Source organism: Erpetoichthys calabaricus, chromosome 3, assembly GCF_900747795.2.
Source record: "Erpetoichthys calabaricus chromosome 3, fErpCal1.3, whole genome shotgun sequence".
Classification (NCBI taxonomy): Eukaryota; Metazoa; Chordata; class Cladistia; order Polypteriformes; family Polypteridae; genus Erpetoichthys; species Erpetoichthys calabaricus.
This window is the reverse complement of record NC_041396.2, coordinates 88,306,629-88,426,509: the sequence shown is the minus strand read 5'-3', so window position 1 is coordinate 88,426,509 and position 119,881 is coordinate 88,306,629. Positions and strand designations below refer to the sequence as shown.

General features: G+C 38.3%; 2 protein-coding genes across 2 annotated transcripts; one reads left to right on the top strand and one right to left on the bottom strand.

Annotated features, from left to right (window-relative positions):
- The first annotated feature begins 24,841 nt into the window (after positions 1–24,841).
- Positions 24,842–96,059, top strand: LOC114648190 (uncharacterized protein C6orf132). Its single transcript, XM_028797075.2, has 5 exons — positions 24,842–25,179; positions 41,159–41,253; positions 52,274–52,355; positions 61,742–63,902; positions 94,858–96,059. The coding sequence occupies exons 1-5, from the start codon at positions 25,053–25,055 to the stop codon at positions 94,958–94,960; spliced, it is 2,568 nt and encodes an 855-aa protein (XP_028652908.2). The 5' UTR covers positions 24,842–25,052; the 3' UTR covers positions 94,961–96,059.
- A 1,090-nt stretch (positions 96,060–97,149) lies between these two features.
- On the bottom strand, positions 97,150–116,211 carry wdr77 (WD repeat domain 77). The gene is made up of 10 exons (XM_028797074.2): positions 115,862–116,211; positions 112,277–112,462; positions 104,422–104,563; positions 100,797–100,846; positions 100,634–100,704; positions 100,459–100,513; positions 100,012–100,083; positions 98,503–98,611; positions 98,248–98,316; positions 97,150–97,600 (listed from the first exon to the last, which is right to left on the bottom strand). The coding sequence occupies exons 1-10, from the start codon at positions 115,944–115,946 to the stop codon at positions 97,423–97,425; spliced, it is 1,017 nt and encodes a 338-aa protein (XP_028652907.1). The 5' UTR covers positions 115,947–116,211; the 3' UTR covers positions 97,150–97,422.
- Between the last annotated feature and the right edge of the window lie 3,670 nt (positions 116,212–119,881).

The following is a 119,881-nucleotide window of genomic DNA, read 5'->3' as shown; positions in this document are numbered from 1 at the left end:
GCCTTAATTTTTGTAGGATTTCCCAGGGAATTTACAATAAGCTTTACACCACAAACAGCTGACCTCCCTTCACCTTGAAATATACAGAAATGTCTTTTTTAGGAGAGAAGACCATGACATCATATTTGGAAGTGCTGGCTCTCACTCCAGCAAAGTCACTTTCACAACATCGGTTAAAGGTGCAGAGGAGGTCATATTCACAAATTAGTGGAGATACCACTTTCATTTCTCAGAACTGGGATCCCCTTCAAACTTTTGATGTGTGTCTATATCCTTTCCATAAAAGTCAGTAATTGTATTGGAGATATGATACCTTGCAACATCAAATGAAAACCAAAAATGTACTCTGCTTATGTCACACATGTATGTATATAATGGTACTGACTGTAAGCCTTAGCAGTATATATTTTATAAGCCATTTCTGAGTGTACGGTCAAATCAACAAACCAGATTTGTGTTATGCAGGTCATTGTGACTTTCTCTGTGTGAGATTGGTTAAATTCTGTTGTTAATCTTTATCTAACTATGTACTGGTTTAAGTAAGATGTTATTGACATTAACATGAGATTCCTACTTGAATGTCTAACACAAAGTATTAACTGTACTATAAAGGATATAGTTAGGAGCAAAAGAGCTCAACAGTTCCTAAGATCAATTTTAAAAGTCCATTAGTTTACATCGTCAAGATGACTAAATATCATGATCATTCAATACACTGCATAATTCTATGACAATATGTTATAAGATTTTTTCAGTAAAGAAAGACATAAGTTTCGAGGTAAGGTATTTATACTCATTAATCATGCCAGTGGAGGGTGGAAATGTGTAGAAATGTGATCACTACAAGTAAGTAGGCATTTTGGTGTACTTTGTACTCTGACAATAATGACAGTATACACTTACAAACCTATTCAAACAATAAAATAAATCCACGAGAAGGTGCTGCAGTAGTTTATAGGGTCATTGTTCCACCTCATGTGGCTCATATAGCACTTTGAGTTAAATTGCTTGTATAAAAATGTCCTATATATATAAATAAATGCTGTTGTTGTTGTTATATCTGCTTCATTTTCTGCCAGGAGTGCTTTCCATATCCATTTCATTAAATTTATCATGACCACTAAGGACACGATAGAGGTAACCCTGAACTCCGAATACATGTCCAAAGTACTACAGAATACTGCTTTTATTATTCATGGGATGAACAAGCTCAAGGAGAAGCTATATGAGAAAGGAAGTCCACAAAAGAAATGCTCTACGGCTCCCTTGGACCTATCTAAAGGGCATTTATACAGGTAAGGCTCCCAAAATACTTTCTCACTTGAAGTATTATTAATGCACGCTCCTTTCTCACCTCTCACACCTCTGTCCTCTCTCTGTCACTCGTTGAGCTCTCAGCTCCTGACTCTTAGAATCCCTGAGAATGCCTGAAAAGGCAATAAACCATTTCTGATTGTCATCTGGGAGGAACTTACAGGATCAGCTACAGAACTTGGGATCCATGAGGCTATCCTACTGGTACTTACCCTTGTGATGCCAGATATTCTTGTAGCTCCAACCTGCCTTTCTATTTAAAACACCTCAGTCAATTGCTCATTACAATGGATAGCAGGTAACCATATATATATATATATATATATATATATATATATATATTTATATACATATATATATATATATTATATCTTATTTCTGTCATCATTTTTATTGAAGAACTGTTCTTTCATTAAAAAATAAGTTTAGTAAATAACTAAGTCATAGTTATTTAAGATGTGATATACATAAATTTCCCCACAAAAGTGTGTTTGAAAAGTTATGTCTTTTCAATTAATTTACAAAATACATAGCCAGTCCTAGAATTTTATAAAGGAACTAATGGGGTACAAGAAATGATCACAAAATAAAAGCTTAAAAACTTAGTGAAAAAGTTTAAATGAATGAAAATGTGCATTTTGTGTTTAAGAAGCATGATTATGGCAGCAAAAGGGATCTGGAAATAGTAATTTTATTGCATATTCTTAGTAATATTTTTCATGAGGTAAGGATGCATTTTCTATTCACTTATGAGATAGAAATGACCTTCCTGGAAGGGTTCTAGAATAAATACGGAAATAATTCAACATAATATCAAGCATGTGGCATGAACAGTTTATTGTGAATTTGTCTTTCGAGTGGACCACTCATTTGGTATGAAAAAACAATTGGTACCTTTGACAGAACCCTACATTTGATGATTTCTTATTAATTTTTGCAGTCAGAAATCACGTTGTTTTAGCTGTATCTATTAATTCATATATTTGTTTATGATTTTGCTGTACATTTTTAACATTTTATAAGCATTCACTTTGCAATAAATATTAGATAGACATAAACACAAAGTTTACACTAAGTTTTCACTGAGGACCCTATAGTCAGGTAAGTGGCAATGTTTCCATGACAAAATCTGATTGTATTCATAAATCTAAAGGGAGCTCAAAAATAAAAGTCAGACCTGCACTCCTACACAGGTCTCATCTACAGGAGAAATCTAAAGCAGCCTACCCCCAAATTCAATTTGAAGGTTTACTCACTACACGGGCCCAAAAGGGGTTGTAAAAGCTCTAAAGTAAAAAAATATAACTAAAAAGGGAAATAGGGACAAGTAAAAAATCCTTATATGGGAAAAAGAAAATCCTTTTATACGTAAATAATTATTCAGAATTAAAAAATGATACACCGGAGAACACAGACAGAAGTAAAGAAGCAGGAACCAAAAAGATTTGCTTACCTGGTATTGAACAAATCCAAATCATAATCCAAAACCAGTAAAATCAGAAGAACTAGGGAATTGATATGTTTTAGTCAGCGTTCCCTAAAGGATGGGGTTCAAATTTTTTTTTTTTTTATGTCTTTTTTGTTCATTTTTGATTCTTTTCTTTATGTTATTATTGTTGTTCATGTTTATTATTTGAATAGTTATGTATTCCTCATCAGTATTGTTGGTAGTTTCTACATGTCTATGTATTTTCTACCATGTTTTCTTGTGTTACCGAAGAGGTGGGACCATCTATCCTTCTCTGTCAAGAGACGGCCCTCAGCCCTATAAAGGCAGAGTAAACAAGCCACCCTTCCGGTTCATTGTAATGCGCTTGGTAGTTTTGAAACGTTCTTGTAGTTAATTTTACTGTTTTGATTGCCTGGATTTTATGACCTTCATGCTTTGTTTTGACAATTCCTTCTGGATTTGTGTTTTTAGGACTTGTACGTCTTTAAATGTCTTTACTTATTTCAGGAAACTCCTGCTGTGCTTTTTGTACTATTCAGAGCATCATTGTTATAGGGCATGGTATTTTTTTTTATTTATGAAGATTCTATGCTTTCCCTTGTTTTTACAAAGGATGAAAGTTGATGGTACTGTACCTTCCTCTTGTATGGGTTTTGTTAGAGACTTTATGCTAAAGAACAGAAGATAAATGCAATAGAGGAGCAGACGTTATCAACGGGGTGTTGGCTTTTAAAGTATTTCTTGTTCAGCATCTAGTGCCCTCCTCCAGTTGACTCATCATAAAGAACACAGGATGCATAATTCAAAGGCTCCTAATAGTGTAACAAAATAATACTAAATATAAAAATAATATAATATTCATAATAGTATAATTAGTAACAAAATATATCAAAAAGAAAAAACATCCAAGCCCTGGTTTAGCTATAGTAGGTTTAATCACAGGTTTTAAGACAAAACATTCCAGGCAATTGTTGAACTTTTTTGAAGACGTGCCATTTACATGCATAATTTAATCCTTAGGGCCCAGATGATGAAAACTCTACTTTTTAAAGGTCATTTTGGTGATATCAGGCAGAGAAGGGGCAAGGCTTCAAACTGACATTCATTCCTACTTCATAGCACATTTGTCAAATGCATTTCAGTGAATTTGGGATCTTGAATGAGCAATTAGGTGTGGGTTTAGTGAATCAGCCTTAGTACAGCCTGAAGGGCTGTGCTTATTGTATTTAGCTGTAATTCACCTTAGATTTGAGTATTTTAACACAAAATTGTATCCAGTGGTGATGACTGTCAAATGTTCTACTTAAAATATTAAGATAAAGTGGGAAGGATTAAGATAATTTTCAGATTTTAAGGTTACATGTTTATTGTAGTATATTCAATATTGTTCTGTCATTGCTGCCTGGTTTTGGGCTATGGACAGAAATGTGAGTGAGACAGAGCTCTCTACAGGTTGTTTTGATGTGATGAGTTTGGGTGAATACTCAAGGCAAATTTTAAGAGAAGCCATGATAGGATCAGAAGTTAAGATGTGACTCAAAAGATATGTAATATGTAATTGGGTAGATTAATACTGCAATGTTGTGATCAATTGTGCTTACTCTTGCAATGATTGTCTCTTGATCTTTTGAAGCGTGTGAACATTTAGAGATATCACAAAATGCATTTTAAGATACCTGTAAATGCATGTAAGATATCTTAAAATGAATCACAGATATGTGAAAAAACATCTGTTTCAAGATATGTTAAATTCATTTTAAAATGTCTTGAAATAATCTCCTCTTGATATAATTTATGAGTCTTTTTAATTTAAGCTTTGCTTGATGCTTACTTTATTGGCGCTTACATGTCACGTAACTGCGACCAGTGGTCACATTATCCATCTTTGACTCACATTTACAGTGGCACCTCAGTGCTTCATGCTCCCTGATTGGTGAACTCTTCTATGTGACTAACGTTCAACCTGGGGGTCAAGCCAGTTGTCTCTGTGCTAAATTTGGCTATACTGGCAATGTGCAATATTCCTTGGTGGATAAAAACAACTTTATTCTTTGTCTAGTGGAGATTGTGGTTCAAAAATCAAGCAGTTAGGCGAAGATCAGTTCTTTGGTTTTGTATTCCAATGTACTGCTCTCTGTTTCCCCTTTTTATACATCATGAAGACCTTTGAGAGGGCAGTCCTGAAACAGCTCTAAATCCTGATTTCTGCAGTTTCCCTGTAAGGCACATATAGGTGTGGAGGATGTTCTGAACTATGTGCTCCACAAAGCCTACTCCCACTTGAGAAAAGCCAGCACTACAGTAAAGATGATGTTCTTTGATTTTTTCAGTGTGTTTAACACCATTCTGTCTCAGATAGTGGATCCCAATGCCCCTACAAATTCCTGGATCATAGACCACGTGAGTAACAGACAGCAGCTTGTGAATCTCAGAGACTATGTGTAAAAAACGCTGGTGTAAAATACTGGGACACTTCAGGGAGCTGCCTTGTCTACCTTCATGTTCACTCTCTACACAATGGATTTCCAGTGTATCAGCACTTACCATTTACAGAAATTCTTTGGTAACTCCTTCATCATAGACTACGTTTGTAATGGAGACAAGGCAGAGTACAGGAGGCTTGTGAAGGACTCCATCTAATTGTGCATGCAGAACCACCTTCAACTCGACATCAGCAAGTCAAAAGAGTTGGTGATGGACTTTCAAAGAGCTTCTGAGACAAGTTATCATTCAGGAGTAAGTGGTGTAGAACTACAAGTGCCTGGGATTCAGATGAACAGTAAACTGAAGTGGTCTTACAACACTGTGGTGCTATACAAGAAAGACCAGAACAGACTGTACTCCTGAGGAGACTCGGGTATTTTGAAGCAGCGGGAGATGTTTTACCAGTCTATAATAGCCAGTGTAGTGTTTTACACTGTGGTGTCCTGGGGAAGCAACTTGAGTTGAAGTGACACAAAAGGCCTGAACAAACTTTTCATTAAAGCCTACTCCATCGCAGGCACTCCATTGGAGCATGCTTAACACTGGCTCATTCTTCCATGATGTGCTTAGAAGTGCTTCTGGTGATCTTTTCTGCTCACTGCTATTAGACAATTCAATTCCTTCTCCCAGCGTTCCAGATTAAACACATATTCTTTAATCTAACTTGTATTCATTTTGCTATTTCTGCAGAAAAAATGCATTATAGTTAATATTTATTTAAATCTTGATTATATTATTCATGCTGTGAGTCTGGAGTGTTACTTTTTATGTCTTTGTTGCAATATGCATCTTAGCTTGTCATTTACAATAATATAGCTTGTGCGATCTAATTTAATTTAAATAGGAATTTCATTGTACTGTGAACATGTAACAATAATGACCCTTTAAACATATACTGACCCGATACTATATTTTTTTCTAAGGGAAACATTGCAATTAGTTCTAAAATGACAGTCAAGGAGAGCTTTAGAAAAAAAAATTAAAGCCCTAAGAAACAGCAATTTTAGACTTTTTTGCCAGTAGTGCTAGAATAATTCTATTGGATGAGTAAAGAGAAATATTCAGGAGTTAAGGCAAAACATAGCAAAGAGGAGCCACCTCCACCAATTATCATTCCGCAAAGTCACATCTGGAGCATGGTGACTATTATATGGAGTGACATGTAGATAACTGGAACAGATAAACACTCATAAATAACACAGACGGAAATAAAAAAATAAAATAAAAAACAGCCGAGAAGGTTTCCTTGCACCTCCTCCTTCCACTCTCCTTTAACGCAATACACAACAGTTTAATTGGGATCTTGCTGTTAAACTGGAAAAGGAAAATCCTCTTCTGGGGAAGCCTTCAGCTTGAATTAACCTTAAAGTACTGCAAAGCTAAGTAGTGGAGAGAGGTCAGATGTGGGTGTAGACATCATCTGATGTAATTCATCAGCCTTCTGTTAATGCACAAAAAGGCAATCCCAGCTGCAAGTCTCACTGCTGCTAATTTCCAAACAGCACAGGTAAATCACAATACTGAATGCCATTGAGATCAAGACTATATGCGTTCTAAACATCACTTATTAATCATGTCTATGATTTACATATAAAAAGTAATTAAGAAAAGCTTCAACAAGAAAAAAAGATTGAAGAATTTCTGTTTTGTACAATGCCCTCTGCAAAGAAACATTATTATGTAGCAAATTAATTGTGAAAAAAGTCTGAATTAACAGAAGTCACCCTAATTCAGGGTGTTCATAAAAAATGTAATGATTTACTTCATGTGGTAGAAGTACATTTTGTCTAATTTTGTCTAATTTATTTAAATTAATTATTCTTTCTCATTTTTCTTTGTGTTTACAGTATTTGTAATTGAAAGTGGCACAGATTGTGTACCATGTGTTTTGTGGGTAGTTCCCCAAGGGGCGTAAGCTGTCCTAATTCAGGGTGTTCATAAGAAAGGTAATGATCTACTTCATGAGGTAGAAGTACATAATAAACAAGCATTGTTGTGTCAAATATTTGAAATATTAAATGTGTGCTTAAATTTAAATGTTTAAGGTTTTTCAATAGAAACTTGTCATTTTCCAGAAATCAAAAATAATATCATTATTAATAATCACTAACCTTGAACTAGTCTAAAATAATACCCCACATGCTTAAGTTTGAAATTTCTCATTTTTAACCTTCTGCAAGTGGCTCTTACAATTCTTGGACCACCGATAAAGAATAAAATACCTAAAATGTTATATTTGTGATCAGCAACTTAAAAGTAGTATAAAATGACATTTCACTTTCCTATAGTACTGATCCACATTTTATCAAAGTTTTGTGAAAAAACTTTGACCTCTCATACCCCATTAGAGAGTGAAAAACCAACCAAAAATGTTACATTTTTTCAGCAAGAAAAAATGTTATTACATGTAAAAGAAACATGTAAATACCAAAACATCAACATAAACACAATAGCAAAGGTATGTCTAGTGTTCACTGCTATACTGATGCAGATTTAGTACAAGTCCTTCATGTGATATGTTTTGAAACAGTCACCAACAGACAGCCTGACAGCATGTTTCTTTGTACACTTTTCTTATAATATTTTTCTGTTGCTTGCATATGAGAAAGTAGAATTTCAGTGCTTGATATGTATGCTCGATGTGCCTGTTGTGTTATTGTAGGCTAACAAAGTGCAAGGCTTAGTGAATTTCACATTTCTGCTGACACAAACATTGATAGTTGCTGAACTGTGAACTGTGCTTAGGGAGCTAACACTGTTCTTGTCCTTCCCCTTGACTGCATTCATTTGACCTTTTTGTCACGTTGATACTGCACCCTGCTGCAGCATTATGTGACTAAAATCACCAAACATATCATGGTTTGGTCATCCAGAGCCATATGCGTCAATTTTACTGTCTGTGTCAATGTCAGATTATCATTTCACATTGTCATTACTATTTAATGATTGAAATACTTGTTAAATTTCAGTTTGTTATAAAAATTACTTTATAGCTTCTTGTTTACATGCTACTGTGTTTTTTGGTTGAATGCCCCATCCCAAACATGAATTTTAATGAGTTATAATAAAGTGGCAAATTAAAAAAAAATATTCACAATTTTTTTCAGCATGATGTTAATTTATCCATTAGATGGCAACAGAATGCTGTCCTGAGAGTTATTTGGGCATCTATATATATAATTCACAAAGTCGCCGCCAAAGGGGAAGACACCCATGAAAGCACGCACACCAAAACAAGACACCCATGAAAGCACGCAGGAAGAGGTGTGGATTCACTAAGCCGCCGACAAGTAGGAAAGAGCCTCGCCCACCAACTCTATGACCATTGGATATGAAGACCACTCGCAGAGCCACGCCCACTAACTGGGACGCGACACCTCGGAAAAAACGGCGTCATTTATGTTCATCTGTTGTACGCTACACATGGACCTCTGAGCCACCTTGAGTTGGGGGCAGCAAGTCTTTGATAGGCTGCAACAAAATGATGAAAGTACGGGCGCATTTTTTCACACAAGCTGTGTGTGTGTGTGTGTGTGTGTGTGTGTGTTAGTTATTTTGTTACTCAAAGGATTTCAAGATTTAATATTCACAGGCGGTAACACTGCAAATGCAGCCCAAACGAACCAAAAATCTTCCACAGTCTCCTTACTGTAAAGCAGCAACACTACCACTGCGCTACAAGACAGAGAATGCAGTTAAAGAATGCGCCAGGATCAATTTTACTTTCACTTCTGTTTGGACAACTGTGTCGTTCAGAAAGTCTTCACCCATCAATACATAATTATGAGGCAAATGATACGCCGTGAGTTGGCAAGAGCCACGACCACCAACTCGGACGCAAAAACTCACCAATCACCATGTTAGTCGAGTTCCTCCCTACTACGATCCACATGCACCTCAGAGCCACAGATTCCTTTCGGTTACGACGTACAACTGCGTTCTCCATCGCAAACTGTTTTACACGCTGCATAAACCGATTCGCATCCGCGCCACCAACACTCCTTTTTTCACGGACCGCGTCTACCCTCGCTCTCTACAAACTGCAACAACTCACCACACAAGGACGCGCTATCTTTCGAGGCATTCACACTGCCGGAAGATAACCATGGGATACGCAGAAAATAGCCATGTCAGTCAACGCAGATCAGACACCCAGACAAACATCACTGAATAATCAATACCTGCAACTACTTTGCCCACCCCAACTCCTCACCTGAGTCGGTTTCGTCTGTGTTCAGCAGTGTTTCCCAAACTCGGTTCTGGTGAACCCCTGTGGCTGCAGTGTTTTCTTCCAACCAGATTCCTAATCATTAATGCCGGTGAAACTCATCAGGGATAAGTCGGTTTTTCAAACGCAGTTGTGTAGCAGATTAGCTGGATGTAATAATCCGAGATGAATGCGCACCTCCGCGCTGAGTGAAAACACAATGTATATTGCTGCAACAAAATGATGAAAGAACGGGCGCATTTTTTTCACACAAGCTGAGTGGGTGGGTGTTAGTTAGTTAATTAGTTACTCAAAGGAATTCAAGATTTAATATGCACAAGCGGTAACACTGCAAAAACAGCCCAAACCAGGAAAGACAGCTGGCAAAAAGTCACCAACAAACTAAACGCGTGTGCATTGTACTTACTGAAAGCAGCGTTACGGATTTTGCAAATGTTCATTTTTTTCCCTCTGCTTAAAAAACATTCAAAAAGCGGCGTATACTACGCCGCGGGTTGGTTTGCAGCATGTAAAACAGTTTGTTTGTCACGGATAATTTGCTATCCACACAAGGAGGAACCAGGAAGCAAACCCACAATCTTCCACTGTCTCCTTACTGCAAAGCAGCCGTACTACTACAGCGCCACAAGGCAGTTAAAGAAGTTATATTTATATTTTTTACACATCACACACTAGAAGCTGCTGACGAACCCTTCTCTTCGTTGTCAGTCTGTAGCTCCGAAAAAATAAAAGCAATACGAGTTTTAACAGACGTCATTGAAGTGTATCATAAGTTTCTGTAACATTAATAAAAATGGCCAGGAGTTGTCACGAGAGAGGTGAGTGTTAAATGCTTCGAAGCTTCGATATGATTTCCAACACAATTGCTTTCAAACGTGTTGATGCTTTGTGAGGCTTCACTCCGCCCATCACTACTCACAGGTTACTGAACGAGAAATCAGCAGACTAGCATGACGGATGGGGCGTAATGGGCGTCCTTCCCCTCTCCTCCGGATTTTTCAAATGTTAATTTTTTCCCTGTGCTTAAAAAGCATTAAAAACCCAGCCTGATTATGCGGCGTATGGTACGCCGCAGGTTGGCTAGTAACATAATAATGTACATCTGAACAATACCACCTAACCCGAGAGATACTCGGGCTTAACCATCTTTACACAGAATTCCAAGCTCAAGAGACACTGAAATTATAATTATAAGGAAAGAAACACCAGTACCTGCAGAAATTAACCATCTACACATAAATATCTCTATAATAAGGATTTTATTTTGTTACAGTGATAAACTTCAATACAATTATACCACTTTCACCATGAATTAAACTGTCAGATAAGTTTAAAATTCTGTAACATGAATGTAAATGTAAACTGTGACCTTTCTTTCACAAAGGAACATAAAGTTGATCACACTGTGTGTACAACAGTGTATATAGCCTGCATGAACTGCACAAGTCAATAACATGGGACAGCTCTCAGCTTTCTGCTGCACTTTCTCTAAGCACATTTTATTTTTTTATTGAATTGACAAATATTTCAAAATATCTCACTTCGTGGCTCAAGTGTGGTTCCTTTTTATTTAATCTTTATATTGTTTTCTACTTATTGTTAGGTAAATATTATTGAATATGTTTTGTTTTCCTTGTTATATGGTTTATTATTTCTTAATTACTTTTTTATTGATTATTTGTATTTATTAGTTCTTTTATGTATGTGGCTTGCACATTTCAAATTCAGCCTAAGGGGGAGGACCCACTGACTGCACTACTGTGGGACTTCCCCAGACTTATATAAGGCTAAGGTAGTCTCAGCACTAGCAATGGGACACTTCTGTTATTGGCTCCCTGTTGTTTTGTAGATATTGTAAATATAATACAATTCACTTTGAGTATCTCATTTTTGAACTTTGATTTGTTATAAGGATTAAGATTTCTGGAATACTGATTGGCTTTGCTGTTTTGCTTTTGTTCTTAATTTTGGGTTTTGATTTTTCTCAGTAAAATCTTTAAATATAAAGAAACATTGTCTTGTTGCATGTGGAGTTTTATGTGTACTAACTCAAAAACTGGAGATATTATTTTGAATAAAAGAAGACCAAAAAAATGAACATGAGACAAGATTTGTGCCAATTTAAATAATGGGAAATGAAAACGATATTTTAGCCAGAATCAAAACTAAACCCTGGAACCAAAGTCATAGAGAACAAAGCAAATGTTAGAAATCAAAGAGATTGTTTGTCAGAACCACAACATGGCCAAGAATTCAGAGCCAAGAAACAAGAGCAAGGATTTGTTAGCAAGAAAATAATCATAAAGAAAGTCTTTGGAAAAGGGATTCAAGAGTTTATATGTCAGACTCAGATAGAACATGGATGCTCAAGCTGATCTTCAAACCCTTGATATAACAAGGTCAGGTTCATGACTTCTGTGAACACAGCCCCAGCAACTGAAGTCCACACCATAGCAACAGAATCCACAAAATGGCAGCAAGAGAAAGTCAAAATGGCATTATGGAAAATCTAAATAAATTTTAAGCTTTGTTATGGTGTATGAAACAAGAAAACAAACCTCATGTTTGGAATCTCTGCCTGCCAAATCATAACATTACTATTCACCTCTTCCTTTCTGAGATTTTTGAACAATGAAGCAGTTGTCCTCTTTTTTGTTGGGTCTGTATAGGCCTGGAAGTTAGATTTTTTTTATTTTGGAGTCAAGCTAATTTTCTGTCTAGGTCTCATTGAATCTTTTGAGGTTTAGTTTTAGAGGTTAGCCTCAGTCTAGAGTTTGTGAGAATAAGGTAGACCATTGCAGTTGCTTTCAGTTGAGATATTAAATCTATAAAAACAGGTTACTAAAACAAAGATGTCTTTCATTTCAGTTTAAACTCACAAATAAGTACAACTGAGGGAAGCCAATGGAGCAACACTATGTCTTAAGGTGTCTGAAGGGTCTCCAGTAATCATCTGTGTTCTCATCACAGTAGTGAGAGGTATTTGTTCTGAGCACCAGCAGCAGGGAATGTCTTTGTTTATCCTAAACTGAACGTAAAATTACACATAGCAAAATCATCCATCCATCCATCCATTTTCCAACTCGCTGAATCCGAACACAGGGTCACGGGGGTCTGCTGGAGCCAATCCCAGCCAACACAGGGCACAAGGCAGGAAACAATCCTGCCAACCCACCGCAGCATAGCAAAATCAGCTTTTCTTAATCTAAAGATTGGCCTTTGTTCTGAGAAATGCACTAATCACATAAAAACATATAAAGAGCAGGCAGATGCCATTCAACTCTGTAGCTTTCTCACAAAATCCCAGCCTGTATGTAGCCTTGGACATCTACGTGTGTCACGGACCTCTTACTGTTCATTCTTACATGGTTGCTATGAAAACTGAAGCAAAATGACACCTTTTATTGGCTAACTGAACAGATTACAAATATGTAAGCTTTTGAGGCAGCTCGAGCCCCTTCTTCAGGCAGGTTATAATTTTAGTCTTTCTAACATGGTTGAAGGCCACTTGTCCCTCTAAGGAGTTAGAGTTCAAGGCTGCAGTCATTTTCATTATTGGACATAATTATCACAATTTGCTGGGAACTGCATCCCTGGCTTTAAGTTTGCTACCTTGTTGTCATTTGTTCTTTCTTTTGTGGTAACTATTTTAGCTATTATCTTTTTTTGGTTTCTTTTATTTTATTAATTGTTCATTATTGCTTTTCTTTTATGTTTTAATTGTTTGAATTATGTCAATTTTTTGTTTGCATTTATTACTGTAATTCAGTCAATAGGGGCAGGTCCACAGTTCCGAGTGATTCTTCCTACCAACTCATTAGTTAAGGCTGATCAAAGAGATAATGTCTGTTAGCATATTAATGCCATTGCGTTTGGCAAAAAGAGAAAGACACAAGGTAACCTAAACCTCATGTTTTTGTAGGAGGACAGTCATACTGATGAGCCTTCTTGAAGTGGATTTTGTCCTTATCATTTCTGCATCTTTCTCACTTTGAAAATTCAGAAATCACTTTATCCTTTCAAACATAACCATTTCTCAGGTGCTGCTACCCTAAGGCAAACAGCATAAATACACAAAACTAATAAGACATAAATTTGAACTGAAAGTATTGCAGTTACACAAATATTGCATCATTAACACACAATACATTGCATAATACTCAACAATGTCACAATGATAATTGCAACAAAGAACAGTATAATACACTATACCAACAGACAACAAAGCACCTCTCAAATTAAGGATGGGGGTCTCAGCACAAGTGACCTCTCCTGTTACTCTAAACCATCCAGAGGTGTAGACATAACAACTGTTTCACATCTTGATTTCAAAGACCAGCACAGATGAGGACAAACACTGGAGCCAGAGATAAAAAAATCTTCAGTCTCTCATAGAGGCACTCATGATATGACACAAAGAAAACTGGAAACACAAGCCTTACTTGCTTTTCCAAGGAGGCAGCGATGGCTGTCTGTTTCAGAGTAATTTTACTTCCCCTTGCATGATAGGGAGTGTTCAGCAATGAGTCTCTGGTGTCTGATGACAAACAATCACCTCTGGAACTCATTTGGCCACAGACAGGCTCTCCATGAATTGACTTCATTGTGTGCAGGAATTAACTGGGATCTATGTGAATTTCCCATTGGGATTAATAAAGTGTCTATCTATCTATCTATCTATCTATCTATCTATCTATCTATCTATCTATCTATCTATCTATCTATCTATCTATCTATCTATCTATCTATCTATCTATCTATCTATCTATCTGTCTGTCTGTCTGTCTGTCTGTCTGTCTGTCTGTCTGTCTGTCTGTCTGTCTGTCTGTCTGTCTGTCTGTCTGTCTGTCTGTCTATCTATCTATCTATCTATCTATCTATCTATCTATCTATCTATCTATCTATCTATCTAAAAGCAACAATTTACTTATATCAGAAAGCATAGACTACAAAAAGCAAAAACTGGGTGGCAGTCTGATGGTGACGGGGTGGAACAAGATATTACTGCAGATTTACCTATTATGACACAGTTCCACAAATGAATTCAAAGCCCATTTGTGGATTATCAGAAGTGAAACTGTTTTTCTCATAATAATTGGTCTTACCACCTAAAGAGGCAACACCATCAAGAAACAGCTGTCATTACACATCCAATTAGGGAAGCAGTTTACATGGCTGCATAACAGACAATACCCTGCAAAGGCTAACCAGAAAATACTTGCTTGGATGTTTCTATAGGAACCCTAAATGAAAATAACATGGAGGTAATTTCCAAGTAAAGTAAGCACCTCCTGCAGCACACTGCCCTCATGTGGAGCAGCAACAAATTGGCATTTATTCTGTGGACATCACAAAAGCTTTTTTGTCTAGGTGGTAACGGACCAGTAAATCATTGCACCTTGCAGCCATTAGGCTTTGTGCATACTGAAAGGCTATGCAGTGCCCCCTAGTGCCTGACTTTTCTCATCCTGTTGGAATTACAAGAACTTTCTTCTACAGGCATTCCTCTTTAGAAATCTGAAAAAGAGGAATCAAATATCAGTGAGGCTGGTGTGTCTGTGGCATGTGTGGTATTTGTTTCTCTGTAGACTGAGATGCTAAATTTGCAATTTCCTTTAAAAGCCCCAATTAAAGGAATTGTAGCAGTAAAACAACTTTACAGAAGCTTCTGGGCTGAATGTTTGTTGTGAGACTCATTCCAAAGGAATGTCAATTTGGTGTGGCCAACTGAGAAAGATCTGTACATCCAGTATCAGGAAGATGTGATAAGTGACTGGTCAGTTCCATCATCATCCTTACAATTAATGTTTAATATATTGTTATAGTACATAATACCATTAATGAAAAATAATGTGCCATAGCTTGTAATTTATCATTGCTTTACACATATAAACAGTTTTAAGTCTGTAAGTACTGAAATCTCAGAGGTAAATATTCTAAAAAAGACACCACTTCTGAAGCCCTTTACATTATCATTGCAAACATGTAAAGAAGAAATAACTGATTTAATGGTGAAAGTGCAGGCATATCTCAATTACATGGAAGCACAAAGCTTATAACCTTCATTTGACTTTTACAGCTACTTTGAAACATATTTGTCATGCTTCATTATAAGCATTTATTTTTAATAGATCTATTCAGAAAAAAAGACATCCACAATGCTTTTCTTTTTATAATTACAGAGCATTCATCCATTCTGTGTGCCTGCTTAATCACCTTCAAAGAGTCCATAACTGGCTGCATCAGCGCAAGGCATGCGCTACCCTGAGCTAGGATGTTAATCCAGTGCACTACATACCCTGATATACAGGAACATTTTTGAGTCACAGATTGTTCTAAAACATCTTCTAGATATAAGAGAAAACTTGGAGAAATACCTTTGCAAACTAAGTAGTCATGGAGAAATATATACAAACTGCGCATAGGCCATGATTTGAACCCCAGACTGTGAAGCTGTGAAATCAGAGCTGAATGTTATGCTATAATGCTACTCATTACCAAATACGTACATTTAAATATTCATTTTCTTAATAGGGCGGCACGGTGGAGCAGTGGTAGTGCTGCTGCCTCGTAGTTAGGAGACCTGGGTTCGCTTCCCGGGTCCTCCCTGCGTGGAGTTTGCATGTTCTCCCCGTGTCTGCGTGGGTGTCCTCCGGACGCTCCGGTTTTCTCCCACAGTCCAAAGGAATGCAGGTTAGGTGGATTGGCGATTCTAAATTGGCCCTAGTGTGTGCACGGTGTGTGGGTGTGTTTGTGTGTGTCCTGCGGTGTGTTGGCACCCTGCCCGGGATTGGTTCCTGCCCTGTGTTGGCTGGGATTGGCTCTGGCAGACCCCCGTGACCCTGTGTTCGGATTCAGCGGGTTGGAACATGGATGGATGGGTGTGCTTGGTGTGTGGGTGTGTTTGTGTGTGTCCTGTGGTGGGTTGGCACCCTGCCTGGGATTGGTTCCTGCCTTGTGCCCTGTGTTGGCTGGGATTGGCTCCAGCAGACCTCCATGACCCTGTGTTCAGATTCAGCGGGTTGGAAGATGGATGGATTTTCCTAATAAGAGAGCAGACATAACAAGCTGACTGATTAGAGAAGGCAAATTATCCTTATCACTGTTAATTTTATATAGCATGTTTCAAGGAAAGCATCTTAGAATAGGTGATAAACTGAACTTTATAAAAATTGTGCTCATAAGAATTACTTAAGAATGCTTTGAAATCACTACAGTTTCTCTTGTCTGGCACCTTCTGACTCACCGGTATGATAAAACCCCCGTATATGATATATTTCGACTCATTTTGATATCTAATAATGCAAAATGTCAAACTTTTTGAGCATTCCCCCCTGTTTGTGGCTTTCTAGACCAGAAAAACCCTTATTTATAGGCCATTTTTGGACAATATGTTGTGAAAGAAATGACATGCTTATAATAAAAAGTAAACCAACGTGTATTTTCAGCTGAAATGATCAAAAGGACTTGAGGTTGTGCATACTGCTTCAACCAGCTCAAGGGGTTCACCACCTAATGGAAATACGAGGGGTCAAAGTTACTCCTATTCATAAAGTCTTGACAAAATGGGGATCAGTAATGTAGACATGTGGAGTTTTGCTTTATTATTTCTTTATCTGTTTTGTTCTATTTTATTGTTTCATTTAGTTCAAGGATGCTAATTACAAATATTATAATATTTTTCATATTTGATTCTTTCCTGGTGGTCCTAGCACTCTAAGAGCTACTCCTAAAAAGTTAAAATGGACAAATTTCAAACATGAGCATGTGGGGTGTCATTTTAAACAATTTCAAGGTCAGTGATTATGAACATGATGTTATTGTTGATTTTTGATCGTTTATTAGGGATCTAGCCATCTATAATCCTCTATCTGAGGGCAAAAATTACATATTTTTGTTAAAATCAGGAACTATTGGACTTTAAACATTTAATTTTCAGCCCACATTTTAATATTTCAAATACATAATAAAACTGCTCTAGTTTATTATGCACTTCTACCTCATGAAGTAAATTATTATATTTCTAATTATCACTCCGAATTAGGGCTTACGCTTTTTTCACAATTAATTTTCTACATAATTGCTACTTAATTTTCAGAAGGCATTGTACAAAATAGACATTCTTCATTCTTTTTTCCTGTTGGAGATTTTCTTAATTACTTTTTATATGTAAATCATAGACATGATTAATAAGTGAAGTTTAAAAACCATATAGTCTTGATCACAATGGCATTCAATATTATGATTTACCTGTGCTGTTTGGAAATAAGCAACAATGAAACCTGCATTTGTGATTACCTCTTCAAGCATTAACAGAAGGCTGGTAAATTACTATAGAATAGATTTTACAGATGTAAATACAACATATTCAGGGGCAACCAGCATTATAACTTATTTTTTTTTATTTTACTTACCTCTTGTGCATGGCATGATGGGTAGCACTGTTGCCTCATAGCTCTTAAGATCTAGGTTCAAATCCCCATTTGGTTACTGTGTGTGTCACATCTACACATTTTTCCCAAACCTATCTAAGCTTTCTTCTACATTTCACACATATTTTATTTAGTGATGTCATAACCCTCAAAGTGATTCACTGTTATTTTTTTGGTGTTTTTGATTAGTTACTATTTTGAATAGTTTATTAACCACTGCAACTCCAAATTGTTCAAAGCTGACATGGTGGTTGCCAATTATGTGTCTCACAGTGAGTGATATATAATGTCTCTAGTATAAAACATTACAACATGTTGCAATTACCATCCAAATTTTTGGATTTCTAAACCAGCGTTTTTCAACCTTGATGTATTTGCAACTCAAATTTTCATAACAGTTTTAATCGCGCCCCCCTAACATTTTTTTGAACCCCTAATAAAATTTATTCCTATACTTTTTGCTGCCGATACACTGCTACAAGTTTAAAATTTCCCTACGAAAAGCAAAATTACGCCACATATGGCAACATTCGTGCCCCCTTTTTTGTTACTTCACGGCGCCCCCCACAGTTTGAGAAAAGCTGTTCTAAACAATCCTAGGTCAACTTGGGCTTCCAGGAAAACATGTTGACTCTAATAAGTCAACATAAGTCAATAAGTCAGGGAAATAAGACTATTGACTTACTGTATGCAAACGTTAAAGACGCATACAGCGCCACCCCACTGCCTGCGCTTGGGAAAGCAGATCATAACCTGGTTCTGCTTCAGCCTCACTACAAACCAAGAGTGAGGGTCCTACCTACAACCACATGCTCATTCAGGAAGTGGTCCCCTGAGGCAGAGTAGGCTCTGAGAGAATGCTTTGGATCTACAGACTGGGATATCCTGCAGGGATCACATAGTGAGAACATTGAGGAGGTTGTTGACTGCACTACTGACTACATCAACTTCTGTATCGACATTGTAATTCCAGCAAGAACTGTACGCTGCTATGCTAACAACAAGCCATGGATTACAAGTGACATCAAGGGTCTTTTGAACCAGAAGAAAAGGGCTTTTAAAGGCGGTGATCAGCATGAGCTCAAGCGCGTGCAGAAGGAACTTAGAGTCCAGCTCAGGGTGGTGAAGGAGCAGTACAGGAGAAAGCTGGAGCAGAAGTTGCAGAATAACAGCATGAAGGAAGTGTGGGATGGGATGAAGATCATCACTGGCTGCAGCTCAAAGCGGGGTGCCACCATCGAGAGAGACGTGAAGAGAGCAAACCAAATGAACAACTTCTTTAACAGGTTTGACCTCCCTAACCCACTCTCATTCCCACCTTGGAGTACTGCACCCTCCACCCATCCTTCTGCTGATACCAGCATAGGAGAGACATCCCCACCCACAATTACAACAGCGCAGGTGAGCAGAGAGCTGAGGAGACTTCGTGCCAGCAAAGCAGTGGGTCCAGATGGAGTATCACCACGACTGCTGAAGGTCTGTGCATTGGAGCTGGGGGGTCCTCTACAGCGCATCTTCAACCTGAGTCTGGAACAGGGGAGAGTCCCGAGGCTTTGGAAAACATCTTGCATCATCCCAGTCCCAAAGGTATCACATCCTAGTGAGTTGAATGACTTCCGGCCTGTTGCTCTGGTGTCACATGTGATGAAGACCATGGAGAGGCTGCTGCTTCACCACCTGAGGCCACAGGTTCAACACGCCCTCGACCCTCTGCAGTTTGCATATCAGGAAAAGGTGGGAGCGGAGGATGCCATCATCTATATGCTACACCGATCCCTCTCCCACTTGGACAGAGGCAGTGGTGCTGTAAGAATTATGTTTCTAGACTCCTCTAGCGCCTTCAACACAATCCAACCTCTGCTCCTTAGGGACAAGCTGACAGAGATGGGAGTAGATTCATACCTGGTGGCATGGATCGTGGACTATCTTAAAGACAGACCTCAGTATGTGCGTCTCGGGAACTGCACGTCTGACATTGTGGTCAGCAACACAGGAGTGCCACAGGGGACTGTACTTTCTCTGGTTCTGTTCAGCCTATGTACATCGGACTTCCAATACAACTCGGAGTCCTGCCACGTGCAAAAGTTCGCTGACGACACTGCTATCGTGGGCTGCATCAGGAGTGGGCAGGAGGAGTATAGGGACCTAATCAAGGACTTTGTTAAATGGTGCGACTCAAACCACCTACACCTGAACACCAGCAAAACCAAGGAGCTGGTGGTGGATTTTAGGAGGCCCAGACCCCTCATGGACCAAGTGATCATCAGAGGTGACTGTGTGCAGAGGGTGCAGACCTATAAATACCTGGGAGTGCAGCTAGATGATATATTAGACTGGACTGCCAATACTGACGCTCTGTGTAAGAAAGAACAGTGCCTGATACTTCCTTAGAAGGCTGGCATCCTTCAACATCTGCAATAAGATGCTGCAGATGTTCTATCAGACGGTTGTGGTGAGCGCCCTCTTCTACGCGGTGGTGTGCTGGGGAGGCAGCATTAAGAAGAAGGACGCCTCACGCCTGGACAAACTGTTGAGGAAGGCAGGCTCTATTGTTGGCATGGAGCTAGACAGCTTGACATCTGTGGCAGAGTGACGGGCGCTCAGCAGGCTCCTATCAATTATGGAAAATCCACTGCATCCACTAAACAGTGTCATCTCCAGACAGAGGAGCAGCTTCAGCGACAGACTGCTGTCACTGTCCTGCTCCACTGACAGACTGAGAAGATCATTCCTCCCCCAAACTATGCGACTCTTCAATTCCACCCGGGGGGGTAAACGTTAACATTATTCAAAGTTATTGTCTGTTTTTACCTGCATTTTTATTACTCTTTAATTTAATATTGTTTTTTTGTATCAGTATGCTGCTGCTGGAGTATGTGAATTTCCCCTTGGGATTAATAAAGTATGTATCTATAATAATAATTCATTACATTTATATAGCGCTTTTCTTAGTACTCAAAGCACTATCCACACAGGGAGGAACCGAACCCACAATCTCTTACTGCAAAGCAGCAGCGCTACCACTGCACCACCTGTGAGGACAATCTATCTATCTATCTATCTATCTATCTATCTATCTATCTATCTATCTATCTATCTATCTATCTATCTATCTATCTATCTATCTATCTATCTATCTATCTATCTATCTATCTATCTATCTATCTATCTATCTATCTATCTATCTATCTATCTATCTAATTATTGTCTTGGTTGTGGTGTATGATATTTTTGCCTACCATTAAAGACCTCATCCAGACTTTTGATAATTCTTTTTGCTCAATCCTTTTGTGCCCTGGCTATCCAACTGACACTTTACCATTACAGAATATCGATCTAGCTTTTCATTAAAGAACCTGTTTAATTCAAATCATAACTGCTCATATCAATTAAAGATACAATCATTCAAAATCCATTCATGTTTATTTACACAGGGTAGGTGGGATACTGTCCTGTAAACTGAACTGAAATATTAATTTATAATAGTGGTCACTCTGAAAGGTAAGGGAGTTTTCTGAGAGTCATACATTAAAGCAGCTGGTAGAATTGAAAGCCTCAACTCTGATTTGCCATTTGACATTTGTTGACAAGAGACTGCAAACCTCCAATTTATATAGTATGTTATTTAAAAGCTTCAAAGTCTGACACACCTTCAAACACCCATGCCCAGAATGTGGCACTTAACACTCTATGAGCAGTAGGAACTAAAACACAAGCTGTTTGAACTCTGCCAATTCTGCCTCTAGAGGTAGTATAAAGTGGCTCTGACGTTCCATTCTCTAGCATAGATAATGTCTTGTTTCCCAAGATGAGGTTCATGGACTCTCCTTAATATTTAAGGTAGCCATTAAAGCACCTTTCTGAAGTGGTTTTTTCGCACCAAAAAATCTGTCCCAATTTCAGTGTCCTCTTTTTCTACAAGTTTCCCAAAATGTTATACTGTATGTGCTTTTGCTATATTGTAATTATACTAATATAATGTATTATTGCAAATTATTCCATATGTAATCCTGTTTCCTTATCCATTTTCTGTTTATGGTATCCAGGTCAGGATCACAGAACGATGGTGCTTGTCCCAGTAACCTCATAACACATGACCCTGAATTGGATTGGGTAACTTTCAAAATTGATGAAGGAATGTAAAGATGGATTAATATAATTGTATATATTCACCCTCAATTGTTGGGCTGCACAGTGCTGCTGCTGCCATACAGTAAGGATACCAGGGTTCGCATCCTGGATCCTCCATGTGTGGAGTTTGTATTTTCTCCCCATGTCTGTGCTGGTTTCCTCTTGGTGCTCCTGTTTTCTCTCACTGTCCAAAGACATGCAGGTTAGGTAAATTGGTGATGCTAAATTGGCCTTGTGAGCTGGGATATGCTCCAGCAACTCCTGAAATCCTGGTCTGGATTAAGTGGGTTAGAAATTACATGTGTGGCAGGAGGCTGGGGGCCAGACCCAGCCGGGATGCCTGGAAGGACTGGAAGGCAATCTATATGTCCCCTGGGCCAGGAGGGGCCAACCGCCCTGGATAGTAAGGGGACCACGGGGAAGGAGCAGGGAGGCTCCAAGCCTCATAAAGCCCGGGAGATCTGCACTTCCACCACACCTGGGAGGGTGGAGGAAGAACCTTCCAGGGATGCCCAGAATGCTTACGGGTGCTCATGCAGCACTTCCACCACACCAGGAAGTGCCGCCGGAAGAACATCAGCAAGCACCTGGAGCACATCCGGGTGATTATAAAAGGGGCCGCCTTTCTACAGTCAGGGAGAGAGAGTCGGGTGCTAGAGTAGGAAGAAGCTCCAGCGACGGAGAGAAGAAAGGAGGCCCATGGACTTTTAAAGGCCCATAATTTGGGGGTGATTGGTGCAGGAGCACTGTGTGCTGTGCGGGACATTGTCTTTATTAAAGGTGTGTTTTGTAATCTGTACTGGTGTCTGTTTAATGGTGTTTGGGCTTCCTCTCACACATGACATGACCCTCAGCTGTGCAACTTCATATTATTAGAATTCATCCATCCATCCATCCATTTTCCAACCCGCTGAATCCGAACACAGGGTCACGGGGGTCCGCTGGAGCCAATCCCAGCCAACACAGGGCACAAGGCAGGGAACCAATCCTGGGCAGGTTGCCAACCCACCGCAGGACTATTAGAATTCATGCTTATTAGAATATATAAAGCATATCATCAAGACAGTGCACAAAAGTGATCATGAAGGCTAATAGGATATTAGGTTCCATATCACCATGTGTGGAGAACAAGTCAAGAGAGGTTACGCTCAAGTTATATTATACACTAATAATGTCTCATTTGGAATACTATATACAGTTTTATTTTCCATGTTACAAAATAGACAAAGCAGTTCTACAGGAGGTCCAGTGTAGAGTGACTAGATGGACAAACATTTTGAGCCATGATTCACCCAGCTTTTGCCAGAGTGCTGGGTGAATCAAAGCTCTCTAATGAAAACGCCAATAACAGACATTTGGATATGAACTCAGCATATGCAGGCTTTAAAAATAAAACATCAAAATAATAAAAAAGACTTTATGACTACCACCCTCCAAACTCCACATTATTGATTCCCCCCTTGCACCCCCACCACATAATTTGCTATATATTCCATTTGATTCCTGTATGTCTAATAATTTTCCTCTAATGATAACACACGTGGTTTGTCCAAAGCTTAGGAATAAAAATCGATTTTAAAATACATGATTAATTTTCTCTCTTTGTGGATTACTAGCTACAAATATGCAAACCATATCACAGACCTTTACGTCCATATATATATGGGTGTGTTTGTGTGTGTGTTTTGGAATATGTATTGATCAATTTAGAATATATTAAGTTAATGGCATAATCTAAATTTAATGTATTCTGAATTTATCAATATATATATATATATATATATATATATATATATATATCATTTGCTTTCACTTACAGTACTCAGAAGTGACTGCACAAACAATATATTTACAATATATATCCCACTTAACTTAATATTTAGAATGAACTCCACATATATTAGGCTACTTTTGACTTATGCTCAGCGCTGACTTGATATATATCGCATTTAGGTTTATGCATTCAGAATTGACTCTAGAAATATTACAGTGGCTATGTATATTTAAAACGAAATCCATATGTTTTAAATTCGATTTAATATTTTCATATAATTACTCCATATATTGTATACAGTTTTGACTCCATACGTTACATTATAGGTGAAACAAAAAATACATGTTTTATAGTAATAAATATCCCAGGCATATTTCAGTTACACCATTGATAAACAGCAAAAGACTTTTGGCTCATCAGCTATGGTGTATGAACAGAACGTGCATTAAACCAGATTCGTGCTTGTTCTAGCAGGGGAGTAATCCCCTTCACGGAGCAATTGGATTTTTTAAAGCTGTTGCTGTAATTACTTGTTTTGTCTATGAAAAAAACAAACTTCTATCACAAAATTAAAATGTAAGAGCTTTAGGAAAAGGCTCCGTAGTAGACCTTGATGCAGTAATGTAAAGGCAAACCAGTTGGCAACCTAAACTGTTCTTTCTCATCAAGTATTTAAGAAAGTAAACTTTCTAGTTCACTCCTAGTGACTCCTTACTAATAATGCGTATAATACCCTTCGTCGCGTCATTCTCTTCTTTTCATTTTAAAGCGCCTTGACCAGAAATGTCGGCAGGTGCTGATGTCAGTGAAACAGATTCCTTCGAGATACGTAACGCAAATTGCTCTTCCAGTCCTTGTGCTGTGTGGTTTAAGCGCCTGCAGTCTCGTTGCTAGGAGACAGGGCCAGGCGCGGGTGCGGTCTCGCGACCAGGTGAGCTGGCCGGGCGTACCCGAGTGCAGGTGGGTGGGACTGTTTACCTCACCTGTGCTGGGCGCGGAAGGAGGAGGAAACCGCAATGCTCGCCTGGCACTTTTCCTTCAGTAGTGCACCTGCTTCGACTTTGACACCTGCTCTTTATTGTACCTAGCAATGTGCCATGGGATCTGCAGGAATCTTTTATTAGCGTGACAGATCCGTGTGTGTGTTTTGTATTATTGTTGTTATCTTGGCGATATGATTGAGTAAATACAGCGTATTTTGACGGGATTGCTTTGCTTGTCAGAAGGAAGCAGTGAAAAATGAAAAAAGGAACATTGAGTCGGATTCTGGGTCGAAAAGAAAACAATTCACCCTTATATAAAACGAAGCCTGTTGGATCCAAACTCGAGATCAGCGGTCCGACTAGAATCGATGTCCCAGATCTGGGTGAGTGAATTCTCTCGGTCGCGGCCCCGCCAAAGGAAATGCATGGGTACGGGAAAGGTGACTTGAGATCTATTTAAATGAGGTTTGGGCTGTGTCTACATTTAAGTAAAGAATACTACAAGCGAAATATAATAATAATAATAATAAACACTGAAGACATTCAGTACCTAATAGGGGAAGAAATCTGCCTCCTGTCACTTCGTTGCCCGTGCTATTAAAACAGTTCCAAGTGAGAGATCAGACAGCTTTCAAGTAAAATGGAAACTTCAGACATATCACTGCATAACAAAATTGATAAAGTTACGTAATGCCTCTTCTCCCTGTGAACAAGACTGCACAGATTAAGTGTAAATAAATGTCTGATCCTCTAACCTATTACTATCAGAATTGGATTGGTTTATCAACAAATCTAACTTAAATATTTAAAAATCACGTCTGTAAACGCAGTGCTAACTCTGCCTCACAGCAGCAGAAATCCTAAGGATCTTGCGCGGCTTCCAAATGTATGAGGGGAGTTTCCTTCCACATCCTTAAGACCTTTTTTTTTAGTGGTGAATTTAAATTGGCCCAGTATCTGTTTGACAGTCCCAAAACTGGTTCCTGCGTTGCTCCAGTTTGTGTCTAGATACGCTTGGGCCCACCAAGTGGGTATGAAATTGCAAAGATCATGTCATACATTAGAACATAAAATAGAGCATAACACTCAAATTATCATGGTCTTATTGTAAAATAAATATGTGAGAGAATTTTTAAAAATCGAATAGAATTGTTTAGCATATGATATTTAGAATTATTTTTGTCTGTTTTGTCAGTATAGTATCATAAAATTCAATATAGTTACGTCTGGATATTAAAACCTGACATATATCGCTAATAAACGATACCTACATTAACCGAGTATCTGTTTTTTATAAAAAGTAAATTCGACATCCTAAATAAGGAAAACCAGCAATCCGTCACTCGTTCTATAAGAATTAAAATCTGCTTTCATAAACTCTCGTGTCATCAGTCATCTCTGTATTTATTAAATTAAGACTTAACAATGTGATATCTCTTAACCTAATGGTACAGTTTTGCCAGATATTGGAGACTAAAAAGGAAAGCTGACACACCAACAGACTGAACCCACTAGCTTTCCATCATTAAAGACTTAAATTCCTCGCAATCACAGCCGCAAAACAGTGATAAATAAATGTGGGTGCGACTCTCTCATCAAACTAGATTTAAATAAATACAAAAAACAGGAGCGAGCTCTTTCTTTTACACAAAGACCCGATATATTTTAGCTCTTCCGCCTATTTTAACTTCAACGGCCACCTTTAACCATCATCCTTTTACCTTTGAGACCGAGAGTGCCGACATTCCTCAGTTTAGTGCGTGGTTTGTCTGATGTGTCTGTAAATTGAACGCTGATCAGTATCAACTTACCGGACATTAAAACCCGCAGAGACTGGCTGTAATGCAGGCCAGCAGCAGTATTGTAAAGTACCGATATAACAAAGCATGTTAAAGTCTTACCATTAAATCTTGCCTTACGTATGTGCCGTGTTATTTTCAATCTCCGAGATTATGCGTTATCAACGGCAAAAAAATGCCCACGTTGATTATATTGCGAAAGTGAAAAATGATCTACCTAGCCAACGTTTCAGATCAAAATACAATACTTAAGACCTGGCTTGTTTCAAATGCTATGCACCCTTCATGTCTATTCTATGTGTCACGTGGAAAAGATGAGTCGTAGAATCATTTCATGAGAGACAACTGCATGTGTCATATGGGGAGTTACCAGTTTGCATCGCTCAGAAATATGCTCGTCCTTGGCAGCTGAAGCATGTAAGAATGAAGAGAAGGGCTGCTGAATAACACTACCGATCTCATTGGATTTGAAAAAAGCCACCCCATCATAAAACATCATTATTCGCTTTGATATTTAATAGGCCTACTGTATTTAAGGTGTGATATAATATTATGGTAATAGTCTCATGTGCCCATTATCAATGGCAAAGGTAATTGGCAAATATATGCCAGCTACTGGAGATAAAAATGAAAGGAAATTTACAGTAATTTGTTTGAGTTGTTACAATAATAGGCAAAAAGATGTCCAGGTTTAAGAATATAAAATAAAAGAGGGTATGGACTTCAGGCAGAAAGTAGCTCTGGGGTGCTAACTCAGCCACACTCATGCAGAGCCTGACCAGCCTAACCATCTTTGGGGATGTGCAAGAAGACCTAGGATGATGGATCCTTGAAGCAGCAGGACTGATCACTGCACCACTGTGCTTTCAGTTATCAGTATAACTTACAATACTACTACTACTAATAATAATATATTATTAATATTATTGTTTGACGAGTTTTCACATTCACCCTCTATTCATTTAGCTTTTCTAAGGGGACCCCAGTTTTCTTTTAATATCCTAAGCAATGGCATTTCTGGCAAGAAATTTTTGAGCGGTCATAACAGAATTTCCTTTTATATATGCTCACATGTCAAACTTTAACATTATCTCACTTAACTAATAATATATGTCCATTTTTTGCTTTAGCAAAAGTTATCAGTATAATTTACAATACTACTACTACTACTAATAATAATGTATTATTAATAATATTATTGTTTGAAGAGTTTTCACATTCTCACTCTATTCTTAGATTTACTAAAGGGACCCCAGTTTTCTTTAAATATCCTAGGCAGTGGCATTTCTGGCAAAAAAATTTTTGAGCGGCCATAACAGAATTTCCTTTTATATATGCTCACATGTCAAACATTAACATTATCTCACTTAACTAATAATATTTGTCCATTTTTTGCTTTAGCAAGATGTGCAAGTTCACACATCATTCATGTTTCAGAAAATCAATCAAAAAATTGGATGCTTAGGAGCCCAGTCTGTCTCAGTTTGATTGAGATTATTGTGATACTTTCTGTTATTGCAATCATCTAAAAATATAGCAGGATAGATTTAAATGTTAAGTAAACTGAGAGCCTCACAACTAAATAATAGTTCTTTAATGGCACTTTATTGGGTTGTGGAGTTCCTCATAGAACTATTGATTCGCAAAGAAACATTTAATTCTGGTAAATATTCTTTACATACGAAATTTGATCTTTGAGCTCTGAAAAGGTTCTGAATATGTCCAGATAACAGAAAACTTTAATGTATGGTAGACAACTTAGCATGATACAACAGATCAAGAAAACCTCAACTTGCCCTGTGTTATTGAATATACAGCAAAAGTCCTTTTACAATGATTTCACAAATCTGTTATTATCTATTCATGGTTATTTATGGAAACCGTTACAGATCTAAATAAATAAAGGCTCTTTCTGAAATCCATGTGTATGGTTCTTATGGGACCCAAAAATGATTCCGCTCCGGCATTGCTCTGTAAAGCCACTCTGGTGCCTTTATTTTTAAGAGTGCCACCACTGCTTATTAAAATATATTGGCTATGAACTGCCTAAGTTGAAACAGCAACAAATCAGATTAGAATAGAATGGCTTTAAGGTGAAAAAGGATAAGCTACAATAACTGGGGCAGTATAGGCATACTACAAATACTGCACAACTCAAACTCAAGACTCTGAGGATGTCTGATAGCACTGCTAACCACCAACCTGGGAGGTGTTTGCTGGACAATGTGTGACCAGCAAGCAGATGAAGAAATAATTTTCTATATTCCTGTTTTTGTAAAGCTTCCCTAAATGGCTGTTTCAAAATTAACTGCCTTTAGGCTGCTCTCCTCAGTGGTGGATGAAGAACAAAATTCAACTCAGCCCCATTCTGTTCAGTATAATATCATGTACTTGTTGCATTGGTCATGTTGATCTGATTTCTTTCCTTTTCTTTTTTACACAAATTGTCGTGGCTACCTTTAAGCAAATAAGCAAATGGTACTGGACTTTTCATTACTCTTTGCTGACTTGTGCTGCAAGGCCTTGACTGAGATATTTGCAACCGGAAGTGCAATTGAAAAACACAACAACTGGAGGCAATCATTTTAATGCTCCAAGCTTGATTGTTAAACTGAAAAGTTCAAGTTGGAAATGTGCACATACACACCCAAGAGTATACAGAACACTGCAGGGCCAATTCCTCCACCTCCCCACCCAGAAACAGGCATGCAGCCTGCAGCATGAATGCAATTTCACATAGTACAATATTAGCAATATTTTTCTAGATAATGAGCATATAAAATCAAAAACAAATCACAGTATGGAGAATAAGAGGTTGTAGCCCAATAAGCCCCTTTGCTTTCCTGTGAAATTCAGTTGCCCAACTGCAGACACACCCGGGAGTGATCCTAATGCAGAAATGCCACTGATCCTATTGCTTTGGGCGCTGATGTCATGTGTAAATTTGTCTTAGAGTTAACGTGTGTATATATGTATGCAACTGTGCCACAAACTGCACTGGTGTGCCATTCAACGCAGGGTTCTACAAAATGCTTCCTATTGCAGTGATTGATTTTGGCTCCGCCATACTTTGTTCTAAAATAAGCACTTTTAAATATTCTTATTTTCACTATTATTACTTGTTTCATACATGTGTCAACAAACATGGACTAGAACCAGGGCACACTCACACAAACAGTGCATTTGTTTGCACAGTGACAAGATAGGGGACAACAGCAGTCTCCAGGCTGTGGGGCACCTGGTAGGAATTGAATCGCAGTTGAAGTCCTAAGAGGTGGAAATAACGCTTACTGTATTCCTTTACCTCATCATCATCACCAGTTTTATTTTTTTAAATTATTATGAATATTACATGTATATTAGCTAAAGTGCTAATATTTCTATCTGCCTTTGAGCACTCACGTTTGTCAGACCGCTCTCTTTGTTCTACGTCTTGCTCATGCCTTTTATTTAATCTGTATTTCTCCTGTAGTGTTCGCCCCAGCCAAAGACTCTTCGTTCTTTCCCGACTAACACATTTTGATAGTCACCTGTAGCTGCAGAATGTTTCCACCTGAATGCATCACCACAGCAGCAGACCTGATTGTTATTATGAACAGTTAAAAGAAACTTGACAATCCAGTAGCTCAATCGCGGCCTTGTTTACTCCGTGATCTCGTGGAGAATGGAGGACTGTTCTTTCAGGTTTGTCACGGCTTGCCATTTACATTGTGTGACAAATGCCTTTGTTTGCACACTCTGCGCTCAATTGTTCAGAGATCTTATCGGCTTAGGTATTTGCATTCTTAAAAGTGTGCTCAAATATTGTTTCGCAATAACTCTTCTTGTAGGTCGACCCCTTCTCTCTATTCCTTGTTTCGCAGCACGACCCACCCCAACTATTTTTTATTAAGATTGATTTTTTTTAAATCAACCTGTCAGTTGCTGGTGAGCTTCCTCTACCTTTCTGGTTTAGTGGGCAGATTGATGATTGGTTTGTTTGACATAAAGAACAACAGAGCAGTCCCTCGTTCGAACGGGTCAAGCGGATTTGTGCAACTGAGTGCTATTTCCTTCCATGGCACCGATCTGACACCCATATTCTCTCCCTTCATTTTGATCACTTTGACAGCTTATCTGCACAGATATGAGGCTTAGTATTATCTCGCCTTAATTAGATCAAGCGGCCATGTTTATCTTCAAAGCTCAAAGGAAGGTTTATTATACAGTCATTCACCTCCACGTGTGCTATATAAATATTTAAACAGGATCTACAACGTGTCTGGCTGCAATAGCAAAGACAGAAGTCCACTACGATAAACATGACTTCAAACCTGGAGAGTACGCGTTGTTAATGCAATATGCCTGCACAGTTCATATGCACAAGTGCACTCAAACCTACTTATTAATCATGCTTGCTATGAAAGGCGCTATATAAAGATGATTTGTGTTCTAAATATGTAAAAGGAGTGTAATGCCGATCATCCTGTAAATAATATGCATCCTTTGAAAGACACCATATAAAAATGGTAGCCCTGGTAGTACCTTATAATAATAAAATGAAAACTGAATTGCCTTATAAACTGTTTTGTAATAATGCATGTGATGAAAAGGCATTCTTATGCATGAATAGATTGCTGTATTAAACCTTTATAATAGTATTTACAATAAAAGGCACTATATAAAATACATTACAATATGAAATACGTTACAGTAGTGCTAGACATGAAATTAGACATTAGAATTTAGCAAATGGATGTCAACCCATTTCTAGGTAAGGCACTCTATAAAGATGGACTGTCTCATAAAATGGTTTAGCATATTTCTAGTTGTGATAGGTGTGGACGTCCAGCGACTGGAGGGTTCCAAATAAAGAGTTGAGGTGCCAACCGGATAACCCCATTTAATGTAGGTACAGTAATCCAAAAAAACAAAAAATACTTTGAAAGGAAATAAGCATGCAATGGTGCAGCTTAAAACTGCTAGGAACAATCAGACTTTCTGTGGTAGTTCTGAAGAGTAGGTCTGGTTTGAGGATCGATCCTGCGTTAGGCTTGGGTCGAAAACTGACAACATCCTTCTGGAGATGTCTGATTTTATACATCTCCAGCTAGAAGGGGCAGGTCTTCTCTGGGCAGAGTCAGTTGCCCTCATTAGGCTTCTTCTTACAGCTTTGGAGAGAGGAGACAATACTGTTAGTGATAGTGCCCCCTCTCATTCTGGGATGGTGCTGTCTACCAGAGTAGAGACTGTAAGGTGATCCTCAGACTCCCATGCATGACAAAGGCAACATATAAAGACAGACTGCCTTGAAAAATGATTTATGATAGTGTTTCCTATTAAAGGTATTATATAAAAAGGATTTACTATATGGTTGGGCTCAGTGTGTGGTGGTTGCAGCAAAGCGTTATCAGCGCATGTTTCCAACCTCTCTCCTCTCTTTCTCTCTTGGTCTCAAAGGTGCTATATTATATGAACTGCCTTATGAAATTAATATGACTGTCTTATGAAATGATTTGAGGGATTTCTTGCTATGAAATCACTATATTAGTAGGGATTGCTTATAAAATAATTAATGATATTGTTTGCTATGGAATGGACTAAAAAGGATGGATTACCCTATAAAATTATTTCCAGTATTGCTTGTCGTGAAAGTCTGATTATTAAGAGAGATGAATTGTGATGGTGCATTGTAATAAAGACACTATAAGAAGATGGGCTGACTTATAAAATGATTTTTGAAAGTTCTCAAAGGCACTATATTAGGTGCACCGCCATATGAAATGGTTTGACAGATTTCTTGCTATAAAAGGCACTACATAAAGAGGGACAGCTTTATAAAATAACTTATATAGTATTGTTTGCTATGAAAGAGACTAAGAAAGATGGAATACCCCATAAAATGATCTTAGATATTGCTTGGTATGAAAGGCTCTGTTAATGATAACTGTCTACTGAAACATGACGTTTCAGGTGATACTTACTAGGGATGGCAACACATAAAGTCATTAACTAATCTGTAAAATGATTTGATATCACATGATACAATAGACTATTCAATTCGATTTGATCTTACATAATATTTATCTTAGAACACAGGCTCGGAAGGTACATACAGGTTTATAATGAACAACAAAAACAGAAAAAATATAGTAATATAGTTTCTATATAAAATTAAAATGAACACCTCTCTGTGCAGTGGAGCTTTGGTGCAGTGGAGAGAGGATAATGTTGCCATCTCAGAAATAATTGTCATTGCTTTAATTTTGAGGTGAAGTCTGCAAGTTTTCCCTTTTCTCATAAGGAGTTTTTTTCCCCACGGATGTTCTCTTAGGTTAAAAGGGCAAATCAGAACTGCCACAATGTGTGTCTTCAATAGACTGGCATCATATGGGACTTCTAAGCCATGTTCTAAAAGTTGCCAGATTAAGAAACAATAGCCTGTTGATCCAAACAGAAAAAAATTGAATGTGAAAGTTTAAGCATGAATGTTTGAGATATTATGAGATTTATGTTCTCTATGAAGGAAGCTATATAAAATAAAACTGACCAATCGAAGGAAGCTATATAAAATAAAACTGACCTATCAATAGAAATCATTATTTAGAGCTTGCAGAAGGATACCCAGATTTGAATAATGGCATCTGTTGCTGCACCAGCTCTAAAGACACAAACAAAAGGCCTACCACCTGAATTTTTCATGCACATGGGATGAGACATTTGATGAGTGTAGGCTGTTAGCTTCTTAACTGCACAAGGTATTCACGTTAGAAACGGTCTGCCACAGTATTACTTTTGTGTCTGTGAAATACTTCCTGAAAGTCTAATTTTTTCTCAATTTCAGACAGTGAATTACTTTCCCAGGCCTTCATGACCTAGACATTGATTTTTTTATGAAAGTGTATTAACAGGGAATAGCTAGAAAGGAATACTAATGCTATCATTTCCAACATCATCACTGTGCTAGATTCACTGCACTGGTGACCAGTTGATTTCAGAATCTTTTCCTCAACAAGCTCTTGGAGTTGACATTTTATATGCTCATAGTCCTACGTTAGACTGCCAAAGACAGATGGCAGAATAACTGTGTCGTAATTCACTAGCGGATGAGTAGGTGCTAGGGTATAAACTCCAAGGATTACCCTGACCATATCTAATAATAATAATAATACATGTCATTTTTAGAGAATGTTTCTCATTCTCAAAGCTTTTCACAGAAATTCATGATAAACAAAAGGGTAAAAACAGAAAAAGTTCAAATACACACAATTAGATACAAAATAATATCAGAATAAAACAATGAATAAAAATAAATACAGGAAACAAAAATAAGATACAATAAACCGGAATATTATACAAAAATTCGAATACTGCAATTAAAACTTGAACAAAAAACTGAATTTGTGATACAAATGCAAATCATACTGAGCAACTGGACAGAGAGATAAACTAAAAGAAGGGACAGAATGTCAGGGTAAGTTAAATGCCTCCCTGAACAAGAGAGTTTTAAGTTGTTTTTTAAAAAGAATTAAACAGTTTTGGGAGGCAGTTTTCCACGACAAGCTGAAGGTTCATTCACCCATAGAGCACAGGATAGTTTGGGGCACAATGAGATTGCCAGAATCGGTGGGCCTTAGTGGGCACTCAGGACCACTGTGATGGAGGAGGTTACTAGTGTAGTCCAGTTCTAGGCCATTTTAATCTTTATTGGTTAGTAATTGAATGTTATACTCAATTCTGTAAGACACAGGGAGCCAGTGAAAGAAGAACAGGATGGGTGTTATTTGCTTGTTGCTGTGGGTCTGTGTGTGGACTCTTAGACCAGAGTTCTGAACCAATAAGAGTTGTGATAACAGATTAGAAGGGGCACCTGCCATTAGAAAGTTACAGTAATTGACGTGGGATGCAAAAAAGCATTGAAAAGTTTCTTAGTATCAGAAAAGGAATGGAATGAATGACAGCAGGATATGTTATGGAGTTTGAAATAAGAAAGCTTCTTAATGTGGTTTATATATGTAGAATAAGAATGGGGAGAATTGAAAATGGCACCAAGATTCCTTTCAGAAGAACAAGAGAAAGAGAGATTGGGAACATGCACTGATAGAGCGCATTGCCACACTCACCATGCAACAAACCACTTCAGGATCCCAAATTAGGACCCCAGCACAGCTGTGTAACAGGTGACACTTGAGCACCATACAACTTGAATGGAATGGAACAGTGTGAGGTTTTTTTGTTTCAGTGGCTAGAGTGCCAGTCCTGCCACCAACACCTGAGTTTTTCATGCAAGTTGTCGGATCTGCTTGCAGGTAAACGTCAAATCTAGGACAGAACAATTGCAGGTTAAGGGCCTTGCTTAAGGGCTCAACAGAGTGGAATCACTACTGGTGGTCTGATGATATCATCTATCAGCAATAAGAGTTACTGAAAAAGAGCTCATTTTCTTAAGATAAGCTTTAGTGCCAATTAGCAGGAATTTGGTTTTGTTACAGTTTAACTGTAAGAGTTCCATATTTCATCCTGGTTTTAATTTCATTGAGGCAAATTGTGTGCTGAGCAAACACAAATGAACTTTTGCTTTTAACACTGAAATAGATCTTGGTATCATCCACATATAAATGATAGTCCAGTCTAAAGCTCCAAAGCTATGAATAATATGGCCAAGGATAATCATATAGATACAGAACAGCCGAGGGCAGAGAACAGACCCTTGAGGAACTTACTGTGTGTCCGTCACTGAGCTGGACCTGCTGTTACAAGACTGACAAACTCTTGCCTAAAATTCTGGAATGACTTAAACCACTGGCAGGCAGTGACAGAAATACCCAAAATGATCTCCATTATAGACAGTAGGATATCGTGGCTGACAGTATCAAATTCTGCACTAATGTCTAACAGAATTAATATGCTGATCTGCAAAGAGTTTGCTGCGATAAGTAAATCATCAACTGTGCTATGCTGTGTTCTGAAACTAGACCGAGACCTGTCAGTGAATTGCAGACAGTAATCATTCTATCTTTAAGTGTAAAATGCATTGGGAATGTCTGTAGATCTATCTTTTTGAACAATACAAAAAGAGTGAATATATATATATATATATATATATATATATATATATATATATATTGTGAGAGGTTCAGCCCGGACACAACCACACGGACACCAACTCTTCATAAAATCACACGCTTTTATTTCTCCACAAATAAAGTCCCACACAGCACAGTGCTTCCCGCACCAAATACCCTTACTCGGGCCTTCACTTGTCCGTGGGCCACCTTTCCTCTCCTCACGGGAGCTTCATCCTGCTCCCACTCCCGACTCTAGATCCCCGATTGTAGGGAGGTGGCCCCTTTTATCTCCATCCGGTTGTGTTCCAGGTGCTTGATGACGTCCTTCTGGCAGCACTTCCTGGTGTGGTGGAAGTGCTGCTCTTCCACCCGGAAGCACTCCGGGCATGGCTGGAAGGATCTTCATCCACCTTCCCAGGTGTGGCGGAAGTGCGTGTTTCCCAGGCTCCACGATACTTGGGGCGCCCCCTGGCGGTGGCCATAGGCCCCAATGGGCTTGAGCCTCCTTGCTCCTTTCCCGTGGTCCCCTCAACATCCAGGGCGGTTGCCCCCTCCTGACCCAGGGGACGTATAAGCCACCTTCCAGTCCTTCCAGGCATCCTGGCTGAGTCTGACCCCCAGCCTCCTGTGATAATATACAGTATTATATATATTTTGTATATATTATAAATAACAGGGATCACAACGTGATAAATTTGAGATCTTATTTGAGAACACACAAATGTTTCCCAAAACAAACTCTTACAATTTGATGAAAGCTTGCATGGTGCTGAGGAAGTACCTAGAAAATATAGAATGGGGAAGTAAAACTCAGTAACTATAATTAAAAGATGGTGTCACTTCAGAGTCCATCTGATCTAGGCTCAAATTAGGCATATTTAAGGAACCTCGGGAACACAACAGGAGAAATTATTGAAAGTGAGAAGTAAATAGCAAATGAACTAAGCAACTACTTGTAAAGGAAGAAACAAATTCGAATTCACCATGCAGCAATAAAAACAAACTCCGAGTTCATGCATTTTAAAATGGAAGAGTTGGATGCGCTTCAAGCTCTCATTACAATGAAGACTAATAAAACCCCTGGACCAGATGGGATTTTACCAATTGTACTGAAAGAAATGAAAGACGTCCTCTATGAATCCTTATTAGGCATATTTAAGCAGTCACTTGAGAGGACTGGAAAGTTGCAAAAATGACTCCATATAATGAAAATAATCTACTGAATTGCAGCCAGTAAGGGTTTATGAGAGGAAGATCTTGCCAAACCAATCTTTTAGAATTTTTGAACAGGCAACTGCAACAATTGACAAAAGAAAAGAATATAACATAATTTACTCAGATTTTCAAAAAGCCTTTGATACAGCTTAAGGGTGAGTCACATATTCCTGGATACCAGTGAAAATTAAAGGGAAGCGCTTCTTTACACAAAGAGTTGAGGGACTCTGTTGCAAACTGCCAAGACATGTAGTTGAAACAGAAAGCTTCACAACCTTTAAGAAGAATCTGGATGAGATATTGGGACCGCTTAGCTATTAGCTAAACAAACAGGCTTAATGGACTGAATGGTCTCCTCTTGTTTGACAAATTTCTTATGTTGTCAATGCTTGTTTTTTGGAATCTCAAAATCCAACACTGTCAGATTACAATGTTATTTGTACATAAGCTATGGCGCACTTAGCTTGCAGAGACTGTTTATTATCTCTGAACCTCAGCGTCTGTCCGTTCAAGTTCCCACCTCTCCTCTGGGGCATTCCAAAAAGCAGTTCAAATGAATCATTTTTTGTTTGGCCTACCAGCCTTCCCTTCATTCTTAAATAAAAAAGTCAAATTGTTTGGACCACTTAGATTTACTTACGTTGTTATATTATGGATAGTGTTTCACTGAGTATATTTCATTTAAGGTAGACAGAAAAAAGAATACATTTAGAGGTGTTGAATTCAACCAGTCTTTAATTATATAGCACCTTTCTATAGCAAAGACCTTTACAAGGTGCTTTACATGTATATAGTTATGAAACAACAGGAGCACAAGCAGGTTAAATGGCTTTCTCAGGCTCACACAGAGAGTACAGGGCCAGTCTGCCTGGGGTTTAAAGTCAAGTGCTTTGTCCACTAGGCCAGACTCCATGCATAAGTCAGCAGTTGCTACAGCAAGATCTGGTCAAAAGGACCCGTTAGTTATCTGGAAGTATACATTGCAATCATCATTTTTATAATTTCTGGGTCAGGGATGTAAAACTGATGCCATCCTACAGTTAAGTGACATTGTCTTTAGAGATGCCCATTGGATTGGTTTCTAGACATGCAACATCTTCATGGACATAGTGAAGAGTAGACACCATTCCAAGCAACTTAGTCCGTGTGTCAGTTTGAGGCTGAAGAATGGGTCACCAGAAGGCTGGGCATCTTCTTTTATTCTCTGTGAAGGGTACATTTTTTATGATCTGTATTTGAAAATTTCTGAAGAAAAAGAAAAAACTTAACTGAACACTGTCTGCCCCTCAATGTCCTCATTTTTTGCAGTGACACACCCAGTGATAAATGAATGCTGCTGGTTTGTTTAACATAATATTCTGAATGTCATTGCAAACTTTTTGGGAATCTAATAATGACAATAATTATCTGTTTATCTATATTCAGACCAAGTTAATTCAGTTGAGGGTGATGGATACTCTAGCCTATCCCAGCATGCACCCAGCCCTGGACAGGTTACTAGTCCACTACAAGGCACATCCATGCACACACAGCATAACACAACATGACATGTGTTAGACCCTTTAAGTCCATTTTACAGACACGGAAAGATGGAGTCTATGGGGGCAGCATTGGGCGCAACACAAAAACCAGTCCTTCACAGATCCTACTTATGCACACACCCACACTTGACATTAGTGAAATTGGCACTTAACCTACAATGCTTGTTTTTGGGAATGTGGGAGTAAACAGAAGTGCCCAATGAAAAACATTGCAAACACTGGTAGAACGTGCAAAACTCCCCACAGATAATGACGTGATGTTTCATTTAGGAAACCTTGCACGGATTCAAGAGTGAAAGTATGCATTTGTCAAAAAAAAAAAGCAAAAACAGACTTATAAAATCTGGCGTATGAACATTCTATACAATTTACCCTTTATAGATCACAATCATCTTGAAAATGTGTGCGTGTGTGAACACGCCTCGAATCACACCCACTTACTTCCCTGAAATATCATATATTAATATGGACTATGCTAATCAACCTCATACATATGCAGTCACCTACATTTGAGGAGTCCTATGGTGTGCTCCATAAATGAGCAAAGCAAGAACATATGTGACCTTGTAACGCCTCACCTCTGCACTCTGGGGTCCGAGAAGGGCATAAGACACCAGTGTCTGAGCAGATAACCACTATTGCCTGGCACTTATAATGACATGATTGCTGTTACAATGAATAGTACATTACATAAAAACCTGAGGGTTCAGCCAGTTACCTTACCAACAAGCTAGTGTTCACATACAGCACCATCAGCAAGTGCATGGCAACACAAAATAAGTGAATCATGGGTCGTCCCAAGTCACAAAGCCATGACTTTTGTCAGTCTCATCTTGGTGTCACAGATGACTTGTGCATTTATGTAATGTTGTTACAGCTAACAAAATAAGCTTCATTCCTGCTATGTGCCTTTATTGCAATATGAGTGCAGTAAATTGCCTTGATTATTTTATGAAAACTGGACACTGCTTCAAATTACCTTGTTATGTCGGCCTATACACCCACACCATACACAACTGAATGTAGTGCCTCATTAGTTGGTTAATGGCCTCCAGCATGGCGGTCATGATTGACTGAAGCTTGGCTGAGATATTGCTGATCTGTCAGCCAGTTCCCTGAGAAGTGACAACAGGTTGCTGATGTAAACTAATAAAAAAACAAAAATGTTCTTCAGTGCAAATACACACCAACTAAAATAGAGTCTGTACATCATGCTCATCACTTTTGAGGTTTCAGATGTTTGTCATGTCAATGCACATTATAATAACTGCTTGGTGATATGAATTATTATGCATACAAGTTGCTGTCATTCAGTTGGTTTGCTTGCATTTCCCTACTTGATCAAGGGTGGCGTCATTTCCTGTTTTCTCCAAAATGTTACATACATATGGGTCCGAGTGGGTGTAAATATACATAAGTTCTCCTATTGAGCTTTCCATTACTGACAGTGTGTGACTATGAGCAAGTGACTTCACCTGCCTGTACTCCAATTAGATAAACAACAGAACTGTAACCAATTATATCTCAAATGTTCTAAGTTGCCTTGGATAAAAGTGTCAGCCAAATAAGTAAATAAATAACTAAATAAGCTTTCTCTTCTAAATCATGGCTTCTGAGTGGAAAGTTGTATACACATGTTTTGGGTCTCTCTTTTTGCATATGCAAATTTTATAAATCTGACTCCAGGCCTGGGATTTAAACCACACTAGTACTGGCACACAGTGCCATCCAAAGGCAACAGCAGCAGCAATTTAATAAGAGAAGGTGGAATACAGTATGTGATATTTTGTTACAATTATGTGTGTGGTCTACAGCGTCAAGTACCTGGGATGCATTTACCATGTTAGCTTTTTTAACATGACTCTTATACTATGAACAAGTATTGGCTCATTCTGAGATTGGATAAGCACAGCACTAGGCATCCTTTAAGTAATTGCATTAATAATATAGTAGCAGCGTTAAGGAGCATTCCTGTTGGATTTGGAAACTATGGTGGAATCATTTCCTGCACTGAAGAAGGGCAACTGTAGTTTACTGGACTACAGTAACATTATCTTAACTCAGTAGGCAGTGTCCATTGTTTAATGAGCTTATCAGCACATTAACTGTAGGCAAGGTCCCAATGGGGACTCTCCTGTGGTGGAAACCTCAGGTTCGGTGGCCCTTGACTGTTGTCCCTAAGCAAAGTATCAACAGCAACCTGGGTAGTGGTCTGCAATGATGGTAGCTTTTCAGCTTTATTGACTTTCAGTTATACTACTGCTTCTTCTCCATCTAATCAGTGGATTTATTCTTCAGGGATCAGATGCTTGGACAGTTTCCAAACTTCCACAGTCTGTTAGGATCAGGAGGCCAGTACAGTCTGGATCCCGAGTAGCACATTGCCAGTCAACACACAGAGCCGTGTGCTCCAATAGTTTAAGTGAACTCACCAGTGATTCATGGAATTATGGGTAAAAAAACTGCAAACCTCTGCCATACTTACTGATTCAACCACAAGATTGGAGAACAGTCCATAACTGTCCCATATAGGAATGGTTGTCCAGCATTGGGGCTACATTCAGAGGTGCTGGCCAACATCAACCAGAACCATCAACAGGCAATCCAGATTTTATGAAATTGGCATTGTGTCATGTTATAAGTAATGAACAGAAAATGTAGTTTAAGAATTCTGCTGACCACCAGCCTTTCCCACAATTCCTTCTGGCACTTAACTTTGTCTTAATTTTAATACTAAAGACTTTTCTTTTTCACTTTCAGATAAAGTGTTGGGCTATGGGTCAGTCCCAGAAACTGGAACTGCCAAGGTGCGAGCCAGGCCGACTGTCAAACTGTCACCTAATTTTCCTTCAACGGTGAGTGACACTATTTTTCTCAACCTTATTGCTGAAAATTGGTAACAAAAATGTACACTGATACTTTACACTAAAGAGAACAACAATAACAACACCAAGGGGGGTGATGCTCTGATACTGGACACTCAGTGTGTCTTTTTTTTCTTCCTGAGGACTATGTGGTCATTTGTTATTACACATATTACGAAACTTTCACATATGAATGGTACCCAGTAAAGAAAATTATGGTAGGGTGGCCAAACTGCTAAGAGGCTGGCTGGGAGGGCAGGAAGCAGAATGAGCATCTTAAAATGTGAAAGAGAAAAAGGAGACAGACACACAGTAGGGGTAACCACTGTTTGAACTGGGAATACTTTAGGGTGGTAGAATTGAGAACATCTTGGAATTGGGAAAGATGGCTAATCACATGACGTCAACCTTTTCCAATTAGTGGGGTCTCAACGTAATTCTGCTGTCTTGACTCATATTACTGACCCAACTAAATCACAACACCCTTCTTTATGACACTGTGTATACAAGTTGATGTTTTGTCTGGCTATGGGGTCCTTTCAACCAACCCACTTATTGCAGTTTCAGAGTTGGGTGAACCTGGAGCCTAACCAAAAACTACTGGGCACAAGGGATCATATGGTACTTTTTCTCTTACTTGGCCAGTTTAAAATTACAAGTCAAGTAAAAATGTATATCTTTGGGATACAAGAAAAAAAATCTGGGAAAATTATCCCAGATGGATATAGGCACAATCATCAAACTCCACACAGAAAGTTATGAGGCACAAAATTCAAACTATGTGTTTCCTATTTCTACCAATATACTTGATGTCACAGGCAGTTGAAGAGACATAAAAGATCTAGTAAAAGATGAGCACACATTGGAGACTATAGAACTCCTTTAAGTGTCTGCGTAGGTAGAAGGAGACTAATGGAGAGAAGCAGGCCTTACTTGCACAGTGACAGCTAAAGATGTCAGGAGGGGATTCTTAGGGAAAGCTTTCTGAGGAAGGCCTTAGGTCTTTCTAAGGTTGCTTGTGATGCCAGAAATACTTTCAGGTTATGTTTAAAGCCCACCCCTTGCTTGTGATTCTTTTAGAATGTCATTTGAGGAAAGAAGTCAGCTGGCATAAAGGTAGCAGGAGAAGAAAATAAGATGAAAAGTGTCAGACTGAACAAGCTGGAGAGGGGTGGCACTCAGATGAAGCACATACAGTTGGGGGCAAATGGACAAAGAAGACCAGAGAGGACATGACCATTAACTTTTTGGGGATTTTGACTTGGGTCAGGTCTAGAACATTTACTATTAGGTGTTTCTATTGTGCAGATCTTTCTAGAAGATGTTTGAGAATAAGCAAGAGCCCACCAGAAGTATCCAAAAGTCTAAATGACTTTCTTTTTGGCTTTTCTGCAAGTTCCCGGATGTCTGGAAAGATAAAGACACATGACATCAGAAAGCACATTCATTGATACAGTCATACTCCCTCACACAGAGGCAATTTAGCATTGGCATCAATCAATCAATCAGTCAGTCTTTTATATAGGGGCCTTGATAGAGCATATCTTCAGAAGGCATTATACCATTTAAGCAGAAGTGCAACTCAGAGGAACTATAAAAGTGATAATATTAATGAGAAAATAATTAAATTACATGTAAACAAACTTAGATGGGTCCATATAAGTAAATGTAAACTATGTGGGCGTTGGCAAGACAGAATCAAATATATACAGATTTCAATTACAGAATAAAGTTACAGGTAAAGCTTCTTTAAATACAGTATAAGAAAGAAAAGGTGAGAAAATGCAATTTGATCATAACCACTAAAGGATCTTTAACTTGAACTTGAGCAGACTTGTGTCTAAAAAAGTACGGTGCCAAGAGCTGCATAAGAAGTCTTTAAACTAGTGAGAAGGCTGGCAGCAGAGGTACTGAGGTGTCTGGCAGGGTAGAATGAAACACAACAATGATAATTGTCCATCACAAGGCCACACTGAAGTTCTGTAAGGCAATCAATATGACAAGGGAAGAAGGGCCAACATTTGGATTAAGGTAGCAGTGCTCTTATTTTGTCTTTATATTAAATTAGCAGGGGTACCTTGTGCTTCCCGAAGTGGGATAAAGTGCAGGTGTGGTCACTAAACAAGTCTCCCAGGGAGAAAAATTTTGGCCCTAAACCAAAATATTATTAAGTAAACCCACCATGGAAATCAATTTTACATACTCGTGCCATGTCCCAAAAATATCTTCAAGGGGCACTTCAACATGACTGTGCGTTCAAACCTGGTTTAAAACTCAGAAACCTCGATCTGAGCAGCTCCATCTGTGGCTGGGTGTATTATTTGCTGAGAAACAGGCCCAAGTCAGTGAGGACTGGCAACAGGAGCTCCTCCACACTGTTCACTAACACTGGTGTTCTGCATGGCTGCTGCCTCAGCCCACTACTATACTGTCTATTCACCCATAACTGTGTAGGTAAACATGAGGGCAACAGCATCATCAAGTTTACAGATGACACCACTGTGATTGGCCTTATCAGCAATGATAACGGAGCTGCCTACAGGAGTGAGGTAAAAGACCTGAAAGTATGGTGCCATGACAACAGCCTCTTTCTGAATGTCAACAAAACAAAGGAGTTCATTGTTGACTTCAGGAAGAACAAACACAGTCATGCTCCACTCCATAGCAGCAGTTCCCCTCTCCAGACAGTTAGCACCTTCTGGTTCCTGGGTGTGTAGATCACCAGTTACCTTTCATGGTCTGTCAATACCTCCTGCATCTTCAAAAAGGCTTAGCAAAAGCTTTTTGTCCTGAGGAGGCTAAAGAACTTTGGGTTGGGGACCAAAATACTGGTGAACTTCTATCGCTGCTCTATTGAAAGTATCCTGACATGATGCATCATGGAGTGGTTAGGTAACCTGACTTGCCATGATTCAACCTCCTCCAAAGGACTGTACAGTATGTACTGCTGGTGCAATCTATATGCCTGTATAGGTATGTTCTGCACTATGTACTTTACATTAGGCCATTCTTCTGCTACTCTTATTTATTGAATTTATTAATTTATACCATTTATATTCATCATATTGTCTTTATATGCTTCCCTGTTAGCAAATGTGGCACAAGATTTTCACTATACTCTGACAGTGTATTAGGCAATAAAGATCTAATCCAATCTAATCTAATAAAGTGCAAGTGTGGTCAGATTTTGGAACAAAGCATAATAGTATTCCATAGGGAATCTGCGCAAAATTTGGAGGAGGTGCAGTAGGTTTAAGGTATGGATTTGTACACCAGACAAGTACACACACATTCTGCTTTATTTATAAATATGGCATCACGGGACAGTGGTGAGCACTGCTGTTTCATGCATCCTGGGTTAAAATCCCATTAAATATTTTCAAAATTCTCCCTGTGTCTGTGTGTGGGTGTTTCCTCCGACAAACCCAAAGACATGCAAGCAGTTCTAATTTAGCCATGTAAATATGTGTGTGTGTGTGTGTGTGCATGTGTGTGCGTGTGTGTGTGTGTGGACTGGCACCCTCTACAGTTTTGTTTCCTGCCTTGCGCTCAGTGCCACTGTTAAAGGTTTTGTCCCACTTTTTGACCCTCAATTGAATTACTGTACCCAGGTGTGAGAATATTATATATGCATATTTACATTTTTATTTATATACTGTATATATTTCTGTAATGTAGTCCTCTGATAATAAAGTTTTCTTTGTGTCCCTGTTTTGAGCAGCTAGCTATCTAATCAGTCACTGTGCAGCCCTGATTGCCATGAAAATCTTCTGGCTGCCAATCTACACTTCATTGTTATGTGGCATTAGAAAAGGATGTTTTGTTTATCATGGCACCAGAGAATGATGACATGTTGAGTTCTGGCCAAACATGCAAATAAAACCTTCACTGTAATCTCCACATGTAACAATACTTATTACTAATAACGTCTCTTTTTTTCCTACCAAACACTGCTTCTGACAACCAACCCAGTATGAAGTGGAGTTAAAGGCTGTACATCCATTAAACTTGTTGACTCTAAAACAGGTTTTCAAATGGATGGTGGCACAATGCTTAATGTTGCTGCCTCACAGATGCAGGAATTCAAAGCCTCATTTGCATACAATCAGCAAATTTCTCTAGATATATCATTTTCCTTCACACATCCCAAGGATGTGCAGCGTAGTTTACCTCACTAAATGATGTTTAATTGTAGGTGTGTTCAGCTTAATAAGTGATGTTGCTGGATCATCAAGCCTTGATGATGTCAGAATGCACAATTAATATCACAAATGACTCTCTGATGACTTTTCAGCACATTTCCAGAGTATCGTGAGCATGCTGCATTCTGACAATCCATTAACATGCTGTCTAACGGCACTGGTGCCTGTACAAAGGCTTTCCAGGTAAAGCAAGTTCATCTTGGCCCTTTTATTTTTGTTGTTCACTTCTGCTGTGGTATGACAAAAATGAGACATCAGACAGACAAGCTTTCCTTCTGTTTGCATGATCCATTCCTCCTGGCTGCAATATGTGCTTTGTACTTCCGAGTGACTACTCTTTGGTTGTCAACTTCTAGCAGCACTACTCAGATTAACTACAAATCCCAGCAGCCCCAGTAGTACTTTACATTGGTCAACTTTGGGTGTTGCTGCTTGGGTTGCTGGGGACAATAAGGTGTGGCACAATTGTCCGCCTGTGTTCCTATCCTTCACTCCACCTCTGGATTACTAATCACCCAGTGGATTACAGTTTCTTTCTGAATTTATGTGCTTGTTCATTTGATTTCGTCTGGGTGGATAAACCTCAGGTACAATGCTGGTGCTAGGTTATTTTGCACCCTAGGCCAGGCTTATTAGTGTGCCAACTGACTGTTCGGTAGCTAATTCACGGGACTGCGTTTTTCCCTCCTTTATGATTTGCACCCTAGGCAAATGCCTAATTCGCCTTAATGGTGGTGCCAGCCCTGTCTGGGGAGCACTCACAACTTTTACAGATCTTAACGCAACAACTGGAACATGGCAGGACAAAACTTTCATAACAATCAGGATACTGTTCACTTGGCACCTCTATAAATTTTCATCATCATCACATCTATGGTGTTTATCATTAACTGTTTTGTGCTCAGTGCTTCGTTGGATGTTATTTATCTAGTGTATGTTAAATAATCATCAGTGTCGGAGGAATTTGGGTGAGCTTTTTTCTTTTTTTTTTTTTACTTTTTTCTGCCTAATTTGATTAATATGCTCTTTATTATCAATTCATTTGGGCAGTTGTTTTACGCGTCTCTGTGTATGAGACAAGTCAAGGCTGGATGTGTTCCCAAGGTCCCTGTAATAAAATAAACAAATCACTGTTTTCAGATGGTGCGAGTCTTAGCGTCTTTGCAACCACTAAAAGCTATTGTATACACATGAGCCCATCCTTATAACTTGACTTTGTCAGAGTAAGTCGGAGGCTGAATCTAACTAAGATTGTGTACTGTGAAAGGGGCTTAAGCTGATGATGTATGGGTGTATGCTGCAAAGAATTGGCATCCCAAACTGGTGTGACTTGTTTGGGGAAAACACCCAGATGCAACCAATCCACACAGTCACAGGTTCAAAGTTTTTACTCAAGTAAAAAACCTTCTACAGGTTTTTATCACCTGATAGATCAGTCATAATTCCATGTAGTTTCTTTCCTTTCCGTTTCCAATTCCACTCTTCTCCGAGCAAGCCTTGTCCACCTCCTCCCCACTCTGACTACTGCATGAGACAGAGTGGTTGCTTTTCAACCCAAACCCTGGAGTGCTTCCAGTGCAGCAGCATTGCCACCTGGAAGCACTTCCGGGTCTGGTGAAACCTCTCCATAAGTGGGGAGCCTGCTCCCAGCAGCATCCCCTAGTGGCACCTGAGAACCCCAGCAGTGCTGCCATTCAATACTACAACTCCCATGCAGCCCTGTGGGCATCCAAACACTAGCCATACCAGGGGGACACTGCCACCCAGTGTAATGGGGGAAGAGAAAGCCTTGGGAGGCAGTCGCCCTCTGTCATTTGCTCATAATGGCCTACTGACTGGGAAAGATATCACTAATCAACTCGGTCAGGATGCCCATCCATCCATATCCTTCCTTTATCATGGCTTCCTTGCCAGGTAATGAAACAGCCACCATGGCCGTGGGTACCAATCAATCTGTGTCTTCTATGACACTGGCTGGTTCCTTCCTTGAGCTCAATGCTACCAAGACAGGCCAAAGCATCTGCCACCCTTAAATTGGATTAATTGAGTTTAGAAAATGGAAGGAAGGATTTTGTACACAATCATCTAAGCTATAGGTATGGGGTTCACAACACCCAAAGCTTGCGATCAGTAATATTCTATAGACAATTAAAAAAGAGTTAATAATGACATTAAACTACTGACAAATGGCAAAACTGTGAATAACCAAAGCTTTTGTTAAATTTTTGTCATAAAGCAGCAAGTAACTAATAGAAAATGAAAGATTTCATAACCTGATTTTTTTTAAACTGTATATTTATTGTGGAGGTATTGAGCTTTTTAGTGAATGCTCTCTATCTAGTTTATAAATAAATTTAAATGCACATTATTTCATGTAGACAATCACCCGGGGAATTTCTACAACACATATTCACTATTTATAAGACATAATGACAACACAATTCTGCTTTACGACAGCGGCCTACCTTAAAATGTATTTCTGCCATTCTGATCAAGTCAGAATACATACAGCGTCTTTCCATAGTGAACTTCATTCCAAGATTTTTTATCCATATTGAAAAGTCTCATGTTGGTGCTGCACAGACAGATGAAGTGAATTGTTTAAAGTCAGATTGTGAATCAACAGGGGGGATCAAACCCCCTTTATAGTCCTGTATGTTCGTCATTGGCTCACACTGCCTGCTCAATGTCAGACAGCAGACATAACCACTCAATATTTTTTAATAGTGATGGGCTTAAAGCACTAGCATGCAAGGGGGTCTCCACACTTACCAACTATCCCTACATTGCATCTGAACACAATGACAGTCTCTAAAGCAGCACAGTCCCTTGTCAAGAGGTTCAGCTCATTTCTCTTATTGCTGCTTACGTAACCTCTTACCACAGACAAGAGACACAAGTAGTAATATTTGCCTTGCATAGCAGCTTGTCAGCAGTTTCAAAGGACCTCCAATCAAAAGATGATAAGTGTTTAGAGTCAAATTAGAACAGAAACAAAGGCCAGCACTGAATAAAATTACATCATCTACATAGATAACCAAGATGGAGAATGGAGTGAAGCCATGTTCTGCTGACCTGCATCATTTTTTAAATACCTTCATATTATTTTATACTGTCAATATAGTAGTGAACAAAATAGCAGAAGCATCTAGTCATATATTAATATCGAGGGCCTAATAAGGAGCAGAGCCAGCCCTTTACCTTCAGAATAGCTTTAGCCATTGAAGTCCTGGACTGCATGTAGTGAGACAATGCACCATTCTTTAAGAAGAAAACTCCTCAGTTCTTTTGAGAGATGAAGGAATCGACTTCACACTCTTTACTACAGAACCTCCCCTATATGCTTCAGTAATATGTAGTACTGGTGGATGGGGAAGCCACAGAATGCATTTGAGTTCATCCAGGTATTCCCGAAACAAGCCATTCCTGAATTAGTTTTGCAGTATGTGTAGGGAAATTATCACCAAGGGATTGTGGAACATCGTGGGGAACCACAGAGCAGGGGTTCCCAAGTTCAGTCCTGAGGTACCACTGTGGCCCCTGGTTTTCATTCCTACCAGTTCCACAAATAAATGTTTCAGATCTAATTGTTCAATTAGTCTTTTTCTTCTCTTATTTTGCATTTAGAAATATTTGCTAGTATATTTACATGTTAAAACAATTCAAAAATGTGCATCTTTGCCTTATCTTTAAATGATTACTTTCTGTTACCATATTCATTTTAAATCAATGTTGGGTTTTGGGTTGTTTTGTCCACCTATAATGATTTGTCACAACTGTGGTTTTTCATTTTCTTTTCTCCTTTGCATTGTTGATGCTAGCAATTCATAACATTTGCATTGATACAATGGCTTTCCGATACAAGCAGATCTTCCAGCAGGGATATACATCTCAGTGCTGTGGAGATACTTTAGTTATGTAATGAACTTTATGACAGCTTGGCGTCTTCTGAAGCATAAAGGGAGCCCTACTGGATCTGCCTTTAGATGCTTACTTTAGTGTCCAACACATGAATATATAGAAACTTGAATTTTAAAATATATAAAGACAACTCTCACATATACAGAGTGAAACTTGACTGATATGAAGTGAATTTGAAAAAGAAAAAAAGTATCCACCCATCCAGTTTTTAAATATATATGTTTTAAAATAAAATAAATAGAAAATGCGAGAAAGATTGGGATACAACGGACTACTCCATTAATCGGCTACTGTCTCCTGAAAAATATTTGGAGATGATTCCTTTTGGTAGTCCAGAACGATGGTGAGTGACATCCGGCTGAGTTTATACAGCTGATAGACTGCAAGAGGCAGGAAAAGTGGTGGGGGTCTGATGAGATGTCACATGTCTTCCAGCTTCTGTTTGGCTCACAGCAGAAAAGAAGTGTACAGAAGCTGCTGTGCAGCCTTAAAATCCTTCCACTGTGTACCTTCCTCTATGTAACCCCCAAATTGATCCCTGTGACAATATATATAGTATATTCAAATATAGGCCAATGCAATATATGTCATTTGAAATAAATTATAACTGCTCATGGGTTAAGGACCTTCTACGGCTCTGTCCAGTTCTCCTAGAGTAATTGCCTGTCTCCTGGAATCTCCTCCATGCCCTTGAGACTGTGCTGGGACACACAGCAAACCTTCTGGCAATGGTACGTATTGATGTGCCATCCTGAAGAAGTTGGACTACCTGTGCAACCTCTGTATGGTCCAGGTGTCACCTTATGCTACTAGTAGTGACACTAACCCTAGCGAAATACAAAACTAGTGAAAAAACAGTCAGAAAAGATAAGGAGGGAAAAATGTCAGTGGCCTCCACCTGTTAAATCATTCCTGTTTTGGGGGTCGTCTCAGTGTTGCCCCTCTAGTGCACCTATTGTTAATTTCATTAACACCAAAGCAGCTGAAACTGATTAACAACCCCCTCTACTACTTAACTGACCAGATCAACATTCCAGAAGGTTCACCGACTTAATGCTATACTCCGATTAAAAAGTGTTCCTTTAATTTTTTCGAGCAATAGTCATATATGATATGTATGGAGTCCAACGCAATATATGTCAAGTTTGAAATAAATTGGTTACAAATTGACTATACGGTTAATTGATGAACCCAACAATGCACTGACATCCCACTTACGGTTGATTCCTGCCTTGCTCCCAGTGATGACAGGATGAGATGTGGCCCCCACAACCCTGTATGGGTAAAAGTGAGATGTCCAACACTGAAACCTCTTGAAGTTTCTCCAGGGAGATGTGACTTCAAAAGGGTAAACCAGGAATTTCTTGTTACCACACGTACAATGGGGTGAGGTGCTACAATTATATCTGAAACATCCCACCTCCATGCTGCATAAAGTCCTGATGAGAATAAAAAATAATGCATCTCTAGATTTTTAGATGTTTGTTACATGAAATAATTGAACTAATTTTCCTCTGCCCTTCTCTTCCCATTCAGTTCCTCAAATGTAAAAACTGAGAAGTGGTTTGGTCATAAAATCAATTCAAGCAGATCAGAAAAATATTTGCCCTAAAATGAGCTTTTAAACTGTGTCATCTGTTATGAAACATAAAGAAAATGTTGAAGACAGGAACAGGTCATTTAGCTCAACATAACTTGCTAATCACTATTTATCTAGCATTTAAGTGAGTGCCAAGTCAAGGTCCAAAGGGTGACACCTCATTCTGCACTACTAGGAGAAAATCCAAGCAAAATGACACCTTTTATTGGCTAACTAAAAAGATTACATTATGCAAGCTTTCGAGGCAACTCAGGCCCCTTCTTCAGGCAAGATAGCTTGCATATTGTAATCTTTTTAGTTAGCCAATAAAATGTGTCATTTTGCTTGCATTTTCTCTACATTAATGATGGCTAACACGGTACAACACCCTAGTACTGCACTACTAGGAAAAATGTTTGTTAAATTTATCTCTATTCACATCTGTGTCACAGCTACACTTCTGAGTCATTTACGGACAACACATTTAAGAGTCACAGATTTATCCATCCATCCAATTTCTGTACTCATATAATCCAATGAAAGTGCTGGGGGTGGGATGTGGTTTAGGATCAAGCCAAGTGCGCTGTATCATGGGACCAGAACAAGCATATAAAGGTTGACACATGCACCTCCTATGTATCCAAAATTTGGACAGAAGCAGTTAACATGTAAATCTATTTATGGCTAAAAGACTTCCCTGCGTATGGATTTGCATTTTGATTTTTCCCTGCATTTGGAACTTGATGATACATAAGTTTGAATTCTTTGGCCACAGCACAAACACCTGACTCCCTTTTGATCTCCTGATCACTTTCCTAAAGCATTTCATTGTCTCATTCAGAGTCAATACAGACACATATTGAAATTGTGGTCTTTGTTTTGCCTTTGTTATCAATAATTAATAATGTAAGTGTGAAACCTCTTTTCTTTACTGTGAAAGTGAAGAGAGGAAGCATTCATTTTTATTAGAGTTTGCACAGTCTGTTCCTATTACATGAAGTCAAGTCTGAATTGGCTCCACAATAGTGAGAGTGCTTCATGGTGCCCTGTGACTGACTGGAACCATGTCCAGTGTCCTTTTGTGCCTTCCGCCCATGGCTTCTAGGATAGTCTATGATCCCCCCCTCCCGCCCATGACCCTGCAACTATAATAAAGAGTTTGGAATATGGATGGGTGGGTCTGAACCTTTTTTGTGACTCTTGACTTCACACAGTTTCTGTTGAATTTCTGTTTGCATGTGGCACCCCAACTGTCTGAATAGATATTACCATTCACTTTGCTATCAGATAATATTCTGTTTTCTCTTAGGATTCAGATGTACCTCTTGGTCATGCAGTCCCTTTGCCAACTGTTCCTGGGTTTCAGATGGGACCTGGCACCGGAGTAGCAGGTAAGACCACCTATGAATAAATTACCTGCCAGAAACATTTGTAGATCCCAGTCCTGTCATTGTTTTATGTTTGTAAACCCCAAATCAGCACTTCGGGAACAGCATAGGGATCATCATTATGTTTCTTAGTGATGAGTGTCCTCTGTGTCTTTGCTTCAGCAGTCCAGCAGGCCCAACGCCATGCCAGCCATATGAACAATCAGGCTCTGCATAAACTTGTAAACCGATCAGGCCTATTGTTTAAGTAACAAGGGAATAAGTTGGCCGCCTGCTCTCAAACGTTCACAGAGAGGTGCCGAAAACATTTCCTTTGTAGACAGTCACTTAACTTGTCTGGCAACATCAAGGAACAAAACATAAGGAAGTTTTTAGGCTATTGCTAACAACATTTTCAGGGCAGCTCTAAAATATGCATTGCATACATTAAGCATAGATGAACAACTGTTTCTTTTATCCAGTACACTTTATTATAATTCTTTATTTTAAATCAAAAGTGGCTGTTTGTAGCTTAGACATAAAAAAACAAAGCTCATCTTGCTGAAAGTGTTTAAAAAATTATAATTGCAATGTGTCCTAGTTCACCTTCTGAATTTGGACACACTACCTTCCTGGCAAAGGCATCATGAAAATAATTATGTAGTAAGTGGTAGCACCTTCTCTTAAAAAGCAGCCAGAAGCCATTTCCATAGGCTGATTTCTTTGAATGGAACTCTAAATTGTTCAATACAGTGAGATAAAAAGTGCAACTTGCTGACCCTTCAATAGCCAAGTAGTAAGTGTTATGAATTTCTCCTCTGCATTTCTGTCCTCTTGTCCTATTTCAGTTCAGCACATGTGATTAATTGTAGACTAAGAAGGAATGATCAAACGTAGGAGACAGTGACAGCAGCAATAAACCAGGTCAAGTAACAATTCAGGAAACATGGAACAAGCCTGACTGGTTTAGTGCGTGCTTAACATACCATAGTTGGTTGTCATGGTGAACTTTCAGGATTCATGCACAATTTTTTTTTCAATCATTACATACAGTTTTGATTGTAAAGGTGTGAACAGATGGCTAGCAGCATTTAGAAATACATCCTGACAGCAGAGGTGACTTAGAAACGGAAATGAAAAAAGTCCAGTAATTATACGCCTAAAGTCTAAAATGCAAACTGCACTGATGGGTACAAAATCTGAAGTGTAACAAACAGCAGTTTTAATGGTCTGACTGCACCAATATACATAAGCATAAACGGCAAGCATTGCTTATGGCAAAAAGACTGAAGGTCAAACAAAGAAACAGCTTTTATTTTATGTGTCACCTTTCGGTAGGGAAGAAAATCCCACGGCAGTATACCTTACAGTTCCACAGTACATTTACTTTTTTTACAATTTGCACACATGCTGGTTTAAGTTACTTGCTCAGGCTCACATAGTGGATTGGAGTAACTGACCTAGCACACAATGTGGGGCAAAAGACTTAAAGGCAGACAGAATGGGTGAGAGTAAGTTCGAAAGAAAGTGATTAAGTCAGAGTGGTCTAAAAAGATTTTACATCCCAAAAGTCTGTTGTCAGAAATAATCACACCAGACATCATAAAGGTTTGGGGCAGCCACCCGTATAATGTATCCTGGCTGCAAATATAGTACATTTTCAAAGAGTTGTTCACAAGACTGGGTCCAAAACAGAGCTAATTACAGAAGACAAAGATGGAGGCTTTAAAGGCCCGTATAGGAAGTGACGTCATCAAAGGTGTCAGAATCGGAAGTGATGTCCTCTGGATTGGAAGTGACATCATCTAAGGGCCTGGAACCAGAAGTGATGTCTTCTGGACCAGAAGTGATGTCATCAAAGGGACTGGAACCTTGCAGGATTTCCCGGGAATGTCTGTAGGGAACCGAGAAAGACAGTCAGCACACTCCGTCGCCCCCTGGTTGAATATTTTATTACAAAACTTTCTTCTTCTTCTTCCTTTTCATCTTTTCCCACTTCTGTGTGGGGTTGATGTGCCTGATCAGCCTTCTGCATAAAGTCCTATACCTCTTCGCCAGTCAAGCCCTTTTCCTTCAGATTTTCTTTTACTTTTTCCATCCACCTCTGCTTCCTTTCTCTTCCCCGGTACTTCCACTTTCATCACTCTTTTGCCCACGTATTTATTGCCTCTCTTCATCACAAGTCTGAGCCACTTGAACCTACTTTACTGTACTTTCTTAAGTATCTCTCCTAATTTGTTGTACCTCTGATGGTCTCATTTCATATTCTGCCTTTTTTTGTAACTTTACACATCCATCTCCACATTCTAATTTCTGCCACATCTATTTCTTCTCCTGCACTCACCTTACTGCCCATGTTTCAGTTCCATACATCATTGCTGGTCTTACAACTGTCTTAAAAGCCTTACTTTTAACCTTTGTCTTAATTCTTCAATCTCAAAATACTCCTAATATTCTTTTCCAATTGTTCCATCCACATTGCTCTCTATGGGTAATCTCTGCATCTAGTTTTCCATCCTGGGCTACCTTTGATCCTACATATTTAAATTTATCCACTCTTTTCAACAGCTCTCTTTGCCTGCTAGCTTCTAAATCCTGATCATCACTAAACCTCATACATATTCTGACTTCTTCCTGTTTATCTTCAACTCTCTATTTTCTAAAGCCCTTCTCCATTCTTCCAACATCCTGTCCATGTCCTCTTTTCTGGTGCTACGCAACACAATTTCATCTGCAAAAAGCAGTCTTTTATCCCACAGCTCAACTCATCCATAACCAGAGCAAAGAGTTAAGGACTTAAAGAATATCCCTGGTGCAGACCTGCTCCAACTGAAACTGCAACACCACTTTTAATCCAAGTCCTCACTCCCTCATACATATCCTGGATAATATCCTGACAAACTTCTCTGGTACTCCTTTCTCTCTCATATTCCTCCTAACCTCTTGATGTGGTGTCATAAGCCTTCTCCAAATCAATACATACCATATGCAAATCTTTCTGTTTTATCTGATGCTTCTCTATGAGCTGTCTCAATGCAAAGACTTCATGAGTTGTTCCTCTTCTTGGCATAAAATAAAACTGCTCCTTTCCTATGGTGGTCTCTTCCCTAAGCCTTCTCTCTATAACTCTCTCAAATTTTGATTGTGTGTGACATCAGTTTTATCCCTCTGTAGTTTCCACAATACTGAATATCTCCCTGCTCCTTTACAATCACACTGTTTCTCCACTCCTCTGGTATTCATAGATCTTCTGCATTAGTCCCTTAACACGTCTACTCCCCCTTCTCCTAAACTCTTTTACACTTCTGCTGGTATTTCATCTGGTCCTGTTGCCTTTCCATTTTTCAATCTTTTCGGTGCCTCCTTTTACTTCCTCCCTCCTTATTCTTGTTACTAGATAATCAAAATTCAAAACACCAAAAACTGTACATCAAAAATCGAGAGCAAGAGTTCTTGCCCGTAACAACAGTGCCTTTAAAAAATATTCACAATTTTTATATAAGTAATGCTAACTTGAATGGGGTGAATACTTATTATTTATTTGGTGCCTTCAGCTGTATAGACTTCATCCATGTGTGAAAATGAAAAGGAAGGAGCAGGTTGCATATATGAGAAGGGAAGGAGAGAACAAAGTCAGGACAGAAGAAATGAGAAATTATGAGAGTAGGTAAGAAGAAGCTACCATTCGAGAAGATGAAGGCAGAGATTAAAAAGTTAGTCAGTCATTAAGATCTGGAGAAATACTTGATCCCAGGATGGGAACAAGCTTAGCTTCTTCTGATTTTCTTTAAAAAGTGTCTTTGTAACCCTGTGAGAGAACATAAACAGGAAGGTCACTGTGGCTATGATCAAGGGATGTGAACTATTTATTCCACAGTCAGCTTTTTAAGGTCTTTGATTTCAATGGACTGAATGTGTTCTCTGAAATGGTCTGCTAAACCTGCTCTGCCCACAAGATTTCTTACCAGAAATGCAGCAAATAAGACTTTCAGATTGGCAAGAGACCTATTGTTTAATATTCAATTTACCAGAGGGAGCAGATACAAGGGTATTGTTAGTGATGCATTTGCAAGTGACATAATGGCTCCTGTTACAGCTAAAAGTGCCTGGTAGGAAATGGGGCTGTACTCTGTGAAGTTTGCATAGGTTTGGTAACTGAAGAAAGGAGATCAAAGGAGGGCTAATAAAGAAAGGCTCCCATGGAACGATCAGTCTGAACAATTAGGAAATTTTGTTTATTGAACTGTGGGAGAGATAGAGTGTCAGACTGGAAAGGAGGACCAACAGGATGCAGGTTTGATTATTGGGGTTCCTCTTAGAGTCGATGTTATGAGGTCTACTCGAGGCTAGATTGTGGGCTCTGTCCACAATATGAGAAGGTTATCCTTTATCATTGAAGAAGCTCCTTAATTGTATTTATGCATTCACATCTGAGGAGCAAACAAAGTTCATGGCCCAAAAGTCCAATGTGCAGACAGTACTCATGGGCAAAGTGTAGATACTACTGATGAAAATAAAGACTAAAGAATGACCTGACAGTATCAATCTGAAAAAAGGGTGCATGGGCAGACAATACTAATGGGTAAAGGGTATAGACCTGTATTCCCATGGTAGTCCTAAGGGTATCCGTTTAATTCTTCATGGCACAGAATGGCAGCAGGGAACAGGTGGCTAAGAATAAAACACAGGATTAAAATAATTTGACCCTTTAAAAAATATATATTTACTAGTCATTTAGCCCGTTACAATAACGGGTGCTAGAACAGTAGTGCATTAACATTAGTAGGAACAGTCTATATTAAATTGCAAAGGACTTTGACCTCATTCTTTTTGTTGGTCATATTTTTCTTTCTTTCAGTCTTTCTTTTGTTGATGTTTATTTGCTGGGCTGACCATTCTTCCTGGGCTGCCGCCGTGTATTGTGTGTCTTTAATTTTCTGTGACAGTAATACTGTCTTGTACGTCCGCTGGCTTGAACGTTCGTAATATACCTTTAATTTTCTCTGCTGGAAATACAGGCGTGCATGTCGATAATATGCCTTTAATTTTCTCTGACATTAATACTGGCTTGTATGTGGCTGTAATATGCGTCACTGTATTGTGTACCTTTAATTTCCTCTCGCAGTAATACTGGTTTGTATTTCCGTAAAACTCCTGTAACTTTCTCTGACAGTAATATTGTGCATCGCACCGTGCCCCGCGCATGCGCACTTCACCAGAAGACACCCACACACGGACACCTGGACGCACATAGGGATTTTATTAAAGAGGATATTTTCATTTATTGTATAAGTGGAGAATATTGTTTTAAGTTAAGTTACCCCTTAGTGTTGTAAGTGCTGTGTCCCAAAAACAGCTAATGAGGATGCAAACAGTGAAACAGGATTGTATCCCGCTTATGGTTTTCCCAGGATTCTGCTCCCGTTCTCTGCTTTATATTATTATGCTGACATGCTTCATTATTCATTGTTAATTATTTTTGGTTATTTTGCAATAGTAATGGTTTTTTTCTGTTACTGATTAATTTCTTAAGGGTTTTCAGATATGTGATTGAAGTATATGTCAGTTCTGTAAATGTTATTAGTTCTGTGTCCAGCCATAGCATTGCAAGTAATGGCTGCCTTGACATCATGATTAAACCTTCTTTTTTGGCTCATTTTTGGATTCTGATGTTTACTTACTGTATATGGTTTTTCTAAATATTCTTAGAATAATGGATTTTAAATTCAATTCAGTTATGAAGTGGATTTATTTGATTTTGGGTTTGCCATTTGGATATACTGTACCTTATTTTTGATTTTATTTATTTTTTTGCGACTGCTTTTATTCTTGTGTTTGAAATTTTGTTAATAAATGTATAAATATCAATGTACACTGGTTAGTTATTTTGAAACAGGAGTTGTTTTGGCCTCTCTCTCGCTCTAAATTCTGAGGTTTTTGAACTTTAAATGCTTTAACCCAATTGTTTGGACTGTGCTGGCTGAACATCTGCTCTTTGAGTTTAGGGGTAAGGCTCTGGTTTTGGTTAGACCTCACTGAAATGTCGTGGCCTGTATTTTCCATGGTTTTGTAACAGACAAACGCCCAAAACTGAAATATAGGATTTACTCCTCAGTGCTCCTGAGAGGCCTGCAAACAAAAAAATCAGCCTGAACACGAGAAGCAGGCTTTCCAACCTACACATCATCACATTGATTATGTCTTGCCTGAAGAAGGGGCCTGAGTTGCCACGAAAGCTTGCATATTGTAACCTTTTTAGTTAGCCAATAAAACGTGTCATTTTGGTTGACTTTTCTCTACATTCATAATGGCTAACACGGTACAACACCCTAGTACTACAACCTACACATCAAAAATTAGTCAAGTTGGAAAATCTCATGAGGCAGAGGAAGACCATATAAAAGCCTTGGCCCTTGGTTTCTCATAATAATAATAATAATAATAATAATAAATCCAAAACTAAAACAAAATATAATTCAAAAAGATCAAAACTATTTAAAAAATATTCCTTAAGACAGCAGTCCAAAAAAAACAATCCAAATCAAAATCCTAAATAAGAGCAAAAATTCCAAAAACCAGATGAATCGAAAAGAAGAACTTACAATGTCCAAAGGGAATCCAAGAACATGAGCCGAGCAAACACAAGGAGGAAAGCCAAATGCCTCAGCACTGAACTAAGGACCCCACCCCCTTGGGCTCAAACTATAAAAGACAAGAAGCATGCAATGTTGCACAGAAAAGGCGGAGGCTGAGAGAGAGAGAGAGAGAGAGAGAGAGAGAGAGAGAGAGATCAGCTGATGTCATAATGGGAATTTCATTATGAGAGTGTTCAGAGTGTTCACTGTTCAAAGTGTTCAGAGACAGATGACCTGATAGAGCTCTCCATTTAGCTCACTCTGCAGAGCTCACTTCTGAGGCCAATGTTGCAAGTCCGAGACTCAACACAGCACGGATCTTCAAACTGATACAATCACAGACACAATAACTAAAAGAATTAACATAAATTATAAAGAAAATATTCAAGACAATATTAAATAAATAATTATACAAAACCAAAAGTAAGAAAACAAAAATATATTCAATTACACAAAACAAAAATAATTTAATAAAAAATAATAACATCTAAAAAGAAAAGACAAGAAAAAAAAAACTAAAGCCAAGAATAGAGTCATAGCTAATAGTAGTTCTAGTTTTTGTTCTAGGTCTCAGTAGGAAAAAATACTATGAATGGGAATGACTAGCAACTCAAAGCTAATATTGTCCTCTTCTTATTGTACAAACACCAGAACAGAGATAAATGTAAAACTTGAGTAGAAATCTTATTTAACAAAACCTAACAATGATGTGCATCCCATTAAAATGAAGGCAAACAATTAATGCCAAGAATGCTAATCCATACTTCTTATGTACAAGCGTGCTAATCTCATGGGTTCCAGACTTGATTTTTGAACAAAGAACTCATGAATGCTGACAACTCTTTGAAAAGTTTGTAGTGAATAGCAGTGAAATCCACTGCTGTAAAGGCTCTTCACAGGGTTTCTCCCTAAACACCTGCCTCCAGTTTCCTCCAGTCCATGCAGTTAAAATAGCTGGGGTGCAATTGAAAATGGATGTGAAGCAAAATGAAAAAGAAGCTGAACAAAACACATAACACTGAAAGAAAATGAAAAGGTATAATTGCTGCAATCAGTTTAAGGAGCTCAGTGAACGGAAGTTAAGTGAAGCTTAAAGATTAACTTGTACTGTATATCTTTCTGTCACTTTGACTATTGCTCCATTTAATTGTATAACAACAGTCTTTAGAGAGGTCCTGAGGTCTAAATATACTTCTATACTACATGATAAAGCACTGGACTATATTCTGTTACGCCATATTTGGCATTTACAATTAGACAGCAATGTTAACTTACCTTAGTTATTTGTGTAGACTATGTAACCTCGTCTGTTGTCTGCGGCAATGCTAGAGTGTCGTTCAGCACATTAACTGTTTCCATTGCACGGCCTACCAAAATCTTCTTCTCCTGTGTCTCTTCATTATTAATAGCAAACAGACTTTGCTTAAAGGAAATTATTTTAACCTTCATTTTACTTAGGGTGACAGCACATTGTTTAGTAGTAGTTATTTTTCCATTAAAGTAGCGGCCATTTCCTTGTTCATCACATTGACACCAAATGTAATTTTTTAAATGAGAACGACACTGACCACATAGAGCTGGAGGCAGTGAATACTTCACTTCTTGAATACTAAAGTGTATAATCTGGCTTCTCAGAAAGAGTTTTCTCTTGTAACATGTTACCTTTGCTTTTAACACATGTAATGTGTCCTCCAGACACATGAGACAAGTTTATTTGTTTCACAGGGGTCTTTCTGGTTGGACAACATTGAGCAGAGCACCAGCGTGCTTTGTTGTTTAAATCACTGTCCCTACTTTGAGCTCCACCTACATGAGATGTTGTGTTAGTTTAGAAATGTGAAACTTGGTGAACTGTCTAATTCCTCCCACTCATGATTAGGCAGAATTCAGTCTCCAAATGTTTATATATGGCTCTGTGAGACTACAAGCATTCAGTATGGCATATGAAAACACATTCTCATATATAAAAAATACAAATTGAAAATGTATATAATCTGCTTTAATTCCCCTTCTCATGATTTTTATAAATATTTCTAACCATTTTTATCCTTCAGTAATTTATTTCTTTAGTATTTATTTTGCTTTTAATGGTGTGACAGTTAAGTTATTTTGCCACCATTTTGTATGTTGTTCCTGTAGCCATTTTGTGTTTGTCTTGTCTGGCTGCAGCCATGTAGTTTGCTCTGGGATCGTATGGCATGTTGCATCGTCGGTCCTGGTCTATTTGTTGTGCAGTAGGATAATTCAAAAACATTTTCTTTTATGTGCTGTTAAGATCTTATTTTGGTTAGGGAATTCCTTTTTAGACCAAAGAATTTTGCCCTTTTGTACTGATGTATTAGTTTGTCCTTTTGGGAATGACATTTGCCTGTCATATTGACACTTTTTCCACCTGTTCTAGAGCACTGAAACAATCTAGATGAGAACAGGCCATTCAGCCCAACAAAGCTCACCAGTCCTATCAGCTTAATTGTTCTAAAATTACATTGTCTAGTTTTGAAAGTCTGTAAAGTCCTACTGTCTACCACACTATTTGGTAGTCTATCCCATATGTCTATGGTTCTTTGTGTAAAGAAAAACTTCCTAATGTTTGTGTGAAATTTACTCTTAACAAGATTGCAACAGGGTCCCTTAGTTCATGGTTGACTCTGACTTTCTGCCCAATGCTCTCTGAATGGGTTCTGGCATGCCTAAACCCTTAATTGGATTAATAGTGTTTTGCTATACCTCATAAATTGTCCCACCATCAATGTTTGTTCTTTCAATATTTTTCAGGAAATGGAGTGAATCTCAACAACAACACAAATGGGAATCTCATAATAAATGGTTTTCCAGATGATACAGAAGAAGAAATTTTCATCCCACCCCCTCCGGACATGGCTCCACCTCCTCCACCTTCATTCCCTCCACCTCCACCACCACCACCCTCATCCAGTTTCCCGAATTCACCTTTAATATCCACTCCCAGCTCTCAGGTTGATATCCCTCACCCAGGAATGCCTCCACCTCCTCCTCCTCCACCACCAACATCCCTTTCAGAAATGTACAGTTTCAAAGATCCAGAGATACCTTCATACCTATCAGAAGAATCTTCATCTCTTGTTCCAGTGCAACGTCCAAAATATGCCCCACCACCTCCACCTCCATCTTCACTCCCAAAACAGAATTCCAGTCCCTTCCCAAGTGCCATTAATACACCACAGCCACCATCTTCTTCCAAAGTCCCCAAGGTCCCACCACCTAAACCTCTCAGATACTCTTCTATTTCCCAATTGGATGTTGTCTCCCTACAACCAGACCCACCGCAAGATTTTCAAAGCCCAATGCCTTCAAGCTTCAAACCCCAAAATACTGCCAAACTCTACAGGGCTGAATCAGACACTACACCATCAAAAGGAACTGTTGGAGACAACAAGGTCAAACAATTGATTTTAATGCATGGATCGGCTTCTGAAGACCAGTCAAGACAAGTTAATGGGTATCTTCCTCCATCGTCTGTAAGGAGAAACAGTTCTGGCATTCAAATGGGAAATGATCTTAATCCAAATGGGATGCCAACCACAACAATAAAGCTCTTTGAAACTAAACACCATACTAATGAAGACTCTTTTTCTTCTGTTATTGCACTTGCTGCCAAAAAGCATCAGGAGAATACCCAAGTAGCTCAGCTGCCAGATAACAACCAAGACAGATCTCTAACAAAACCAGTGGAAAAACCCCAAGTCCCGATATTTAACTTCCCTGCCAAACCAGAGCCCTTGGCTCCAAGTTTCCAACCACTAAAAGAAACTTCCTATGCTACAGAAGAACTTGTCCCATCACCGTCAGTCCCAAAAGATAACACCGTCTCTCCACTTGCAATGCTATTTGCTGCTAAAAAGAGATCCAGTAAGGGCTCTCTCTCCAGACAGAACAGCAACAGTAGTAACAACAGTGCCAACTCTCTGTCATTCTCAACAACTATGACAAGCTCAAGTATGACCATTCAGCAAAGTGAGCTGAACCCCAACTCCTTCATCATTAGTCCTAAGGCATACAAAGACAATAAAGACACAGTTGCACCAGCATTCAGTCCTGGACCAGTGGCAGATCCGAAACCCACACTGCCAGCGCCCAGTACTGCTTATGTACCATCTCCTGTTACATCATTAAGCCAAACTAAAGAAAGATCCAACCCAGATATAAAAAGTACAGATAAATCATCCATGAGCCTGATCGACCAGATTCTTCTGCAAAGATCTGCTTTCATAAATTTGCCAGACCCTGAAGCAGCTCAAATTCCAGAGCCTCCCATGGATCTTGATAGAATGTGCAGAGACAATGAAAGTGGGGAACTAAATTGCATGTTTATTCCGCCCCCACCTGAATTTGCCAATAGTCCCACAGAAGAGAACAGCACCACTGAGGAGATGGCATCACCTAGACTGGACTTTAATCCCCCTTTGATTGAAACACAGAATAAATATACAGTCCCTATGCAGACTGACATCACGTCCAATGCCTTTGCCAAAACCACAGGTCCTCCAACACCAAGCACTGCACCTCCAGCAATAAAGATGGCACCTAAAATACCAAGGACTCCAACTAACTTGAAGCCAAAGATTAAGGCAAAACCACAAATCACAACTCAGTTGTCTTCTGAAAACAAGTTTGGTCCTAAGGGAGGTCCAGTTACCCTCCAAAGTATATTGCAGAAGAAAATGATGGAAGTGGATTTAAAGACAAACTTTAAACCTGTGGAGGACTCTAGCAGTGATGCTTGGGCAAACCCTGAGCCCAAGATATATAAAAACATCCCCTCAAAACTTGTCATTCCATCACAAATACCAAGTAAGCCAGCTGAGGCAAATGTTCAGCCAGCAGTAGCCAAGGACTTAGTCCTGAATGAGCTGAAAACGAAAGTAAAGTCGAACAACATCGGCGAGGTTCCTAAAAGGTAAGATTATGAATCAGTGTGATTTTACAGAAGACAACATAGTTTCCTTATGCTAGAAGTTCAAGTAAATGGCATTGAGAGGGATGGTTGCATTTCTGCTTTTCAAATTCTTAACTTATGCACATAATTAGGGCCTTGTATTACCTCAAGCTGTGCAACTGCGTTGGGCATCACAAGACTTTAAAATGTATACAATTATAGAGATGGCTGGGCGTGCTCAAACTCACACATAGCTTTAGATTAACACTATTCTATGCTCTTACAGAGCATCTAGTTAGAGAGATGGAATTGAAATTAGCATCTGCTTTAAAACTCCAGGAGACTTCTGGCACAAGCACTTTCTGGTTGGATTTTGTTTCTCCCTCTGTAGCAATGTGCTGGTTAACACTGCTGCCTCCCAGCTATGTGGGCTTATGTTCATCCTCTGGTTCAGGCACTGATTGTCTGGTGTTTGCAGATTTTCTTTGTGTTCATATGGGGTTTTCCTATGTAATGTAGTTTCCTGCAGAATCACATGTGCATGGATGCTAGGCAAAGAGAGTCTTAAAATAGATCAGGTGGAAGTGACTGTGCATAAAAGTGCCTGTAATGGACTGGCATCTGGTCTAGATCAGGTTCCTCATTTATGTCTCATACTGAGAAGGCATTTCTCAGCTAAGTTTGATCTTGTAAAGAAATTTTTGTGTACGGGGCTCAGAAAATGGATGGATGAACAGAAAAATATAGGTAGGTTTTAATAATGCCAACACTCTTTAAATTGGAAATATTTCTACAATAAATTATCTGAAAATTTGATATCTTCTCTAAACTGAACAAAAGAGGTAGTTTGTCTAAGAAGAATTGACAAAAACGTGCTTTATTTTTTTTTTCTGAAGTTTGGCAAAAAAAAAACAAAATCTAGGAATAATAGGAAAAATGATACATGAATATTACAATAGGTAAGTTCATTCTGCTGCCAAATTTGGATGTCAAGGTTGGCCAGTTTGACTGTCTCAGAGGTTAAAATTTATCAGTAGTAAACTTAACTCTCATAGAAAGAGATAATATCTGTGAAAACTAATGAATCAACCAAGTTGCATTGGTAACTTTTAAAGACTGAAGGCAAAGTTTCATTTTGCACGACTCTTGCCAGGACATCAGCTCTCCTGATATTGTATCTGTTTTTGATGAAATCCTGTGTCACGTCCTGGCTAATTGCTATTGCATTCTAAGGCTGCTCCTCCCTTTCTCGATTTTCTGGTTCTACCATATCCTTGTCTATATCTATTCTTGTCCATTTGATGGACTAATCTCTTATCTTTATCTTTATTGCATAATAATTCATGTTTCTCAAAATACTATACAATGTCAGTTGTGAACACAAAATAATAATTACAACCAGCCAGAAGCTTAATAATTTAACAAACATGCACATCCATCCAACCTTGCATTTCTCAAACCCATTTAATTCAGTCCAGGTTGCAGATTGGATTAAATGGGTTTATGCCCATTCTGGCCATTCTGACAGTCTCCAACAAAGAACCACTTAGTGTTTTTGATAATCAACAAGTCCAGGCTGGCAGATTGAAGAGTTCTGTAATAACTAAATGATCAAATAAAACTTTATGTAGTGCGTTGTGAGGATGCGGGTTCGGCTCCGTGCTCCCATCTGCTATTCGGGAGCCCTTGAACCCATCACCGTCGGTAATGTTACCGATGAGCTAGACAGTGAGGCAATAACAATGGAGCAAGGGGATGGTACAAAAGTGCAAAAGTGCTTTTATTAAAAACAATCAACAAAACAAAAAGAAACAAGTGTTTAAAATAAAGTGCAGTGGTTCCCAAAAGACTTCATGAAATAAATAATCCATTAAAAGACGATGGGTTAAAAAACATTGCTGGAATCAGTCCTTTAAAACAATTACCCAAGCCCAGTGCTTCTTTTACACTAGCGTCTCACCTGCTTCTCCTGTTTGGGCTCTGCAGCAGGCGAGATGCTCTCTCTGCAGCTGACCTTCTTTCAATCACACAGGTCTGGAGGCCTCCCGATCCTAGCTTCGGTCGCGCTCTCATCCCAGACCAGGACGTAGCTTCTCTCCAATGGCCAGGACTCCCATGCTGGAGATTACATACCTAAGTCTCCCGACTCCCGCTGTCTTCCACGGTGAGTCACCTTCCTCACTAGTCACTCTCGCTCTTCTCCAAATGCTCATTTACATTTTACATTTACATCATTTAGCAGACGCTCTTATCCAGAGCGACTTACAACAGTGCTTAGTAGTCTACGACTGTTCTTCAGTCTTTAAGGCTAGGATTAAATCTACTGTCATTAAACAAGTTACCGCTGACCAAGTTGTACACAAAACCATTCTAGAAGAAAATAGTAAGTTGTTAGTACTAGGAGTTAGTACAATTTTTTTTTTTTTTTTTTTTTTGAGAAAAGGGTAGAAAAAAGTATGGGGACTTTAGTCCCCCAAGTGCTGTTTAAAGAAGTGTGTCTTCAGACGACGTTTGAAGACAGTGAGGGTCTCCGCTGTTCGTACAGCAAGAGGAAGTTCGTTCCACCACTGAGGAGCCAACACTGCAAAGAGTCTTGATGCATGTCGTCCTCTTCTTTTAAGTAAGGGTGGTTCGAGATGAGCAGTGCTTGATGTTCTGAGAGCGAGAAGTGACACGCTGCTTAACCAGTGCTGATATGTAAGGTGGTGCAGTTCCAGTTTTGGCCTTAAAGGCAAGTGTTAGGGTTTTGAACCTGATGCGGGCAGCCACAGGGAGCCAGTGCAGGTTCCACAGCAGAGGTGTAGTGTGTGAGAATTTGGGAACATTAAAAATGAGTCTTGCAGCTGCACTCAGTAGGAGCGACTACAATCAACTGCCCTACGTGTTAGCTAAACACATTGCTAGGGCCCACAGTCCAGCTGCACTTGAGCATGCTCTCGCTCGTTCGCCTTCGCGCTCTCTCTCTCTCTCTCTCACCGGCTTTCTCCTTACTTCCTTCCAGCAACCTCCGTCTCTTTCTCTTTCCGTTCATCTTATTTTCCTCTCCCTTCCCCGACTCGTGCTTCTATATATGTCGAGAGGGCATAGCAGCTGCAGCAAATTAGCATCCCCAGGAACAATCACGGATGTGGGCAGTCTCTCACCTGTGCACTTAGGTGAGAAACGCTCATACCACAGATCGCCCTGAGACCCGCTTCAGCAACAACTACCATTCCCCCTTGCTAAGCTGAGAGCGCGGTGATTATTTATTTTAAAAACTGGCCTTTGCTGAGAGCTGTGGACCCGCTATACCACATGTGTGACTGAGTTATACAAAAAAATAGAGGCCAGCAATGGTTAATATAAATTTTGTAATTCACTGGAAGCCAGTAGAGTGATGCCAAGATGAGGGTTTATGTGGTGTTTTAGTTAATAGCCTTGCACCAAATCTAACTTTTTAATTATTCTATCAGAAATCACAGTAAGAATTGTATGGCACAGGTCCAATCATGATAAGATAAAAAAGAGAACTGAATTTTCAATATCAGATAAAGACCTGTAATGATATAAAACACAAAGAAAATATTTTACTGATATTTTAACATGTAGAAGAGAGAAAAGTAACGAGCCAAAACCCAGTTCCTTAACTAATTTCTTAAGCTGATTCAGGCTTCACTGATAGAAAAAAATGACATTTCCACCATTTTGCAGCTGCAGGGGTGCTCCAAACAGAGATTGCTTCAGATATTTCATAACTGATCTGCACAGTGCTTGGATGGAAAATAGATAGATAGATACTTTATTAATCCCAATGGGAAATTCACATTCTTCAGCAGCAGCATACTGATACAATAAATAATCAGAAGGGCCAAGAGATAACCTGAGGGAAAAATCAAAAAGAGTAGTCAACAACTTGTAGTTGGCTAAAAAGCCAAAAAATAAGGCAAAGCCAAATCCAAAATAGGCCAAAAAAAATCAGATAAGGGGTAAATTCCAGAGAGTCAAAGCAAGAAAAGAAACACGTGTAGTAATTTGAATATCCATATTACTAACCGAGAATGGTAAACCGGAAGGCATGGACGCAGGTACACGACGATGGGACCATGAGCCGTACTGTGCAGGCGCATACAGCGCACGTCTCATACACCGCAAGCGAAGTCGCATCCACCGCGCACGAAGGAGTCACTGCCCAAAAACGAAAGAGCTCAACTGACGTGAATGAGAAATGAAGCAACAACGCGCCCATAGGTAACGACTACCGACACAGCCACACAAAAAAGAGGATTCTGCGCTACAGCCCAGATTCAAACTTAAGGGGCTATGGCAGCCCCAAAGGTCCACAATGATAGTGCGGAGAGCGCAGGCGTCACCGCCATATTGTGAGTGGCACTACTACGGAAGGCGCAGGCGTCACCACCATATTGTGAGTGGCACTACTGTGGAGTGAAGTTAGGAATAATGTGCTGCTGGGGATTGTACAAACCGCTGAACGCTTTACATCGAATTCAAACACAATACAGCTCAATGATACAAACACGAGCCCACCTGGATAAGATCAATGAACACAGGCGCCTACAACACATGTCTGAAACTGCGGAAGCAAAGCAGGCACAGGTTCAAAACGAACGAGCTCGACTGACGGATATACAAACACGAGCCCGGCTGGATAAAATCAATGAACGCAGGCACCTACAACGTGCGTCAGAAATGCCGCAAGTAAAGCGGGCACGGCTCTAAGACGAACGACCTCGACTAATGTATTTCAGGATACCCAACACCGGGGGTAGGCAAGCGAAGCGAGCAGGGGGCGGAGTCCCCCTTGTTTGAATCCTAATACTGCCCTTAGTTAGTAGTAGTTTGAGTATCTTGAGATCTTCACGAGTTATGGAAAAAGGGAATGTGAGATTGACAAACAGTTTGGAGCAGCAGGAGCTGTTTTGTGGGCACTGTATTTGTCCATGAGGGTGAAGCAGGAGGTGAATCTAAAGACAAAACTCCAAGTTTACCAGTCAATTAACACCTCTGTCTGCACCTATGGTCATGAGTTGTGTGTAATGAAAGAATGAGATTGTAAGTATAACAAGAAGTGAGTTTTCTTTTCAGGGTGGTTGGGCTGATAAACTGTGACAGGGTGAGACGCATAATGATTCGGGAAACCCTCAGAGTAGAGCTGCTGCTCTCCAGATCAAAAAGAACCATTCAAGGTGGTCTGGGCATGTCATAAATACCCATCAGGAAGCTCCCAGATTATTTCTCTTGGCTGGCTTGGGAACACTTTGAAATTGCTTAGAAAGAACTGGAATCTGTAGCTGGGGTCAGGGAAGTCCGGACTAACCAGCTTGGCCTGCTGCCACTGCGACCCTCAACAGAAACACCTGTCTCAGAAAATGAGACAAGATGAGATATTTGGAAGCTGACTAAACATGAGTTATATTGGCAGCTTGGTGATGTCAAATGCTGCTTATTACAAAAAATATCCTTGAAAACCTTTAAAAGACCCAAGATCTAAAAAAAAATAAAATAAAAAGTCAAGGCCTAAAAGGGAAAGAGGAACCCAAAATATCCTTGCCCAGAAACCACAATATGTAATAGTTAAGTTACATTTAGTTTCACAATTTAAAAATGACTTACAGATCCAATAAAATAATAAGGAAAAAGTGCAAAATAACAAACTATGTACTCAATTACAAATAAGCATGAAAATGATAAATCAAAATTAACTTGTAAATAGGAGTCAAAAACATGGTGAAAAGGGTATGAGACTTCCAAATGGCTCTACAGTGCAAGCCAGGACCAACCAAATAAGACTGCCCAAACTCAGGCATCCGCCAAATACTACCTTTAGGTTTTGGTATAAAGCAGGTTAAAAATGGAGAGCTGGCTTTGAAAGTGTAAAAAGTAATGAAAGTCCCAAAATATGCCAAAATCCCTTACAAGAGTGAGGGTGACCGTAAACCTGTGACTTGTGGAGGCAAACTCAAACAAAGAATCTTTATAAATGGAGAGGTTATTTTAAAAAATTAGGAAAGAGAAAAATATAGAGAAAAGACACAAAAAATACAAAAGAGGATTTGACAAAAAAGCAATCTGCAGCAGGCAAATCCTAATACACTAACCTATACCAAATTTTACTAAATAAAGCAAGAACAAATCCAAAAACATCAAAGAAATATCAGTACTTACGATAACTCTGAATAACTTTCAATAACAATATGAAGGAAGCCAAATCATCCTCCAGACATATATAAACTTAAAGATACAGTACATAAATACAGGTTAATCAAGTTATAGCGAAATCCGAAGTAATTAAATTTTCAGAATAATAAAAACCTTTTGTGGGCCTGGACAAACACTCATAGAATATCATGTTAAATGAATCTCATTTTAATGAAATGTAAATATCTGTATAATGTACATTTTTTGACCAACAATGGCCACTGAAGATAATAATGCGATGCAAAAAATACTTAAAGCTGCTCTTACACTTTCCATGTCGAGCCTCAGAAACCCTGCAATAGGTTGTTTCAAAGAGAAAGAGAGACTATTGCGAAATTTCCGGTCTAGGGCAGCCTTGCGAGCGTGTAGGTGTGACATCATACACATAGCCAGATTCTGAGTCAGTGCTCCACTAAGAGTCCGCGTGGGTAGTTGTGTCGTGAACAGATACTGTACTGTTAAGAGTTTCATAATGCTTCTCAAAGTTTTCTTTGAGATGAACAAAGAAAAAGTGAGAAACTGAATCAGTTTACACCAAAAGAAAAATTAGAAATCCTGGAAAAATGTAATTCTGGAATGAAGAAAAATGACATGGTGAAAGCATTTTGGAATCTCGTTTTCATTCTGCATTTTCATACCTGTATTTCTATTAACATCTCATTTTCAAATTAAGTATTTTTTGCAGTTTAAGAAACGCTGTTTTTTTTATACAAGTATTGTCAAGCTTGGTTAACATAGTTATATTGAGGGACAGATAGGTGAGTCCAGGTTTTCAAGGAAAATACAGGCACTTTATTACTGTATAAAGAAGGCAGGTACAGTCTCAAGACTTCATTCAGAATAGGAGCTGTTAGGAGCCATGGCATGGGCAATCGACCTGCTTTAGCTCCCATCTTCAGATTAGAAGAGCGCCAGCAGCTTGGAGTCACCGGTGTGGCAAGCACGGTCTGGAGAAGAGAGATCAGGAGAGTGTGAGGAAGAGCAGATCAAAGCCAGCTGTTGAATGTTAAACATTGTGTGACAAGTATGGTATGCTGTGACCCTGATCCTGCAGAGGACAACCAATTGCGTTGCCTTTGGTTTACTGTTTACCAGACACAGAATAGCAGCTACAGAGCTGTTCTAGCGCGACTGCCTTTAGACATGGCGAATGACATGGCATATTTTCTCCATATTCATTATAATGAAATTTCATTGCCTATTTTATTGTTGTTTTTGTTGTTTCTGGCATTGGATTGTGTGTTTTTTTGATTATTTTTTTCTTCATATTTAAGGATTTTGATTCTGGATTTTGATTTGAACTTTGCTTACTGTGGATTGCTTTTTAGGCAACTCCATTGTGCCTCTCTTTTGAGCTTTTCTTTGTATTTTTGATATTCCAATAATAAATCTTTGATGTAAAATAATTCTTTGTTGCCCTTTTTGTGCACAGGCCGGGGGTTGATGGTGACCTCTTCCTTGTAGGGGCTTTTGCTTTATTTTGAAATATTTATAGTTGTTTTGCCAGCTCTTGGTTTTTGTGCCTGCTCCAGCTGAAGCCAACAGCCTCTGCTGGGCAATCCAGGAAATAATAAAAGTGTAAGAACAACCAAAATAATTCTGAAAATCCATGAGAAAAACTAGCGAGCAAAGCAGGGGAAACAAAAGTGGTTAAAGACCAATGAACATTTACTAAGGAAAGGAAACACAAAAAAGGAGCTGAACAACAACAGCAAGGAGTAGCTAATATTGCTTGTAAATCTAATCTATCTATATAATCTATTTCTAATCTAAACTAATGCTTCAGCAAGGAACTGGGACCTGCAGATGGTTTAACTAGGGCACTTCAGGTCACACCTGTAGTTGAAGAAGTGACTGGAACAGAATTACAGAAAACACACACACCAATAAAAAAATGACAAAAACAAAGACATGATCTTAACACGATACATTGCGGGTTAATAATAATAATACCTCTTTACATTTATATAGTGCTTTTCTCACTACTCAAAGCACTCTCCATACAGGGAGGACCAGGGAAGCGAACACACAATCTCCTTACTGCAAAGCAGTAGCCCTACCACTGCGCCACCTGTGAGGATACATGACTGACAACCACCATGGCAAATGACAACAACATGGGGGCACCCATGTCGAAGAAGCAACAAAATGGCAGCACTCAATTCACAGTATAGTCACAGGATGATTCACAATCAGAGCAATTTGCAAAAAAAAAATGAGTGGCATCTAAATTTTAGCTTAAATAAGACAAATGTCTAGATTGTTTCAGCTGTTTTAAATTTTTAAATTAAATGTAAGTGATTTGGCATCATACACTCTTTCCTTTTGGTCAGGGAGGATTAAATCTGAATGCCAACACAGAAATGCCTGCTTTTGACAGAACGTGTTGTCTTGATTATCTATCTTGATTATGTCTTTAGAAGAACTGGACATAAGTTAGGAATGAACTCCAGCTCAGCATACCGGTATGTTACAGGAACACACTCGCAAACATTTGCTCCGACATGTTTAATTTAGAACTGACAGAGTAACAGCAACTTTTTTTAGGATGTTGGAATAAAAATGGAGAAAATTCAAGCAGACTTGGAACAAACCTGCAAACCCCAGACAGACTGTGGTCAGGCGGAGAGACAGCCGGGTTGAACATTATGACACCATGATGACCCTTCTGTTAAACAAAAAAATAAGCACATCACACCTTAGATAATTATCACTTTCTCCAGAAGCACAATGGATTAGAAAAACAGTGATTGAGCGAGCCATTATGTTAAGCATTAAGTGCTCAGTGATGCTAAAGATTAGACAACATCAGCTATGAGATGAATAGCAGCAACGCCACCTCCACACATAATTCTGACAGCATGATCAAAAATAAATAGAGCCAAGAGGAGCAGACTGGTTTAGCAAGTCAAAATCATGAGACTGGTGCCAGTTTCAGACAGATAATCTGTTCAGTAATCAAAGTGTTGAGGATCACATCCTTGTTACAGACTAAATGCATCACTACCATTACAATTAGAAATATATACATTGCTACAATTTAGAATTCTACTTGGTCCAATGAAAAGATGTGAATAACTCACATGGGTATCTTGGTTTGCAATGTACCTTCTATTGCTCTAGTTCAGGGGTCCTCAATCACAGTCCTGGAGGGCCGCAGTGGCTGCAGGTTTTTGTTCTAACCCAGTTGCTTAATTAGAAAGCAATTCTTGCCAATAATTCAATTTCATGGCTTGTTAGTGCTTTAACTCTGCTATGTCAGGTAATTCTCATATCCTAGATTTTCTTCCCCTTTCTGAGGATATCATTTGATTTGAAGGGTAAAATGGATGAGTAATTCTCAGTCTTTCAGTTTTTTTCTCTTCACTTTCCTTCCAAGTATTTAATTAAACCCAATAGTGCATGATAAACACACACAGGTGTCAATGGAAACAAGCTAAATGGAGAAATGCTGGTCTCTTTTGTCATTTGCATCTTATTGCTAATTAGGAGCAATTGAAAACCAAGAATACAGCTGTTTAAGACTAAAATAAGCAATAAGGATACAAAATCTTAATGAGCGAGACAACTAAAGTGAAACAAGAGTTACTTGAGCAATAAGTGCTTCTTATTAAGCAACTGGGTTGGAGCAAAAACCTGCAGCCACTGCGGCCCTCCAGGACCCTGATTGAGAACCACTGCTCTAGTTGGTCAACTTCATTCTTATGATTAAGTGTTCCATAACATGATTCTTTATCGAACTTCACGTCTTAATAAGAAGTTTCTAACTCAGGAAATTCCTTGAATCTTAATGCTCAGATTACTTTGTAAGTTGCCACGAGTAAATGGATGATTGCAACAGATGGAGGCAAAGCAGCTAATGTCGGTCAAAACTGGCTGAAGAAGACACATTTTGGAAAATATAATTATCAGGATCCACCACACCCAAAGCACATATCAGGTGTTAAATGAGACAGAATAGGCTGAAAGAGTAAAAAAGACAGCAGATAGAAAAAGTAGAATAGCAGACAAGTCAGCCTCACTTAATGAGATGGAGTTCAGTTCATTAATGTGGTTATGGTTACATTTAACGCACTTATATTTGTGAGAAAGGTGTTCCCTTATCCTTAAATTCATGTGGCTCAGAGCTAATTGTTTTCAAGAGATTTTATATAAGCTATTGGTAGTGTCCTTGTTTACATATATGTGTTTGTCTGTGTATATATATTATATATATTTATATTGAGGCGGATGGTTTGGGACCCTACCCAGCCGGGACACCTGGAAGGACCGGGATAATAATAATAATAATAATTCATTACATTTATATAGCGCGGGGATAGGGACAATACCTCTCCTGGACCATGAGAGGGCAGCTGCCCTGGTCTGCGTCGGGGCCACAGGATCAGAGCTTACAGGCTCGGGCCTGTTGGGGCCCGTGGCCATTGCCAGGGGGCACCTGGAGGATTATGGAGCCCTGGACTGCAGCACTTATGCCACACCAGGAAGTGCTGCCGGAAGATCATTGTGAAGCACCAGGAGAACATCTGGGGTGTTATAAAAGGGGCCGCCTCACTCCATTAGGGAAGGCGGAGTCGGAAGTAGAGGAGTGGAGGTGGCAGAAGAAAAGGACGGAAAAGAGAGGAAAAGGACAGTGAGCATTTGTGGGGTTTGTGCACTGTGTGCTGTGTGTGCAGAAGAAAATACATAAAAGTGTGTGCTTTTGGACATCATTGGGCCTCAGTGTCTGTCTGTAGCCAGGCTGGTCTTTTCTGTATATATAATATGTAAACACATACATGCACACACAAATTATATATATATATATATATATATATATATATATATATATATATATATATACGAGCTGTATATACCCGGCGTTGCCCGGGGCAGAAGTAACCTAATCGGTCAAACACTTATATATATACCAAAGTAAACCTAATCGGTTAAACAGCTTCATATATACAGAAGCGAACCTAATTGGTCAAACAGTTATGAATGTGCAGAATGATTTTACAAACATTATGCGTGTTAACAATCATTAAAAAGAAAAGATTGAGGAACTGTTCTTCTATATGTGATGAAGCCACTAATAAGACAGATTTTTTTCAGGACCCAGCTGTTTCATAACTAAACTACTGCCACCCCAAAGTAATGCCTAATAGTGGTTTTTGGGGTAGCTGTGGAATAAAAAGGGTGTTTTTTAGTCAGTAAGAATCTGACAGTACCCTTCAGTACGGGCTGAAGGGTGCCTATGTAAGGTTTTACATCCTTCCCGTATGGAAAAAAAAACATACTAAACTTTTTTTTCATCATTACAGATAATCTCAGTCAAATCGAAGTACGCATTCTCAATTTATTTTTATCTAATTTTTACTTTTTCATAAAGCCATCCCATGCCAATTTGTATGAATAAACTTTTGCTAGAGAGTTAGCAAAAGTTTATATTTGCACATATTTTAATACGGATAATCTATCTCTAATGAAGGTTCTCATTTTCATTCTAATTTAAAATAATAATAGATACTCATTTTTTTCTTCTGTTTTAGAAAAACCAATCTATGCCACCTACGTCTTCGTCAAGTCAGCTTCATCCAGCTTCATCACATATAGAAGAAGAGTTCCTCAATCTTTTCTTTTTAATGATTGTTAACACGCATAATCTTTGTAAAATTATTCTGCACATGCATAACTGTTTGACCAATTAGGTTCGCTTCTGTATATATGAAGCTGTTTCATCGATTAGGTTTGCTTTTGTATTTATGTAACTGTTTGACCAATTAGGTTTGCTTATGTATATAGATTAGCTGTTTGTCCGATTAGGTTCGCTTCTGTATATATGAAGCTGTTTATCCGATTAGGTTCGCTTTTTTTATATATGTAACTGTTTGACCAATTAGGTTTACTTTGGTATATATGTAAGTGTTTGACCGATTAGGTTACTTCTGCCCCGGGCAACGCTGGGTATATACAGCTCGTATATATATATAGCAAAATACCCGCGCTTCGCAGCGGAGAAGTAGTGTGTTAAAGAGGTTATGAAAAAAAAAGGAAACATTTTAAAAATAACGTAACATGATTGTCAATGTAATTGTGTTGTCATTGTTATAACTGTTGCTGTCTTTTATATATATATATATATATATATATATATATATATATATTATATATATAATATACACACACACATAAACATTTATATACATATACATATATATACATATCTACATATACACATGTACATATATATATACACACACATACATAAACACACACATAAGACTTACTGAGTGAAACGGGCTTTCATTGACAATCATGTTACGTTATTTTTAAAATGTTTCCTTTTTTTTTTCATAACCTCTTTAACACACTACTTCTCCGCTGCGAAGCGCGGGTATTTTGCTAGTATATATATATATATATATATATATATACATATACACACATACATGCAGTTTTAATAACACAGAAATCAATATAAACATTAACATCATTATCATATGAGAATATGAAGTAATATATAAGAAGCACATTTCATATAAATATAAATTATTAAACAGTAAAATCTTCTTCTGTAATTTGCTACCGTGGCAATTTGTGTGTCTGTCCAGGATTTTAAATGACCTGTAGCTCGCAAACCGTTGCACCTATACACTTGAAATGTGGTACACATATAGTACGTCACGTCTACTATCCACTTTATGGGTGATGATTGTTTTAGTCTTTTTATCTTTATTTTATTTTATTGTACAATCAAGTCCTATCTGCACACAGCAGGGCAGCCGTGGGCGGATGGGTATGGTGTATTCACTCGATGTTATCGTGCATTGCGCTGTCAGTGGTATTTTGATAAAAGAATTTGAACAACATATAAGAAGCGTATAAATTATTAAACAGTAAAACATTAACATTTAAGAAGTAAAGTTACATTAAGTACTACTGCTGTGCCTTCGGGTATACCTCATTTTTTGTTTGCCCATTACATGCTTAAATGTATACATTTTTTGGTGCACCTACCCGAGAACACGCGACATATAACCGAGCGTGGGCGAAGCATGGATTTTAAACACGCGTTGAGTTGATGTGCTGGTCTCCCTCGTGAAATAACTGGTAATGTTTGATTAAAATCTACAGCGAGTAAAACGACATTAGCTCCTATTTTTTTTTTTACGATCTCTGAGATGTTGCTTTTTTCGGTTCAAGGCTTCATAAGCTCTTTTATGTTGTATGGTGTACTTATCCCAAACCATCATCTTTGAATGTTGCAACACTTTCGCCTTGTATGTAGATCAGGGTAATTACATTCATTGCATTCCTAGTCTGAATCACAATGTGATTGTATGGGTGGTTACCTGGCACTGTAGGGTTGCCACCCGTCCTTTAAAATACGGAATCGTGCCGCGTTTGAGAATGAAATTGCGCGTCCCGTTTTGAATCAATACTGGACGGGATTTATCCCGTATTTTTTTTATCATTTTTTTTTTAAAGCAGCGTCTCATGCAAATCATCCCACACGCATTTTATGAAGATGCCTCCTTTCCTACTTTTGATTGGGTAATACTTGATGTCATCGTTAGTTTGATTGGTGTTTTTAACTGTCCAGTGAGTAGGGCGTGTCTTTCAACCGTAAGCAGATTTTTTGCAGTGGTATCGCTGACCTCGACGACGGCGACGTTATACGTCAAAAATAAATTACGATAAATGACGATTTTAGCGATACTTTATTACGACGGCGGCTACATAGACACGATCAAATAAAAACAAAAAAATCAAATAATCATTCTACATTTTCAAAACGTCGAAAAAACGACGGAATGAAAAAAAGGCCCACCCGACGACCCACCCATTCCATTTTTATATATATAGATATATATATATATATATATATATATATATATATATATATATATACAGTAATCCCTCGCTACTTCGCGGTTCACTTTTCGCGGATTCACGACTTCGCGGATTTTATATGTAAGCATATCCAAATATATAACGTGGATTTTTCACTGCTTCGCGGGTTTCTGCGGACAATGGGTCTTTTTACTTGCTTCTTCAGTTGGTTTGCCCAGTTGATTTCATACAAGAGATGCTATTGGCGGATGGCTGAGAAGCTACCCAATCAGAGCACGCAGTTAAGTTCCTGTGTGCTGCTGATTGGCTCAGTGACAGAGCATTGCATTAACCAGGAAGTCTCATCTCACTCATGCAGCATTAACGTGCTACTGCACAGAAGATGCAAATGATTGCAGAAAAGGTAAAAGTTTTGGATATGTTGAAGGAAGGGAACAGCTACACTGCTGGAGGACACCATTACAGCATAAATGAGTCCACGATTCTTTTTATCTAAAAAGGAGGAAAAGCATATAAGATCTACGGCCGCAGTGTCCTTTAGGCAGGGTGCAAAACGAGTTGCAAGTGGACGTGATAAGGCAGTAGTCTGGATGGAATCTGCTTTAGGAATCTTTGCAACAAGGTCGACGACATCATGACTGCCTACAAGCTGCTACATGTACTTCGCCATACAGTAAGTGTAAACTTATCTACCGATTTCATATTGCTTAGCAGTCATCCCTGTTATTAATAGAGTAAATGGTGGGTTGTAAACAATACAGGGAGGGTTTAAAAACGTCCAAATACACGTTAAATAATTAAATAAATATGGTGTCTCTACTTCGCGGAAATTCAGTTATCGCGGTCAGCCTTGGAACCTATCTCCCGCGATAAGTGAGGGATTACTGTATATATATATATATATATATATACAGTACTGTGCAAAAGTTTTAGGCAGGTGTGAAAAAATGCTGTAAACAAAGAATGCTTTCAGAAATATAAGTAATGATTGTTTATTGTTATCAATTTATAAAATGCAAAGTGAGCGAACAAAAGAAAAATCTAAATCAAATCAATATTTGGTGTTACTACCTTTTGCCTTCAAACCAGCATCAATTCTTATAAGTTCACTTGCACAAAGTCAGGGATTTTGTAGAATTATAGTCTGGTGTATGATCAACCAGTTATACCAAACAGTGCTAATGATCATCAATGTCACACGTAGGTTGAAACACAGTCATTAACTGAAACAGAAACAGCTGTGTAGGAGGCTTAAAACTGGGTGAGGAACAGCCAAACTCTGCTACCAAGGTGAGGATGTGGAAGACAGTTTCATGTCATGGCAAGATTGAGCACAGCAACAAGACACGAGGTAGTTCTACTGCATCCAGCAAGGTCTCTCCCAGACAAAGATTTCAAAGCAGACTGGGGTTTCAAGATGTGCTGTTCAAGCTCTTTTGAAGAAGCACAAAGAAACAGGCAACGTTGAGGATCGTAGACGCAGTGGTCGGCCAAGGAAACTTAGTGCAGCAGATGAAAAACACATCAAGCTTATTACCCTTCGAAATCAGAAGATGTCCAGCAGTGCCATCAGCTCAGAACTGGCAGAAACCAGTGGGACCCAGGTACACCCATCTACTGTCAGGAGAAGTCTGGCCAGAAGTGGTCTTCATGGAAGAGTTGCAGCCAAAAAGCCATACCTCCAACGTGGAAACAAGGCCAAGCGACTCAAGTATGCATGAAAACATAGGAACTGGGGTGCAGAAAAATGGCAGCAGGTGCTCTGGACTGATGAGTCAAAATTTGAAATATTTGGCTGTAGCAGAAGGCAGTTTGTTTGTCGAAGGGCTGGAGAGCGGTACAATAATGAGTGCCTGCAGGCAACAGTGAAGCATGGTGGAGGTTCCTTGAACGTCTGGGGCTGCATTTCTGCAAATGGAGTTGGAGATTTGGTCAGGATTAATGGTGTTCTCAATGCTGAGAAATACAGGCAGATACTTATCCATCATGCAATACCATCAGGGAGGCGTATGATTGGCCCCAAATTTATTCTGCAGCAGGACAACAACCCCAAACATACAGCCAAAGTCATTAAGAACTACCTTCAGCGTAAAGAAGAACAAGAAGTCCTGGAAGTGATGGTATGGCCCCCACAGAGCCCTGATCTCAACATCATCGAGTGTGTCTGGGATTACATGATTACATTTTACCTGTATACTGCTCAAAAAATTAAAGGAACATTTCCCTTAATATTGCCCCATTCCAACATCCAGAGACCCCAACAGGGCTGCACTCCAGTATTCCAATTCCCATGAACCCCTGTGGGTGTCCAAGCTGGGATGCCACCAGGAGACCACTGCCATCCATCCATCCATTTTCCAACCCGCTGAATCCGAACACAGGGTCATGGGGGTCTGCTGGAGCCAATCCCAGCCAACACAGGGCACAAGGCAGGAACCAATCCCGGGCAGGGTGCCAACCCACTGCAGGACACACACAAACACACCCACACACCAAGCACACACTAGGGCCAATTTAGAATCGCCAATCCACCTAACCTGCGTGTCTTTGGATTGTGGGAGGAAACCGGAGCGCCTGGAGGAAACCCACACAGACACGGGGAGAACATGCAAACTCCACGCAGGGAGGACCCGGGAAGCAAACCCAGGTCCCCAGGTCTTCCAACTGCGAGGCAGCAACACTACCCACTGCGCCACCGTGCCGCCCCCACTGCCATATTATATATATATCCATCCATCCATCCATTTTCCAACCCGCTGAATCCGAACACAGGGTCACGGGGGTCTGCTGGAGCCAATCCCAGCCAACACAGGGCACAAGGCAGGAAACAATCCTGGGCAGGGTGCCAACCCACCGCAGATTATATATATATATATATATATATGAGTGTGTGTGTATGTGTGTATGTATGTATGTGTGTGTGTATTACCCATTGTACAATATCATCATGTTAAAGCATTATTATTGGATTCTGTTTACTTAAATTAATTTAAATGGAACTAATACAATAAATGCATTTGCAAAGCTGTAAAACTTTGTGAAGAGGTTCCAAGTGCTTAATGTCTAGGATTAACATTGTAGTGTACACCTTAGATAAAAAATGTATGCACTTAGCACCATGAACCAGGAAATGAATCGAATACAAAGGAGCTGGCAAAAGCCATAATCAAAGAAATCAGGCTAGGTTAATAAACGGAAAGGCAAATTATCTAGCAGCCACAAAGTTACAAAATCTATAGTTAAAAGGCAAAGGCATTACATTACATTTACTTATTTGGCCGACACCTTTATCAAAGGCAACTTACAACATTTATGATACAATTGGTTACATTTCTTTTGATTTTCCAATTGGAGCTCAGGCAGGACAAGTGACTTGCTCAAGGTCACACAGTGTCCGTAGCGAGATTTGAACCCACAATTTTAAGGTTTGAAGTTCAAAGCCTTAACCACTACACCACACTGCCTAAAAGCAGAAGCTGGAGATCAAAATGAACTAAAAGCAATGCCTAACCCAAAAGAAAACAAGGTTTGAAGCATGCAAAGATGCTGCATCTGCAGGAAGCCAACTTACATAGATATTACCTGTAACTTGACTGGCAAGCAGCCCAGCAACAAAAAAACAACACGACCTTCAACTTGAAAAATGAGCATAAAAAATATACACAATTCATAATGCAACAATGGCATTGTTATACCTTTAAAAATAAATAAACAACAATAAAAAATATTAATAAGCAAAAATTATACTCTACTCTGGAAGACAAAAAAAAGTTAGAATATTTCATTTACATGTTAGCTTTTAAAGGTAGAATCTTCCATGATCTATTTAACTGTGTGTTTTACTCTATATATGGATAGCTAAGTAAAGCCTAAGTGTTTATATCAATTTAACAAAACATAAACTTACTCAAATGGCACTTACGTAAGTATCAGTTCAACAGTCACATACCCAAGAAGCTTAATCTAAAGTTCTCTAGAAAGGCACACAATACTTAAATTCAAAATCTTCTAAAGAGATAGACACAGAGTGAACAAACCTGAGAAAAAGGTACAAAAGGGATTAAGCACATGAATAATAGCATATAAGTGGATATGGCAGCAGGTGTGTTAAGTAGCCATCACCCTGAGAGGACTAATCCTAATGATGGCCACATTCCTGCAAAATCAGGGCAACACAACTATGGATAAATCAGTTTAAAATAACAAACTGACAACAAATTGTCATGAGGGCAACAGTTATGGAGTAAAGTGAAAAAACAAAAATAAACAGAGCATGGCGAGGCTTTAGTCGTAATAGCCTGTTACAGGGTTTGTTAGCAGTGATAGCTCACGTCTCTAGAGGTCAGTCTTTGATCCTCAACATCCAATGATTACTCAACACAAGGTTTTTACAGCAGTATACAGCTGAAGGGTTTCATGATGATACAGTTAAAAGAAAAAAAAATCTGTATAAATACTAACTGTGCCACCAGTCTAAGACAGGTTGAAATCTAAGTCATAAACATACACTTTAGCATTAAAGTTTGAACTGCACCATTCAATGCATACGTCTCTGTTATAAGCCCTTTGGTATGGGATTCATAAAAGCAGGTTTACTGTTTGTGATGCACCATCAGTTGGAATGACAAGTGAAATGCATTTTATTACCAAAAATGTTTGTGATGCGCCAACTTTTCAAATGACAGAGAAATAGCAACTGGATGGACACATACACCGACACTTATCTATTTATTAAAGTGGATTCTGTAAAACTTTGAAACCAGATAAAATGAAGTGTTGGGGCACCTCCGTGGTGAGGGCTCAATTTAATTGAAAGAAAAGTAAAAATAAATAGCTTGAAAAACTGAAGGGGTTAAATGGCTTCACCCACGTGGCACATTATATCAGAGTTCTGCAGTGCACAGAGCAGGAGCACTGTCTCCTGTCCTCTCTTGTCCAAGAATGACCAACCTCTTCTGGTGATCAGTCAGTTTATATTGTATAGGTTCCAGAAGAGGTGGGACTTCGGTTGGCTTCCAAGCACTCTAGAACTTTGGAGGACAGGGAAGAATGCATTAGCAACTTGGTGTGGAATTGGACTGCTTGCCTCAGGTCTTCCTTCAGGTCAGCAACTTCAGAACTGTGAATGAGGCAGAGAAATATGGATGTGAATTTCCTGGCCCCTGCTCATAGGATTCCTTTTTCTTGGTCCCATCAGGCACACGTGAACAATCACCATTAACAAAAACATATATCATGCTTCTTTGGCAGTTGGGTAGTTTATTATACACTCTCACCTCTGCAACCTCTGAACATTTTAACCTAGTTCCCCTTCCATTCAGTTGTTTAAAATGTAAAAAATAAACACTACGTCAACATCCTGTAGACTTGTGTGTTAGGTTGCATGGTGTCTCTAAATTGGCTCCATATAAATGAATGTGACCTGGCATCCATTAAGGGTTGACTCCTGACTTGAACCCAGCATTTCTGGGATAGGCTGCCTTGGAAGTCACTCTACTCCATTGGACCCTTGAGCAAGAAGGCCCTTAACCTGCAGTTGCACCGTCCTGAGTATGACGTTAACCTGCATCCAGCCCTGCAAGCGGGTCCTCCAACTTGCAGGGAGAAAACTTGGGGGTTAGTGGCGGGATTGGCCCTCCAGCCACTGTAAAAAAAACCCACATTGTTCCATTCAAGCTAGTGTGGTGCTGAGGTGTCACCCGTTGCACGGCTGCACTCAGGTCCTAATCTGAGGTCCCGAGGTGGTTCTTAACGTGTTGGGTGACGCAACATTCCTGTATCAGTGCGTGCTCCGAACCTGCCCTGACCTCATTATGTGGGTTAGAAAATGAAGATTTCTGAATCACAGTTGAGTTCATGAGGAAATATGAGCAGTGACGGAGGTAAACGGTGCAAAGGATGAGCTCCTTGTGCACAGATTGTCCCCCTAAGCAGATTTCCACATTATTTGGGGATCTAATAATGCATGAACAGATGGATGGATAGATAAAGCATCAATACTGCATTCCATGAAATGTAAGAGGGGACAACAGTGGAGCCAAAAAAAAAGTGCGGTACTATTCAGTCAACCACATGCCTTGTAAATCTCCACACTAAATTTGTGGTTTATAGGTTTACAGGGTCAATACTGTCACAGGGACAAGGGACAGTGAAATTCTTACTTTCAGTTGCTAATCAACGTACCTCCAACACTCTGTTTGTTAATACTGCAGATATCACACTATTTGCATAGAGCTAGGATGTGTGAAACAACATGAAGCCACCATGTAGGAACAGTTATGGACATAGCCTGCTTACAATTTATCTATCACTAATGACCTTCCTGAATTCCATGACTTTCTGCATTCCCAGGTTCCATTTGTGCTGTTAAGATGGCTTCTATTAGGATTTGGTGCCTCTGAAAACTTCCCCAGGGCTCTAATTATGTTTGCTAAAAAGATACTGCTTTTCTTCTTAGTACTTGAACGTAAATGAATTCATTTTAAAGTTACCTGCAGGGTGAAAACTAATTACCCCTTCGTGGGAACTTTCCACACTTGTGCTGCTTGAGAAGGACAAAGTAAGATGGCTGAAACATGGGTGCAGTGAGTGCTGCCATTAGCACGTGTTCAACTCAGTTTAGCTTATTTTTGTAAAGCGCACTTTAGTCAGCGCAGGTTCAGAACACTGTAACAAGTGCATAGATAATCATTTGTAATGTTTGTAAATGCTGTTAATTATAAAATGAGTACACATAAAGACACTGGTTTATTTAAACAGATAGGAAAACAAAGTAGTTTTAAACTGGTTATCATAAATGGAGCCTAATGATACCTGTCCTTTAATTACTTTGAACTTAAACTATCCCAACATGCAGCTGCTTTCCTTGATAAAGGTTAAGGGTGACAATATGATTATGGCATAGGTGGTGGGCATATGGTAACTGTCTGGATCATAAAAATACTTCGTTGTAATGGAAATTTCGTTGTAAAGGTATTCGTTGTAATGGAATTTTACCTGTATACTGCTCAAAAAAATTAAAGGAACATTTCCCTTAATAGTGCCCCCTTCCAACATCCAGAGACCGCAACTGGGCTGCACTCCAGTACTCCAATTCCCATGAACCCCTGTGGGTGTCCAAGCTGGGATGCCACCAGGAGACCACTGCCATATACTGTATATATATATATATATATATATATATATATATATATGAGTATGTGTGTATGTATGTATGTATGTATGTGTGTGTGTGTTACACATTGTACAATATCATCATGTTAAGGCATTATTATCGGATTCTGTTTAATTAAATTAATTTAAGTGGAACTAATACAATAAACACATTTGCAAAGCTGTAAAACTTTGTGAAGAGGTTCCAAGTGCTTAATGTCTAGGATTAACATTGTAGTGTACACCTTAGGGGCGGCACGGTGGCGCAGTGGTAGCGCTGCTGCCTCGCAGTTAGGTGACCCGGGTTAGCTTCCCGGGTCCTCCCTGCGTGGAGTTTGCATGTTCTCCCTGTGTCTGCGTTTGTTTCTTCCGGGCGCTCCGGTTTCCTCTCACAGTCCAAAGACATGCAGGTTAGGTGGACTGGCGATTCTAAATTGGCCCTAGTGTGTGCTTGGTGTGTGGGTGTGTTTGTGTGTGTTCTGCGGTGGGTTGGCACCCTGCCCAGGATTGTGCCCTGTGTTGGCTGGGATTAGCTCCAGCAGACCCCCATGACCCTGTGTTCGGATTCAGCGGGTTGGAAAATGGATGGATGGATGTACACCTTAGATAAAAAATGTATGCACTTAGCACCATGAACCAGGAAATGAATCGAATACAAAGGAGCTGGCAAAAGTCATAATCAAAGAAATCAGGCTGGGTTAATAAACGGAAAGGCAAATTATCTAGCAGCCAAAACAAAAATGAAGTTACAATATCTATAGTTAAAAGGCAAATTAGCCATTAGCACGTGTTCAACTCAGTTCAGCTTATTTTTGTAAAGCGCACTTCAGTGAGCACAGGTTCAGAACACTGTAACAAGTGCATAGATAATCATTTGTAATGTTTGTAAATGCTGTTAATTATAAAATGAGTACACATAAAGACACTGGTTTATTTAAACAGATAGGAAAACAAAGTAGTTTTAAACTGGTTATCATAAATGGAGCCTAATGATACCTGTCCTTTAATTACTTTGAACTTAAAACTATCCCAACATGCAGCTGCTTTCCTTGATAAAGGTTAAGGGTGACAATATGATTATGGCATAGGTGGTGGGCATATGGTAAACAGTTTGACTGCTATTAAATTTGAATGTGGTGGCATAGTGGCTAGCACTTGTTCAGGAGAACCTGGTTTAGCCCCTGGCACTGGTTGTGGAAGCTTTACGTTCCACACCATGAAGGTTTTCTCCTAAAAATACACGTTAAGGTAAGAACCTCTACTCTGTCATGTGAATTTGTGACCTGCAAGGGGTTGATGTGTCATCAAGATCCTAACATTTGCTCAGTAGCTCCAACTCCCACTCGGGGTTCAGAAAATGCATGGATGAATAAACTCTGATGCCAAGCTCTGCTCTTATATGCTCCTCTAGGAAATGACACCAAGGATTTCCCATTAATTGTTTTTGGTTATTAGTCAGTTTTCTGGACTTAAAGCCTGAAGCAGACCTCAGAAAGTCTGAAAGTAGCCTAATATGACTGGCAAGTACAGAGAATGGATGGATCAGTGGTTTGTGTCAGATTTTTTAGTATGTCAGGCTCACTTGTACTCTTTGTTCTTTTTTGTTTTAAACCAATCCAGTCCATGATCTTGACCCAACCAAGACAATAATTGGCACCTTTAAATTGTCTTATGAGAATGTTCTACAATGGCTTTGTGACTATTCCTGGTTGGTTCCCAGTTTGAAAAGGTTTCAAATAATGGAATTTAGTTTCTTTAAAAAATGACCAGCAACAAGCTTATGTGTCCTGAACAGGAGCTGCTTTTGTACTCACATTCAAATCATTTTGCTCCCAGTCTGGCAGCTTTTTAAATAATAGACACAGTGGCTGAAATATACGTGAAAAGGCTGGAAATGAAAAAGACCAAAAAATTGTTAAGTACCTTAGACAGGTAAAACAAACTACAGTATTTTGTCTTTAACATTATCTGTTTCTGAACTCACTTTGTGACGTGCAGGGTTGGTGTGGTGTAGCGGACTGGGCACCAAGCAGGAATCAACACCAAAAAAAGTGGCATTACATCCCAGGGCACCCTCATGCACACACCCACATGCTCCCAACATGTCATTTTAGTGTTGCCAGTTGGCTTAGTTTCTCATTAAATGAAGAAATGAGGAAATAGCAAACAGATGCCCTGGTATGAGGGAGTGTGTTGTGTGTACGAGTGTGCCCTCAGGTGAGCTGGCAACCCATTCAGGTTTCTGCTTTGTAAACACAACTGTAAAGAAAGAAGCATCCATGCATTCATTTTCTTAGCCCCTTTTAGGAAAGTGCCCATGACTACTCCTGCAACAATTAGCACAAGGTGGAAACTTGGATGGATAACCAGTCTATCTCAGGGCACACTTACTGTATGTGCAATATAAACTCATACTTACATGACCAAATAAATTTAAGAGGCATGTCTTTGGGATGTGAGAGGGAAAACTGGAGGAAAAATAAATAAATATGGGCAAAAGGAGAACATTCAAACGCAGCACAAGACTCTAGAGATATGAAAAAGCAGCTCTAAAACCACTGCACCACCTCAAGCAAAGATACAACATTTGTATGTGGATTAGTTCAGTTAGATTCAGGAAACAGGTCCAGAATTTGTGTAGAACCCATACTTGTAGCCAGGTGGAAGTGCCAGGACTGAGTTTGGGGACTGATAGTGGCATCTGGCACTGCTAGTAGCAGTATTGTTACATGTTTAGAATACTGTGAAATTCATACTTGAATGTCCAACCAGCATGCAACACTTTACCATTCTCTAGTACCAGAATAAACACAAATGTATTAAAATCCATATCTCCATTTTATAAAATAGAAAAACAAAACAACCAGCTTACTTGATGTACTCCTTATACCACTAAGCCACCATGCCCTCATTTTTACTGATCCTGAGATAAAAATCAGAAGCACAACTGATAAGGTGGTCTATTCTGAAGTGCTGCTTCTGCCACACACCAGTCCTGGTAGGAGAGAAATGATAAGGTGAGACACGTCACCTGAACAGTAGTATAAAGAGGAGGGCACAGGTTTAAGGGGTAGTTGAGCACCTTCTGGGACAGAAAAGACCTGTACTATAACAGTTAAGTAATTGTCCAGTGATCAATTCTTTGTTTATCAGATGCATTTGAACATTTGAAGATTTAGGCAAGCCTGATGACCTTTTAGTATAAGACCTCATACCCCAAGACTGCCTGGTCAGTTGATGTTTCTAAGTTATTGTACAAACCTGAGCGAGTCACTTGATCTTGCTGTGCTCCATTTGAAAAAGAAATATTTTCCCTGGTAAAATACTTTATCAAGACTGGTATTATTTAAAATAAGGTTGCTTGTTGTTAAGACAAAAGCGTCAGAATCTTTAATATGGGTCTGATGGTCTAGACGTCAGCATTTCAAGTTCATGTGATGAGTGTAGACTCACCTCTGTTACTGTCACACAAATAAACAAAACTGCTGCTACCAATGTACTGTTACAGCAGAAACAAAGAATGTGCATGTAGGGTGAGGCTGGCATTTAAGGCATGGAGCTACACTTCCTGATAACACTCCCTGGGGGAACAGCATTCATGAAAACCTCACAAGCAGATGACATGCATCCTGTTGAGAATCTGACAGCTCATCTGAGAGCACAAAAAAGCTTCCTCCATCATGTTCAGAGGACTGTGCCATGGATGGATAATAAAGGGCCTGACATCTGGCAATAATGCAGTCCTCTTAACCATTAAAACCCTGTACAAGGTACGGACAATAATTTACAGAAGTGGCAAAACCTTAAACACATTATCTGAATATCTTCCTGGTGTGACTGCACTGTTAGACTGCCATCTACAGGCCTTAGATTCAAACTGCCAAAGTAGCCATTCATATGCTGTCTCTACAGCCTCATTTATACCTACAGGCTAACCAATATGTAGACATTGTATATAGGCAGGATATTCCAGTAAATTTCCAGGCTAATGTCACATATGATTCAAAAGTGAAAGTCAAGATTCTTGATGCTCAATCTAGCAATTCCGTGGAATACTGGATTGCATGAACAATTTCAAGCTCATAACGGCAACATGGGGTACAACATGCTGATGTTAATGCAACTGATCCAATTATCTGAGCTTTAGGTCTTCTTGTATAGAATACCACATGCAGATGTTAAACTCTGCTTACTTTACTGCTCTATAAAATTTATCTGAAAGGTGAGATGTTGCTGAATGGGGTTACTATCTATTTGAGCCAAGGAGAAAATTATTCTCCTATTTTCTTGGAGCCATAAAAAGCAAAGACAAATTATAAAGTGAGACAAAAGCATCGGGTCAGACAAGAAGTTTGATTTCACAATGAGAAAAATATATCAATCAGAGAAAAATGAGAAATGCAACAATGAACCACTATATAACTTGGCCAATGCACCACAAAGACATTTTACAGAAGTTTCAGTATTGTTTTCCTCTACCTGGGACTGTCATGGATCGGTGCTATTAACCAAACAATAGGTTATCTTGGCAAGCGTGAATGTACGGTATCCATTAAAATTCTAGGACGGTGTTGTCAATACTCACAAAAAATAGCCAAAGTGGTGTGAGGTTTCCAAAAATGCCATTAAAGCAGGCAGCCCAGGGGAGGTGCACCAAAAGGCAGTCTAGCTTCTACACCAGGCTAAAATGTGCTTAACTCTCCAAGTCCAAAAATATAGTCTGAAATATCCCAAAATATACTCAAAATGCTCAACTAGAGAGGGGAATCACAGTCAACCCCTGGCTTATATACAGCAAATAAAAGAAATCTTTATAACAATGACGGATTAATTTGAAGAAAATAAAAAGAGAAAGAAATAAAAAACAGGAGCAAAAATTAATATAAAGGACTTACCTAAAAGGCAACCCAAACCACACAAGTCTTTAAACAAAATCCACTAGAATAATCCAATACAGAATAATTTGAGAATCAGAGCAAAAAAAAAACCAAGAATATACAAAATCTACCAGTGCACTTAAAAACAACCACGAAGGAGCTTCACTTCCCAGCCTACCTTTATTGGTTAAGTGTGGTCCCTTAACAGTGATGAATAGGTGGCCTCGCCTCTTACAGATCCATGTATAATTGGAAAGCACATGTCCATTTTTCTAATAGAGGAAGTCAATACTTATCCTTAAGGCAGATGTGATATCAGCCCTTAAGAACAATGTGCAAAATACAAGGGGGTACTTGGCATCTGGGACTCATCAATTAAGCTTTTTGGAACCCTCTGAAAGACTGAAAATTAAAATTACAGTGGAGTCCCTCAAAAGGATTTTTAATAAAGTGTTATGAATGGAATGCACTTCTATAGTGGAGAGGGTGTGAGGCCTCCTAAAGGCTTCAAACGCCAGGCCTGGCCTTTCCAGCCTGCCTAGAATTGGCCTCATCCCAGGCTTGTAAATTTCCAAATAACCCCTTTAAGATCTTTGCCATTAACCCAGAGTGTGACTCGGGCTTGGAATTCTATGCCAATACAGAGAGGCCCAAGTCAGAGTCGAAATGAGTGTAATGATCCCCTTGATATTGTTAAACCTGAATAACTCCCTGCACAGTAATCTGCTGCCATCTAGTGGTTGAAATAATATTATGCTGCAAAAAATCATGAATATTTCTATGCATTTTTGCCACTTCATGTTAAGTCTAAGGTAACTCATCAATATATATAAGTGAGACAGAGACTTCAACCAAAAACACAATGGCAAATGAAACACCTTAAAACCAGTTTTAGAACCAACTGAAACTGAACCATTGCTCGAATTGAGCAAGCAAGAATTCAGAAACCTGTAAAAGCAATACTTACAAAGGAAATGCATTCAATGAAACAGCAATGAACGACTGAAGGATCTACTCAATGGTTCAGAATAAAAAGGCAGAGGGAGGTCCTTCAGCAGTGACATCAGCATGGTCCCGCCTCTTGGGGTTCCATCCACAAAGTACAAAAAACATTGGCGAAAAACATGTTGCACAAAGATACTAAATAATAAGCAACCAAGATAATAAATAATAACTTAATAAAACAATTACAATAAACATCTAAAAAGTAACATTTTACAATAAAAAAAGGAAAATCAACAGATGTAAGGGAACACCCCTTCAATGAAATAAGACATTATGGTGCTACCATATGGTGCGTTATGTGGCAGTTGGCAGACAGCTCTTCACAAGCAGCATGAGAAGGCAACGGTCAACTGAGAGCGTGTCACAGCGTGGAAGCATAACCTTTGACAAGCACTGAGGGAATCTGAGCTAGAAGATTATGATTTGTAAAGTAAGTGCATAAAGAGGAGGTTCATGCAGATAGATAGTTTATTTGCTCCAAAAGGGAAATTAAAACTTTGCAGAAGCTCAAAAACAATGTAAAAATGATAAAAAATAACAACCCCCCTTCCCCCCAAACACACCTAAGAACCTCTGGCTTCGATAATAAGAGAGCTATTGCTCTCAATAACAGGCTTGTAAATGGAACTAAGGGGTAGTCAGATCTATAGCGAATAACATTTGGTAATGTAGCTGTTATTGCTTGTCTTTGTTATGATATTCAGGTGTCCAACTCTAAAAAGGCTTCCACATCAAAACTATCCCTCAGTACTCAAATGAATAGGCTGAGCCATAAACTCCCCTCAAGAACAGGCTTTGTAACCTGCACACCAAAGAAAAGGACCAAAGGCTTATAAATTCCAGAAATGGGAGTGGAGAACCATGAAACTCTGGGTCCAAAGAAGCTAAATAACAATAATCTTTATAAAAGGCTTATTTAACAAAAACTCAGAAATAATTCAAGTTAAACAAAGACAAAAACAAAACAGTGAAATCCAAAGAACAAAGCAAAAAATTCAAAACGCCAAAGAAAGAAAGGCAAAATGATCAAAAGGCTTACAACACCAGCAGAGAATCAAAAGGCAGTCAAGATTATAAGTTGCAGCTAATACTGGAATACATAGGGCTGCTAAGCCCAAACTGTAAACAAATGAAGAAAAGGACCAACGCAGAGCTTAAAACATTACAATAAACATAAACAGAGGATATACAAAGGGAACTGAAGAAAATTTACAAAAGGTGAAAACCATAAAGTAAAGATACAATCTTTATAGCCTTCGTCTGAGGGATATGAGTGTGATGGCAGATATCAGAAAGTGACAAAGATTGTTGATACAGCCTTACAGATGTAGTGCTCATATTACAGGGACAAAAATGATTTACCCTCAAAAATTGCACTAATGCCTTGCATACTTTTAACTAACAAAGTTTCAGGGCTGGTCTATAGCAGCAACTACAACATGTTCTGTAATGACCACAATCTAGCGTCATTATGAACTAGCCATTTTAATCTGTCTAAGATCCTAAGGTTCCTCAGGGCTCTGTCCTCGGCCCATTGCTCTTCGGTGTCTATATGCTACCCCTTGGCCATATCATTCGAGGCTATGGACTGGGTTATCATTTTTATGCAGGTGAAATTCAACTCTGTTTCAATGTTAAACCTGGATAGAGCAGAACTCTTTAAAATTAAATTACAACAAAACGGTACTCCTGCAAATTGGCACTAAAGTGCAACTGAAGAAAATGACTTCTATTCAGTCACTCTTGATGGTGATCTCATCAGACCTTCTTCTGATGCAAGGAATCTTGGTGACTTTTGTGATTCCTCTCTCTCTCTATTACGCCCACATAAACCACATTAAGAAACTTTCCTACTTTCACATCCATAACATATCCCATGTTCGCTCATACCTTTCCTTTTCTAATGATTTGAAACTTGTCCATGCTTTTATCACATCTTGCATCGATTATTGTAACTCGCTGCTGGCAGGTGCCGCTTCTAATCTTATATCACAGCTCAGATTGATTCAAAACTCTGCTGCAAGAGTCCTCACACAAACCAGCAACAGCGAGCACATAACACCCATCCCGCTTCACTTTCAGTGGCTTCCTGTGTCTTACAGGATTGAATAAAAAATTCTGTTATTAGCCTACAAAGCTTTAAATGGCCTCACACCGGACTACATCAGTGTCATTCTCCACCACTATGCTCCTGTTTGCCCATTAAGGACCTCTGATTCTGGCAGTCTTGTACCCCATACTAACCTTCTGAGGTATAGCACCTAGACTGCAGAATGACCCCCCGAGATTAATGAGATCAGCGCTCTCCATTTATTCTTTTAAAAAACAACTTAAAACGTCCGTCTTCCTCTCTGTCCAGATGTTCAATATAATGCGTGTGATATATCACAAATGATGTTATTGCTAGGCTTTTCTTTTAGTATTGAATTTAATATTTTACTCTCGTTTATTGTCTTTTATTCTATTTAATGCTTTTGTATATACTGTATCTGTTTTAGAGTTCTATTTATGAACATTTGTATCCAATACATATACTTAGTTTCTTTATGAGACTCTGTAGCACCTTGAGCATGGGAAAATCACTATATGAATAAACTATTATCATTTAGTACATTTGTCTCATGAATAGAACTAATGTGTTGTAGATCTTGTTTACAAATTGTGTATCCATGTATGGTGTGACTGGTTTCCTTCAGATATGCACATCCTAACTCATAGCATTCACAATAGTTAATTTATTGCATATTTCATAAAAGACAACTTTAGTTTTCAGTGTTCAGCCAACACCAGAGTTGTCATGGGACCTGATAATTGCTATGGGGTACACAAGAGGGCACACATTAACAGTCACATTCACTAACACTAATCTGGTTTAATGTCACCAGTCACAAATGTTGCATGATCTTTGGACTGAGGAAGCAAATGGAATTGAACATGAAAAAATTCAAGGGATGGTTTGGAACTGAACCAGGGTCCAAACCAAATGCTGCCTATTGCATCAATACACTATTTATTGAATGGCAATAATAGCAGAAAACAAAAATTTGAATTAATTGTGTTTGCTCCATGCAGTTAACAACTGCTGAGCCTTTATAGCACAGACTTAATAAGTATAACCATGAATCTTGCAGAGAGTCAGTTCTAGCAGAGCCATTAACAACATGACAGGTAGTTTTACCTGTAATAACCATTTTGCACTGAAACTCAAAGGGGAACACTAGAAATCCTCTCCCTGCTCCAACATCAACTGAGCAACAGGAAGACTGTTGCATCAAAGTGAAATGCTTTAAAAGGCATTGAATTTGCAAGGATGAGAACACAAAATAAAAATGCAATGGTAAGTTTATTTAAAGTATAATGGCCCAGTAGTGCCAAGAAAACACATAAATAATAAGTAGATAACAGAACAACAGTCAAGAATGAAGAGTTGAAGCCTAGGACGCCATGGCAGGCAGTGGCTCAGAGCTTAGACATAAGGAGCTAGGCGTACAGACTAAGATGGCAATGTTGGTGGCACCAAAAAAACCCAATGATGTTGTAAGTACAGTAAAAACTGGTTGATAGAGAGTTCTTTATTGGAAATACAGCTCATCAACTCAAGCTGCAGTTTAAGCAGTTTCCCATTTGAATTTCTAATTGCAAAGTCTGATTCTTGTACTTACCTACATTCTGAAATGATTTTGAAGCCACTCATTCAAAAATGGCCTTCAAAGGAAAACAATTGTGGGCCCTTGTTTATCAAGCACATAATCAGGTGCTCCTAAATGTTGTGCCGTCATGTTTCTTTATTAGCAGCCCTATTTATCCCCGTCATTAGCTGATGTTGAGTTTTGTGGACCAAATGTTAATAGTTTAGTTTCTGTGCATTATACAGTGATAATCATTTTTACCATTTTTTTTTTTTCCCCTAGCCCTGTTTCAACTAATAAACCAAAGCAGACGTATGGCATGTCCTTTACAGTGAGACCCGGAACGAAACAGCCCATCACCCTCATCCATCAACAGCAAAACTGAGGAGGTGCGGTGCTGCCAGTGCTAAAATGAGCCAGATGAGCAGCATATACTGCAGTCACAAAACAGGAGAGACTTGGAAAAGCTGGGGAAGAGAAGGAAAAAAAACCAAACACAAACACTGAATATGTGTAAATGTGCTGTAAATCTTGAAGTCATAAGGTCTGGAAGTTTTGAGGTTGTTGTCAGTAACTGTTAATGATAGCCAGGAGAGCTTATCTCACTATTATGTATCAAGATGTGCTTCCTTTTAAAGATAATATATAGGTCCTTCCTTTTTTCTGATGGCTTTTGTGTCATTCTGAGGTGCACATAGGATTTTTTTTTTTCTTTTGTGAAAGCACATAGACATTTATGTTCTCAAATATATGTAGAATCAGATGATTCAGAACGGTGTTAAAAAGCAATGACTCTGGACTACGGAAGAAGCGTATTGTGAATGCCATGTGAGAATACACATTCCAGACACAACAAATATGCATGTTATTTATATATATAAAAAAATATGGACATACGTACAAACCTAAGGATATACTCTAGTAAATAGGGTTTTAATAGGGGTTAATACAGAACCATGTACATGGAAAGTAAGTTGTCTCTTTATAGATATTATTTAACATTCAATAAATAATAAACATATTTAAAGGAATAAAAAGTTAATTTTAGGTCAAAAATGTTTGAATGAAGTTTCTCTTAATGCAAGTCAGCTATTAAACTAATCTTTTACTAGCAACTTCTAATGTAATCAACATAGTAAACCACAGCCAATTCTGAGTGCTAACTGGTTTGCCTTTTATAATCTAAAGCATTACTTGAAGATCAAGACAACAATGCCTAGGAAGCTTTGTTTCCAATAAACTCCAAGTGTGTGCAGTGAAAATTAATGTGCAGCAATGGCTTTAATGGTGATGAATCCTAGAATAAAAACACAACTCCATCAACAATGTGTGTGTACACATGGCAATGTGACCAGCAGGGAAGACTCTTTACTTGGTTCACCCAAAGAGAACATGCAGCACATCACACAGCTCTACCCCACAGAGCAGAACACTTCTGACAAAATATCTTTTGCATGAAAGAAGAAACGCAACTAAAAAAAGAATCCATGTTGGATTGGCTGGAAACAAACTCGCAACCTGCAACATCTCTGGGCTCCGGAGAACACAGCCAACTGTTACTGGTCAGCTTTCCAGCTTGCTCTTTTCTTGAACTCTTCTTCAGGCTTCTCTTTGGTGTGAAGTCCTGGACTGGGCCACAGATCTATTCCTGAAGATTTCGGAGACTTTTTAAAAAGAAAAAAAACCCCACTATTAATTCTATTGAAAGCTGGCTGCCTAAGAAAGTGTGCTCACCATTTGATGGACATGTTGCCACATTAGTTGCAACAGTGTGAAGTGAATGCATATTCTCTCTTTTCTAATCCCTGTACTGTGTGTGTGAATGCAAGCAGAGACCTGACCTGAAGTTTTTAAGAGCCACATAAAACTAGTGTGGCAGGATGTAAACAATAAATAACTACCTTAAATACTCTTTGCTTTTCTGGAATTTTCCAGCTTAAATTATTGTTACATAACCACACCCTTACATGTATGTTCATGTTAATTGATTTAAAAATGCTGTATTTAACTGAAAATTTACTAAAATGTATTGAGCTTCTGTTAGAATACATTTTCTGTATATGGGGACTTTGTTAAAATCTTAAAATACGGGCACTCAAACAGTAAAAGACAAGCAATCCAAAGAATAACAGACTCAGATGAAGTACTTCTACTTACAATGCACAATTTCACAAAAAACACTTCGGTCTCATGTGGGCAGTGGTTCTTCTCACTCACGTAGGAGAAAACAGGTACAGCTGCTTAATTTTTCATCCTTCTATTTCCTTAATTTGAATCACTGATTATTGTTTTTAAATGAAACACAAATTCGTTATTGTATCCATAAAAATAGTCAAATTACACACTTAAGTCTCCAACACTTGCCATAGGCTACTTCGTAAAAGCTGACATGCAAACTTGAAACAAAATTGCCATTGTAATTTTAAATTTGCATTGAGTGTTTTTCGCTCAGCAACTGCTAAGTGTAACCATTATAATATTCTCATCTCAAATAAATATGCAAGTATAAGCATCCGAGTCTAAAAAAACATGCTCATAATCATTAAAAAGAAAAAAAAATTCACACACAGAGAATTCAAAACAAAGTTTTTATTTTTCATATAACTGATGCTTTGGTAAATTTACTGTCGTGCTGTATCGATGGAAGAACCATGTGCTCTGTGCTCCAATGCTATCATCATTATGAAAATAGCAAGTCAGCACTGGGGATACAAAAAAATGTCAACTTGCACAGCATTAGATTCACTGTCTATGGAATCTTACTTTGATGCTGCATGATATACAAATCTGCTGTCTTTTTCTTCACTTTAAACAAATCTGAATTGATATGCAATAACTTAAAGGAATCTATTCTTGTGTGTGTGGAGAAGTTCCAGAAGGTCTCGTGTCTTCTAAGTTTTCACTCCCACTGTGTACTGCATGGTGCAGAACCTGGTGATCCCAGCTTACTGTTGTGAGAGTAGATTGGTTGACAGGAGACCAGGATGCACCACGAACAAAATCTTGATGTGTTCTGTCTCTGAAACTGAAATAGCAAATGTGTGAAATATCCATAATACAGAGGCAGACATATAGTGACAGGAATTTAGAGGTATGAAATTTCACCTTTAGGACACTTTTTATTGATGTGAAATATCACACTGACCAGACAATAGAAACAATCAAACCCACGGCAAATCATCTTAATTCATATAATCATGTTTTAAACATATAGCACTTTGATAAAACAGTGCTGCATCCACATCTTGTTTGTCTTGTGCCCAAAGCTGCTTGAAGAGATTCTGGCTCCTGATCCTGAACTGAATTAATCTGGTTTGTGAAGGTTATTGTATTTTATATGAATATAAAAACCAAGTATACTTTTTCCAGTTTATTATAATACACAGCTAATACAACAAGACAGAAAAGAACTATAAAGGATAAGTTCTGTATTGTTCAAGTTGAAGTTATTTCTTCACATGCATGTGGGCAAGATATATTTTTAAATTTATAGAAAACGCTTAACTTTAGAACACAATTTTGTATGGCAAATGCATATATATATATACACCATGTTTGTGATGAAATAACTGACTTGAGAAGTACTGAACATCTCCTTTTATATTGGCAACAGACTCAATTAGATGTTAAATATCCAAGTCTAAAATAGAATAATAGTTACTTTCTACTTACACTTCCTGCAGTTTAGAATCTAAAACGACAACTGAGCAATCATCACTAATGGAAGCCAGAAGAGGGGAGCTGTTAATTAAAAACAAAACATGTATGTTTTATACTTTACTTAAATGTATTTTAAAGACTACAGTTTATAACCTTTTGTTTATAACAATTGATACACATTTTAAATGGTAAACGCAATCGTGATACATGATCAGAAAAACAAAACCTGTTATATAGGCGCTCTAAGAAGAACACAAACCAACTTACCTGTGTAATGAATAGATTAGACCCTGGACTGACCGAGTATGAGCTTCCACCATCTCAACAGCTTCTGGATTTTGAAATTCCTTCAGAGCAACTGTGCCAATTTCATTTCCTGCAGGAAAAGAGGTAAATTTAATTTTTAAAGCATAAATGTGCTATGAAAAGGACTATGGGCACCATCTGAATTCTTTACAGCAATCAGAATGAGGAAGAAACCCCAGATTCATGAATACACTTACAAAAAGCTGCACAAACAGCATTGTCCTGGAGAAGAAAACACCTTTAATGCTTCATTAGTAAATAAAATTAGCAGATACTACAAACCTGGAAATAAAGTTAATTGCAAACAGAAGACCAAAATTCCCTGAGGACATAATCAAATAACTGCAATTTAGTTGTTTATTTTCAGTTTAATTTTTTTTTATTTTATTAAAAAAAAAGATTCTCCTACATGTTTACATACTTGATCACATCACTATCATTGCTCTTCAAAAGCTCCAAGAACATTCCTTCATGTTTTGAAACTTTCCCTCTGTTTCCTCTTTTGGTCTTCTGTTTCTAATTCTTCTATTGATCATCTTTATTGATATTCTGTTCTTAACCCAAATCCTTATTCTCCTACACCTGCTTTCTCTGTTCTACTTTCATTGAGCATGGAAAAGGCACTATATAAACAAAATGTATTATTATTTTTCTTTGGGAGAGAATCTAATATTCAGGCTACATTAATGCTAACAGTGACCTCTTCCTTTTATAATTGGACACATCTTGACCTCTTCACATTATGAAGAAGAAAAAAAAAGCATGTCACTCATTTCTTCATATTACAGCTGGGTACATGTCACTCAGCTAGTGGGTGACAGGGAAGGCTTGATTCCTTTCTTGACCCTTACTCTGACTTTTTACTTCTAGCCCAGCAGTGGGTTGCTTGACCCTCTTCTGCAAGCTCAGAATCTGCCTATATTTATCTCCCACTATAAAATCGTCACAAGGTGGGGTTGGGACATGCAAAGAGAGTTTGCCGTTTTACTTTGACTCACACTAAAATGATTTGTAACTGTTTATCTCTGCTTTATATTTGTTATACCAGTAACAATTTAACCACAAACAGTGGCAAGAACAAGTACAACTTACAAAAACCTTTACCATCAATCTGAAGCTGCCTCTGAAAAAACCATAAAATTACTTATTAGAAAACAGGGCAGCTGCATTTTCTTCTCACAAGTGAATGCACAGCCACAGCATTGTCTGTCTTGCTAATCTGTTTACCCAAAGCAATGCTTGTTTTATTGTCATTTTCTTCCAATCAAGAATACCACACCCTGGTTTATCCAGAAATACATTAATTTACCATAATAAATCCTGAAACTAAATTTGTACTAAAAATGGTTCATAAGAATAACGGATATGCTCTGGGTCCTGGCAACTCTGCACTGTCAGGGTATTTGTTACTAGTATCTGTGGTGTCACAAAAGTATTGCCAGAAATATATTAGCTAGCTGTTTTTCTTACCATAAGCAAAACGATTACTTTTTTGTGGATGCCATGCCAGTGAGGTAGGAGAACAATTAGAAGGACCAGTGTCTGGGGGGAGAAAGGAAAACATTTAAGAAATGTAAAAAAAATAAATAAATAAAAAATAATTAAAAAAAAAAAATAGATAAGCAATGTTATTTATTTTTACATCCTGTAGGTTTATGTAAAAGAATACTACTTGACATCAGTCTCACGTGGTAAAGAAAACATTACTATGACTTGGCTAAAAGTGGTTTTCAGTGAAACAAATCAAATTAAACATTGTCTCCTCTCCATCTCTCAAGTTTTATTTTTTCTTTCTGAATCTTGTGAAATGGCTCGTAACAGTCACAAGAAATTATAAAGAAACCACTTCCATAGAAAACAAAGCTAAACGTTATCCTTAAGTTAAATATCAACAAATAGCAAGTATGATTCACATACCAATTCGTAAGGCTGGTTTAGGCTTTCTTCTGTCCCATAGAAGTAATCTGGAATCCTACAAGACAAACATTTAGTCATAGCAATGGTCGATCTGCCAATTTGCATTCTATGTTACACACTATCATATGTTCCTTCTTCAACAATCAGTACAAAAACAAACAAAAAATAAAATTACCTGTCCACAAGACAAAAACAGCGATTCATCAGAGGGATGTGAAGACACACATGTTACAGCTCTTGAATGAGCTGGGGGCAAAAATGAAAAGAGATTTAAAAACATAAATGATTAATCAATAAGAAATAACTGACTAAAATCAGGAAAAGGTGTTAGCACCTACCAGCATAACTGTTTATTACTGTTTCTTGTGTTAGATCCCAAACTTTAACACTAAAAAGTAAAAATAACAACCTTGCTATAAATATTTTGTATTTTAAACCGATAAGAAGCAAATACATGCACAGTTTCTGAAAAGAAAAAAAAAATTAAAAGCCAAAGCACAATTCAGGGACAGGAAATGCTCAAAATGGCACAAGTAACATTAGTGTTTTGTCATCTCCTCTAAAGAACATAAGGCCTTAATCAGGGTTATTGAGGAGTATCTTAAAATCTCACACTCCTATTTGAAGGAAACAAGCAGATGATGAAACCAGCTCAGGGTCACAGGAGGACTAGTAATCACAGGGTTTCCTGGGGACACAAGGGGATAAGGAAACTTGCTCATGTTTACATTGTGCTAGAGGCTACATTCATATTTGGACCTTCTAGTATCACAATTAACTGTTTATAAGAATGGAGCAAAATGCACAAATGCAGCCCAATAATTTGACAAAGGAAAAAATGGAGCACACCCAGCATTTTCATATAAAAGCTGTACCCAGTTGCTATCTGTTTATCCACTAAATTATTTTTGCACCTGTTTTATGGATTTAATAAAACACTATTTATACTACAGACTGAAGTTAAAGAGTTCAATAACAAAATGAAATATACAAAATCACGTTTCTTGTAAGCAAGGGGAGACATTAATATTTTAAGTTTTTATTTTTATTTTTAAACTATAACTGATAGACACCCAAGACATTATAATGTTTGATTTCTCTGATAGTTAAGTAGACTTGTTTACTCATCAACATCAACTATAAAAATTAAGTTACTGTTGATTAAAATAATACATATTTGTTATCTAATTTTCAAATGAAAAATCAAAAGATGCATTCAAATAAAAATAAAAGCCGTACGTTTTATTTATATTATGTACTGAGACAAAGCAGTGAGTTGTGGAGCAAATCCTATACTAAGGAAGACAACAGCACAGTCCAGTAAAGTGTTAGAAAGGGTAATTTATTGCACAAAACAAGGCATGCAAGGGAGGAGCTATTGTCTTGTCATCTTAAGCAGATTTCAGTGTCCCATCTGGGATGTGTATTTTTATTTTTTATAATGGATGTACAGGGTGAGTCAAAATTACAGTATGTTAACATTTGAATGGTGGAAACAATTTATTCACAAAACATACTTCGTATGTGCAAGATGATTTACAGGAATGTCTCAGCCTGTTCAACACATGTACCATATGTGCCGCATAAATTGTCCACAAAAATGGTATATAAGTATATACATAGCAGTACCATTAGTGTTAAATAATTAATACTGGTTGAGTCTAAATTATGTTATTTCTGATTTACCATAGTGTTGTTTTTGCTCAAATTAAAGTTTGGGCTCAACGGTAAAAAGCTGTTTGTCATTTTATGCATGATGTACTAGTAAACCATCTAATTAAAAGGTATATTAGTAAGTTTATAAAAGCAGCATCAATTAATTTTTGTTTGTGCTTTGGTATCATTTGTGTTGTGGTTGAGAGCATGCGCTTAGAGCGCATTGCTGCACCCACCACACAACGAACCACCTTGATTGGGATAAAACTGTCAAAATATATCAGAAGCATTTACCTCTATTAAAAGCTCACAGAGGAGACTGAAATTAGATAGCATTTCATAACTGCAGGGTCTGCATGAACAAGAGTAGAATGTGTTGCATAATATGCATACTACCTACTGTCACCTTCTTACTATGTATATTAGAAAAATATATTAATTCACACTCTTGGTAAAAATAAAATAGCTAAAATAGCATGGAAATTGGCACAAAAGATTAAAGCCAAGTATGCAAAGTATTAGGTTTGCATGTCACTTACACTCACAACCGCCATTAGAAGACTGTGCAACAGGCTTATCATAAAATAAACCAACCGAGGTTTAATTAAGGTGATAATATATTGCTTGGAATACTACAAATAAATAATAAGAATGCTTTTGCCATATATTTGTCAGTCATATGAACTTGATAAAGTCCAAATGAAGCTAACAGGCTAGCTGAAACTCTTTTAGCACACTGGCACTATATATTTGTAAGAGAGATAACAGATGTCACATTAGACATGGTAATCACCTCTGTTAAGAAGGAACTAGAAGATGGCTATGTTACAAAATGGGCAAACTAAATTGAAAAATGCTGCAAGACGATACATGTCTATGCAAGAGCCTGTGCATCTTCTTTTTTTAAAACATATTTTAAATAGGTGCTAGCCTGGGTGTGGAAATGAGGAGTGGACAGAATACAAATTATACAAGGTCTATACTCTATTAGAAGGACTCATGATTGTCATGAGGTGTTGGTTGAGAAAAGCTGAAGAGCTACTCGCCTCCTGGGAATTAAAAATCTGGGTAGGCTGGTGCCAAATGGCCATTTCTCTTTGAAGTTATGAATATTTCCTAAAAGCAACCCTTTCATGGGCACTAGACTAGCAGAAAGGTTATAGGGGACAGGGCAGAGGCAGTTGAAAAACTTAGCAGTAAAAGACTATGGGGTCTTGCTGTAGGTTTTACTAGTATTGGGTGTCAGACTTATGTGTGAAAGGCATGGCTGGTTCTTTAACTGTGCTGTGGGACTAGGGTAGCAAGGAAGGAAATCTGATTTGGTGTTCTTAACCCCATAAGATGATCTGGGCATTGATCCAGGAATATATCCAGGCAGGATATAATATTTTATAAGCCTGCATATGCTGGGTTCAATGCCAAAAGTAAAAAAGTCAACCGTGGCGACAAGAAATGCAGTTTACAACATTCCATGCAATGCATGCCCAGTGGTATACGTGTGACAAACATCTAAAAGACTCACAACACATATAAAGGAACATTGCAATGCTGTCAGAAGGAAAGACTCACGGCCTCTGATTTACACTCCTACAAGTTCCACCAGACACATGTTTAACTGGGACACTATGAAAGTAAAATTGAGGGCCAATACTTTGAGTGCCAGAGAGCTGGCTGAATCATGGCTCTCTAATGAAAACATTATTAACAGACACTTGGACTTGAACCCAGAATATGCAGGCTTAAAAAGACGAATAAAAAAGACTATGACCCAACACCTACCAAACCCCACCTTACTAATCCACCTCCCACCCTTACAACCTTCCCTCCATCCCCACCCTTCACCAGCTATATATTGCCTTTGATTCCTGTATGTCTAATCATTTTCCTCTGATGATGACACCTGGCAGGTTGTTGAAAGCTTAGGAATAAAAACTATTTTAAGATATGTGACTCATTCTTTCCCTTTGTAGATCTCTAGCTAAAAATATGCAAACCATATCACAGACCTTCACTTCCAAATGACATACACACAGTCACAGAATAAGGTTTCCAAAACCAAAACTTAAAGAACACAAGGAAGAAAAAGTATGATTTCCAAAGTTTTGGTATTCAATAATTCCTTCTGAAACTAATAAATGTAAATAAAGTTCTTTGGACTTTTACTCTTACCTCTAAGATTTTCTTAATCACGCAAGTAACAGAATCTGCTTTAAAACCAATCAGCATAGAAATCTAATCAATGTAAATATTTAAGTTACTATAAAATGACATTTTCAGAGTGTAACTAAAGAAAAACTTTGAACTGACCTGCAATCTAAGCTGCCACTGACAGCATGTGTCCCACCAAATATGGGACTCACTTTTGTCACAATATCATCGTGTTCATATTTGCAGAACTTGCTGACAATCAAGGCCTCATCTTCAGCCAACTCCCAGAGCTCCACTGCACCTGCACAATTGAAAGGTTAGAGGAAAAAATACAACTGATGATAGATTTTACATGTTAGGACTGAAATTGCTCTTAATAATTCAACAAACTCAAACCACAATAAAACAAAAAATACATAAAGAGAGGTAGTTTGTATAGAAAATCATGTAATGAAAGTGAAACAGATCTATGTATGTGACCTCCATTCCAAACTTAATTTATCTAGGTTTTTTCTGTCATACGATTTGTAATGCTCTACAGTGAGGAGACTCAAACTGTTCACTTACTACTCTACAGTTAATTTAAAACATGTCAACAAGGACTATTAATAGAACAAAAAAATATGACCATATATAAACAGATTTTAAATAGCTTCACTGTTTTCCAATTAAGTTTAGAGCTACATTTAAAATCTTCCTCTTCACACAAAGTTGAATAGGGTTTAGCAAGCACATTTCCACAGAGAATCTCACAGAGTCAATGGTACAAGTTGTGAATTCAAGATGCCAGCCACATTCTGCACATTTTATTTTGTTTTAGATTTAAATTTTAAATGCATAAATTTACCATTTTTGCCCATCAATCTACACTCAATAACCCATAAAGACAAAGTGAAAACATGTTTTCAGAAAGGTATGTGAATTTATTAAAAATCAAAAACGTCATTCATATAAACAGTCAGTCATTTGTAGACACCCCTTCAGCAGCAATTACAGCTTTGAGTCTTCTTGGTAAGTCTCTACAAGGTCTACACACCTGGATTTGGCCAGTTTATCCCATTCTTCCTGGAACATCCTCTCAAGCTGTTAGACTGGATGGGGAGTGTCGGTAAACTGTCATCTTCAGATCTCTTCACAGATATTCTATGGGATTTAAGTCTTGGCTTTGGCTGGGCCACTCAAAGGCCAGTTAGAGACTTGTCTCAAAGCCACTCCAGTGTTGCCTTGGCTGTAAGCTTCAGGTTACTGTTGTGCTATAGGATGAACTGTCATCTCAGCCCAAGGTCATGTGCATTCTGAAGCAGGTTTTCTTTAAGTACCGTTGAGTATTTGACTGCATTCATCCTTCCTTCAATTCTGACCAGTCTACCTGTCTCTGCCAATTAGAAGACCCTCAAAGGCGTGATGCTGTTCACCACCATGCTTCAGCGCAGAGACAGTATAGGGAGGTCCAGATCTAATTATGCAATTTTCATTACGCTATAACTTAAGTTTATTACATAGAGAATTCACAGCACCTCCACAGCACATAGAGATTTCACTTAAAATTCTTTTTGTTGTCGATAGATGGCAGCACCTGCCCTGCATTCCAAAATGGCAGGGAGACGGTTGTCAGTCGAACAGTTGCACAATTAGATCTGGACCACCCTGTATTAGACAAGTGGTGAGCAGTGCCTGGTTTCCACCAGACAAAGTGCTTTGGGTTCTACACAAAGAGCTCAATTTTTGTCTCAGACCAGAGAATCTTTTTTTCATGTTCTCTGCATCCTTTAAACTGCCAAATGCCTTTTACTGAAGCTTTTGTCTACACAAGGAGTCTCCAACTACAGTCCTGGAATGCTACTATGCCTACAAGTTTTTATTGTAATCAAAAAAGAGTTAAAAGAGCAAAAAGAGTTACGTAAGAACGTTTCCACGTTCAAATCGCGATGTATAAAACCTAAGCTTGGCATAAAGCTACGCACATTTCCACAGTAGCTCATACTCTGGTGTATGCAAGTTCTGTGCTCGGTTTTGCAGACTGGCAGCACCTAGCGTCAAAGCAGTGCTACTGTTCCTGTGTGGTTATCCTTTCTTTTTTAGATCCACATCCCTGATGCAGCTTTATAAATACACTGAAATTAACTGCATATTATTAGTTTAATGCATCCGATTGTAATTAACCTGTAACAATATAATGTCCACTGAATGGTCAAACTATTCTAAATACAATAGCTGCTTTAGCGTTGTTACTCTCACTGCACCTTCTTCTTTCAGCTGCTCCCGTTAGGGGTTGCCACAATGGATCATCTTTTTCCGTATTACTCTCACTGCACCACTCAGAGTATTTATATCACTGTATCTGTGTGGGGAATCACAGTTGTACAGCAGCTGATCAGAAAGAGAATCATCGGTATACAGCATCTAGCACACGTTGCCTCAGCAATGCTGTCTATTGAACTGCTCTCATACGGCAAACGCTTCAGAGCCTTTCCTGTACTGACCTCGCGGTTCAGAAACAGTTTCATCCCAAGAACTATAAACACACTCAATCAGTCCATCAAGTGCTCCTTGTAGAATTGTTTGTACCTATAAGTACAATTACCTCATTGTAAACTTGCGATACAGTTATAATATTGCACAACCTGAGCCACTTTATAAAGCACGTATTTACATATCATGACAATATCATTTTTAAGATGAAATGCAGCAAAATATGTTTATTATATTATACAGAAAACTAACTTCATTTAAATAATCTATATTGTTAATAATTAAACATGTGAGGACACAGTGCCGCAACGCTAGGGAGGCACTGGCACTCCGTTCACGGATAGTTCCTGCCTTGCGCTGTATTCTTGCTGGTGCTGGAAGGATAGATGGATAGAATAATTAAACACGCACTACGAAGATATTTCAATGTTCCTTAACAGTTTTGAAGAATCTGCGTTCTAAGCTTACAGATAGCTTAACGCCTATTACACAGCTCTTTGTGTGGCAATTGGGTATTTGGAGAAAGAAAAGGACAGGAATCGGGGGTTAGTACGTTTGAAAGAGACAGTACTGCTACAATAAAGTATTTCATTGAAGGTCGTGCATGGTGCAGCAAGCATCTCGCGTGAAACATGAACAATCACTGCGCCACCGTGTTCCCATGTTTAATAACATGCTTTAACTCCGATCATCATGAAAATGATATCACGTATACATCTCAGTATTTTAATTATTCAGAGAGTTGTAATATCATGAATGTAATGGATTCTGTGTCCTGTCAGAGGAAGAGAAAGCCCGGAAGCACGTAGTGATTCACACGCATAGAGCACATAGAAGATCAAAACAAAGCATTTAACGTGCTACTTTAGTTACGATGGGATTTGAAAAACTAAACATTAAACAATTTAAAGATGAAGTTTATGATGTTCTACTTTAATGACAAAATAAAACTATGTGATTAAAGTGGAAATTTAGAGATTAAAGTTGACATTTCGTGCTTTTTCCCCACTGTGTGCCTATTTTTTTTTTCTCTGTACCCTAATAAGCTTTCATATGACACTCAGACGGTGGGCTACGACTCGCCTTTTCATGGCAACTTTAATATGGGACAACTTTTTTATTTCGGGCACTATGTGACTTTGTGAACTTGAGCTTTCGAGTTTCTCCGACATGCCATGTCACTCGATCAACTTTCTTTTGTTGTTTATACCACTGCTTACACCAACAAATAGTAAGTTTTTCCTTGCCTCCACTTGGTATTCGCTGAAATCCTTCTATTTTCCCTTGTGCTTTTGCCATTGTCTTTTCACAGAAGGCTGATCTTAAAGGCTATTTATATTGATTTGCATTTTCAAAGAGGCATAATTCTGGGAGGAGTTGGGGCGGGACAGCGGGCACGTGTGTTACTTTTCACGCTGACCGGGATTTATGGAGCTGAAGAACATGTAAGATTTATGCATCTGGATTTTTTTTGTGCGTAAGCACATTCCCGCATTTGTGCTTACGCCATGTTATAGTGCGAATTCTACGCACGGCGTTATGCATGAGGCCCCTGGTGATTCCAAACTTCCTCCATTTCACAATTAATGAGGCTGCTGTGCTTCAGGAACTAAACAAAGCTTTAAAAATGGTTTTATACTGTTACTCTGATCTATGCCTCAACACAACTTTAGAATAATTTGCAGTGCAACAGCAAAGGATAAGAATATGAATGACAGATTCTTTTTTCTTTCTGCAAACCTTTCTGAACATAAGGTTTTACTTTGTCATTATGGGTTACTGAATGTAAACAAATAGGAAAAAATTACAAATATATACATTTAAAATTAAATCTACAACACAAAGTGTGCAAAAAATGAAGGGGACAGAATACTTTTTGAATCCATTTTACGTGTATGTATACATGTCAATATATCAAGCTGGGAAATACATTTTAATGGTAAATGTTTGCCCTACCTGACGAAAATTCAGTGACATTTTTATAAACAATGTTTTGTAAAATGCAGAAAACATTTACCGTACCAGATAAGTAAGCTGTCTTATTTAGTCTATCCAATAGCAAAAAATACATACTGAGCAGCGTTTGCCTTCAATTTCCTTTATTTTCTATCAAAAAATGTTAAAACATAACTGATATATTGGTCCAATCAAAAGAAAATATGTTTCATAAAAGGTTGGATGAAATGTGAGCACATACTGTATCAATATGGGAAGGGTTGGAGTAATTCCCAACGCAATACTACATCAGCATCATAGTGGCAGTTTAAGAACATTCCACAAGGATGTTATCATTGTCAGCCATGGTAACATTAGCTGGCCTGTTAGCCAGCTAAATGAACCTAATCATAAACCAGACATTAACAATCATTTACTCTAAATAGTAGGGCTGTCAGATCAAACATCACTTTTCAAATATAATTGAAATTTATTGACAAAAGGTCTTATTTGAAGGGAAAGGCTAATATTCAACTGACAAAGGAAGGTGGTTTATTTTACCTGCACTAATTTTGGCATTGTGTTACTGCAGATACACTATGCAAAGCTGCAGTACTTTACAAATGTTTTTGCACTTCACTTCCACTTCTGCCTTTCAGTAACCTCAAATGGTTATTTTGTTATATTCATAAATAAAACTTACCTCTCCACAACATAGTTTTGATTTTTGTCCAATCCCACTATTCTGCACTTTGATCTACAAGCAGTTTTTCTAAATGCGCTTTAGGTACCCAAAAAGAATGATTTTTGCCTCCGATTCTATCTCATTCACACTTAAACCCGACATCTGTGACTGTTGTTTAATGCTAGGACCTTCTTAATAGAGTAAATGGAACATAATAATTCTGATTTACATTTTATTATAATGCTTTAAAGTCTCCACTTTAAAGAGCTTCAGCAGTCAACAAGCTGTGCTTCCCACAATTAATCTGTGTCTTACATGGCTACCATCTTGACGCATAATGCGTAAAATTCAGAATGCTGCGATATAAACGGTACCCTGCCTCTACCCAGTTTTTGGCAGTTTTATTGCTGAATTAATTTCAATACAGGTTAAAAGTGGCAATAACGAAAGGTGTTTTGCCTTGAAAAAGCGATGAGACTTTTCCATTTTATTACACTAAACCATGCAAACATTTTCAATACTAAGCACGATTCCAGTAACTCTACACTGAAATTTGAACCCTATTAGTTTTGCAAAGCAATTTAATTATGTTTTAGAGGCACTTTGCAAATTTACTAGCAGCACTGGTGTTTTTCAATAAAACTGAGGTGTTTTATTAACAAGCAATTCTATTTCAAGCTAATTAAACTTCCATTTTCAATGGTTAGTAGAATGGCTCATTTAATCATTATGGACTCTTGTGTCGGCTGTGATGGATTGTTTTTCCCATTTCACAGTAGCCAGCTGTACAACAGAGGAGTCAGTTTTACCATTGACAGTATTTACAGTTTCAGTCAGGCAAATGTGAAAGAGGGAAAACACTAAAATACATAACAAATAGAATTGTGGACTTCAAGGCTGAACAGAATATTAAAACTGGCAACACATAACATTAAAGCAGGTTTTAAATTTTAATTTTTTTAATAAAAAAAAAAATCATTCAAAATATCACATCAAATCAGAAAGAGGACTGCAACAGTAAATGAGCAGATATACTTAAAAACATCAGTCCATTTGAATTTCCTTCATGAACAGAACTTAGCATTTAACCAGGTGGCTTATTTCTATCCACAACCTGTATCACCAGAAATATCCACCTTTACCACATTACCTCCAGGTATATTGCTACTGTGAGATTTGCCATGCAAAAGATATTTCATTTACCTCTTTTTAATAAATGTAGATGTTTTAAATAGGCAAATAACTACAAGAAGCAATGGTTATGCATTTAAAAGGTATCTTACCACAGAAATTATATGTATAATTTAAATTCTATATTAAATTTCATATTTAATGTTCTATTTGAAATAAATAGAAATAAGCTCAACCATAAATGTAAAAGTGTGAGTCCACATGGAAGAAACTTGTACAGATAGTATGAATGAAGCTTTGGATATGCACAGACAACAGACTGAGTTAAGCTTGTATGTTAAGGAAATGCAGTTTGGATTATTATGGTTTTTAATAAATGTTCTTTATTCCACAGTATCATCAGATAGTTAGATAGATAGATAGAAAAGCACTCGGCCAACAAAAAAAAAGTACATAAATTAAAGGTATGGCCACAGCTAGTGTCTAAAATGATTGCAGACATGGGGCCTCCTTTATAAAGGTTTGCACTGATTCTAGCAAGGAAATATTTTTTTTTTTGCATGCACATAAAGTATGCCAAAAAAAAAAAAATCAGATTGACAAAACCTAGCGCGTGGACCTTTCTACACAACTGACCTTTTATAAATCACAAACACCATTGTAAATGTGCATTTGTGAACACACCGTTATGCAATAAAGTTCAAACATATGCAATCACGATGCTGAAGACATTCACTGCCTGGTAGAGGAGTCTTCCTCTTAATGTATTGAGACACCACGTGTTGAATAAAGAGTGATTTATCTTTGTCCTGCTGCCATAAATATTATAAGGAGGCATATAAAATTGAATGACTACTATATCGCTCTCACTTCCTTTTTCATTTAAAGAGGCTGTTTCTAGTTAAATTCTTGTTCTATTAATTGCTTAAAAAAAGAAATTTAAAAACAACAATTTAAAAATCAAGACCCAAAGTGTACAGTAAAGTGTCCTAAACATGACGAATTGTTTCACTTGCATTCACAACTGTGTGCTTATTGTCTAGTGGCTGCTTTAACAGGAGACAAAGTGAAAGGAGAAAGAAAAAAAAATGCTTTTTTAATATTACATATTAAGTTAACATCCTTAATAGAGTACAACAAAATGATTTTTTTTTTTTAAACTTGCATATTAGAGAAACAACTAATAACATTTTCCGTGAAGATAACAAATTAAAACCAGAAACTGGTTCCCACTCAAAGAACCTGTTTAAACAAAAAAAGCTGTATGGATGGTGGTACTTAAGAAAAAAAGGAAACAAAACTCAATTGTAATTAACTAAGTTGAATGCGCTTTAGTGCAAGAATTGGTTTATGATAATTAAACCACTTGGAACTTAATAAACAGAGATAACAGGGGTTTCTCCTGTACGTATTAAATGAATTACGGTTTGCTTCCATACAAAAAAAAAAAAAACAAGTTGTTAGCAGATAAAAAAAGAAAGTAAATGTTAAGGCACTGCATGCACATACTATCAAAACAAAATCAAAAAAGTACAAGTGGAAAGCTTATTTCACTTTGAAATAAGTGAATTATTAAAAAGGTTTTAAACTTCTGTCAGAAAAACTACTACTAGGTTGATCAAATGACTTTTTCCCCCAAAGTATAAATGAACATGTGTTATTTTTGACTTTTTACTTAAAAACAGTGCATGTGCATTTAATTTAAACCAATGAATTGTCCAATTGCAACAAGACAGTGAATGCAAGCTCAGTGACATGTTAAAAATTATCCTTCTAACCAGCATTACTCACCAGAATCAGATGCAATAAGAATGCTTCTATCGGACACCCAATTTGCATCTGCTACTCCAGCTTCAGTTTGAACTCCTGCACAACAGTAGCCCTCATTGGGTGCAAGCTGGGCATCCTTAAACACCCAAATTGAGCCCACCCAGCAACGGCCAGTTAAGCTTGATGCCCCAAGTAAAAGTGCTCCATCTGCAAACAAACCAAAAATTAATCTTTAAACAGACTTTCCACATCCACACTGAAAGGGCACATAATTTTTACATATTCCAATAAGACTGATGACATCAAAGACATTTTACCACTTCTAAGAACACTAAATAATAATTAGACCTGTATCTGCCTTTGAAACAGGAAAACTGCTAAACCAATTCAAAATTAGAAAATTGCTTGCAGATATAGCAAGTAAAGTTGTGAAACAAGTCAAGCCACCTCAACTGTTGTCTAAAAAAATGATGACAGTGTCCTGAAGTCAGTCAAAAGGCAAAATAAGCTCATCAAATAGAGACAAACTGCAAACATTATAAACTGCAAACATTATTAGGCAGCATTGTATACAGTTTGCTGCCTAATAATGTTTGCAGTTTATAATGTTTGCAGTTTGTCTCTATTTGATATATAAGTAATGTTTTAATAATTAATAAGGTTAAGTTGATAATTTAAGATAAAACAAACTTTAACCCCTGAGAAAAAGCTAGGAACCTATTTTAAAATGATTGCCTTCATCTTCAAGCTGAAGAATAACCAATAGCATAGTCTCAAGCAAAATGCCACACTAAAAAAAGTATTTTTGCACCTTTAGTAATAGTAATTACATTTGTGTCCATATATTTATATACAAATGTGTGTAGAAGTGTGCACACTAAAACACATTTATACATACTTATAGTATAGTCTTTGGTATCTTTCAACACAATCACCTGCAACTGTGTGTAGGATCTATAAAAATTCTTGTTCCTCCACCCTCAACCTCCTTGACTATTGATGGCTTCGCAACCATCAGGTTGTTGAGTCCTAACTTTTGGACAGATCCTACTGTGTGTCCTGGTGTTCAAGAGTTGTTACGGGTGCACCGAGAAAGTGAGGGAGTGACCCAAGGATCGGTAATGGGCCCTCTTCCTCTTCCCCCTGTACACCTCTTCACCAAGCCCTGTCATCCAGTGTTATGCTGATGATACACAACTATAACCAACTATAAACTGTTATTCTCTCCAGAGGAACATACAATATCAGCTAGAATCTCTGCGTATCTCACGGATATTGCATCCTGGATGAAGGAACACCATTTCCAGCTCAACCTGGCAAACACAGACCTTCTTGTTATCAATACAAGCACCTCATTTCAGTCCAGCATGGTTCATTATCACTAACACTTGTCACGTCGGTACACAACCTTGGGGTGGTGATTCATGACCAGCTGTCCTTCAAAGACCACTGTCTACGGTTTCTTTGTCTTGCAAATTCACTCTATACAACATATGCAAGATCAGACCATATCTGACAAAGTTACAAAGCACAATTACTGGTCCAGGCTCTGGTCTTGTCATGGCTGGACTATTGCAACTCTCTGCTGGCAGGAGCACCAGCATGTGTCACCAAGCTGCTGCAGATGATTCAAAATGCAGCAGCATTTCTGGTGTTTTCAACCAGCCAAGGCAGCCACACACATCTCTCCTTTCTTCTGATCACTACACTGGTTTCCTGTAGTGGAATGTATTAAGTTCATATCCTTGATACCTGCCTACACAGTAGTCAGTAGGTCTGCACCTCTATATTGGGAGACACTTGTGAGGTCCCACTGAGATCTGCTAATGAATGACATCTGATGATGCCACCTCTGAATGCTACCAAAACTGACTCTTTTCATGTGTAGCTGGCTGATGGAAGAAGCTGCCAACCTCCATTCAAAATTCTGACTCCGGCAATGTGTTCAAGAAGCATTTGAAAACTCAGATTTGGTGAATTTTTGTCAAAGTGACAGCTGGTAGGTTTTGTAAACATGGGAATTGTAACGATCTTATAATTTTGTTTTACGTGTTTCACTAGAGGAAATTAATTTTGGAACCCTTGTTCTGTAACACTTGTTCCCAAACCGTCCCCAGACTGATGTCAACATAATTGAGTAACCTCTTTTGTAAGTCGCTTTCGATAAAAGCATTTGCTAAACAAATGTAAATGTATTAGACACAAGCAAACACATTCTAAAACCTTCATTAACTTTCATTGTTTATTAGCAAAACAAAACTATGAATCACTTCTGTATTTTGTAAGAATAATCTTGAGCTCAGGTTACTAGAGTTCTGGAGTTTAAAGAACATGCATGCTAAATTTCACAACACCATTGATTGACTCACTGTGCAACTTAGCAAGTCACCACACCTTATTCACCTGCACAACTTAACAAGTCATCATATATCTGCTCTAACAAAAACAACCAAATACTGGGGAGGAAAAATATTATATAGTATGTATAAAGTACTTTGTAGAAGCTTAGTTTTGAGTGACTGTGTTTATTTCCTTTGTCAAAATACCTGTCCTATCTGACAAGTATTATACAACTATATTTTTTTAAACAACATGGGGCAAATTGGGCTGATTTGGGTTTTATATACAAAACAATTGTATGCTTACTTGCAAAAGTAAAAAGTGACATTGCACTTCCTGATGTTTAATGCACAATGTGTTCATTTTGTTATTCATATCTATACAGTACTGCTAAGTACAAAATAACATGATCAGATGAAATCTCTAAAGACATATGGGTACTCTTAATCAATCAAAATAAATTGTTACCTGATCTGATGCACATTAATTTTCTGAAACACCTAATAAGATGCAGGACTAAGAAGCACATCATCTTACTTTTTATGTCAAGGTCCCAAAATTGTAATTTGGCTGACAGCATTACAGTGCTGTCGCATAAAACTGCTTCTTGAGATTCTATAATCCTTTGCACTGGTTTGTATTTACACAAACAAAGTAAAAATCAGAAGACTTAACTTACCATTAATCATACGTACGTTTTCAAAGTTTCACAGTAAATAATGTGTTAAAATACAGGATTTCCAGACATGAAGTGCCACAAACAACTGGAGCCCCCATGAATGAGTCTGCCACACATACATCTTACACTTCTCATGGCACAACAGTATACACTATTATAAAGTGTTTGCGCTTACCTGCTAAATTGAACTACAATCCAAGTTTCAAAGTACAGTATGTCCTTTGAATATTTTACTAAGGCCGCAAACAAATAGTTATTCTGGTTTGATTTGATATTTTTCTAGTCTATTGCTTACACTACTTTAGGAATAAGAGCTGCACTTTTGAGTTTCGATACAGTACTTCACTAAAATAAACATTTAAACACCTCTGTATATAACCTTATTTTCGCATCTTTAACATGTGATACGCCGTTTAACTAACAACCCTTTTATTCAGCAAAAATTTCGTTCAGAAAATAATGATGTATGCTCTTATAAAGTTTCAGTATGAAGAGACTATAAAGAGCAGGTTTATCCTATCCCTTAATCCCAAACATTGTCTCTTTTCGTTCTCGTTCAGAGTTTCAGCCAACTGGACTGTAAGTACCTGCTCTATAGTGAGCCGCATCCAAGTGCTTCTCCATGCAGGCCGGGGCGTTCGGAGGGATGTTCCAGCGGTTCTCCTTAATCATATCAGCAATATTTTTCTTTATAACTGAGACAAAGTGACGGCACGCGGCTTGAATCAGAGTCAGCTGCACTGTGCTGTGTTTATGGCATACGCCGTCTTCTTCTCAATCGCACGGACGCACACTTTTGCGCCACACTAATTCGAAGCTTTAATCCCAGACTGCTGCCACCAGGCCAAGCACGTTTTCATTGAAGTGGCAATCGGTTGCTCTACAATTCGCACGCGCATACGTGGTGCCTCAAACTCTCCGCCAAGAGCCCGGAAGTGACGCATATTACACGCACGCGCTTCCGCGTTTACTTGTGCGTACAAACTGACAGTAGGCATTGTTAAGTATAGTAAAGTGTGTGCAAAATATGAGGCCGTTTCGTACTTCAATTGTCTTTGTACCTCGGGCTGATACATTTTAGTACGTGGTAGTGTCATATTTGTACTAGTGTGTGCAGTAGGTTTATTAGTTGAAGCAATTGCTTTATTTTATATAGTGCCTTTAACAGTGATCAGAACATCAGAGCAGCTAACCAGAAGGTAAGAAGAAAGGAATCACGCAGTAATTAAACAGTATGTATGCCGTATGGGTAGTCGACAAATGTGTTGTCGTCTCTTAATAACATTACAAATAAGGGAGGAATACATCTGGAAAAATATGTGACAGTGCTGCAGAAATTACGTTTTTATTACGAGTATTTTTAATAAACCCAGCCTTGCACTGGCGCCCCACATGACCACGTACTCCGCTCAGTTCTTCTCGCTTTGCTGAACCACAATATACTGCAATACTGTGTATGAATGGTATGGCAATAAAGTCACTTGACTTGACTTGACATTGGCTTGAATGTGAAAACATTGAAGGCATTTTTACTCATTTTGGAAAAATAAATTACAGACTTGGCAGAACTAACTCGCTTTTCACCAGTACAATTGCATGCAAACGTTTGTACACTGTTGATGTACATTTCACCAAATCTCAAAACTGAAAAAGAAGCTAGCATTGGAAGGGAAAAATGTAATCATGTCATCTTTGTGTACATCTTAATACATAGTTAACATTAATTTGTTCACATTATCAGAATAAAAAAACAGTAAAGTGACATGTACAAATGTTTAGGCATCCTAGCAATCCGTATTTAACATCTCCTATTTTAGAAATCTCAGCTCCCAAACATTTCTTATTGCCTGGTATGAGTCCAGAACTTGTAATCCAATTCGGGATCAAGGGGCCAGAGCCTATAGCAGTAGCATTAATTGCAAGGCAGGAAGCTTCTCTAGACAGATAGTCAGCACATTGCAGGACTCATACATGCACACATTCCATCCATCCATTATCCAACCTGCTATATTCTAACTATAGGGTCACGGGGGTCTGCTGGAGCCAATCCCAGCCAACACAGGGCTCAAGGCAGGAAACAAACCCCGGGCAGGGTGCCAGCCCACCGCAGGGCATGCGCACACACACCAAGCACACACTAGGGACAATTTAGAATCGCCCATGCACCTAACCTCCATGTCTTTGGACTGTGGGAGGAAACCGGAGCACCCGGAGGGAACCCACGCAGACACGGGGAGAACACGCAAACTCCATGCAGGGAGGACCCGGGAAGCGAACCCAGGTCTCCTAACTGCGAGGCAGCAGCACTACCCACTGCGCCACTGTACTGCCGCATGCACACACTCACAAAGGTTTAATGCCTTATTTTAATATTTGGTAAATTTCTTTTATGGTGAAAAAGCATGCATGCTTCAGTGATCAGTAAAATGTACGTTTTCCACTTGCAGAAGGATACCAGGTTTTAATAGTGAATGGAAAGACTTAAGGGAGTTATGCATTACTTTGCATGGCAACAGAATAGTGGCAACTATGCACCGGTAGAATTGTGCATTATCATTTGCCCCACTCATATTAGTACCGGCACCCGCCATCACCTATGCTGTCATGCAGCCCCTCTGCAGCTACCGTTAAGTCATGCATTAATCAGGTACTTCTTAAACATTCCCACTGGCACCTAATTTACATGAGCTTAGGTCCTGCTATACTTAAAAGTTTGGATTTTTAACTAGAGACACACTTAATGAGGCACCTCTGCAGTCTTAATAATTCAATAATTGTGACCATAGCTGAGAGCACCTGGAACCAGATTAAGAAAAAACATATATTAAACACTTTTAATAGTTAACTAAAAGTAAAAATAAACAAAAAGACTAAATTTACAGGCATTTAAATAAAAATACAGCAGAATATTAACAATTTTACACTAAAATACTGATGCATTTGGCCCAAGTCAGAAGGTTAATTTAAATATACAACAGAAGAAAAGTATCCAAAACATAAAACAGACTAACAGTGAAGTCTTGGACAGAAATTTTCAGACAAGAAATTCTTCTTAAACAAAAAGCAAATGACAAATTACATGACTTCTGGTCAGAGAGGGTGTCAAACTTGATGACTGAGTTACTTATCTTATTGTCAGAATGTCAGATTACACAACTGTATATTGTGGGGCATGTCAAATAAAATGACTGCATCATGACTTTCCAGCGCAGTTTCACATTTCCAAAGTATTACAATTTCATCCGTTTTTCTGACAGACAATAATGTAGCTTGATGCAAAAAGACACTACAGGTACTGTAAAGCCTTTTTATTTATTTTTTCCATTCTGTCATGGTACATAAAACAACCAACATCAGACAGACATATTTCTCTTCTTTTTGTCAGGTCCAAAACATCCAAGTTCTTTATACATGTTCCTTGTGAGTTGCAGACTAGCTGGACTGGGTTGCTGGATATGTCAGATAATAATAATAATAATATCATGATAGGAAGTCATGGACACATACTGTGACTCCAACTGAAAATCATTGGAAAAGTTAGGCAGTGTGACATGGCCATATGGGAACTTAACCATACAGTCAGAAAAGTTAAACTACATGCAATCATTTTCTGAGCACAATAAACTACGAAACCTAAAAATATAAGAATAATGGAAAATTCTACAGAAGAACACTTTCTAAAAAGAATAAACGTTTGTACAGAAACTTAAAGCCACAAGACAAATTAAAAAGGCAGCTAAAGCATGCCCCTAGTTGGTGCAAAATTGCTTTATAGTCCAGTACTCCTTATCATAATGGTCAAAGCATAAACCAGAGTTGAAAGCAAAATAGGAAACTTTAAGAATAAAAAAGACCGGAAAGGTGGAGTTTTGAGTGAAGCCAATGCCAGTCCATGACACTACTAATAGATTTAAAACATTACTGACAGATAATTGGACAGAGATGAATTATTATGTATGTAATTTACTCAATTTATATTCATAATACAAGAAATACCTTCCAACAATTGTCACCTTGGTATGATCGAACATTTATGTACTTTGTTATGTTTGTAAATGTTTTGCTGTTATCAAACTGGTCTAAGAGAAATTGCCAGACAAAAAGCAATTCAAGCTTAGACTCCATTAATATTTTTCAGTAAATCTGTACAAATCTTGCCCAGAACAGAGATACTGGGATCATTTCCTGGAGCCAGTTTGTGACCAGGGTAGCCCAGAAAAAACAATGTCAATGTCAATTTATTTATATAGCACATTTAAAACAACATAGGAATGCCTTGGCCAAAGTGCTTTACAATAATAGAAGAAAAAAACATACAATTAACATAAATAACATAGAATAGAAACATAAATAAAATAAATGAACATAAATAAAATAAATAATAAATAGAAGTAATGTTACATAATCACAATGAACAAACCATCAGTATTACTGAAGGTCACGGAATGCAAGTGAATAGAAATGAGTCTTTAATCTTGTTTTGAACAGTTCAATTGTAGACAAGTTCCACAGGCGAGGAGCAGCAGCTACAAAAGCCCTGTCCCCTTTAGTTTTACACTTGGTACGAGGGACAACAAGAGACAACTGACCAGAAGATCTAAGCACTC

What these genes read in the sequence shown, in the direction of transcription:
- LOC114648190 (XM_028797075.2), top strand. Translation starts at nt 25,053, where the DNA reads ATGAAAAAAGGAACATTGAGTCGGATTCTGGGTCGAAAAGAAAACAAT. An exon ending in AATCGATGTCCCAGATCTGG is followed by an intron (nt 25,180 to 41,158) that starts GTGAGTGAATTC and finishes TTTCACTTTCAG; the next exon opens with ATAAAGTGTTGGGCTATGGG. An exon ending in ATCGGCGAGGTTCCTAAAAG is followed by an intron (nt 63,903 to 94,857) that starts GTAAGATTATGA and finishes TTTTTCCCCTAG; the next exon opens with CCCTGTTTCAACTAATAAAC.
- wdr77 (XM_028797074.2), bottom strand. Translation starts at nt 115,946, where the DNA reads ATGATTAAGGAGAACCGCTGGAACATCCCTCCGAACGCCCCGGCCTGC. An exon ending in AGTGGCAGCTTAGATTGCAG is followed by an intron (nt 100,847 to 104,421) that starts GTCAGTTCAAAG and finishes TTTACTTTTTAG; the next exon opens with TGTTAAAGTTTGGGATCTAA. An exon ending in AGTAATAAACAGTTATGCTG is followed by an intron (nt 100,705 to 100,796) that starts GTAGGTGCTAAC and finishes TTTTGCCCCCAG; the next exon opens with CTCATTCAAGAGCTGTAACA.